Raw genomic sequence first — 102,981 nt, 5'->3', positions numbered from 1 at the left:
CCACTGTCTCCCAGGGCCACTCTCCCGCCCTCACGGCCCCCTGCGCTCCCTCAGCGCCAAGGCTTTCAAGGGAACGGCGCGCGCCCCTCCCGCCCCGCCCGCCCGGCCCTGATTGGCTGCGGCGGCGGGAGGGGAGGGGCCACGCCGCAGAGCGACGCGTCAGCCGGGCGGGTCACGTGGCCGCGCCCTCCCGGTGCGCTCGGGGGCCGCAGGATCCGGCTGCCGGCCCCGCCGCCCCCTGCCCTGCCCTGCCCTGCCATCCCATCCCTTCCCTGCGCTGTCAGCGGCCCCGCCAGCACCAACAGGAGCCCGGCCAGCGCTGCTCGCAGCCCCGCACAGAGGGGTGGGCAGCCGGCTGCCGCGCTCGGCCAGGTCAGTGCACGCCGCCGGCCAAGGGGGCGCGGGGCCAGCGGGAGTGCTGTACGGGGGTGTGGTGGCGACGGCGGCGAAGGGCGGTCGGTGCGCCCTCCTGGGGAGGTCTTGGTGGCTGGAGGAGGTCGGGTCGCGCTGCGGTGTCGGGAGAGCGCTGGGGCAGCGGCGCCGCGCTGGGGGAAGGTACCGGGGGAATGGCGCTGGGAAGCGGCGGTGCTTGGCCCTCGGGAGAGGCGGGTAGGGCAGAGCTTCCCCGCCGTGCGCAGGCGGCCACAAGCCGCCCCCAAACCCCCCTGCCTCTCGGAGCCCCCCTGCGCCTGCCCCCGCTCCGCGCACTCCCCACGCCTCCCTCGGCCCCGCCCCGGGCCCGCGGCTGTCGAGGAACGGGCCCGCCCCCCGGCGCTTCCCGCGCTCCCATTGGCGGCGGCGGGGCGGGCGGGGCCGCGGCCGCGGTCACGTGTTGGCGGGGGGCAGCTGGAACCGGTTGGGGCCGCGCCGCCCCCTCCCCACCCCCGTCAGCGGCCCCGGGCGGCGGCCCCGGTAGGAGGGCGGGGAGCCCGGGCTTTGCTGTCTGCAGCCCCGCACAAAGCGAGCGGGGACTGGGAGCGCCGCGCCGCTCCACCAGGTCAGTCGGCGCCGCCGGCCGCGTGTAGCGGTGGGACCGCGCGGTGGCGGAGGGGGTGGTCGGCGCGGCTGAGCGGGGTCTGTCAGAGCCTGTGCGGAGAGGGCGCTGAGGGAGCGCTGGGTTATCTAAGAGGACGTGCGGGAGGAGCGCCTCGCCTGGTACCGGGACGTCTCCTCGGGTTCCTGAGAGGCGGGAAGAGCGCGGCTCCGTGCGCCCGGGGGCGGCCGCGGCGCTGCCCGGCCCGGGGCTGCGTGCCGTGCCGGGAGGGCTGCGGGCGCATGGCGCTGATCCGCCGGGCCCTGGCTGACACCCGGCGGGCGGCGGGCCGGGCAGCGCGGGGCCTGCGGCTCTGTTTGTTTACGTCGCCGCCTAAAGCCCTGGCCTGGGGCGGTCCCGCCGCTGCCGCATTATGCAAGCGGCCGGGCCGGGGACGTGGCGCGCCGCCTCCCGGCCGGGCTGGCTCCGCGGGCGGTGCCGTGCGGGGCGCCCGGAGCCCGCGGTCCGTGTCCGGGCTGGGGTCGCTGCGGCGCCGCTGGGCTCTGCCGGGAGTGGGGTGTGCGCTGCGCTGCTCTTTGTCTCGCTCTGCGCTAGAGGAACACAGCGGTGCTGCTGCCGGCTCCAGGTTTGATGTTATTGATCGCTGGTGAGGCAGCTCTAGATGAAGTTTAATTTTAAAAATTAATCTGTTATCTGCACCCTAACCAAGCACAGATTCTTTTTTCCATTTTTCTCTTTTTGCTTTTTCCTTTAAGTTAATAGCTTGTCTTGTTAGTATTAGTGTTTTAATTTGTCAGAGCACGCAGTGTTAGGTGGAGGTTAACCTCCAACGTACTTTAAATGTTAATGGTAGGGTGAAATGGTGTATAAGTGGAACTATTTTTATTATATATGTTTTCATTCTAGTACTGCTTCCTGTAAAATAACTGTATAAGATGTTAAAAAAATAGGAGATTGCCATTGATTTTGAATAGACACTGGTAGCCAAAGCTGTCATGTAATTAGTCTTTCAGTAAAGCACGTAGCCTCTCCACAGAATGGATCCAGGCTTTGGAAACCTGTTAAAAAAGTGGTTTGTTGAGAGCTGTGGGGAGCATTATACATGTTATTTGTCCAAGTCATTCCTAAGTGAGGAATGTTAGTGTGATCACAGGGAGCTAAATTGCTCCCTGCCTAAGATCTTGTCAGCCCTGTGTTAATAATAAGCAACAGTTCACAGAAGAGGAATCAGACTGGTGCTGTTCTGTCTCGCTTACAAACGTGCCCCAGCTGTTTCCTGTGTGCTTCAAGAACTTCACCAAACTGCTGTGGCATAGCTGAGGCCGAAGGGTTTGTCACATGGACAGGTATTTGCCAAATGCTGAAACAATTAACTTGTTGTTACCTTAAACAAAGCAGATACCTTGTGGGTGAGCAGAGGGAACCATGGCTGATGTGGCCCCTCACATGGGGAGCTAAATTGATACTGAAAATACAGTCCTCAAAATATTTTTCTCACTTGCTGTGTATTCGTGTGATGCAATTTCAGAGGTTCACTTGGGCTTTCTAAATGTCAGCATTTGGCTGTTGGTAAAATTTCAGCCTTTGAATCAGAGCAGCATGTCCGAATCCTCTGTGCAAGTTTGTTTGCTGTCCAGTGTTAGCACTGCAATGCAGAAGGAGAGACCTGCTGAGTTTGTCCTTGCTCCTGCAGTCAAGGTGCAGTGGGGGGAGAGGAGGGGGCAGAAGAACCCTCTTGTTTGGTTGAACATGAAGGGGTTGATGCTGTAATGCTGTTTCTAAAAATTCTCTCCCATTTGTTAAAGGGAATGCCCTGACAAATATATCCTCTGACGCTGTTCTAAAACCCAGGTGTCGTCAGCTACTGTTACATAATTTTCTTGCATGTCTAATTTGTTGCTTTAGATGGATTCTGTAATATCTGATACCTCATTAGGACCAACCACAGGCAACAAAATCTGTTCATCATAGTACAAGGTTACCCAGATACCACTTGGTATCTTTGGAATATCACAGTGTGTGTCTTAGGCTCGTGTCCCTTTGTTCAGCACGGCAGTAGATCTGATGTGTGGCGGATTTTTTATTGCTGTGTGTAGCACATCTTTTGGGAAGGTAAAATCTGAGCACAGTACCTTCTCCCACAGGGCTGGGCTGTGTTCAGGCTCATGGTTCATGAGGGAGGCTGTAATGGGTGCTCTGTGTCAGCCCCAGTGCTGCCTGTGTGTCCTCCCAGCTGTCAGATGACTTGGCTGGGGCTGTGGAACCTTTCCCCTGCTTCATTGTGGAGTTGGACTCTCCTGGGTGTTGATACAGCTCATGAGTCTCTTAAGGTGGAAAGTGTCAGCTCAAAATGACAAAAATAAAAACAAAAATACTCCAGCCTTCTAGTCCTTGCTGATTTTATCTTTATGTGCAATAAATGGAGAGATATTTTGAAATGATTGAGCCTGTTTGCTTTTAGGATTGTGCACTTGCAGGCCTGTGCAGCAGGATGTGTGATGAAATGTGTGCTAGCATTATGAAAGAGCCTGTTTGTGCACAGGAGGTGCTCGTGGGTTGGCCTTGGCTGCGTGCCAGTTGCCCACCTGGCAGCTCTGTCAGCCCTCTCCTCAGGGGAAAAAAGGTGGGAAAAGCCTCAGGGGTCAAGATAGGGGCAATTTGATGCAGCAAAAATAATTTCTGCAGAAGCAAGGGGAAACAGAAGACTTTATTCTCTGTTTCACCATTAGGGAAGCAGGGCTTCCATATGGATAGGAGCTGCTCTGGAACACAAAGGTCTTAAATGACAAACATCCTCCTTTCTTATAGCTTTTTTTTTTTTTCCTTCTTTTTTATTCTTTTTTTAATGTATCAATCTCTGAGTTGATGTCATGTGACCAGGAATGTCCCTTTGGCCAGTTTGGTCACCTGTCCTGGCTGTGTCTCCTCCCGGGACGTTGCCCACCGCAGCCTCCTGTGATAGTGGGGAATGTTGGAGAGGCTGCGCTGATGCTGTGTGAGCTCAGCTGAAACTCTGGGTGTTATCCACACCTTTCTAGCTGCCAGTACAAAGCACAGCTCTGTCAGGGCTGTTGTAGGGAAAATTAACTCCCTCTCAGCCAGACCAGTTCAATGGGCTTTGGTTTTCTGCAGCTAAATAAGCAAATTTGGTAATAGAGCAGGCAGAAGTAATCTTACACTAAATATCAGATGTTTGAAAGTGCTAAAGTGCATTCCAGGAATTTTGTGGCACCTGTGTTCTTAGTTGTCTTATTACCTGTGAAAAATCCCATTAAGTATCTATGAAATTCATTAGTCTAAAAAAAACCCCCAGCCATTAAAATGATACTTTGTGAGCTGTATTTTTTCATCTCATTGGAAAAATCTGTGCTGCACATTATCCAGTCAGTTTAAATATAATGTTACCCAAGAGAGTTTTGGGTTGATACCTTTCCATCAGAATTTTTTACTTTTAGCTTATTGGATTGAGATTGGTGGCTTTTTGTGGGGAGAGAAGGGGAGAAATGTGACACTGGTGTGAGTCTGATACTTTTTTGCTTTCTTACCAGCGTGTTGCCAAAGTCTGATTATCCATAATGGATGTGCTAAGTGTAACCAGCCATTCTGCAGTCCTTACAGTCAGTTTAGAGTTGATAAAATCAGCTTTTCATTCAGGTCTGTCAGGGTAGTTGCTTGAAGTGTTCCCTGCCTAATTTTGAAAGCTCTTTGTCCATGCACCAAAGTTCAAGGCCTTCAGGCTTGTTAGTCTCCACAGTTTAAAAAAATATCCCATTGTACTTCAAGCCTGCCCTTGGACCACCAGAATCAAAGCCTCAATACCTGTTCAAGTTTTTATTAAAAATATTGGTTGTAATGAGTAGAGAGCAGCTAACCTGGCTGCATGTCTGCTGTGAATTTTGATGACTCTGGAATTTGTTCAGTGTTTGTCAGATAGACTGTTATATTCCAGGATTGCCCCAGATTACCTGGTGTGTATTTAGCTAATCCTGAAAAAACATATAAAACGTGCTACAGCAGGCAGCCAGCACCTCTTCAATCATATTGGAAAGGTTAGGGAAGTTAAGGGTGAGGCAGAATAATCCACTAAAGCTGAAGGCTTGTGAAGGGTTTTATTATATCACCAGACCTATAAGCTGGAAGGTTCAAATTACCTTCAAGATTTGAATTAATAAATCAAGTCCCTGTCCTGGTTTATTTCTAACTAGAACCAAAAAATGTTTTGGTCTTCCCCATCCAGGATGACATTTATTACCTTGTTTTAGAGGAAATCTATGATACTTTGTGACACTTTAACAGTTGATTGTATTATGTCATCTTTTATTTCTTACCTGCATTTTCTAGGAGTTCTCTTTTAGAATCAGGAAGAGGAGAGTTTGGATTTCTTATTCTTTTCTTCCTATTAATGTTTCCTGTTGGGGTTGTTTTGTTTGTTTGGTTTTGTTTATTTGTTTTTTTAGTGAAGTGCTGATAAGTCTCTGCCAGTGTGATTTGTCTTTCCCATGAGGAGAACTGAGATTCAGGTTTTCACTGCTTTCTTGCACGTGGTTGTAGTCTGTAAAAGCTGACCAAAGGAAGAGGAGCAATTGTTTGCACCCAGGTTAGCATCTGAATGCCTGTAGCTGCAGCAAATGTGAATTCAGCTTTATTCCTTTTGGACTCAGAGGTTGTTTAAAAAGGGTTGTTGCACAAGGATTTCTAGTTTATAAATCAGCTCAATTGATTTTATTAATGTTTGTTGATTAGGAAATATTTATCATTTTTAATGTAGCTCTTCTAATTTGCTTCAGTTCCCCTAAGCAGTTATGATGTGACCCCTCTGAGCTGAAAATTCTTTGCATTCACCTAAAAGCCCATCATGACAGGAGTGGGGAGCAAGAGAGGATTTTGTTAATTCTTTGCCAGCTTCTTTGGTTAAGCAGTGCTGAAAATCTGAAGGAAGGAACATCCTGTTTCAAGGATGCCTGACACTTAGAGGTCAAAGGATTTGATTGTTAAAGCTTTTCATTCCACTTTGGGAATTAAATTATTATCTCTCTTCAGGAACCATCAGTAACTAGACAGCTAAACTCAGCTTGTTTGGCTTTTTCCCTCCCCCTTCAGTAAAATGTTTTTGTATCATGTCTTGAAAGCACAGACTCCTTTTATAAGTGCATTATAATATACCTCAGAGGTTTGATTTCTTAGCAAAAAGCAGAGCTTGTTTTTCCTTGCTGTGTGTTTGCATTCAGTGCAAGAAAAGATGTTTTTTTCAGAATGAGAGATGGTACTTTGACCCTAAATATAAGAGTAATACCTGTACCTGCAGTTCTGCTAGAAAAGAAACATGCTCTTGCTTGGAGAAGTGGAATTTTTCTTTTCTTCATATGCATCCCTTGGGTAGGCTGAGTAGGTTTTTGAGATAAAATGCATTTTGGGTAGAATTTTGGTAATTCTACAAAGTCAGTTTATCACAACCTCCTCACAACTGGCTACTCCTATATAGAAAAATAAAGTTATTTTACTAGGCAGTTTAGAAAAGCCCACACTTGTCTGGAAAGTAGGTACATAGAATTTTGGCAAGATTGGCTATAAAAGCTTTATAGACTTAGGAGGATTTTGGATGATTCTCTAGGAACAGTCGGGTAGTTAGTTAATTTGCAGTAGGACACATGCTGGGTTTTGTGAAGTTTAAATTTGAGTTGTTGCATTGGCTCTGGAAACAGCTTTTTTTGGGTTTTGTTTTGCTTTGTTGTTTTTTTTTTTTTTTTTTTTTGTTTGGTTGGCTGAGTTTTTTTGGTTTTTTGCTTTTTTTTTGTTTGGTTGGTTTTTTTTTTTTTTGGTTTTTTTTTTTTTTTTTTTTTTTGGGGGGGGTGTTTTTTTTTTTTTTTTTTGCAAGCCAAAAGCACATTCTTACTTTGGGGAACTGGGTGCACATATCCGCTTTCACTTTCCTGCTTGACTTTTGCAAGGCATTTTTGCCTCCTCCATTTCCCCTTTGGCTCCTCTGCCCTTTGAGTTAAAGGCTGTCCAAACAGGCATTTGGGGAGCACAGCCAAGCCCCTGGCTACTTGGTGTCATCATAAATGCACACTAGTAATTTATATTCTCTGCGTTACACTGAGGTTTTTTTGTCACATTAGACCAGCTTTGTGAGTCCAGTCTTAGTTTCAGCACTGAAACATGCTGTGCTTCTCTGTCTATAAATAACTGCTAAAAACAAGTGCTAGAATGTGTCACTTAACATACACAGGTGAGAAAGTTCCTAAGGGGCATGCCCTTCATGGAATTCCTGTTTATCAGCTGTGCTTATTTCTAGCTTCAGGAGTCTGGGATTTTATCATTTGAGAAAGATAAAATTTGTGAAAGGTAGATGCAGAATTGGAATATGTGACCAGAAACCTTTATATGTCTACTGTTTTTTTTTGCTCTCATTGTATTACTGAAAAGTCATCTTCCTTGACATGGAGAGGGAAAATAAGGGAGGAGAAAAAGGAATGTAAAGGCAGCTGTAGTTACAGTAGGAATAGAGGAGAAGGAGGAGAAAATCCAGAAGAAACAGTTCTGAAGGCTCAATACCTGCAATAACATTCTAAATGCCCACAAAGAATGAGGTTTGATGATGAGCTTCTTTTTCCTGTTTGGTATCTGCCTTTTGCTTTCAAAGCATATTTAGCTGTCCTGTGCCCTTTGAAGGCAAGGGTTTCCCCTTGTAGTAGTAGAGCTAATGAAAGGCAAATTTTTGTTCAGTGTTGTTAGTTCTTTCTGATGTTGTTATTAAAAGATTGCTGACCAAGATTGTACTGAAATAAAGTGCTATTTGTCCTGTTCAAAAATAGCAATAGTAACAATCTACTTCCTTAGTTAAAAAAAAACCCCAACCAAACAAAACACATGCAGAACAAAAAGCCCTTCACTGTGATGTAGAGAACTGGATTAATTGAAAGCATTGCAAAATTCATTCTGCACATAATAATTACAGTTATTTTGTAGCTCATGTCCAGATGGATATACTTGGGGGATGACAGTCTAGCAACATCCATATGTGGACTTTACTATGACTGCTGCTTTTGTAAATAATATAAAAGGATGTGATATATCAATATTGTTTCTGCTGTAATGGTGAAAATGGGCTTCTGCCAGTTCTTTTCCAGTCAAGGTGTTGTGCATTGGAGGAGAAAATTGAGGCAGAGTCAGTCTTCAGCTGCAGTCCTGGCTAAAGGCAGTGTCGTCCTGCTGGGCTGCTTTGAAGGCTGCTTGGTGCTTCCAGTTGCTCCTGGTGCTTCCAGTGAAAGCCTGGAAGTGGGGGAGCAGAGTCTGCAGGCATGGACAAGTGACAGCAGGGAGCTCTCATCTCTTATGGGTTGTTCCCCTTTCCCTTCAGGGTGGTTGTGCTTCTCTGTGGAACCTTCCTTGTGCTTTGTAGAGCATGCTGAAGAGTAGCACTGATGAGACAGAAGTTACTGTTTGCCAGGGGTCCTGATCTTAAATCCCTTAAAACCTTCCAGTGGCCTCCTTGGAAGCAAAATTAGTTTAGAAAAAAATCTCTGCTGAAGACTGATAAATGCTGCAGCATACTGGTACTTGCATATGGTATTTGATTTAGTGGTCTTTTTCTTATGCCAGTGTTGCAGCTGGATGTTGTTTTCTGGGTCTGCAGCTGCTTTTAAAGAGCTTTCTACTTCTGCTGCTCACTCAAGCAGTAATATCACAAGTAGCTTGCTTCCCTGTAGGTGGTGGGATTTCTGTTTCCTCTTACTTAGAGCAGCACCAAATGAAGTGATTGTTCCTCAAATTAGTTCTCTTTCTTCCCACTCTAGGAGATTTCAACGATCCCAAGACAAAATTTCTGCAGAAATGAGCTCTTGTCAAGTCACTTTTGAAATAAGGGGACCATCAGCACCAGGTACTCAAATCATACTTTCTCCTTTCTCTATGGTTGGTGTAGGAGACAACTTAAAAGAGGAGTGTTCAAAGGCTGCCTTGTCTGTTTTCCTCAGAGATAAAAGAACACATTAGATCAAATATCAAGATGATAAATCATTGTAAAATATATTAAGACATTTTACCAATGAATTTGAAAATGAGAGTTGGGAAATAAATTTTACCTCTTTCTCCAAACAAAAATTTCATAATGTACTGGGGATTTTGATGCTAACTGAGATGGTTATGATTGGTTTAAAATCTTCTCTCTTTAGTACCTTTTTATTCCATGGAAACAAGCATTTGTATTCTGACCCATGATACTTTGGCATGCACTGATGTGTTTGTTCTGTTTTTTATTTTCTCTGCATCCCTGTTGAAAGTTCTCACAAGATGTGACCTCTATCAGAAGTTACAGACAGAAAGAATATGCAGCTTAATTCAGTATTCTGTCTATGCAAAGAAAAAAGTGTAAAATAACTTCTGTTACCCAAATGAGGAACACAAGGTATCACATCAGGTAGAACATAACAATCTGGTATTGGTTAACTGTGCATATTATATTGACCTTCATTTTCAGGAACTTGGAAGGAAGGAAGGTTTAACCACAGTTGGTAACTGAGGTCCACAGAACTGCTCCCAGCCATGTTCCTTCCCAGCTTCTTTCCCAGCCCCCTCTCTGGTGTGGAGAGAACAGAAGAGGCCTTGATGTTGTGAGCACTGCCCAGAAGTAACTGAAATATCCCTCTATTATCAGCACTGCTTCCAGGACAAATTCAAAACACAGCCCCTGCTAGCTGTTGTGAAGAAAATTAACTCTACCCCAGCCAAAATCAGCACAGAAGTTCACCAAAAAAGTAATGGATTGTTGCCTTACAGAAGCAGATGAATGTGGGAGCAGATTGGCAAAATTCCTGTGGCAGGCCAATACCAGATGGCAGAAGTGTCTCCTGTAGTTGTAGGGGAAGAAAATGATAAAACATTGTACAGGTTTTGATATCTGCCCTGTGTTAGACCTCTCCTGTGTTTTTCCCTCATGATTTGGCGTTTGGGAACTGAAAACTGCTACTCAGTGTCAACATAAAGCTGTTAGTGAGGAGTAGAGTTTTCTGTATCACTCTAGAGAAAATTTTAGAACTTGAGAGTAAATTGACCTTAGCTCAAGACGTGTGTGGCTGTACCATGGAGTATTGCAAGCGGTGCTCTCTTTGTCCTGCTCACACTGTTGCTTCCACAGCTGTGGTGGCACTGTCACTAGCAAAGCTGACTTTGGATGTGTAACTTCTTCCTGTGCTAATAATATCTGCAATGAAAAGTAGGATTAGTGAGAACCAGGTCCTGCCTCAATGGCTGCTCACAAAGAATTATCTGAAAATACAGCATAAAGAGATGGCACAAAAGGGTGCTTCTGCTTATGACAACATTGATATTGTTGGGGTTTTTGTTATTATTGTTGGATGAGTGAGGCTGTTAGTTGTGGGATCTCAGCACCTCAGGACGGAGGTGCAGAGTGGCCGAGAACACCCTTGGGGGGCTCGGGAGTCCTGGAATGTTGCCAGAAGTGTCTGGTGGCAGGGCTTTGATCCTACACAGGAGGCGACACCTGTATGAGGACTGGGAAGGTTTCACTGGGTGAATGGTGAAGGGATAAGTTAATTACAGTGTAAAACACAGGGTTTAGGATTTTGGTACAGGGGGGTCTAAAGAAGTAAGATGGAGGAATTGGGGCGTGTCCTGTCCTTCTTCTTCTTCTTCTTGGCCTCCATCTTCTGTGGTGATGGTGGCACTTTGGGATTGGTCATTACTAGAAGTGCACCGGTTAATAAGGGTAGAAGGTATTGGGGAAAAATGATAAATATTGTACACGTAACTTCGGGTATAAAGATAAGTGACCGCCCCGGGGGCTTGCAGTGTGCCCATGGCTGACTTGCTGTACAGACCTCTGTCGGGCTGAAAGAAAATCTTTTAGATAAACAATTAATAAACACCGAGACCGAGACAAGATCAGAAGTCTCTTCTCGTCCTTTGAAGCGTCAGCTCTTCAAGGCCATCCCTGGGCCTTTCCAGGCCACCTAGACAGCCTAAACAGCCGAGAAAACTTACAGTTAGTAAGCTTTGAGTTGGGGCACAAAGCGTAGATTAACCTTCTTTGCTGAAGGAGCTCTGCCAGGAGCAGCCTTGAATTCCCTGACAAGGAGAGGGGAGAAGCTGAGAGCCCCTGAGCTTGAATTGCAAACCCAACCCAAACCCCCTGAGTTCAGAATTGCCTCTGGGGAGGCGGTTTGCCCTGCATTTCACTTTGGCTTTACTGGGATAATTAAGGCAGTGTTTTACAAATCCGAATTCGGCCTCAGTGCAGTTCCTGAAGGGAGTTTAGGGTGGCTGCACATCCTATTCAAGCATTGCCTTTGGTGTGTGGTGCCTTACTGAGTGAGAAGTGGGCACTGGATGTTCACATTTTGTTTAAAATGGGAGCCCAGAGAACTCTCCCAGCTGGCACCTGTTGAGAGGAATACAATTATATGGCACTTCAAGGTTGGCTGTGTGGACATGAAGGTGTATTAAGTACTGCTGTTTTAAAGGGATGTTAAAAGAATTTTAGCTTCTTTTAAATATTTCTACCCAGAAACTACCTGTGTGGTGTTCAGGTGGTCTTCCCTCCCCACTTTATCTCGTCCCTCACATGCCTCAGGATAGGGTGGAAAAGGGAAAGCTGACATAGGTAATTGCATACTAAATATACTCATAATGTAGATTTTTACCTACATTTGTGTGCTTACAGTGAGCATCCAGAAAGCTCAGGCTTCTTTTTTTTAATTAATTGCAGCAAAAGATTTAAAAAAACACAACTGTTGAAGTTCAAGGTGTTATGTAAAATTATTTCAATAAGCTGCTTTCAGAGAAATGTTGTCCTGTAGATTTTTTCCAACCCCTGGGTCTGCAGAGGTTTCTTTCATAAGCAGGCCTGTGGTATCCCTTAGTAGTTTAACTGGAGAAAAGGGACACAATTTTAGAGACATAAGGGCATCCTCAAAACTGTAACTGTGTGCTTTGAAGTGTCAGCTGTGATTTGTGGCTTAGGAAGAGGTAATGTACACTTGCTGCATACAGCTGGTCTACTTTGTATCTTGGGATTATTGTGTCCCCCACACTACTCATTTTGAGAACAGGAAATAAGTCAGTGATGCTTGTATCATTCTTTTGTGGTGCCTAACTGTACTTTAAAACTCCATATTTTCTCATTCTGCAACAGCTTTTTATTATGTCTAAAAATCTTGTTGAAACCCTGTGAGAGCAAAATTCTAATTTGTTCTTTCCATTAGTATTTATCTTTGCTGTTCTTACAGTCAGATACATACAGGTTTTATATTAAAAACAAGGGTAAGTTGCAGTGGTCACGTGGGATATCCCAAAATTAAATATACTGTTGTGACCTTTTGGGTTCTGTATGTATGTATGCATTAAGAGAAGTGTGACAATTTCATGTGGATTTTTTGTCTAACAATATTATGTTTTGATACCCAGTAAAAACTGAAAGCATAGCAGCAAAATTAACTTTATTACTTTTGGGAATCAAATTAATTTGGGATGTTGCCTTGGGAATAATGCTAGCAACCTCCTGTTTGTCTGTGCTTTCTAAGTTTTTGGTATGAATTTGAGGGAATATGGACATACATTAAAAAATACAGAATATTTAGGGAAATAACAGTGTTATCTTGAGATTAAACATTTTCCTGGGAAATTTGCCTGCTGCATTCCCAGAGATGTTTTGAACACTGTTCCTTAAGAATGGTTTGGAAGCCAACCCTTTTAAGGGCTGGAGTTGTCATTAGTCCCTCTCTCAGGTCTTTGGGATGGTGAAGGAAATGCTGTTGTAGTTTTGGGTGATTCCCAAGGATTCCTTTGAAGGATTCCTTTCTGGACAGGATGGATTTTAAATGAGTGATTCTGGTGTATATATTTAAAATACTTGAAAGTTTGACTGTGGCTGTACTTTCTGTGCCATCTAGCCTGAAGTAATGATGATTGTGGGTATTTTTCTGTTTGGATTTTTTAGGAGAGGTTTTTGCAATATGTGGGAGTTGCAGTGCTTTGGGAAATTGGAATCCCCAGCTTGCAGTGGTCCTCCAGATTGCGGATGAGTAAGTTGGTCTTGATTTTTGGTTTTTCTGGGGGGATTTTTTTCTTCTGTTTTGAATTTTATTTACTTATTCCATTTGAAGTAGCTGGAGTTCTGCAGCAACAAATTTATTCTGTCTTTGAGTTTGTAAACTCCTGAGCTGCATATACTGGTAGTAGAACTCAAGAATTTCCTGTGTTGCCCCTGAACACTTTGGACACCTAGGAATTTAAGGAAATATAAAACTTGGGTATGCTTTTCTAGTTACAGATGATGCTTCTGCTGTTGTGGTTGGCATTTCAGTAGTTTAGCTTTATACTTGGAGTATGAAACTGCTTTAGGGCAATTCTCAATCCCATGGCTGTGCAGCAAGTTATAGGAGATCTATAGGATAAAAGGAAAGTAAAGACTATAAAAAAGTTATTATTGTGCTAGAAAGTGATAGGGAGGAGATTATTTAAACTGAGAGTTGCATTGAAATTCTTAAGGGGAGGGGATGTATGAGTGTACACAAAAAAAGCTTAAATGCAGTGAAAAAATTCAGTATTTTTTTTAAATGGTGCCAGTTTATGGCAGCTTTGTGGTGAAGGAAAATAAGGTTTGCAGGCTGTGTCTGTAATTCTGTCAGTGGCTGGCTATGTGATCTTGGATGAGTCTGAATCACTTCACCATGTTTTCCCCATCTGTTCAATGGGGATGAGAATTCTTGCTCTCTTAGAGCATTTCAGATCTGTCAATCAAAAAGTTCGGTGTCATTTCTAAGTACATCTTGTGTTCTGTGCATGTTTGGCTAAGCTACTTTGTAATAACTTTACTTGCAACAATACACTAGACTTTATTTTAGGATATTACTTAGACATGTGTCTGAGGTGGCTGTTAGGCTGTATTTTGAAACTTATTTTTTTGGTTGGCTGTTTTCTTTTTTCTTCACAGTATGTTTGAGAGAAGATGGAGAACTACTGTAGAGCTTCCTAGAGGAGTTCCTGTTCAGTATCGGTATTTTAAAGGATACTTTCTAGAACCCAAGGTATGTACAACCTTGTCTACTTTAAGTTGGCTCATCCTTAGGAGAAATTCCCATACTTGAAATAAAAAGAGGATTTCCTGAGTTAAACATGAGATTTTTTTTAGAAATAAGTCTTGAATTGCTACATGTGAAACACTAAAATGTGTGGAAATACATTTCACTTCTGGCAATACATGACCATATGCTCTTAACTGTAATTATATTCTCTTCTTTCTTTTATCAGTGTTAGTGTTCTAGAAATATCAGTGGTAAAGAAATCCTTGACATTGTTATAGAGCTTAAATAATATGGTGAAGTTCTCACAGTTAGAATATAGTTGCATAAGGACTTCAGCAGGGCATGGATCTCAAGTGATCCATGGAAGGAATGTGATAGTATCTCATATCTATCCTGTATGATAGCATGGAAGCAGGTGATAATAGGAGAAAAATGATCAGTGTAGGAGGTGCATTAAAATTTTAAAAGTTTTTGATATCACTGCAGATTTGTTTTTGTGAAGCATGAGAAGTATTAACCAGACTTTGTGCTGCATAATTAACATAAATTAATCTCTTGAAGTGAAAAGGTGAAACAAGGGATGAGGCATCCCATTGTTTTCTGTATGTTTGTATGTAGGTATTTGCACGACTTGGAGGGGGAAAAAAGAGCCAAGAGACACAGACAGATGTGTTTTTACAGGTATTGATGTCAAAGTTGCATATGACTTAGTTACATAAATTAGAGTTTAATGTATGTGGCACTGTACTGGTTTGTAAACATTGCACTAGGGCAGGGGGAAGTTCTTCAGATGGGAAGAGGCTGCATCCAGGAAAAAGCTGGGCTAAGTTGGGAAAATAAGCAGCTACTCTTGTACTGTTTTTCAGAATAACAAGTAATAACCTTAAGAAATTTAATGCTGCCTTTGCTGTCTTTCTTATTCTATTAATATCCTGTAGCTATTCACCCTGGGCTTTAGTTCCTCATTGAAACTGGGATTATGAAGGCTGTAGCTAAATGTGCAAAGGAGTTACAGAACCATCTCATCAATACCTTTTAAAAATTTCAAATTACTGTCAAGAGCATGTAAGTTTTTGTCAGCCTTTTTTTAACTAAAAAAATCACATTTGATGGAGGTATCATTTCAGTGAAGGGTACTAATTTCAAATGAAACACAGTTCTGGTTTTTTCATTAGAGCAAGTGAAACAGTCTAGTCAGAAACTGGTATTTAAATTGCTACTTTGAGGCAAAAGAAGGGAAGGACAGTAATAGATTTTGCTGAGTTCAAACTGAGGCCAAAAGTAGATTAATTCTTACAGCTCAGCAGCTCTGATAGGACTCTTGCATTTTGTTTTGTTTTTGCAAATGACCAGAAGTTTAAAAGTCCAGAAGTTTAAATGTAAGCAAATGTAACACACTCAAAAAGCAGAGTTAGTGAGCAGAGGCTGAGCCATGGTTGATACACAATACAATTTCTGTTTTACCATTTGCAAAAGTTTACCCTCTGTATTGGTGAGTGTGTTTCTTTGAGTAGGTGCTCTGTATCTGCACCCTTATGCACCGTGTGATGCAGGGTCTGCCAAGGTAAGTATGAATTTAATGCAATACCAGCATAAAGAGCAGGAGAAAAGGAAACCACCCTACAAAACAAAGTGAATTCCTGGGGTGCAGGTTGTCACCTTAGTGGTGTCTGACTTGTACCTGTTAAATGCACAGGACTTCTTATAAAATAAAGTCTTTTGAAGGAAAGAAATCCAGTTACAATGTAGTTTTCTTCTTCTTTTTGTAAACCTATTGCAGAACAATGAAAAAGTAACAGGAATATCATGTACAGTATAGTGCAAGTGAGACAGTACATGGAGAACTTTAGCATTAAGGAAATGCTGATAAGGAAAATATACTTTAAAGTTAAATTATTCTGCCTATTTTTATTTCAGAATTTTTTTCATTAGGCATTGCATGTGATTAATCTAAATTTGACAAGCTGGCAATATATGATCTCTGCCATTTAATGTTTTATATCAATTTTATGTGTAGTAAAACAACAGTGTAATCTTAACTATATGTTCAAGTCTGAGTATATGAATTTGACATCACATAGTTATTAAATCACGTTGAGGACAGATCCACCTGAAGTCAGCAACTTCGACAGCAACTGCATCTGTGAAGATGCTTGAGTTGGACATGGTGGCAAAGATGGGGCTGATATGTGTTTACACAGAGAAATGGTAGTTCCTAGATTACCCACAGTAGTGCTACAGGCTAGATGTGAAAATAGATAGAATAATTGATATTTTATAAAAAAAAAAAAGTGATGTCTTTTTCTCCCTTCTCTTTAAAAAGATCATAATTTGATCTTAAAATTTTTTTACTTGAAGGAAAGTATGATGTAATAGAAAGTCTTGTTTGTAGTGAAGCATATTGCTGTTAACATAATTGTGGTTATGTAAATAGAGTAGTGTTTTTTAAAAATACTCAATATATTGAAATTCATAGAATTTTTGCATGAATACAAATATATATCCAAAGAACATTTTCCTGTAAAATTGGTGTCAGGTCTTGGCTCCTGCATGTCAAGAGATTTTAAAAAGAAAAATAAATACACACAACTGGATGAAATGAGACAGTAACTTAAACTATTTTGGTTGAGGTTGTTCCTTTGTTGAACATAGTCTGGGACCAGTGAGCTCCCCGTGAGGATCTTCCTGGCTTTTATTCTACACTCACTTTCTGTTTGTGGCAGTGGGTTGTGAGGGGGTTTGTGTGAGGCACACCAAAACTCCCTTGGCTGGAATTGGTCTTCTATGTATCTTACATTTGTTTGCATGATGCATACTTGAAAACCTTGGTAAGGAACACACCTTAATCTGTTCAGCTGTGTTCTGTATGTGCTTTTAAAACTGTAAATAAGCATGCAAGTTCAGGGTTACTTCTTTCAAGGCAAGTGTGAAATAACTAAGCTGTCTGTGCATGTGGCAGGACTTTAAAAACTGCATTGGAGGACATTTTTCACACTTTCTGCTTAATTACAGAGGTTTCAAATGAGAGTTTGGTTTACTTTTTAAAGTGCAATTAAAAAAATCCATTTAGTGCCTAGACTGTAGTAATAAAGATGAAATTGAAACCTAGACTCAGTAATTAATGCCTTAGAAAAGCTTTTTGTAAATTAAGAACCCGTGGTTGTCACGATAGTAACAGAGACATTATTGTCTGCTGAGATAGCAGATTATGTGAGAAACTGTTACTGGAAATACCAGAGCTGTAAAATCTCTACTGAGCTCAGCATTTCCTGCCAGGTGACTTTTATCTGCTGCTGCCTTGCAAGTTGGATGTGATGGCTGAATGGCTTTAATTATTCAGTTCAGTGCTTAATTATTGTCTTCTACATGGTACAGAAATCCAGAGAGATTTTAGTCAGAAATGCAGTTTTAGCAATTAAGGCTAATTTAGCTGTTTCATATTATTGAAGTAGATTATTTTTCTTGAAACATAGTTTTAATTAGTGAAGTGCATTTGGATAAATGTGTTTGTGTGGCATTTTTAAGATTTGGTTTGGGTTTCCCCCCCCTCTAATGCCTACTCTGTTGTATTGTCTTAAAGCAGGAAGCTTGGAACTGATCTCCTAAATTACCATTTAAGCATCCACAGAAATGTTTTCATTATTTAATTGTACTGAGTACCCAGGCACTTCATGGAAATGGTGCATCTGCTTTGAACCTCAGAGCCATTATGCTAGATAGGCATTTTCCCCTTCATTTCAAAAGTGTCTAATGACTGCTGGGGTGGGAGGCCCCAGCTTCTCATAATGGAAGAAGACTTGATTTTTACAGAAAGTTCTTGAATGTTCTTTAAAAACTTGAAAATCGAATCAGATGTTCACCTAATCAGCATCAAGCAACATAATATTCGTGTTGGTTTTTATAAAAAATAAGAGTGTCTGTATTAGTAGAAAAAAGATCCACAGAGCCACTTACCTCAGTGTACTGCCCATGAGATGCTTGATGTGACATTTGGATGGATGCCCTTTTAAGACTGTCCTCTAGAAACTCTCCTTTTAGGCAATGTTTCCATACTGTTAATATTGATGACACCTCATTTAGTTCTGCTGCTCAGCTGGCTGCTTTTCAGATGTGGTCAGTATATGCCACAGAAATGACATTAGTCTTTTGACCTCATTGTAACAATGGCTTCTGTTACATGTAATTGAAACGTTCTTTAAATGCCTGTAAACTCAGAGAGGGTCTGAGCAGGGATTGGGAGGGTTCTGAGTGATATCTCTGTCTGTTCTCTAATCAATTGCCCTTTTTTTCCAGGTAGCTTTGCTTGGCTCTTCTTAGTATGGGAAGTGTTGAGGGTTCCTGGGATTAAATGCACAATCAGTCCATTGTATTCCTTTCATGAAAGGAAATTATGCTGAATGTATCTGGCATGGTGTCCTTATTGTTGGGATAATGTTATTCAAATTCATTCATCATTTTAGAACCTAACTTGAGAATGGACAGTTACAGTAGTGTAAGAAATAAATTGACATTTTCATACAATACATTTGGGGTTTTACAAGGAAGAACCTTGGCTTATCTTCTGAAGGAAACAGTTTAGTCCATGTTAGGAAGATTTGCATTGCCCAGGTTCACAATCTAAAGCTGTACTTGTGCTCATGGGAGCTGCTGTTGCAGATCTTGCATGCCTGCATGGTGGGAGTAAATGGCAGCCTCCCTGCTGACAAACAGGGTTTGCAGATTTAGAAACTGTCATTGTGACAGGCAAACGTCACTGTGCTGTCAAAGAAGGGGAAAGAAACTTCTCATTATTTACTTTTCTAGAAATCCTGAGTGTGGTCACTGTGGCAGCAGTGAGAAGTTGTGAGCTAAAACTGCCCTATAACAAGAATAAACTGGAAGCAGTAATATAATTGTATTTGTATTTTACATGCATTCTGTCTTTAAAACATAACTAAGCATATGTGGTATATTTTGACATGACATTTAAGTGTGGATGCCTCTGAACTCATTAGGAGCATTGCTTTAGCTGAGACTCACAGAGCAAAGCCATCCTACTGAGCTCTTGTTGAATGTTTGGTGTTTGCTTGCTGTTAGCTCACCCAGAGGCTTGGGAGATTAAATGTGCTCACTGTATGTCAAGAAATCCCATCTGCATGTGAAGAATTTGTTGGGTGAGGTGTAAAGGAACAAAGCATTTTGGTGCTGTGTAATTACACTGCTGAGTCTGAAGCTTGTCTGGATGTCCCTGTGGCTCTGAAATCTCTTTAAACAAGAACCTGAACTACTGGGATGAGCTGGCATGGAAGTTTCCATGTCTTTGGCAATAGTAGCAAATTTTTTTTGAAATAAGAGTTACTTAGGCCCCAAAACATCAAAATTACATATTGCAGCTATTTGACAGTGGTTTCTACATCTGATGGTAACAACTGTGCCATGCTAGGGGAACCTGCTCAGGGTGACTGAACTGCTAATCAGGCATGTTCTCTCTGTTAAGTTGTGGTTCCCTAAAAGCTTTTACCTAGAAAGCTATCTCAAAGTTAAATTGTTCTGAAAGAAGAGTTTGTGTTACTGTTCTGGTTATCTGAGTCTTGGCTGTGTTTGTCAACAAATGTATTCTTTTGGTGGACAATATTTTCTTTTTAATGACAGTATCTAATTTATCCTGCTCCAGCTGGAATAGCCTGCAGGGTCTTCATTGCTGGCTGATTGGATCAATTATTTATGTTTTAATTAGATGATAAATAACTTGCTTTTCAGTACCACAACTAAAATAACTGTGTTTTATAGTCTTTGAATTTAGCAAGGCAAATTTTGAAGGAGAACTCACCCCTGCAACTGCTATGTGCATGAGTAGGTGCTGAATGCTGTTTGGAATTAGAGATGTGGGGTATGTTTGTCATAAACTGTTGCTGTAGCTTGAGAACAAAGTGAGCACTCTTAATGAATTTAGAGATTTTTTTTGTATAAGAAGGAGACTAAAGTAGTCCAGCAGAGCATCTGTTAGCAGTGAAGGTTTAATGATTCCATGTAACTTCTCTGCCATGTCAGACTGTCAAAAGTTTTGTCATATGTATTCACAACATATCAAACAGAGTCATCAGCAGTTGCAGGGGTAAGAAGCCTCATCTGTTTCTTTCTTTCTTTCTTCTTCAGTCTTTTTCTCTCTCTGTTCCTCTCCCTTTCTTCTCCTCCTCCTTCTTTTACTTCCTTAAATCTCTAAGTTTAGTTCACAACCATCCCAACCAGCTTCATGGGTACAAAGTCAGATCTAACAAAAGAAATTATTGCAGACATTTAACTTTTAAATTACAGACTATCGATGGTCCCTGCGAAGTCATAGTTCACACGTGGGAGACTCATCTACAACCACGATCAATTACCCCTTTAGGTATGGGCATCAACTGCATCTGTTTGAGGCATATGCATAAGATTGCTGATATGCTGCACACTGGTTTAGAGGGATTGATGGCTATAGTTTTAAAATACTTAAATTTATTAATGTGTGGGAGGTATAGACTTTTTCTTTGCACAACATGGGCCTTACTCTCAAAATATATATGTATATATAAGTAAGTGGCTTCAAAATGGAAGTGGATGTGAAATTCTTTGCTGTCATCCTTAAGATTATGTGGGTTGGTTTTTTACTAATTTGAAATTTTAATAATTTTCTGTAAGCTTAATTCTTTGAGACTAAGGATCCATATGATCTTTTTTAAATAACATGAGGGGAGGGTGTGAAGTCACTGCTGTTTTTTATTTAAGTGCTATTTAATTAGTAAAATTTTAAACAAAAATGTTTAATTAGGCTTCTATAAGTAAATGGATTAATGCAAATAGAGAAATGAATGTACTTATTTACCCGTCAATTGAGCAGAAATGTATTTTGCTGAAAGAAAGGGTGGCATGCAGACTTGCATATGAGTTACTAATGCTTTTCTGAACAGGGAAAAATTCGGGTTTTAAGAGGGACTGAAATAACCTTCGAATGTAGCTTGTAGTTTAGATCTCTTATGCTGCTATGGCATGTTTTATGCACTGTCTTTTCTAGCACATAAAAAATACTATTTTCTCCACACTTAGAAGTTTACATTTGTTAAGAAACTTTCTAATTATTTGAAAAAATGTCTTTTTGAAAGAAGGTGGTATCAAAGAATCTCTTAGTCATTAATAGTACCATGATCATGTTCCGTTCTCCCTTTGCCTTTTTTTTTTTTTTTAATTTCAGTTGAATTTGTAGTGTTTCTTTTCCTGTAAGAGGGTTATTTCTGTATTTGTCAGTAACTGATAAGAGAAGCAGCCTATCCTGTGCTAGGGCCTAGACTTTAAATTTAGATTACCTCATTCCAAGTTGAGATTTTTTTACCCCAGGTAATACTCAATTCTTCATAAGCAGTTTTTAAGAAAATGCAGCAATGCACAGTATGTTAGCACTGGGTCATTTTGATCCTAAATTGTTGCCTGTGGTCATTAAGAAATTAGGTTAGGAGCCAAATGATTCTTAGGGGAGAAAAAAGGGATTAACCACTGTAAAGGCAAAATTACGTGAAGTTTTATGTTTTGAGAAATAGATGGTTTGTTTAGACTATCTGTTCTGTTAATGCTGATGAGTTTACTTAGTGCCTTAGGATTTCAGTTCTTAAAGCTTTGGAAAGAGTAAGGATAAAAGTAAGTGTGAAGTGAGTGTTTTCAGTATTCATGCTAGGTTGGTTTCTGTCACGTGGGCAGAATAAGCATTTTAATTGTGACTGACTCAATTTAAAAGCTTTAAATGTGCAGCAGGACAACTTTGTTGTATATTTGCAAGAAAATTTAATGTCTTTGACACTACTTTGACAAGTAAAGCATCTTAGATACTAGTGGGATGTAGTCAGCAGCAAAATACTGCAGCAAGCCAGAAAATTGTGCAAACTTTTTACTCTCAGTTCAGATTACTTGTAATGAAATGTGGTATTTTGTGTGTTGGTTGGTTTTTTCATGCAGAAACTGAGAAAAAACATAAATTGAGATCAGTCCTTATAGAAGGTTGCAAAAAACATGCTGCTTTGTCTGATTCAGTTTTCCTGCGTTTTCAAGATACACTTTTTAGAAGTGAAGTGGAGAAGTAGAATTAATTTAACTTGGCAATGATTTTTAAATGTGAATACTAATTACTTTTTTCCATTCTTTTCCGTTCCTTTTAATTCTAGAAAATAAAATTATTGTCGATGATGGAGACTTTGGAATCTGTAGTAAGTGAGATATATTAACCTTTATTCCTTACCATGAATTTAATTTAAACAAGGTTAAGTCTTGTATTTGAAAAATGTTTGAGATTATAGGTTTTGAAAAGAATTGCCTATGATAGTTTTCTCTTGCTTTTATAGTTATTTTTGTATGTAGCATTTGTGAATTCACGCTCAGGCTGTTATCTCTTCTAATGTTAATAAAAGAGTGCTAGGAAGAGTTGAAGTCTTGTCGCTCTGATGGTGTTAAAGGTTGAAATTTGGGAACTATAAATCATGAGCATGCATTTTTTGAAAGCAGAGAATAGGCTTAGCTTTCTCTTAATACTGAACTTTAGAAAAACTCTTCATGCCTGGAAAAACACTGTATTTACCCACTCTGCCTCTTCAGTCAGAGATGCAGCTGCCAAAGGGTTCTTGTAAGCCCACACCTCATGTTCTTGTGTGCACAAATGTCTCACTTGTGACAGTTCTGACTCACCTCTCACTTAATGTTCAATCCTCTGACACTGAAAGTAACTCCTTACCATACCTCATAAATCTTGTCTTCAAGCTTTTCCATTTCCCCCTCACATCCTCATCAAATGATGGGTTTGGCTTTTTAGACCTCTTCAAAACTGTGGGGTTTGCTTCAGCACCTGGTTTGCAGCTTGTGCTTCTGGTCCTCCTTGTTTTGGTGTTGAGGGTGAGGATTCTCCACGCTTTTCATCAGAACTGTTGCTGTACCCTGTCCTGCAGACTTGCACTGCTTTACTGGCACTGATTGTGATGGGCTAATGGATACACCTGTTTGATCCCATTAAAATCCTGTTGGCTGTTCTGGGTGGTTCAGAAAGACTGGGGAAAGGCTGCACTCCACTTCTTGCATTACTGTAGATTAAGGCTGGTGACAAGGAGGATTATCTGGAAGGTGATGGCAAGAAGAACTACCTAGATCTCCCTAAAATTAGTTACTAAAATGTCTTCTCCTTTCTGTTTTGCTTTTGATAGATGGTATTAAAACTGTGGATGCTGGTTGGCTGACATGTCAGACAGAAATCAGGCTACGTCTGCATTATTCTGAGAAACCCCCTGTACTGATTTCTAAGAAGAAATTTAAAACATCAAGGTTTAGGTAAGAGCCTGCTCATCTCAGTATGCAATTTACCTCATCTTAATTGTCAATACTAGGGGTATTTTTTTTACTTAATTGATGTAGCCTTTAAGTTCATTTTGGATTACCAGCCCAGTTTCCAAGTGTTAAAGCACAAATATTTACTCCATAATTGTCTTGGCATTTCTTGCTTTTTAGCTGTAACTGTAGATTTCTTAGATTCTTACTTAAATCAGTTTGGTGCTTTTCTCTGCAGAGGTGCCTCAAAAATGAGGCATTTTTATAACTCCACAGTTCATTGTCAGAAATGGGTATCTTAGCCCTGGTGTTTAGAGGACTGCACTGTTGCACACAGTGGATAAGGATTTCGCTGGGTGGTTGCCCTGGATGTTGTGGTCAGCAGCTTGATGTCCCAAGTGAAAACTGGGGATGAGGGATGACCCTCAGGGGTTGGGGGTATGGAAAATAGGGTTGAGTGTCCCTTCAGTAGTTTGCTGATGACAACAGCCGGAGCAGTGCAGTCACACTGGAGGCAAGGGATGCCATCCAGAGGGAGCTTCAGAGGCTTGGGAGCTCAGATCTCACCAAGGCCAAGTGCAAGGTCCTCCACTTGAATTGGAGCAATCCCAAGTGCAAGCTGGGTGGAGAATGGACTGAGAGCACCCTGAGGCGAAGGACTTGGGAGTGTTGGTGATGAGAAGCTCCATGTGACCCAGCACTGCACACCTGCAGTTACAGAAGGCCAAGTGCATTGTGAGCTGCAGCAGCAGCAGTGTGGGCAGCAGGTGAGGAGGGGATTCTGGCCCCTGCTCTGCACTGATGACACCTCACCTGGAGAACTGCATCCCCTGCATCCAGCTCTGGAACCCCCAGGCTAAGTACATGGAGGTGTTCAAGTGAGTCCAGAGGAGACCATGGAAGTGCTCAGAGGGCTGGAACACTTCTTGCTGTGGACACAGGATTAGAAATTCTGTGTTCTTCAGCCTAGAGAGGAGAAGATTCTGGGGAGACCTTTGCAGCAGTCCCTAAAGACAGCTGAAGAGGGACTTTGGATAAGGGCCTGGAGTGATAGGACAAGAGAGAAGTGCTTTAAACTGAAAGAGGACAGAGTTAGATGAGATATGAGGAAGACATTCTTTAATGTGTGGGTGGTGAGGCACTGGCACAAGTTGTCCAGAGTTGTAGGTGCTGAAACCCAGGAAGTGTTCAAGGCAAAGTTGAATGGAGCGTGGAGGAACCTGGTAGAGTGGGCATCCCTACCTGTGGTAGGGGGGTTAGAACTAAATGATCTTAAAGATCCCTTCTAAACCAAACCATTCCATGGATCTGTTATACTTGATTTATTTCTTTTTTTCCAGTTTTGATTTGATTTCCCCTCCCATCAATTCCAAATTTGCTGATGAGGGAAAGATTTATTTAATATGATGCTCTTCAGTGAGATTTAATACTTACATTGTGTTCTGTACAGCTTTGCCTTTTTTCCTTGCATGTTATAGCAGGTAGAGAGAATAATTTCTGAAGCCAGCTTCTTGTCTAAGTTAAATGGTTGAAATAAAACTTGATAAGCTAGATGCATTCACTAAACACTCTGTCCTAAAATGTTGGATCTGTCCAGTCATTTCTGTGACTGTCTCTTGCTATGGCAGTGTCATTTTTCAAGTTTCTGGAGTACCTGTGTTGTAACTTCTTTTATTTTTTTTTTTAATGAGGATATATTTCAATGTGGACTTGGTGTAATAGATTTCCATGATTGTAATTATTTCTTTGAGATATGACATCAGTTTTACTGGTGACTTGGCATCTATAAATGATAATCCTGTGTCTCATCTGCTGTGTCTGTGATGCAGGAAGGGATTTGGTTTACTCATGTGTGCTTACTTCACTGACATAACTAATTTTGTCTGGAAGGTTTGCTCTGTATGATAAAGGACTCTGAGTCCTATAAAGAGGCTTGTGCTTCTCAGTCCAGGATTTTTTTCAGAAATCCATTCAGTTTAAATGCTCATTCAGGATTTTTCAAGGGATTTAATTACTTCAGCCTATATTACTTATGTCTATATTAGAGTATACTTATCTGCCTTATCAGAGAGGCATAGCAGCAGCCACCAATGTTCAAGGCTTGACCTTGATGATGACTGCTGTTTTCAGTGCTTTTTGTTAGCTTGTTGGCACTATGGGTGTCAGCCTGTACAGGAAGGCTGTCTGTTTGGCAGCCCAAATAGTCTGGTGGGAGTGCTGCTTCTCAGACCCCTAGTAGAGTTCTCATATTTCCCCATGTTCAACTTCTAGCAGTGACTTTAGCACTGAAATCTGACTAAAATAGGATTTAGACAACGGCTGCAAACTCTTGCTCATGTGAGGAGCCTCTGTATGCAGTCCTGTTCTAAATCTTTATCATTTGTAAAGGTACTGCAGTGACTTGACCATTTGTTTTGTGTTTCTGGATGAGTAGAGTAAAATTGACCCTAGAAGGCCTAGAGAAGGATGATGATGAAGACAAGACATCCCCTACTGTTCCCCAGAAAATGGCAAACACAGTGGAGTTCTCCTTGATCAGTAACGACGACTACAAGTGTCGGCACTCTCAGCCAGACTGTGGCTATGCCTTGCAGCCAGACCGGTGGATAGAATACACAATACAAACCATGGAGCCTGATAACTTGGAGTTAATATTTGATTTTTTTGAGGTATGTCTCTTTACCCTTAAGAAGCAGCTCCAGTCTGCCTTTTGGAGCTCAGTTGTTGTGAAGATTTCACTGTTGAAACAGAGCTACTGCCTGATGTTCTTCATATTTTGCATTTATTTACACAAGTGTGAGATTACTGACTCCCAGCCCATTGTAGAAAGGTTTTGGTGAGCCTTCTTGATGTGGCACAGGAAGTTTTTCAGTTCTGTTTATTTAGAAGTCAGTACAAATTAAACTTGAATCTGCATGTGTGCAGTATTGCATGCTGTTAGGTTGGCTTGATATTAATCCTTTATCAGAATGTTAATCCTTTATCAGCTACGTTATGCTTCCCCTGCTTCAGCCTGTACAATGTGTATATAAACTGATTATATCACAACTATTGAATCTAAATTTTTATATTTATAAGCAAAAGATATTTCTCTGAACTAACTCATGCAGATTAAAACTGGATTCTCACTTTTGTGTCTGTTATTTTACACTGTTTTTTCCCCTGAAAAGTCTTAGTATTTGAAGTTCTTTTTAGAAGAAAGCAACTTATACAGAATAAGGTTTTTTAAGCATTCTCTTTTTGGTCTGAAAATGCCTTCAGGATCACTTACAGTCATAATTGTAAAGTGTCTGCATAGTTCCTGAACCTGACTATGGTCAAGTGCACATTCTGTATATTAATTCTTCTCTGCAAATGCATACCAAGTTTTCTAGCATTTTAAGCATAAATATTATTCCAGTAATTTTTGTCCTAAACAAGGCTTGGGCATTTTAGAATATAGATTATTCCATGCATGCTATTTTGATGTGAAAAGTTTGAGATGTACAGGATGTCAAAGAAAAATGTGAGTTTTGTAGATTTCTGTTAAAGTTTTCATTTTCCTGATAGTAATTCGTAACTTGCTGTTACATTAAACAATTTTAGCTGAAATTAGTGCTTTGTGTAACACACGAGAAACCTGTGTTGTGTCAAGCCAGAAGAGTTTGTTTAGAATTCTTACTCACATCTAACAGTAGGGGTTTTGGGTTTTTGTTTTTGTTTTCAGGAAGATTTAGGTGAGAAGGTAGTACAAGATGATGTGCTCCCAGGTCACGTAGGCTCTGCCTGCCTCCTGTCATCCACAATTGCAGAACCTGGAAAGAGTGCTGGAGTTCTTTCACTCGCCATTATGAGCAGAAATCCAAGGAAGACAATTGGAAAAGTTAGAGGTACAGTTGATGCCAGCAACAGATGCAGATAACTTTCCTCAAAGCTATCTGCTGTTTACTGACATGGGAAGCATTGCTGTTTTTCTTGCAGTGGACTACATAATTATCAGACCTATCCAGGGATACACTTGTGATATGCAGGCTTCATATGCAAAGTACTGGAAACCAAGAACAGCTCTGGATGTTGGACACAGGGGAGCAGGGAATTCTACAACAACCACTAAGTAAGTTTGTTTGCATTTTAAACTGGGGAAATTGTTTTCTGTCACTGACATCAGTTGAGGAAGTGGACGTTTTGAAAAGCTGCAACCCATAGTCATTTACTTCAGTATCAACTTGTGGGTAGTCTCTAAAACAAAAACTTCTGATTTGTGTTTCTGTTGGTTCAATTCTGTGCTATACTGCATCTAACAAACACTTTATCTTGGCTGTTGTTTCAGGCTTGCTAAAGTTCAAGAGAACACCATTGCATCCCTGAGGAGTGCTGCTAGTCATGTATGTACACACATTTTCATCACACAGCACCTGTCTCATGCAAACTAGGTTGGCTTGTACATTTAATTTGCATGATTCAATACAGTGAATGGTAATTGAACTGATGTAAATGAGATAAAATCACTGTGGAAATTGCTTGAGTTATGGGAAGTTAATAGTAGGTTAGACTCTTCTCAAGTCCCTTAAAAAAATAAAAATTTCTATTTAGTGTATTCTGCTGGTATTCTAATACAGGAGAATTTTAGTCTCAACCCTCTACAGCCAGCTTCAACAAGTGAATCAAATTTTGGCACTCTAGAGTCTGTCAGCATCCTCTCATGTGGCAAAGGTCTTGCTCAGGGACTGCTGTGTACTGAAACTTGCTCTCTGAAAATGTGACTTGGGAGCTGAGCTGGTAGAATAAACCAGTCCTTCTTTTGGTGCTTGCTGCAGTGAAGACTTGAAATCCTAAGACAGAAGTTCCAGTTTGGGAGATAATAGCTCCACGTGCCTAAATTCTGTGATGGAGATGGTCACTTTTATTCCTTCCAATAATCTTGATCACTGAACAAAGCTGTAGCTGCTAAATGACTGTTTTGAACAGTAGTCCTTAATCCCTGAGTGGACACTACAGGTTTATAGACAGGCTTTTAAAATGCTCATGAGATATATGCATTGAGGCAGAAATTTGCTGTGAAGTCATCAGCAGCATGACTAGAGAATTGCTTTCATCTATTTGCAGATTGAAAAGGCTGAAAGCCACCAATTTGAAAATATTTCTGCTGAGGAAAGGGCTGAAAAAACCCATGTCCTATTTTCTCTCTGTGCTGATTGAAAAAGTGGGTGTCAGGGTGATAATTTGATGAATGGTGTTCTTGGAGGCCTTCAAAGGAATGACTTGCAAGCAGTCAATATGTGTAAAAAACCCCAAACCTGTTACTGTCTTTTTCTTTCTGGGCCTCCCTCTTTTCTGGAAGACTGTACTTCCAGCTTTTGGATCTTTTTTCCTTTTTTAACACCTAACAGAAAACATCTACAGCTGAAAAGGGCAGGAAAATGCTGAATGCAGCTATTTCTGCTCTTGCACGGATTATAACACACTGCTGCTGTGTTACTCTCTAGTGACTCCAGAAGTTTGTTCCTATATGGAATATCTCCCTAAAGCCTTGGCAATATGGAGCCATCACTTGTCTGTTGGTGTGGTGATGGGGAGGAGGGAGGAAGATGCCTCAAAGTTATCTGTGTTTAAAACATTTGTGTCTAAAAATATTGTCTTGATCTTTCTCTGTAATCAGGTTCACAAGACTTGAACCTTATTAGAGGGCTTTATAAGATTAAGCAATATATATATATGTCTGTATAATGGTAGTTAGGATAATTTGCCATATATTTCTTTCATCTTTAATAATCCATTGCTGAGCATGATTTAACTGGCAACAGCCAGTTGTATTCAACTTCTACTTGATATCCAGGACCATGAATATTTGACAGTACTTGCATGCAGTTCTGTTGTCCTTGTGCATAAGTAGTTAATGGGCTTTTGTTTTGTTCTGTGTGATTTTCAATTTTCTGCAGGGAGCAGCATTTGTGGAATTTGATGTACATCTTTCTAAAGATCATGTGCCTATAGTATACCACGATCTCACGTGTTGCATGGCCATGAAAAAGGTAAAGATAATAGCTGTATTTTGTGTGCAGATATGCCCATTCTAGAAATGTAAAATATTAAGCTCTCACAGAAATAATTCTGGGCTCTCAAGGGATGGAATGGCAATAAATATGCAGCATTACTTACTGCATAGATCAGGGAAGTTGAATTTTTTCCTTTTGATGTTGTAGCAACAGCATTTCAGATGCATGGTTTGGCACTCTTCAAGCTGACATTGTAGTTACTATTTAGCTTCTTTCTGACTCAAGATTTGGAAGAAAAAAAGCAGACAGCTGTGCTCTATTCTGTGGTGCCTATGGGGCTCTCTTATTCTGAGGCCTGAATGTTTGCATTTTGTCCTGTTCTGCTTATCTTCCCTCCTAGTTCTGGCAGTGAATCCAAAGAGAGATTGCAGAGCACACTGCTCTGTGTTCTTGGCACTGGGTCTTGTGGCTCAAACTCCCACACTCACTGCAGTATTGCACTTTTTAAGAAGCTTGGTTTAGGACAGTGTGGAAATGGAATTTGACTGAGGGGAATGAATGTTCAGTGTATCTTCACTCACTATTGTCTTGCTCAGTAAAAATTTCTTAGTGAAGAGGGGAAGTGAGAAATGGACAGAATTTTTTTGACACCAGATCTTTATTTTGGGAGTGGTCTCTGTGTGTGAATTTTATCCCAGGACATTTATATATTTTATTAGTTTCTGAGACATTGGATAAACAGCAGTAAAGTGAACTGCCTTGGAATATTTTTACTGCATTTCTTTACTTGTAAACATCTTTCCTGAATACATTAACCAATCAAGTTTTTACAGAATAATTATGCTACTGTTTTGGGGATGAAAGAACTTTAAAGACTCCATCTTGCATGGAGGCAAAACACTGGGTTTCTTTCAGATTGTTTTATGCTTTTAAGTGCCTGTGTTGTCTTGTGAAAACTGATCATCTTATTCATAAGATATGACTTGTATCTTTATCAATAAAATAGGAAACATTAATTGCCTTTATGGCTACTTTATGAAGGGTGTGTAGGCTTTTTTGTTGCTTTCAGTGATGCTTAATTACGTGTTGTTTCTCTTCAAAGAAACTGGATACAGAGCCTTTGGAACTGTTTGAGATTGCAGTCAAAGAACTCACATTTGATCAGCTGCAGTTGTTAAAGGTATTGTTTCCTTGGCTACTACAATATTCTGTGTGTAGAATTTTATGAAGCTTGGAGATTTTGGGAGTAACTACAGATAGTTCTGGAGAGTACAGTTTTAAAAATTGTGCAAACAGAACAATTAGGTAATTCCAAGAAAAATACTTTTGCAACGGTTTTATAACTTGGATAAATGTCATTACTTTTATGCTCTAGAAATATGGTATCTAATTTTAAAATGATAAAGGGTCTGTGTTGAACTGCTCTACCTTCCAAACATAAGTGCCCTGTCTAGATAAAAAAGGGATGAGTGGGCTACTGAAGACCCTGCTGAGCTACCTGCCCTCAGTCAAGGAAACCATCTGGCTAATCCAAGAACCATATGATTCTTTTTACTTAAAATTACTTGGTCTGTTCCTTTTTGTGAAGAGAGAATTTGAACGGAGCAAGGGAGTTGGCTGTATCTGGCCTGATTCTAGCTCAGTGTGTGTGACTGTAACATAAAACAGGTCAGCAGGATTGAAACACAGAGGAGAGATAATGTTCAGACTACTTCACATCTTGATGTTGAATTATAATTTGTATGGGTTTACCCTTAACACGATTCCTGAATTTTCAGTGAGCATGTTTTCAGTTTGGTTTTGAGCTTTTATTGAAATTGTGAAAACAAAGTTTGAAAGAAAATTGTGATGTGTACAATTTGTCTTTTATTCTTTTACAAATTTTATCTGTAATAGACTTTTAAATTGTAAAATTATTTACAAGCAAAATTAGTTACATTTTACATGTAGGAAGATGTGGGTAGAGTGTTAATGCTGCTCTTATGCTCTTCAGCTGGCTCACGTGACGGCCCTGAAAGTAAAAGATCACAATGGTATGTACTAGTTTGGAAGAGTGTTGGGATTGATTTATTGCCATGATATAAATTCTGTGGTTGCAGCTGCTTGCTGTAATCACATTTGTCCTGAACATTTCTAAATGCTTAAATAGTTAATTTTGTGCATGCTGTAGAGTTCTTTACTGGGAAGGAAATATCTGAACAGAAGTTACTCCCTTGGGAGGCAGGGACAGAAGGGTAGAAGGCAAATATATAGATCAATATATTTCTGAATAATCATAACAAAATTGCCACTGATGTTTCCATCTTATGCTTCTCCAGCTGTACCTTCAGCTCTTCAGACTTGCTGACAAGAACTTTGGTAACTGCTGTAGGATGTCTTATCAGTGCTGTAAATTTTTGGCCTTAATTATCCCTTTTGTAGGGACAGCAAATTCTCTCACACATCCTGTATAAGAAAAGATATCATTAAATTAAAAGATATAAGAAAAGATATAATTCACTGAGTGAAGTGGTGAAGGATGAGAGAGGCCATTCTGAGATATATGTATATATATATATATGTATATATATGTATGTATGTATTATGTCAAGGGTTTAAATTCCAAACCAGGAATTGCCAACACCAATGGGAGTATGTCAGTATTAGAGGAAAAGGTGTAGGTAATCAAAAGGGAGACCTGGTTTCATTGTTCACTCCTAAAGACCTTATGATTTTGAGCCAGTTTTTTCTTGCTGGCATTACTGGGATTATGCTTCTGTTGTTTTAATTCAATATTTCATCTTTCTTTACAGCATCTTTTAGTGATGAAGAGAACTCTGCTTTTGAGATGCAACCATTTCCTTCTCTGCAAAGAGTAAGTGGTGAATATGGAGCAAGATGATTGGGGAACATGAAAACCTGTGTTTTACTTTCAGCTTTGCACACATAGCAAAGGGGATATTGATTTTTGGGTTTAGGCCTCTGGTATCAATGCTGGAACTGAGAACAGGGGTGTTATTGTTGGGCACTGGAGGGTTTTCAGTGCTCACAAGTAACAGTCTGTGTGTATTTCAAGCTTCTGAGTTCATGAGCCCAAGCTGTGTAGCTCAGGGTGCACTCAGTTTTACAGCTGGTTAACATTTGGGCATTGCATGTTAATGCATTGACAGTTTCTAATTTTGAAAGAAACCACACCTGCCCTTTGGCAGTTCCTCACAGTGTCTTGGCCATCTCTCAGAGCCAGACACTGAGAAATGTTGAGTGAATTTCCAGTGTGTTTCCATTTAGGACTAGTTTGTGTTAGCTCCACCTTTTGAAATCACCTTGCAAATAATTCTTTACAGGAATTTCACATGAAATAACTTTTGTTTTCATGGTAATGGCAAACTCCTGGATTTCATACTTAAGATGCGTTTTGCATTCAGAAGAACTTTCTGGAGAAAGAAAAAAATTTTTTTCTTTAGGAGTACAAATGGGGCATTTCTTACATGTGTTAAGGTGAATTGACTCATACTTGTACCTTGTCAAAATCTTGTCCTTAAGATTGTATCCACTTTTATGTATTCATTAAGTTTAAACTGGAGTAGAAAAGGGTGTATACGTGTGTTGTATAAAATGTTAAAAACCTAGGGTTTTAAATTCTACTGTTAGGACACCATTAGCATTAAAATCCAATGTATTCTCCCAACAATTACCTTCCCAGTGCTTTTTTGTCCTCCTTTGCTGTTGGGTCTCTTCATAGTAAAATTTTTTTCAGGTCCTGGAGTCTGTTCCTAACGATGTTGGGTTTGACATAGAAATAAAATGGATCTCCCAACAAAGGGTAAGTAAAGATACATGTGATTTACTTTGATTGTTTGACATTCTTATGGCTGAAGCTTGTAATTTGATGTGACAATTTATGAGCTGCAAAGGCGTAATTTTTGTGGGGGTTTGGGCCTTTAAAAAAAAACCACTGCATTATTTTTAAACTGGGGTATAGTAGCATCACTCCAACAAATGAACAGTCTTATTCTTAAAATAATAAAATTCATAGGATTGAGTTTAGACTGCTTTTGGTATGAGATTCTTTTTAAAGTCAACAGATCACAACAGGGCAGACAGGAAAGTGGCAAGAAATTCAACCTCTCCTGGCCCTGTGCAGGAGCAGCTACAGCATGGTGCAGTGATGCAAGCAGCTGCTTCCTTCCAGTCAGCAGGGCTGCAGACTCAGCTGGATTGTGCAGCACTCAGTCCAGAGAGAAATGGGTATAAAGGCTGGGATTGGAAGCCTGGAGTGGGGGAAGGAAGCTGAGGACAGTGGTAGGTGGAAGTCAGTATGCTAGTAATAACCACAGAGAGTAGCTGCTGTAATTACTGGTCTTCAGGGAATTTCTTTGTGTTTTTGTAGCTGTAATAGGCTTCCTAGGAATGTATTCCTTGGATGGGGAGACAGGGAATTTTTCAGTGAATTTTACTGCTGTGAGAATTCAGCTGCCCCTCTCAGGCTGTCAGTCCTGGAGAGCTGGAACCAGCACTGAGCAGACTGAAGGACTGATGCTGCATTCAAACTGTCCAGCTGAGTTCTCACTTTGCTCAGGTTGACTGAGAGGCCATTGCTGGTTAATATAATTTTAGTAAGCATTCATTTAAGTGACTCAAACTTGTGCTTCCTTTTTCCAGGATGGACAATGGGATGGCAACTTGTCAACTTACTTTGATATGAACCTTTTTCTAGATATTATTCTGAAAACTGTTTTGATGAATGCTGGACGAAGAAGAATTGTGTTTTCTTCTTTTCATGCAGATATTTGTACAATGTAAGTTTAGAAGAGAAATAATATACTTTGGTTTTGAAATTTATTTTTAGTTGGTAAAATTTACTTTGTATTTTAAAATACACAACAGGAAATAAGTAACAGGCATTTTCCTTAGACATAAAATTTGGGTGCCAAAATAGTTGGGAACTGAAATGAGACCACTTTGCTATCTGGAATGAGCCTGAAAAATAAAAATAGGTGAACAAAGTCACAGTGGGTATTTTTGTCAAGTGCTTTTCTGGATGCTTCACTCTTTCTTAGCTCAACAAAAATGTCAGGGTTTCTTCTGGTATCCCAAAGTCTTTTCCAGTCATACTTGAGGGGTGTGCAAGCCTGACTTAGGAACAAATACTCTTGTTACAGTATTCAGCTTGAAAAATGCATTAGTGAGGTTAGGGGCTGTGTATTAACCATATTTAGAAATTCCTGTCATGGATCTTCATCATCATCATGAATCTGTGCATTTAAGAAGAAAATTACAGAATTAAATGGCATTAGGGAATTGTATATAAACATATTGAGGATGTAAGGCTGAGTTCAACATCAAGCCTAGCTTCCCTTAACATGTGTTAATCATGTGGCAAAAGGACTCATTGGAGCAGTTTGTCAGCACAGTTTGATGCTAAACTGTGGGACCATCTCCTCGCACCAGCTAGGAACTAGAAGAATGTGCAGGAAAGAGAGGAATTCCCCTTGAAACAGTGAGATCAAATCTTTGTTCTTTCACTTGTATTTTTTCATGTGCTACTTGTGGACTTTTGTCCTGACAGGATCCGACATAAGCAGAACAAGTATCCTGTGCTGTTTCTCACCCAAGGGGAATCTAAACTCTATCCAGAGCTCATGGATCTCAGATCTCGCACAACTTCAATTGCCATTAACTTTGCACAGTTTGAAAACTTGCTGGTAAGCTGACAAGTTAAAATCAAACAGAATTATTACTGCTTGTTTTAAATCTATCATTTTTGGCACTAATGCTTTAAATTATGGCTAACCTCACAAAAGAAGTACACTAATATTGGCAACAAAAAAGGTCCATTGTTTGAAATGTTTTTAATACAGTGTTTGAAAAATAGCACTCTAATTAAACTCTCTAATTGTGTTAAATATGTTTTATTATTATGGATGAAACAGTAAGGAGCTGCCAGTGTTAAAAGATTAAAAAAGTTGATGTGTTTCAAAACCATGGAATTTTAATTGAAGTCTTTTGTATTTCAGGGAATTAGTGTGCATTCTGAAGACCTGCTGAGGAATCCATCATTTATTAAACGGGCCATATCCAAAGGCCTGGTTATTTTTACGTGGGGTGATGATACAAACGACCCGGATAACAGGAAGAAGCTGAGAGAATATGGTGTTCATGGGTTAATATATGACAGGTACTTAGTTGTGGCTTTTTAAAAGAATGATCATAATCACCACCATCATCAAACTTAGAAACTATTGTAAATTGATTCTGGTGAAATTTCATGTTGCTTCTTGGTTGACTGGGTGCAGAAAGTACAAGGACCCCATAAACCCCGATCAAGAATAAGTCTAACACCAGTTGCCACTCTTTCAGCTGTATCTATGAAGCAAAATAATTTTTGTTTTTCCTGAGATCAACATAAATGTAGTTAGATCCTTTAAAGAACAAGTGTATGGCATACACGTTTAAGGTACTACTAATATTCATTATAGTAATTTTTAGGTTATGTAAACGTGTTACAGCGAGGAAAATGTCATTTAATTGTTTGACTGGAAGTTTCAGTATTCTACATTGAACTGTGGAAATAGTTAACACAACATTCTCTTGTGTTTCAAAGCTATGAATTCACATTTTTCCTATCAAAATTAGCTTGGAGTGACTCCAGGGCAAACTGCCAAGTTAGTAATTTCAGAAAGTAGCTGTTACATCAAAAAGTTCAGGTAGAAACATCAGAATACTGTGTTAAATATTTTAACAAAAGCATTGTTGTGTTATTTGGTTGCTTACAATATCCCCAAGTTTTAGGTCTTTTGTCTTTGAAGATGAGAAATTCATCATTTTGAGGTGAAGTTTAATTGTATTAAACTAGAATTTCCGATAGAAAGTAATTGGGAAAGCATTAAGTGTAACTGAAGTTTCAAATTACAGAAGGCTTTCAAACCTTCTGCTTTAGCAAGAGTATTGCTTTGTATATTGTTTTACCTACAAAAAAAGAAAGAAAAAAAAAAAGAAAAACCAACCAAAGAAAGAGGAATCAATAATTGTCAAAGGCTCTGTTTTATAAAGTGAAAACTCAGAGTCAATTTAATCAACTCTAGGGGCAGGAAATCAAATATGTTTGCTCCTAGGGTTCTAGGCTCTCAGTATAAAAAAATTAGTTAGCTCTTTTCTATCTGTTGTTGACTGCTGGGAGTCATTTGTCATTTCAAGGTGCATTGCTTCTCAGGTTTGCCAGAGGTGCCCCTTCTTGTGCTGTACAGAAAGTCTCCCATTTCATTTGCAGTAAAAAAAGGAATAACTAGGTTTTTACACTAGGGATCAGCTTCAGACTGAGGACATGGACACAAGTCCTCTTTCCTGCTACAGCAGTGCTGTGTGTTGCACCTCTCCTGCAGCTCAGGATTGGGGCCTCTTTAGTCAATGAAAAATACCTCTGGACTAGAATGCAGGTGAAAGAATCATCTAACTACTTAGTGTGCAGTCATAGGGTAATGAAATTTTATTCTGTGGTATGCATAAGTTAAAGTGATATATTATTGGTGGGGTGTTTAATCAAACTCCACTGCATAAAGTGTTTGTGGAATGTCTCTTCATCTCATATCTACTGATCCAGTCTTCCAGAGTTGTTAATTACTCCCTGTGCAATAGATATTCACTACTGTGGTAAAACAGTAAAGCAGGGGCCAGCCTAACTTCTGACTTCGTGTTGCTTTTATTGCTTTAGATACTCCACACTACTTAAATATTGTGGCATTTATGTTGAGGCTGCTACTTGTCATTTTATGTGTCCTATTTGGTGTATTTTAAGTTGTAGTAGGTCAGTAGAACACCTTTCATCTCACTTTCTGATAACCAGCCAGTTTGTTGGAAGGCTTAATTCCCTTGTGGATTTAACTGAACAAATATTTCTTGACCTTCCTTCACTGTTTAGATAATCTGGATTCTTAATAATGTTTATCTCTCCTCTTGCTGCCTGCCTCCTCTGTCACTTCCACTTCAACATCTTCCCATTTTTTGGAGAGGAACCCCAAAATTAGTATTAACTCCAAAGTTGTTACTGCAGGCTTGTTAAGTGTAATTTCTAAATGTAATTTCCCTTTTTTTTTCTGTAGGCCAAAACAAACAATGGGATGTCCCTTTGCAATTCTTAATTACTTTTCAAGTTTTACTAATTGTGTGAGTAAAATTAAATTCACTCTTAATGCAGGTTAGGGATCTTACAGTTTCTGAAAGTTGCATCAGCTGTCTCAAGGTGGACATTTTGAGATGCAGGTGGTACCTGCAAGTCCTGGAATGTAGGGATGTAAAACCTGGCAGCAAACATTTCCACTCACAGCTGGAGCTGCTGGGTAAAGAGTCAGTCTTTCAGATCACTTGAGACTTGAAGTTGATATTTAGAGTTTAAATAGGTATGGTGTCAGCATCCATATCCTGTGCTGTTTGGAGTTTAGAAATAAATAAATGTAAAACTAAATTTAAAAAGCAGAACTCAAGAGAGAGAGATGTACACGATTGTTCCAAGGCCTAAGTAATAAGTAGGGACTGCAGTAATCTGTTTTAGTGTCAAGCCAGTTCAGGCTGTTGTTGTGTCTTCAAATTCCAGAATATTTCCTGGGCTGAATTAAGATGGTGCTTCTTCCATCATTTCTGTATTTTTGTTCCCTGGATTTATGGCCAAGTCCAGATATCTATCAATTATTGTATTTTGTGTTGCTGTTTACTAGGCCTTTACTTACACCATGTTAAGTGCTAATTATCTGAATAATGTAGGAAGTGAATAGAGGAATTGTAGTGAATTTTAGGTTGCTTGTGTGTGGCCCTGAGTTACTGTGTGCAGTAGTTATTTCTGAGATTATGAACTGTGTGCATAGAGATTATTTCTGTAAGCGTTTTTTTTTCCAAACTTTAATCATCCATGTAGAATTGACCAAAACACTGTAGCCAGTTGTGAAGATGGCAGAAAAACTGTGTCCTGAATACCAAAAGTTGATGATACCAAGCTCTGGGAAAAAAAAAAATGCAGGTAGGGGGTCTGGCTTTGCTTTGCATGGAGAACAACTGCAAGACTAAATCTGGGAAGTTTACAAATGCCAAAAATATTAAAAGGCTGAGCTCACCGGGGCAGAGGAAAGAACACAAATGCACTCCCTCCCCTCATCCAGGCCTTTCTCCACTTGGGCTGCAAATTATTACGTACACCCAAAGTCAGTAATCCGAGCAGATGTTCTGGGATGATAATCTCCTATGTTCCTATGTTCAACTACCATTTGTCTCAGTGTTTAACCAAATTATTTGAATTAAAAGGGCAGCCTCTACAGAAAGGTGCCATGTCTGCCTTCAGGCTTTTATTTGGGCTCTTAAACAAGAAGGTACCTTAAGTGCATGACTGGGTGTCTTCTGTCTGCACAGAAATCACATCCTTAAAATGCTTTATTAGTCTGATATTTCAATTTTAATTAAAGAAGAAATTTCAACCTATTGTGAAATTACTCTGGCTTGGTTAAAATGCTCATTTGTAAAGCATGATTTGTGAGGTGATTGATCTGGTGCTTTTTCCTGGATAGGCTTTGGAAATAGTTCAGAAAATATATCTGTATTTGAAGATACTTAACTCAGTAAGAACAATGCAGCCTTGTATTTTTACACCTGCTGGCTGTATATTGAATACCAATGTGGAGAGGGAGTGGGTGCTAGCTTACACTTGCATCATCTTTTCTCATTCACTTTACATGATCTGAATTTTGTTTGTTGAATAATACACAGAACTGCATAAAAATACGAAATCACTATTTCCCAAACATGGATGCTGAGAGCTTTTCCATGAGAGCTTTGTCCAAACACTGCAGTTCCGTAGGCTGCATGTTGCATTTGCAGGCAAAAGCTGTGCTTGACTGGTATTAGTAACTTCCCAACATTTACACAAATTTAGCTGGCAATCAAATCAAAAGTGTTTTAAATACTTCTCAAAAGCACAAGACTGCTGAAATCTGGGCTGCCCTGTTTGCCTGAAACTGCATGTTACTTAAATAACAGCATGGATATATGGAGGAAGTGTAGTACAAGTTGATTTATAACCTACTCAGTAATTGAATTAATATGTTATGATGGGTTGTTAAGACAGTTTAACTCTTCCCCATTTTGTGAATTGCAAAGTAAACTCGAAGTTTTTCCTCGAGATCTAAAGAAAAGTGAAAAGCTTTAATCAAAAGCTTCAGAAAATCTTTTGAGCGTGGAACCAGTATTTCAGTGCTGCTGCCTCTTGTCTTGTATGTGTTTTCAAAGGTTGCAAAACACCTTTCAGGAGCCAAGCACATCAGTTTTACACTCACTGCAGAGCCCTGCAATGTTCTGCAAGTCTTTTGTAGAAGGTGCTTACTTAAGAGCATTGTTTAAAGAACTTCCCAGTCTTCTGCAGAGTTTGCTTCTTAAGTTTGGATGGAGAAACTTTGGTGCATAGTTGCTTACAAATTATTGTCCTGTTGAAGAAAGGAGGAGAGGGAGATGGAAGTTTATTCCTTGTCTTTACAGTGATGCTGGAAATAATTAGAGAAGTACTGGAGCTCTGTTGCTGCAAACTGATGGTGTACTTTTGTGGACCCAAACAAAAAGTAGGGTCAAGAAATTCTGAAGTTTTGCTTTGAGTTGTCTTCTCTGCCTTTGGTTTAAAAGAAACCAGATACCCACATTGGAGTGGACTGGCTCTAGGGGACAGCTTGAAAGGAGCCTGGAGGGTTGAATTCATCCAGAATCTCAATTGAAAATAATTTAGAATGGAGCAGGAATTAGAGTTTATACTTGTTGTAGTAAAGAACTAGTATTAAAATACTTGCCAGAAGCTGCTTGGAAACACGCTTAGCCATGTTCTAGGAACAAGGGGCTTAGAAGAATCATTCTGTTGCTGTTCTAGTGTCTAACTGATGGGAAAGACTTCAGCTTCTTAGTTCCTAACACGTGTTTTACATAGAATAGTATCCTCAAGTTTCAGTGTTTTGTGTGGAATTTGCAGAGAAATTCGTAAGGTGCCAGCTGACTGAGCTGAAGAAAGCACAGGAAGGAAGGAAGGAAGGTGGAGCTGTTATTTTGCAGAAAGCTTCCATTGGGCAAATTTGGGTCATATCTTAGGCCTGTATTGGATTACAAGTGGTGTGCAAGTAATTCAAATGCTGTGCCTTCTGTTTGAATTTCATCAAACTGGACATCTATCCTCACTCCTAGGAGTTTCTTCACAGAAATTGTCCTTGACCTTACTGTGATCCATATCAGTATTTCCTGTGGAAGTGTTTCCTCACCTGAATCCCATTATTGTACCCATCTTTGAGCTGCATGTTGGTTTTGGTGTCTTGGAGTTGCCAGCAGTTCACAAGTTGTCTTGTCAGGGTAAAAGGGCACCTTGCACTCTCTCACTTGAGCGCTACATTGTTTTGTTAGTGGCATTGGTTCCTTTTGGGCTTAACTTGAAAATGTGTGAGAGACAAAGGAGGATGAAATAAAAGCAAACTACTTTCTTGAAGGAATCATTAATGAAGTATGATCATTCTTAAAGACTAAGGGAGAAGCCATGGTAATTTCTTGCAGAAGTTTTCATTTCAAGGAGAAAAACTTGAAGACCTGCAATACCTGGAACTGTGTGTGTGCAACAACTAAAAGTGAGAGCAGATGTGTTCCAGGATTAAAATTTTGAATATAAACATGCTGATATTAAAAATGAATGTTGGGAAATCAAGGTATATCCTTGTTATAATAGGTGTTGTACCAATGTTAGGTTACAGGAGCACCAATGCTTTTTCTTTGTAATGAATTACACCAGAATGGTGTTTGAGTTGTGCTCAGTGCTTGCTGAAAATTTGTTTTGATTTTTTGATTTTACTGTCACTCAAAATGTGGTTTGGATTTGGACAATCTGGGATGATGCTGACATTTCCAATCTGCAGCTTTGTTTACATATGTGAAAACAAGAAAGTGAGAAGAGGATAGACTGTTGAAAGTAGTGCAGATGGTTCATCTGCATTAGGTGTGCAGAGAGGTCAGATTTTCTATCTTTCACTCTTCACATCGTATTGTGGTAATGGTGGTAATTTAAAAAAGAAAAAATTCTGAATTGGGTGAGGTGAAATACTTCTTGAAACAGTAAGTACACACTCAATGCAGTATTATGTGTAAACAGTATAATACAGTCTGTTCAAGTAATCTCTGAAATTTCTTATGCTTTGAACTGTGAAGCCTGGCACACTGCTCTTGTTTCACTGCTTTGTGCCACCTGTAAAATCACATTTGTCAGGAGATTAAGTGAGTATATGCCAGTTGGTTTTTAGTATATCCAATGAAACACTAACCAGTCTGTGTAAAGGGGATACCTTTTTATATTGTGAGATAAGCAGCAAAACTCAGGGTACTAACCCCAAATAAACTGACTTTGGCACTCAGTTTTGCTCTGGTAAGGAAAAAAACCCAGGTGCTTCATCTGGTACATTTCTGTGGACTGCTAGTTTATACTGATTAGTGTTTTTTCTTTTCTCATTTATTAAGGATATACGACCAAAATCCTGAACAACCAAACATATTCCAGGTGGAGCAGCTGGAACGTCTCAAGAGAGAGCTGCCAGAGTTGAAAAGCTGTGTGACCCCCACAGTTAGCCACTTCAAAGCCATAACTCCATGTAAATGCCATCATTGTTGCAAGGAAGAGAAACCTGTAGATAACTTGAAGTGTTTTCAGATGAAGAAGGACTAATTTTAGGCAGAATGCTGTTTTGTATCTATAGAATTTTCACTATTGGAATAGTTCTGTCTATGCTTTCAGGTTGGTTTGGTTTAATTTTAAGTCTTCAAATAGCAATAACTGTGTTCCTCCTTCCTAACAGTACTTAGTAAAATTTCAAGAAATGTTAAAATATTCAACCAGTTAGTTATTGTTCCAAATTACATACACAGTTTTAACTTTTTCCTCACATCATATCAAGTCTTGAAAAAGAAAATTATTATGATATTATTTTGCTTTTAAAAAAACCAAAAATTAAGTAGTCTCAGTAGTGAAAGCTCGGAAACTAAATTGTAGAGAAATTACAATAATCTGATACTGAATATGCTGAAAATTTGTTTTAATTTTGATTTTACTTACAGGCTGACAAGCTGTAGCATTTATCTGACAGCAGGAAATTGAGTGATTTTAAGATACATATAAATAGATCTGGCCTATACATGATCTGAACAAATTGGTACCTCATGTATATGTATTTGCACTGGTAGATCCACCTGTACAAAGCTTTGTGCCATTTAAAATACTTTATTTCTTAGCAAACTGCAGCTCGTTTTCCCCCACTTGATTGGAATTGAGGCTGCTGCTTTTGTTTCCTCAGCCCCCAGTTGAGTGGTGCAGCAATCAGGGGGGAACCACGAGTAATGTTGTTCATTAATCACACACAGGCCTGCTAAAGTTTAAAAATTTTGCTAATAATTGTAACAGAATTACAGAAACATCTTCAGTGGTCAAGAATCTTTTTTGCACAGTAACCTTAATGAACAGAGTGTGTACCCTGCACAAACTCTACAAAATGCATGCTTTATCTACTAAGCATTAATTTTAGGTGTTTGCTGAGGTCCTTGCATCTTTATGGTGCTAGTTATGTGTGAAGGGTGCAAGGACCAACTCAACAACTTAATCTCCTTTGCCTGAGAAACCACAAGCCTGTTATTCACAAACATTTGGAGAAGAGGCTCTACCATACTTGGTATGTATGTGTACCCTACATGGTTTGTCTGTCTTACTTATAATGCAAGCTACTGGCTTTTGTATTTTGCAAGATTTTTTGGCTTTTACCATGGAGCAAGAATCACAAATGTACTGGATTCAGATAATCAGTATTCTGTTGGCTGGTATCTATCCTCTGTAATTTATTACAAAGTCATAGTTTAGAGTTTTAATAGATAAGTATGCATGTCCCTTCTCCTCCTGATGTTGCAGGTCATGCCAACACAACAGCTGTAACTTTCTACTGAAATGTTAATGTATAATAAGAATGGAAAATATTTATTTTTTTTTCTCTTGTAAATTGACAATGAAAACAATAGTATGTACTATATTCTTTATATACAGTCATTGCTACATATAGAACTGATTGTACAAAGAGTAAAGCCATTGCAAATAAGTGTTTGAGCCTGCACTGCTGAGCAGTTCAAAACAGCTTGTTTTGACTTGTGCATTTTAGTATTTAAAGTTTGTCCTGCACAAACAGCACAATAGTATTAGGTATCTGGAAGCCTTCTTTTATTAAAAAAAAAAAAAAAAAAAAAAAAAAAAAAAAAAAAAAAACAAAACCACAAAACATCCCTAAACCAAAACTGGAAGTGTGTGAGCTGTTTTTGAGAAGGGGAGGGGGCACTGAACCAGAATCTTGGCACCAGGAACCTGTGGCTGTTACTTGATACATTCCTCATTATGTGATGAATTCACAAATTTCTTTTTTAAATTTTTTTCCTCCTTTGTGTACCCTGTGGGATCCTCTTGGCAGGTCTTGAGGGCTTTGCCAGCTGTTACTCAGCTCCTGGCAGAGTTTGTGTCACTGCTTGTGAGAGGTGGGCAGCACATCCTCAGAGATGCTGAGACACCTGTTCTGTGCAAAGGGGGTTTAAAAGCTGTGCTGTGTGAAGCACCTCTCAGACCTATCCCACTGAGATGTTCAGGCACCCTTGAAATCTTCTTTCCCAGCCTTCAGTGCTCAGGGAATTGCACTTGCCAGTTCTGTTTGAGGGGACTGGGGGTGGAAATAAATCCACCTCTCAGGTTTCTGTGGTTGAAATGACCCCTGAGGTATCAGAAAGTCTTTTTTCCCAGCCTGGCAACTGAAGAAGGAGTTGAGATTCCTCAGTTCTGCTTTTCAAGGTTGTTAATTTTCTCTTATCTATTACACTCCTTCTCTGACCTGCTGAGATCTGTCCAGCAGGTCGGGTTGTGGCACAGCCCCTACCCTTTGGGTGATGTTAACTTTTTATAATAAGAACTACATGTACTTTATTTACAATAATTTTCCAATACCTGTCACCTATGTTAGACAGTCTGTCTCTAAAGCAATCCAAAAGTGCCACCATCACAGCAGAAGATGGAGGACAAGAAGAAGGACAGGACACAGATTCCTCCATCTTGCTTCTTGAACCCCCATTCTAAACCTCCAAAATTCTACTTTTTCACCCTCTGATAAATTGACCATCATTCTACTCAGACTCTTTTGGCTTGTAAATCTTCACACAAGGCTGGTAGTTTTTTCCATGGACTGAAATGGAAGGCACAGGTGTTTTTGACTCTGTGCCAAGGTCTCTGAGCCCCTTGCCAGGGTCTCAAGTCCTCCAGGGCAGCCAGAGGAGTGTCCTGGGTTCCAACATCCCCCCACTGTGATGGTTTTACAGGGCAGTTCTGAGTAGTGTTGGTGTTTTCTTGCTGACTCCTTTTTTTCTGAGTAAGTTGTGTCAGCAGCTTCCTCCAAACCTGAGGAGCTTCCACAGCTCTGCTGCTGTGCTAGTTCTTGGAGCTGAGCTCACAGCTTGGGCGTGCTGAGCAGCTGTCACTCAGCCACTGGCAGTGCAGGGGGGATAGAAGGAACCAAAGAATTTTGGCTCTGACAGGGGAAAGTGCCCCCTCCTGCTCTGGCGTGCTTGTTGGAAACCAGTGTGGTCCAGGGCAGAGAGGCTTTGCTCCAGCCAAGAGACTGCTGCAGAATTTTAATCCAGAGATGTGAGAGCTGTAGTAGAGGAGACAGAATTTCTCTCTTGATTTTGGAACATTTCCTTCTGGCCCACCCAAAGACTGGGCTCTGCATCTGTACTATTGGTTGCTGAATGACACTCCCACACGATGCCTGTACTTGGGTGTGTGCATGTGTATATTTATATATGGATGTTGTATATATATTTATATATGTAGCTGGATGGTGTGGGAGCTGGTCATGACAGAGCTGCTGTGTTACGATACACAGTTGGATGCTCCCTCCAAAATTTCTCCAAATAACTGGGCCTTCATGTATTTTCAGTCACACAGATCTTGTACCTTAACTGTAAACCTGCAGCAAAGTCTTGGTCACAGCAGCTGCCAGCTGAGCTAACACTTGCTGACTCCACATTTGTCTCACACCCCTGGAATTACACCCCACAGCCTGGAGTTTGCACTTTTCTTCTTAGCTGCATCCATCATATCAGTCTCCCAGAGCCCAGCTTTGACACTTTGAACCGCCAGTGACTGCTTCCATACAGTTCTTGGGGAAAAAAAGCCAGTCCTGGCCTTCCCCTTTCTCTTGCAGCCTGTAAACTGCACCACATGCAGGAGTTTGCTCTTTCTGTGTGCCCTCAGATTCTCTCACAGAATCTATGTCCAAAATTGAGAAAAGTCCAGCAGCTGCTCCCTCAGAGAAGGTCCTGGAAGAAAGAGCCAGTGCTGGACTGTACCTTTCTTTTGTAGCCTCTAAACTGCACTGAGGTGATTCACTTTCCCTTCTTCAGGATCCAAACCTGAAGCCCTCCCCTACTTGCTCCCACTAAAGGTGCCAGGACAAAAAAGATGTTGGCTTTTAGCTTCCCACTGTCACCATTCAGAACTCCACCCTGTATCCCTGTGTACTTCCTAGACAATTAAATGTCCTGTGGTAGTCCTTTCTGTCTCAGAAACCCAGAGGGCAGATCTGAAACCAAAAGTGTCCGGACCCTACTGGCAAAATGTGCCAGGACAAAAAGAAATACATTTATTTTGAAGGCAAGCAGCTCTCCCTGGTGTTCCTGGTGCACATAAGAGGCTCCCCAGGGGAGGTAAAGGCCAGCACCTGCTTTCTTTCATGGCATTTCCAGTGTGGGAGCAATCCCCTCCCAGGAGCCCTGCACCGAAATTTGAGTGCTGCCTCCAGTGTTGAAAACATCCACCAGGGACTGCTCTAACACACAAGTTCTCTCCAAGGAGGAGCTGCTGCTGCTGCTTTGTGCCTCCCCGGGGCAGCACCTCCTGCACCGCCAGCGATGGGGTGAGGTGCTGTCCTCAGCAGATAAAGGCATCCTCATGCTCTTTCTGGAGCTCACTCCCGTATTTGGATACCAGCTCCAAAACTGTGTGTGTCCAGGGATCACTTTCAGAGAAGCCTTTCCAGAACAGAAAGCTCAGGGGTTTATACCTCCCTAGGGAACCCTGTAATGTCATCCTTTTCTTTCAGGTGGCCAGCAGCTGACAAGGACAAGGATGGATTAATTACCACTTTATTTAAATTGACAACGGTTAGATGAAAATGTAAAAAGAGAAAAATGCACAATGGCAAAACTCCAATCTGGTCAGAGTTATTTACTACCCAATTAAGCTGGTGATACAGTGCTCTATTTATTGCACCAATAACATAGCCAGTTTAATAACTATTAAATAGAGATTGATGTTACTCACCCATGTCACTGACCATGGGCAAACCTCTCACCCAGCCTCCAGAGCTGTCCCTGAGGGCTGTTCCCACCCAAGGGAAGGATCTTCTTGCATCTCAAGGAGCTATGCTGGGGAAACTGGGACTGATCTTTTGTAGTGTGAAGAGGTTGGTTGTCCTGCAACTTCTAGATTCTGTGTTGTCCTCAGCAGAACGTGTTTGAGTCAGGTGTTACCAGCTCTTTGGTTTCTGCTCAAAGCTTCCATCTCTCACTTCCCTACCAGGCTCTTCCATATCCCTGTTGATGCCCACCTCAGTCAGGAGGGGCCTAATTTAAGAGAGTTTGTTTGATCAAGCTGGTCTCAGCATTCTTCACCACTGAACCTAGTGTTCTACTAAACCCCCTGGTTTTTAATCCATCACCAAAAATACGTAAATAGGACAAAGAAGGGGTTCTTTAAAGATGTCCCAGCCCTTCCAAATGGAATAGCTCCAGTGCCCCTGCCCCTTATAATGCACTTGCTTGTTCCTCACAGCAGTCCTGTGGTCCCAGGAACAGGGGAGCTTTATCTCCATCCCTTACAGAGACAGTGAGACCCCTCTGGAGCTCTGTCTGTGTCTCCAGCTCCAATGCCTACATTCCCACTGCTTCCAGCTCTCCCTCTTTGCTGACTGGTTTCTAGGTCTGCCTCATATCCAAGGTTTCATCCATTATGTGTAGTTCTGTCACCTTAGGGCAAATGGAATCTCTCTGGAGAAGTGGGAAATCAGGTGGATGCAGCAAAAACACTCTCCCACCTTTGAAGAAGTTACGAAGATCAGCATGGACTCTGCATTTAAGTGAGAAAAGGCCTCCAGAAGAAAAAGAAGGATGGCATTATCTACTTAGATGTTTTTGCTTCAATTGACTGGAAATAATAGAGCTCAAGGTCTGGGTAAGAGGCATCCATCCCAGCTGCCCCACCAGCTCTGCCATGTAACCTTGCCCCTCACTTAATCTGCTTATTAAAAGCATTTCCGCAGTTTTTCTGACATTGCAGGCTCCTCCACTCATCTGCCTCACTGCTTTCTCCAAGGGACAGGTTTTACCCTGCCTTCCTTTCTCAAAGTCCTTTCTCTGCACTTTTTGGCCTCAGCTTCTGGAGTTCTTTGGTTTTTGCTGTGTCCCCAAGTATGTTTAAGAGGAGTAAATAAATATTCCTTATGAAGAAGAAGGGGAATGACTTGCTCCCATGGACTACAGACAAAAAGGTAAAATTTAAAAAGTGAAACTGCCTGGGAAATCTCATCATTTTAGGTCATTTGTGTTACCTTGGCATTTCCAATCTCCTTCAGAGATGGTGGAGGTGGTTTGGCCTGCAGTTTGATTGCTCTCATGCCTGGATGTCTGTGGGACATTTCTAGGCCCACTGTTAGTCCCCTGTCACATCCTGGCCTGCCTTGGCCACCAGCCGCCCTCGTGTCCTCTGCTGTGACCACCTCAGGTGTGGGTCACTGTGGCTGGCTCACTGTGCAAATCCAAGGGGACTCGAGGCTGTGCAGGTGGATGGGCACAGGTGTCCCCTGCTGCCCTCAGCTGTCACCCAGTGCCACGGGGCCCTGCCCAGGAACCTGCCTGGCAGCTCGGGTGCGGGGACAGCCGAACTCTGCTGCCAGTGCCCCAGGGCTGCCCCTGCATCTCTCGAACAGCTCCCATGTGACTCCAGGTCACAGGGTTTGGCCACACCTGTGCCACTCACAGCTGTCTTCGTCTGTCAGCAGGAAGGAAAGGAACCAGGGGAGGAAAGAGGAAGAAACGAGAGCAGGAAGGGCAGGAAAGGAGGGAGAGAGAGAGGGAGAGGTGAGGAGGCTGCATTCAGCAGTGAGGAGCAGAGTGGCCGATAAGCACCGCGCCAGAGGCTTCCAATGTCTTCCTCAACTTCCACCAGCACTTTGCCCAGTGGCCTGGCCGTCCTGACGACCTTCCCAGATGTTCTCTTCATCCCTGAAATCGTGAGTGCTGCCTTGTCCCTGGGGGAGGGCTGTGGCTGCTGCTTGGGCACTCAGCACAGGTTGTGCTGCAGGTGTCCGAGGGGTGACACTTGTCCCACGGCAGGTCCCTGAGCCACAGGGGGCTGGAGGGCATCTCATCCTCGGGGAAAACCACGGGCTCTGAAGCTCTCCTTTAGTCGGCAGTGGGATTTTTCTGGAGTCCTTGAAAAGCGTTTTAATTTCCTGCCTGAAACACAGCAGGGGCTGCTGGTGGGTTTAAGCAGGTGCCAAATGGAGCTGGTTAATGACCCGAGGTGATTTTAGCGGAGAGCACAGGCAGAGGATGAGCTGCTGGCTTGGAGCAGGGGGTTAGGGAGCGAGGGAATTGCTGGCAGCAGCCGAGGCTGTGCTTCCATCGCGGCATTCCTGAGCCGCAGGTGCGGAGCTGCGGGACCCTGGGCGTGTGGGAGAGCAAAGGGTGAGCAAACACCTTGTAACCTCTTTCCACACTGTAACTTCATTGAGCAGGAGGAGATCATAATCTTAATGGACTTGGCGCTCGTGGTTTAAAGGAATTGCTCTGAGCATAGGTTATTAGATACAAAGTCTCAGCCTGAACTTTTCCCCTGTCCTCTGCCCCGCTCATGAAACGTGCTCTTCGCACAAGAGCTTGGAAGGCTTTTTTTCCAAATTCCCAGCGCTTTGAAAGCTCTGGTTGAGTATTGTAGAATAGCATTCAGATTATTTCATGCTAAAAACTTCAGTTTTGCCATCTGGCACCAAATCCTTTCCTGTCACCCAGCCTGCTCCCTGCTCCTGGGATATACCAAGTTTCCTTCATTCCCCTGGTGATAACAATGTAGCAAAGAGGATGTAGACCTGATCTGTGCCCAAGAGCAATGCCCAGGTTTCCTGGAGCTACAGGAGGGAGGATGTTGAGTGCCTGTGGAGATTTTGGCTGGGCTGACACTTGCCAGCCACCCCTGCCCCTGAGTTATGTTGGTCCTGTTGGCCTCAGAGAGCTCATTCCCCTTGAACTGTTTGTTTGTAATCCCTGTCTCCAGGGGATTTGCCAGGGCAGCTTTCTGAAGTGAGCACACTATCCTTAGGTTTGGGTAAGATCTGGAAATGTGCATCCTGAAGGCCCAGGAACCACCCAGGAAGGAGGAATGCTGCATGACTGGATTTCTCCATCTCCAGGCAGATTCTGGGCTGTGCAACTGTGTGACCTCTGCTGTTTACAAAGGAGGTGGCTGCCTTGAATCAGAGGGATAAAGAGTTTCTCATTCCTTAGTGGAATCTCAGGTTCCCTGCCATGGGCCGAGATGGTAACATAACAAAACAAAACAAAATTGGCATTTTAAATGCTAAGATAGTTGTGAAATTTTCAGAAGATCCTACCTGCAGCTCAGATGATTGCCACATTTGCATGGGCTGATCAAAAGTTACCATTTTTAATCTGTGAGGCTCAGTTTAATTCTTGTAATCTATTTAATTTGAAGAACTTTCTGCACATATGGATACCCAGACCTATGTGGAAAACCTGAAACAAGCTGAAAGCAGATATGTTTGCTTTGTAAAAGCTATTTAAAGGATGAATTTTTTCCTTAGACTGCTGTCCACATCCTGCTGTGAGTTATTGAAAGCCTCTCAATCCTTCCTTCCTTTTTATGAATCTTCACTATAAAACCAAAGTCAATAATCAAACCAGGTCAAACAGACATTTCTGAGTGGTAAGCACAGCCTGCAGGAAGGAGAGATGGTGAGTGGTAGGGAGTGAGCTGTGGTGCTTCTTTCCCCAACCTTGTATCTCACCATAATTTGTGCTTGATTTTAATGGAGCATAACGCTTTTCCCCAGGATTTTTAGCTGCAACACACTCATTGTGTCAGCCCATGAGTGATTAAAAGGACTGGATCAGTGTTCAAGGCTCAGCCTTTGGTTGTTACAGGAGGGACCACGAGAGCAGCACTTTGGAAGACCCATTTTCACTCAGGTCTTTGCCACATCTCAACCACATAATTGATGTCATGTGTCAATTTGCATAATGGCACCAACAAACTTTCCTACAACTGTGGGGTGACACAAATGATGTAACATTTTCTGAGTTAACATAAATCAGAGACTTTCTTTCCACTTGCAGAATGATTGGAAGGAAATGGAAATGGAAATGAGTATGGATGCTGGCTGGGATACACTGGCCATACAAGGATCAGAATGACCTTAAAGTCAGCAAGGCTCTCCTACCTCTGGACATCTGCCTGAATCTCAGACTGGCTGGTGGTGAGGGATAGATCCCCACAACAGCACAGATCCACAGAGTGTGGGCTCAGCTGTGGAGCTCCTCATCACAGGATGCTGCACAGACTGAACTCTGCACAGGTCCAAGGTATAACTGGGCTGATTTGTGGCACAGAAAAGCTACTGAGGGCGTTTCAGTGCAAAGGCACCACTTGCACTCCAGACATTCCACAACACTGAACATAATGCTCCCATCCTCTTGTGCAGGAGTCTGCTGGTGAAGGGATGGAGCCCTGACATAGCTGTCCCCGTGTACCACCCATGGCAAACTCCCAATGCTGGCTGAGAAGGTCCTACCCACTCTCACACCAGCAGCTGGGACCAGGCACAGCTCTGATGTAGGCAGTGAAGGATGACCCAAAGGACCGGAGCAGAAATATGAGCTTCCTTTCCCAAGCAGGAGCTGGGAGCCTCAGGCTCTTTTCCTCTACCCAGAGAGTCAAACCTCTCTCACAGTGATATTTGCATGTGACCCTTGTGAGGGCAGGTCTCTGTGCTGCTTGTGCAGGTGAGCTGGGTTTGACACGCTGGGTGTGAAGCAAAGATACCTCTCCTAAATCAGCCTCCCTGTTCATTAAAGCCAGCCCTCAGAAGGGTCTGAGCCAGCCTCCTAAGCACACTGGTGTAGGGAGGGTGTGAGTGGTGGTGGCACCAGTGAGGAATTTTTTTGGTCAGGATCAATGGCAGATACTCCCAGCTGAATGCCCATTTTTGAGTGGAGGCTGGGAAGAACTCGGGCTGCTGCCATGTGCAGTGCCAAAGGCGTGAGTGGCTTTTGGCTCTGCTCTGGACAAGTCACTTTATCCCACACTCACCCTGTCCCCCGCTTTGACTTGCAGATCTTTGGGGGCCTTGTGTGGATCCTGGTGGCATCCTCGAAGGTCCTAGCTCCCATGCTGCAGGGCTGGGTGATGTTTGTCTCCGTGTTCTGCTTCGTCATGTCCATCTCCCTCCTGTGCCTCTACTTCTGCGGCGCTCACGGCGGCGGCGGCAGCTGCTGGGTCACCTTGGTACGTGCCTGTGACAAACCCTAGGGGTGGCTTTGTCACCAGCAGGGTGCTGCTGCTGCTCCCCAGCCTGCAGCCTGGTTGTAGGGGCAGTGTGACTCCCTTGGAGGTGACGGTGTGCTCCTTGTTCCTTAGGATGCCATCTGCCACAGCACGGCAGCGCTGTTCTACCTCAGTGCCGCGGTACTGGAAGCCTACACGACCTATTCGCTTGGCTTCGCCATACTCCTGGCACAGGAGTACAGGGAGAACATTGCTGCTGTGGTGAGTGCCTGGCAGGAGGGCAGGGAATGGCAGCAGGTGGCTCTGGAGTGGCCTCAAGTGCAAATCTGTATTTGCACCAACAGTTTGGGGAGGGGGGAGAGAAACCAGTCACCGTCTCAGCATGCACGGGTGTCCCCAGACATGTGGCACGTCACGAGGCGTGGGCTCAGTGCTGGGGTGGCACCGTGCCCCAGAACACTGACGGGCTGCTGTGTTTTTCCATCCCAGGTATTTGCATTCGTGGCCACCCTGCTGTATGTGATCCACAAGGTGTTCTCGCTCCTGCGGTGGAAATCGTCCTGAGGGCCTGAACAGCCCCAGCAACAACGGCTGTCCTCTCCAGGCTGGGTTTGGGGTTTGTTTTCTAATGTATAGCCTAGAAACAAGTAGCTTTTTATGTGGGATCTTGGTGATGAAGACAAGGAGCTTGCCAGAGAAAGGAATATCTTGGCACAATCTGTTTCCCTTCAATATCTTCCAGGCTAGGTACAGTTTGATGCTGGGGCCAAAATAAAAAAAAAAGCCATCCAATTTTAAAAAACCAGTATAGTTGGATTCAAAGGGCTAAAATATCCCTGGACTTCACCTTTATGTATCCAGAGTTGTTACTGGTATCAGGGGAAAAGGGAACAACAAACACCAAGGAGTACAAGTGTGAAACTGTGTCATTTTAATTGCTGTGTGCCCATTTAAGTGTGTTTCCCCCCCTAGAACCACTGTGCAAATTAATATTTTCAAGCAGTTTCTGAAAATGCCTTCTCTGACTTGCAATGAACAATGGGGACAATATTTAACTCAGCTCAGGAGCAATGTGGATCACTGTAGCTCCTGAAGGGTGCTGCTGAATTCTGAGGTACGACTGTAAGGCCAGGAATTACCACTGCCCTTGATCCCAGCCCTACAAAGCACAACCTGGAAGGGGCCCAGTGCACTGTAGGAGACTTCTCTGGGTGGTCAGAATCAAATCCTCAGTAAGCAGAGGCAATCAACTCCTGCCTTTGGTGAATGCTACTCTCTCACACTGCCATGGTGTCACTAATAAAGATGGGTTTGCTGTGATTTTGAGAATGGGTGAGTCCTTGCTGCTCTTTTTCCCTTTGCTGCACCCAGCCCCAGGAGCTTTGCACCCTGACAGGCAGTGCCACCACGGGGCTGAGTGACTGGCTGGGTGGAGCTCAATTGCCAGCTGGGGTTAAACCTTGACAATGAATTAATTCAAATGGGGTTTAGACCCAGGAAGGGATGTTTTCAACATCTTAGAGGTGCCTAAGAAACAGTGGTACTAAATTATCTCTTCCAGCTTATGGGGCAAAGAATGCTTCCATTTTAAGTCTGAAGTTCCTGGATAACACTGAGGACTAGAGGATAAGAAGGAAATAAAAGTTGACTTGGAGGCTCCTCTGTTGATTCATATCTGGGCAAACTTTTGACCTGTGACCATGGGTTTGGTTTGAAGCTTTTTAATTGCAAACTAAGGAAAACATTTGTGGAGATTTTTTGTCTTTGCTAAAACCAGCCTGACTTGTTTTGCTTGTGTTACTGTGACAACAGGGAACTGCTTGCAACAGAGGTGGAAAGAGAAATCCCTTTTCAGGGCAGGGAGGGAACTCAAAGCCACTTTGGACAATGGCACATGGCTCTGAAGTTCCACATCCTCCTGTTGAAACTGGTTTCACCATCCCATCATCATGGGGTGTGTGTGGGGGTGTTGGTGCCCAGGTTCTATGAACGCCCCTGAATGTGACAAGGGCACACAAAGATGCCTTTCTGCTTGGATGTGCTTACAAAGGCAGGGATCTGCAGCCCTACCCTGGGCCTTGGGATGAGCTGTCTCTGTTCCACCTGTGCCCAGCACCCGTGCACCCAGCAGTGCTGCCTGTCCCCTCACCTCCCATCCTGTACCTCGTGGCCATCCCATTTACAGCCCACGCCTTGGCACAGCCCCAGCTTTCCTTCTGCTTTGCTTTGCCCTTTGCTTTCCCCTTGCCTGGCACACACCAGTTCACACCAGTCTGCACCAGTGCCCCTCGGTGTCCTCTGTCCCACCCTGGTTGCTGAGTGCCTCCCCCACAGCCTCAGCCCAGCCTTGCTGGGTGCTGCTGGCACGGCAGTGTCCCTCGGCTGCAGGGACACTGAGGGAGGCTCTGAGCCCCCAGGGTCACCTGGGGAGGGCTGGGCATATGGAAGGGACCCCTGCCCCCACCACTCACAGAAAACGGAGCTGGAACTTTGATACCCTCCTGGTGTGACCCAAGTTCAACCCCAGGCAGGGGAGCAGGGGGAAGGGGGGTGCCTGCTTGGCACAGGCTGCAGGGCCCCAGCAGGGGACACTGGGAGGGCTGGCTGCTAAATTGCAGCAATGTGCACCTTCCCTGCACAGTGGAAAGAAGAGAAAATGACACAAAAGAGGTTAATCATATCCAGCTTTCCTGTCATCTCAACACAGCCCCAAAGACTGCCATCCATGCCCTGGAAGCTGGGCAGCCCAAGGGAGCTGTCTGGAAAATGGCACACCCCCAGCACTTCCTGAAGGGAAAGAAGCTGCCCAGAGCTCTCCCAGGACCTCCAGACCACTTCTGCAGCACATCTCTTTCCCTACAGAGAGCCCTGAGGGCAGCACTGACCCCAGAATTTGCTGATACTCTGCTGGAAACACAGGGCATGATGGACACTGCAGGCTAGCAAGCCTTTTCCTTTGGGGACACTTCCATGGGGCCAGTGGTACTCTGGCAGGGCTCCCCAGGATGAGGGAAGGCTGGCCCTACAGTTTGTTCAACACAACACTGCAGTCCCTGCCTGCAGAGCTGGCCTGGCCCAAAATCCCACGCCCTGCACTTGCTCAGGAATTCCCAGATCCCCCCAGACCGGTATCCCTCCATTGCTGGGATTCCCTTGCAGATGTAACTGCCAGATGGAGCAGCCCATTTAAAAAGCCACACATCAGGCTTTTTTCAGAGCATTTACAAGTGCCATTCACACTGTTGAAACACTGGGCCTATTGTGCCCCTGCAGCCACCACCAGGTTTCATCTGCTTGTGTCAGTGGAATCCTCATTTCTGCTCTTCTCCAGCTTCCTCAGCAGGACAAGGAGGTCTGCAGGCATCTGCTCTGGAGAGCAGGCAATTACATGCTAGTTAAACCAATCTATGCACCTGAAGGCAGGCAAAGCCTCAGTTCCTAATAAAAACAAGATTGCAGACATATTCATTAACTATGCCCAGATTGTAATCTTGGTTGCTCTTGCTTAACTAAGTGGTTTAACCACCCTGTTAACTATTCTCCAAATATTTGCATACTGGATACCTCGCCTCAAGCAATGCAATGAGTTAGGAGAACTTCCATCTTATCCTGAATTGCAGGAGAATTTGATTTTTAATAGAAAATTATGACCAGCTGCATGGAAAATGCAGGAGTTTCCCATTTTACAGCCAGCTTTGTCTGTAAGCAACGAGCAATCCATATGCTGGGTAAAACATCTACACAAGCCCCTGTGTTAATATGAACAAACCTGTGGGAACAGTAAAGCCACAGAAGGTTAATTTTATGTAGGGACCTAAGCTCAACAGCAGAGAGGCCAGCTGAAGGTGAGCACACATTCCCCAACAGCAGCTTGATGTGCTGGGATAAGAAACTTTGCAACCTGAACACCTGGAAATCTCCATTGAAGGTGTATTTTGACTGAGGTATTGAAGGTATTTTTTTTTCCTGGCAAACAGGGAAAAAACCTTCATCCCACTGCTCAGCAGGCATGGCCTTGGAAATAGAATTTTCATTGCAAGAGTGAGATAAAACTCAACTAAATTCACCCTGCCTGTCTGTATATCCACAACTGCTGTCTTTAGAAACCCGCATTGAAATCAGTGTAAAACACTGCTCCTAAATGTCTTTACCATCAGAACTCCAAATGTAACTCTTGGAGGATTGCTAAGGTATTTTCTCCCATAGTAACAAAAGAGGTGGCCCGAGCATCTTTTGGCATTTGGGGAAATGCCATGACAGGCACTCGCAGACTGGGAGGCACAGAACTGAGCTCCTGAGCCTGGGCAGTGGGACACAGGCTGCACATGAGCCCCCACTGCTGCTGCTTGCTGCAGCATCTCCCACACACCAGCACGTAGCAACAACAACAAAAAAAAGGACCCAAACAAACCCAAACTAAACCCACTCTGATGATTCTTTATTGCTTTCACAATCTTGAATTTTCAACAGTTTCCCAAAAGCTTGTGAAAGAAACATGGACAAACCATCCTCTGGAATGGAGTAAATGCATGCTTGAAGCCCAAGGCTCATTCTCTGACTGGTTCCATCTGAACATTCCCACCTGGACGGGCTCAGGGGAATTGTGGGAAAGCAAACAGTGCTCCTGGATGGCAGCAGTGACACGGACAGTGCGAGACAGCTCCCGCTGCCCTCCCTGGAAGTCAAACCCAGCCAGCCTTGTCTTGAGCCAGGCTTTGCCAGCTGCTGTGAGCTGGAGACACCATGGCGGGACCGAAGCTGTCAGCACGCTGCCCGTCTGACCTTGGCCCAGGGGGATTTCAGCATTCCTTGCGCTTCCTTCACCTCCCTCCACTCCAGCTTTGTGTTGGGAACCTCATCCTCAGGCTCGGGCTCCTCCCGGACAGGCCCCTGGGGCAGGGCCACCACGATGGGCAGGGGGCCCTGCTCCTCCCGGAACTCCACCACGTAGAGGCTCTTCTGGTCTGCCAGCTGCTGGTGAGTCTCCTGGCAGCAGGGAAAGGACAACCAAAACCAGGATGAAAACTAGGACGGCTTTACTTCAGGCCAAAACCTACACATGATGTGGGGCAGGGCAAAAAGGCCCCAAAAAGTCATTTCCCAATAAACAGTTTAAGCACTGTGGAAATGAAATGACTTGTCAGGCTTATCTTACAGGGCAGCAATTCAGATAGCCAGACCTCAGGTACACTGGTCATCCCTACAGTGTCATCCCAGAGGAACTTGCTTCTGGAAAGACATACCCTGCTCATAAACCTCATGCCTGTTGGCAGGAACATCTTTGTGTCTTTATGTAGATATAAATTTTGCTTTGGTAACAGAAAAGTGCCTGTTACTGCCCAGACAGTACATAAAAGTACATTCATAAAGACATGAATGTAACATTATTTTCAATTACACCTGTCCCTTGCCTACAAGGTGTTTTGATCACACTGAACAGTAAATGTTTACAGGTGACAGGAAAGTTTTCCTTCTCAGGGCAGTGAAGAAAACATAACAAATGCATAACTCCAAAAGCAATAATTTATACAGCAGGCCTTTCTTCTGTTTGTTCTGTGGAAGATTCTCAGATACAATAATTAAAAGTACAATGCCAGACTTCCCCCAGTGTGACTGCCCTGAAGCATTGCTAAGCTGGGAGATCTGTGACTCCCAGCAGGCAAAGAGGATCACGACCCCCTCACCTCCTGAGGCTGAACTGATGACATTGGCCAGGACAGGGTGACAGATCTGACAGCTACAGCTCTCAGGGCTGTACTGGGAATGGAAGCAGCTAAACCTTGGCAGCCACCAAAACTGCAAACAAGGGAGATAACCAGGAATTTCCAGAGGGCTGACTCATCCTGAGGCTGCTGTTCAGAGGAAGTAGGATATAATGCTGCATGTTGGAGCTTTTCCATCAATTCCAGGCAGCTGGCTCAGACAGAGACATCTCCATTGTGAGCACTCAGAGGTGGAGGGAACACCACCACCTCCCTGGCTGAATTCAGAGATCTCAATTACAGCAGCAACACAAGCAGCTGGGGCTTCAGTCCTTGCTCAATGAGAACTTGGAGCACAAACAAGCAGCAGTAACCAAACCTGGCCCACAACTCCCTCTGCCCAGGATTTTTCAGTAGTCACCAAAACCCCACCAAATGAAAGCCCAGGAATTCAGATGTCCCCTGCAGACACCTGGCTGTGGAACAGGCTCTTCTACACACAGCTCTTCCTGACTGGACAACTCCATAAAACTGCTGAGGAATGACCTCCTTTGCTGATTTTGTTCGTAAGATCACCTCATTTTAAGCCTGGAATATAAACTGTTTGCCCATAAACTGTTACAACATCCATCCCCTCCTGTCCCCATACCCAAAGGGCACTGGGAGTGCACCCACCTGTAGGCTCAAGCCCCTAAAGAGAGCTCTGGTGATGTTAATCAAGTTTTTGGATCCAGTGACCTTGGCATACATGTCCTTAATGCCAATTAGCCTGCAGAGGGTGATAATGGCTCGGTGGCAGTGCAGGCCATACCCTGGGGGAAAAAAAACATAAATGAGCATTATGTGATTATTTATAAATACACAATTTAGTCAGAAGAGAGCACAGAGATGTCTTCTTTGTTGTTTTTTTACCCAGCATGGTAGAACACATTAGATGTTGAAAATAGCTTCAGGGGCTGTGCAGAGGCATCACTTCCCTTTTCCTGGCCCAGCAATTGGAATCAGTTATACTTTGTCACAATTTTAGTGGCACAGAGTGAAGGAGAGACAAACATATTTCAAAATCCACCAACACAGAGGTTTGTGTGTGACCTGCATCCCTCTCATCACAGAGATGGAGATTTTTATCAGCTCCAATGCATAACTGTACTACACTGCCATTAATTGCAAATGGTTTCTTACACTCGCCAGGTTTTAATGGAGGAGATATATTTTTGAAGAGTCTACTTTTGTTCCAGAGAGGTTTGTTTCACATGGCTTAGCCCTAGTGATCTTTAAAAACTGCAGGACAGTCTTGCTGCTGCTGCTGAGTAAAGGACACAAAAAAAGAGAAATACATCCTGGGGACCAAATAGCTGGAAAGCTGCAGAAAAGGTGTAGAATGTTTTATTCTAGTGAGGTTATCTGATTGGAGACCTTGCCAATTAGGAAATTGAGGGAAAAAGAGGAAACCAGAAACAAAATATACAGAGACACAGATCTGAAAGAAACCAAAGGAGATAAGGAAAAGAAAAAAACACCCCCCTAACTGATGCTCTCATGAAACTTCAGGTGCCACTTCCAGGAAGATCAAATTGACTTCACAACCACCAAGGCTGTAAAGGAAGGGAGACCTGGAGTGGGAGGGGTGTGAGAACTTAGAGCTCTGTACAAACCCACCAGTGGCTGGAGCAGGACCAGGCTCCACACCCAGGTAATTTAGGACTGAAGGAATTACATTTAGGAAGAGTGACAGAGCTCCCACCAGTGTCAAAGGGACAAACCCCAATTCTCAAGAGCAAAGCCATGTCAGCAGCAGTAGGTATTTCTAAAGAAAAATGACAAATGATTTTCAACATTTAAAACATGGTAGACTAGACACAAATTTATCAAATAAATACCAGTCACTAATTATGAAAAATTCAAAATTTAAAGTTCTTTAATTACCTTTGTTTTGTTTCTTCATGCGGATTTTTGTGCTTTTAAATTTCACAGAAATGTCGTGGTAAACTGGAGGGGGGAAAAGGCATTACAGATAAATTCTGTACAGATACATTACAGATAAATTCTTTCTTCTAGGAAAGCTTTAGTTAGTGCCTTTCTTTTTCTGAACTGGGAAGCTAGTTTTACTCTCCCCTGACTTCTTTAAAGAGGATGATTAGTCTAGGTAAATTTCTGGAATAGATTATGAATGCTGAGATACCTGTGAATACTATGTTACTATTGAAAAACAGGGAGGTGTGCCTCCAGTGAGCCTCATTTAGTTTTGACCTGAGCTCACATGACACAGTTTGACTCATATTTTTTTAATAATCTAGTTTTTAACCTAAGATTTCCCCACAGGCATCAGCATTCTTGGATTTCCATGCAGAATACTAACAAAAAACTACCAGGAAACATCAGGCTGACCCTCCAGCCCAGTTCTCCCTAGCTGTTGGGTCAGCACACATGGACTGAGTCACAGGGAGTCATCTCTGACACAGCAAGGGGAAAAGCACAGGAGTTCACTGTAAAGAAAAATGCCCTTAACTCAAACTGTGCCAGAAAAGATCTCATCTTGCTTTTAAGAGCCCGAAACAGTATGCATGAGGTATCCAAATTCTAAGCACAGAACCATGGACTTGTTTGAGTTGGAAGGAACTTTTTAAAGGTTGAAATTGTTGAATTGTTTGGTTGGAAGGAACCTCCACAATGAGCAGGGAAACCTGCAACTAGACCAGGCTGCCAAGAATTATAATACAATGCATCAGACCAGAAAAACTTGATTTAACATTTTTTTATGCTTTGCAAGTAGTTGCAACCAGTTCTTGCTGGCATATTCAGTGCTTGGATTGAAAGAATAATACTTACTTGTGTGGTTCTGATACAGGTCTATAAAGTGTAAGGAGCTTATTGCTTTATTCTTTGCCTAGGGAACAAAAGCAGAAAACATTTTTCCCCTTGAATTCTTCTGCTAAGCATTTGCAATTTACCATTATTCAGTTAATTAGATATAAAAAAAGAAAGAGAAAAACAACTTAGGAAAACAGATTTGCCACATCTAAACTCTGTGGAAATGAAGATGTTTGGTCTGGAGAAGAGGAGGCTCAGGGGAGACCTTACTGCTCCCTACAGACTCCTGAAAGGAGACCCAAGTGAGGTGGGGGTTGCTGTCTTTTCCCAAGTAGCAAGGGAGGGGATGAGAGGAAATTGCCTCAAGTTGTGCCAGTGGAGGTTTAGATGGGAAAAGTTTCTCCCCTGCAAGGGTTACAAGCACTGGAGCAGGCTGCCAGTGGAGGGGCTCAGTCACCATCCCTGGAGGTGTTTGGAAGATGGGCAGACAGGGCACTGGGGCTGCTGGTGGACTTGGCAGTGTTAGATCAACAGCTGGACTGGGTGATCTTAAGGGCTTTTCTAACCTAAACCATTCTATGATTATCCTAAATCATTCTGTGATTATCTGTATCAAGACAGGCAAAGCAAACACGTGGATTTACTTCTTTGCAAAGACTACAAATCATAACTGATTATTAGGGAAAAAAACCATAAGTGTAGGTATGAATTATTTGTAATTGTCACCAAGTAAAAACAATTCAATCAACATACTTTCCTTAAAGCATTTGTCCTGTCACCTGCCTTCCCTAAGGCAAAACCTGCAAGACAGAAAGAGGCATTTTATTGCTGAGAAACAGATGATGCAGATGCTCTTCAGAAAGAAAACTGGAAAAAAACCAAAGAACTTCACAGCCATGTTTAGCATTTAAATTTCCACTCCATTGCACAGACCAAAAAAACCCAAAAGAAACCAAAAAACCCAAAGAACTTCACAGCCACGTTTAGCATTTAAATTTCTGCTCCACTGTACAGACCATACTCAAAAAGTGGTTCAGAGAAAATCACAGAGACAAACAGTTTAGGAGTTATGAACACCTAACAACTGGATGCCAACTGCTTCTTGTCAAAGGAAAAAAACCCCAAGGCTTAAACTATTTTTGTGTTTTTGACCAAACTTTGTTTCAAACAATTGAGTAGTGATGACTGCTTCAGACAAAATAAAAAGTCTACTCTGTTTAAAAATAAAGGGAATGAAGAAAAAAAGCCTGGGACAACTTCAGTTCCATCATTTAGGACATCTGGATTACAGTGATAACACATTCCATGAAGAAGAGGCAGGAATTTTTTCAGAGTAACACATCTTTCTGCAAGAGAACCACACCTTCCTCTCTTTACAAGATTTCCTCCACTCCCAAGTGCAAGCAACATTCAGCTGGAGGAACACACGAGGCCTTGAATCTTTCACAGAAGCAAAGTTCAGCAAAACTCTGGCTGACCATGAACACAGCTGTCTTATTACAGCTGCCACAAAACATTCCATCATCAGATGTTACCTTGTTCATACAATAAATACATACATACAATAAATACATACATACATACATACACACAATAAATACATACATACATACAATAAACACATACATACAATACATACATACATACAATAAATACCTACATACCTGCAGCCCCTTTACCATTCCCAACAGCCACTAAGGCACGGACTGATTTTTTTCTGCCTTCCTTTGCCTTCATACAAAACACATTTCTCACCTGAAGAAAACAAAAAACCACAAAGCTTCCTGTTATTGCACATAGTCCAAATGGGTTGGGTTTTGTTCGTTTTTTTTTTGGTTTTTTTTTTTGTTTTTTTTTAAGAGAATCAAGTTTGCCAAAAAAAAGGTACTGGAGGTCTGTAGTGTACACTTAAAATATCTATACTGTCTTTGTCAGTAGGTAGCATCTGCAGTGGGACACTGGGTTCAAGGCATTAAATACATAAAGGTTGTTAAAAATCCACACTCAGAGAAAAAGTTACCTCATGAAAGTTACCTTTAAAGCAACCCCTCTGCTGTGTTCAGCTGCACAACAGATAATGCCCTCATGCTGCCAGCTTTATGTGTGATTTCAAGCATGACGAAAAAACATGGGAAAGAAATGGAAGGTCATACTAATATTGAAAAAGTGACACCAATATTGAAGTGCCCTGCCCTCATATTTTAATCTAATTTAGAAGCACTCTCAGGAATTGCTCAAGGTCTGTTGTTGCTCTACACGAATTAAAATTTAGGACTGAAATCTACTTGCATGCTGCAGAAGGCAGTCTCAATACAGAGATGACAGCTGCTGAAAAGGAGATTCCATTTAGGAGAGGGGAAGAAGAAGGAAATAGCCTGAAGCTGAGTCAGAGGAGCTTTAGTTTGGATATCAGGAAAAAGCTTTTCACGCAGAGGGTGCTTGGGCCCTGCAACAGGCTCCCCAGGGCAGTGCTCACAGCACCAAGCCTGGCAGAGTTCAAGAAGCATTTGGACAACAATCTCAGGCACATGCTGTGACCCTTGGGTTGTTCTGTGCAAGGCCAGGAGCTGGACTGGATGGTCCTGATGGGTCCCTTCCAAGTTCGAATATTCCATGATTCCATCAGCAAGTCACTGCTTTACACCCCCCCCTTATATGGTTCAATACATCCCAAAGTGGACGAGAGACAGACGTACAGGTGGGAGGGAGAGCACGTTCTGGGAAAAGGGAGGACAACCTGACCTAGAGAATGCAGAATGTGGCAAAAGGTCACTAAAATGATGAGATAAGGGGAAGAGACTGGTTACTTGTCAGCCCAAACCAGCTTTGGTCTGCTGGGGCTTAGAAATACTTCAGAGTTTGTCCTTTGGTGAACCTGGCTTGTTTGGATGTGCAAACCACAGCTCTGAGGCTGAGGCTACCTGCCTGTGAGTGGGGACCCCTAACACCAACCAGGAATTCAAAATGTGCTGTACCCTTAATTCCAGGTGAGAGACAGCCAAGCAAGGAGCAGCTTAGCCAAGCAGTGGTGTAGATTCATGATGCAGAACTGCAAATAATCAAACTGTACAAATATGTTTGTATTTCTGGCTTTCAGTGTGCTAGCTTTACCCACAGCACCCCTGCTGGAGCAGAACTATAAATAAATGAAATAGCTCCACTGTGTGTGCACTGACTTCTTGCACACTGGGTGAGAGAACCCAATTTTGGGACAACAATCTGAGATCCTGTGTCCATCTGTTCTAGCTCCCCTGGTTTTGTTTATATATTGAACTAAATGTTTATTTAAATACAGACACACAGTTTATATGCTGTATGTAAGACATGACTAATATACCAAGTATCAAAAGATAAACATAGCACATATAAAAATCCTTTTCCCTACATGTAATTCATCAGTAAGCTACTCTGCTTGTAGTGCTATGCATCTGAAAGTAGATTATTAGAAAATACTTGGTCATGATTTAAACATTTTTACTAAAATTCACCATAGGAAATCCAAACAAAAAAAAGACCAACAACCCAAAACCAACAACCCCTCTCAAAATTTCAGTGTCTTCACTAGGTACAGATTATGGTTAGGGTTTCAAAAATTTCACCTTGCTTTCATTAAAATAAAGATGCTGTTTAATTCAAGGTGCCCACACATTTTAGAGAGCACTTTGAAGAAATATCAGCCTTGCCAATTGCTTATTCCAAGCTATTTTTCTTTCTTCAAACTCACTGCTGACAAGAACAAGCTAAAAAATCACAGCCCATAAGATGAAAGTGCCTGTGTAAATGGGCTATTTAGAGAAAATGCAAAATAATAATGGAAGAAAAGAGAGTGAAGCAGCATCATCTCCCCAGGAGCATCAAGAGAATACTATTTTTGCTTTGCACACACTTTTATCTTCTGCTGCCAATCTCAGTAGGTATCTGTACAAAAATAGAATCAGCACATCAAAAATAAAGGATGTAGAAATCTCCTCATGGATTATTCCTCTCCCTTTCCAGAATGTGGCAATAAAGACACATGCAAGGAGCTTCTGTGCCACTCTTCAACCAGCACAGCCTCTGGAAAGTGACTGAAACCCAGGCACAACCACCCCTAAGATCAGACTGCCACTCAAGTTAGACTGAAAGCCAAGTTTTAAACTTTGAGAGCAGATGCAGCACATGCTCAACCTAAATCCCAGTGTACCTCAAATTATCAGTCTCCTTGTATCCAGCACCCAGTGGTGAAATGCTGCAAACCCAGCTTTCTTTCTAGAACTGAGGGAAGAGCAGCACCTCAAAACCAAAATGAAACCACCTCAAACATCTGTCCAGAGGTGAAATAACAATGTGGAAGCAAGTTACACTCAAAGAAAGGCTGCTACACATTATTATGGTTTCAGCTGTTGCACTTGGTTTAAAAAAGGGTCAAAATCCAACACTTCCTGTGAGGTTTTGTTTCTGTAAAAGCCAAATGAATGACTGGCCAACTTTATTGCCCTTGGGAATCCCTCCTTTCTAGAAATCCTATTTTAGCCAAGATTTCTAGGATCCTGCCACCTCCAGGCCACACTCCTGACCCTGCCACTGTTTTGTGCTGCTATGCAGAGAAATGTCTGCACAGGCTGATCCCCTCAGGGGACAGCAGCCTCTGCTCCCAGCAGCTCTCCAAGGTACAAGGGGAAATGAGATCAACTGAGAGCAGGGTGCAGTGCTGAAAGAAAAGCACTTCCATGCCAGTGAGCCCAGACAGGGTCAGGGGCACAGCTAAAAGGTTTGGGAATCCAGTTACCTAAAAGAATTGAGCAATCAACTTGTTAACAAAAGCCAAAGCCACGGTAGCTACATCATGTGCCCATCAGCACACTGTGCACCAAGGGTGGAGCAGACTGGTACCACAATGGCAGAACCCCTCCCAGCTGCAGTGTTTGCACTGAAATGGTTCTTAACCTTCACCCTCAGAGCAGGAGATGCTCTCCCCATCCCAGCACCCTTACAGAAAGATGGGGATGCAATCCCACACTGAGCCCTGCAAGCCAGCACAACAGAAATAACAACACTCACACAAAGACAAGCAGCACTAATAACCTTGTCCTGCTCCTCTCTCTCTCCTCTCTGTGTGGCCTCATAGTACAGCTCCCAGCTGAGTACAGATCCTTTGGACTGAGCCCCCAGTAATGCATCCTCAAAGTCACTCTGCAGCTGAAATGGCTTCATTTCCTTTTCAAAGGACGGGCCATAATTATGCCCAATTAAAAGTCACTCAAAAGCTTCTGGGTGTTCCAAATGTCAGTTATTCCTTCCATACAGCCTGACAGGTAAGAGATAAAAATCATTCAACAGAACCAGTTGAGGGTAGCATTCCTAAACTCTACTTTTAGGGCAGGCCAAAATCTTTTGAGTACTCCCAGAGTATCAGAAAGAGTGCACAGCTCTGACCTCTCATGTTTTCCTGTCACAGGTAGCTCCAGGTGCTATGTTAAAAACTGTCTGAAATTGTCATTGCCAGTCTAAAGACACTGTCAGCATCATCTAGGGAACAGAAGACTTCCCTGTATTCTAAAAGCAAAATTTAGAGCCTACAAATACCCCAAAAGTACTTCTGAGGCAACATCTCATTAGAAGTAAATTATGACTCAAAGAGTATCCTTTATACCATATAATTTTTTAGTCAAGGTTGTCAAACAATGGATCTCAGACACTGTAATTCATGCAGCATTTCTTTCTCACAAGCCTTTTATTTGCACTCTTTGCAAAAACAGCTTCCAATGACTTATAAAGAGAAACAAAGGGGTTTAGCCTGTGCATTAAAGAACATTCTTTTTGTCACAAGTAACAAGTCTACCAAGCTGAGTCAAGAAGAGGCCTGATGCAGGCAGGGAAGGACCTTCCTCATGTCAGAGTGACAGCAACAAGGCAAACAAGGCGTCCAGGAAGGAACAGGAGCATCATGCAGCCACTGCCACCCAGAGCTCTCTGTCCCCTGCAGCCACCATCCCTTCATGCTGTGTTTCTGGCAGCTCCTCAGAGCCCCATAACTGATGACATTTCCAGGCTGTGTGACATCAATGACAAAGGTGCCTCCCAGTGCCACACCTGCACTGCAGCAGAGGAGGAAGGAGGAACACTCTGACTCTTGGTTTGGCAATTGTTTTCCTCACAGCTATCAGTTATGAACAAGGAACTTTCCAGTTAGAAACCTGATTAATTGAGTGAAGAACTAGTGAATTCCTGTGCTAGATGAGTCAGTACAAAGGGGATTGAGTGGTTGGTTGTTTTCCTGCCTAGCAAGCTCATGAAGTGAACTTTAATTTACAGGTTATATTGCTCTGCAAATCTGAGTGATCCAAATGGGCTGGGACAAGAACACCTAATGCTGCTTTGCATTCTGTAGTTCAACACTCAAACACAAATCTCTGACTGTTTCTGTTGGTTTATTTAAAAATGCTAGTACCATACCTGAACCATCTGGCTCAAAACCAGACCTATTCTGACACTGGAAAGGTTGCACTGACCCTGCTAAAATGGAGCTGTGCTTGCACAAAATTCTTCAAGTTACCTTCATCAGAAACAGGCAATGAAAACAAAAAAACATGAACAAACCAGCAAGTGATCACCAAGATCACAGTTTCCACAACTGGTAGGAGGCAATTTCAGTGTTGGACAAAACCCTTTTGAGATCTGTCTTTTGCAAAGGGCTTTATTTATAACTTTATCTTCTCCTTTAGAAAGTTCCCCTTAATGAGAGACCCAGAGGGCCACCAACCTCATGCTCTGTGCCTTCAGGCCCTACTGAGCCAAGGTCTCACTTTCTAGTTTTAATTGCACTATAAGGCAATTACTATTAAAACACAGGATGTCATGTAGGCTACTTTCTTCTTCTGTGTTACCATGCTCATTTTGGAGAAAAATAAAAGAAAAATTCATCTGAGGGTTGATGACACATGAAATGAAACCTTAAAGTGAAAATAATAATGGCACATGTCAGCTGCACCTGTAGATTTTAATTACCACTGTGATTATATTATGTTAGAACACCAGTTAACCATTACCATCAGTTCTATTTAAAGAGATTGTTCTTATCTCTAATATATTAGTAGAACTAGAAATGTTGCCTTAGGCTGGTAGGGAAAGTAAGAAAAGTTAACCCAAGTTCTCTATGACAACTTTAGTTCTAGTTGACATGAAAATCTGAGCTTGTCTCTATTTTTCAGTCAGGAGAAATCAAATTACAGTTTTTCTGTTTCTACATTATAAGAAAACACTTTAATAAGCAATTTCTCTCTTTGTTTAGCAAAACAGCACAGCCTTTTCAGTAGCATAATCACAAGAAAAAGGGCCTATTATACCTTTGTTCATAAGGCAGTCCTTTAAAAATGGCTCTGAGTTTCTTGCTGTGAAGCACAACTTCCCAGCAAACATTATTTTAATCTCCTGTACTGTTGTGAAGGCAAATATAATGGAAAACACATCCAGAAATAGCAGCATGTCTCTCACCTATTTAAACCAGGAATGCTAAAATGATCTATTTATTTCAAATCTTGTACTTGTTATCAGAAAATTGTAAGACTCAATTATCTTGAGCTCACTGCTGATTTTGAACAGAGAATTTTTGCTGCTGTTATCTTTCTGCAAAAACATTCCACTTTCTCAGATTGTCACAACTGTGGCAATCTCATGTAACAACAGAGCCCCAGCCTGCTTTCAAAAGCTCTTTTATTACTCAAATATAATAAAGCATTGAGACAGATTTCTGCAGCACATGGAACCACTGCAGAGCAACTCAGCTCTGCTGTGTGTAAATAATTCTGCCAGTACAGCAGGGCAAAGTCCCCTGCTCTGGCACCCAAAGTGAGAGCCAGCTGTGACAGCAGCATCCAACATCCTCTGCTCTGCCATGGGCCCCTTCAGGCAGCAGAAGGCACTGTCAGCTCAGGGCTTGGCAACAAAAATCACTTATTTTAGAAACAATTCCTGTGCAATTCCATTTTTACAAATGGCCTTCAAACACAGACTCAGCTAAAGGCCAAGTGCTCCAAATGGTCTTTGCTGTATCAGTCAAAGCCCATGGTGTGGTCCAGTCCCCTCCAAAAACCCACTGAGATATGAAAATGGGTTAACAGGTCACAGATTTTGTCTCCCCATCCCTTCTGAGAGATTACCTAACTTGTTTTGAAAAAGCTCCAATGACAGACATTCCATATACTCCCAATTCATTCCAGCATTCAAATTCCCATTTGCAAGTCATTCTTTATGTCTAAATTTACCTTGCTTTTTATTTATATCCATTGCTTTTTATCCTTTGCTTTTTATCCTTACAGCAGACATCTAAAACAGTTTACATCTTTCCCCTCTACAGGATTAAAAAACAAAAACAAAAACAAAACCAGAAACCAACTCATGATTTTTAACTACCCAGACTGAGATTTCAATACAGCATCACTGGTTTTTTCCACATCTCAGGAGGTACCAAACCCCACTGCCACAAGCAAAGATTTGGATTTATCCAGAAAACACTCAAGCCACTGGATAGAATTCCAACTGATGGACATCTCAGCAAAATGCAGAAAGATAATCAAGGGCAAGGAAACCCATTTGCACATTTACCAGAACAGGAGAGAAGCCTCAGATGCTTTTCTGGAGTACAGCTGTCAGGTAGCTCAGCTTCTGACTTGCCTGGTTATTCTTTTAACTTTCAGACAAGGAGCTGTTGTGAATCAGGCTATTTTGTTAAGAAAATGTTTCTCTTAGCCCTTCTCTCTCAAATGAAGAGCCAAGGTAACTCACTTTCTCATAGGTTGTGCAGCTGAAACAGAAAACCAGACTAATTCCTACTGCTACCATTCTGACTTAACAAAGACTTGTTAAATAATTCCAAGGTCAATATAAAGTAGTTATAATTCTTCAAAGTCCCTGGAAAGATTTGCAATGCTTACCTCAATGACTCTTGTTTCAAAATCTTCATAAGTTTCTGTAGGGAGAAAAACAGAGTGTTACATTTCCTTGGGTTCCTTGTCTATCAGTACACCCTCCTGTAGGTGGTACAAATATGGAAGGACACAACTTTTATGGAGCTGTAATTTATAAAGCAGTCTCAGCAAGAAGCAGAAAAGGTAAGATAATTTGAACCAGCAGTGTAAACTGCCTTCTTCCCTAAATAACTGCTCTGAAACTGCAAATAAACCTCAAATTTCATATATACAGAGCAAAAGCTGTAAATAATTAACATCACCAGATGGATCACTTCCATTATGACTAAAATATTATCCAAAATTTTTTCAGAATATTCTGAAGCTTTTATCATATAATTAACAGGGATTCAAAGAGATTTGGGGTTTGGATTAGATGACCTGATAAAAAGCCTCTTCCAACTCAACCTTTTCTTTGATCCTATGGAAATGCAAGCATTTCTGTATCCACACTTTTGTGAAATTCCAGAAAGGGGAGGGGGAGCATGAAAAAAACCAATATATGACTACTTCAAATAACCATAGTCCTTACAAACTCTTGCTTTTCCAACTCACCCCATAAACAAGAGTATTTCAGTATAACACAGGAAACCTTTACTTGGTGTTGTTACAGTGAGATTTTGGAGGAAAGCTTAAAAGGCTGTAATGGTGTAGAACTGGGGCCTCAGTCCTTGACCAAACATTGGTTTATTATTTACACAAAACCTCCAAGATGTTTATAAACATGATAATCTTGGCACAGTTTAGAGATCTGTCAGTTTAGAGATCTGTCAGGCTGCACAAAGCAGATTTCTAGCTGACAGTAAGGATATGAATCCCAGCAGGCACTCTCTGATCCCTCTGAAGCTCTTCAGGTGCTAAAGAAACACTGCAAATCTGGGAGAAAAGCAATTTGATTTCAGAGCAGAAAACACTGTTCCATCTGCACTCCTAGCTGGCACAAAAGTGCCACCAGGGAGTCCAGTCATGGCACAGCCTCAGGCCAAAAGGATTCTTTGGGTTTGGCAGTTTCAGGTCTGCTCTTCCTATCACCTTGACATTGCTTTGCACACAGGGATTGTCCCAATTCCCCTGCAGAATCATTAATCCTCTGAATAGAAAGAAACTGAAAGAACTGTGGGGGCCTGAAGATCCCCAACATTTTTAGCAGACTAAAAGGAAATGAGTGCATGCTAACCAGAACCTGCTTTTTCTCAAACTCATCTATAATACAGGCTGACAGCTTCATTCCCCTATTTTGATTGCAGTGCTCTTTCCTCTTTTTGGCAGAACTTGATCTGACTGGAACAGGCTCCCCACTGCCAACTTTAATGCAAGCAATCCATATCAGTAGTACCAGCCAAAAGCAAAATCAAGGCAAACACCAGAAGGTAAAGTTGACAAATGCATAAACACTGTTTACAACAGCTGTCACTTCTTTTAGTGGGATAAACTCAACACAGTCTTGTGTTGAGAGTATGGAACTAAAACCATGGCACTTCCTTGACCTGCTCCATGTTCCACCACTGACTTATGGGGAATTTGGAGCAATTAATATCTCAGATCTCCTATTTCTACATTGACAGATTCAGTGACAGCTGGCCAAGTCCACTGCCCCATCACTGCCTTCCACAGAATATTTGCTTTTAGGGTAACAAAATGAAATGCAACAGTGCTAGAAAATACCACCTCTCTTTCTTAGCTCCTCTTACTATAAAAGTGCACAGAAAGATGTCAGTAAGCAGTTTCACAATAAAAACTCAGCCCAACAGGAACTGACAAGTCTTTTTCATGTTTAATTAGTTGAAAAAGATTAGGTTTCTAAATGTTAAAGCTACGATAGAATCTCTAGTAGTCTGAATAACAGCACTGTAAAGAAGTCACCTCTCTGCTGTACATATAAAAGCTCTAGCTTCACTATATTGAACTACTTAGGAAATAAAAAATAACTTTTATAGTTATTATGGTAGTTATTTATTGCAGCTTCTTCTAAAAGCTACATTCAAACTACATAATCTTTAACCCTATTTCATTATTTGAACTAGAATTTCAACAAGATTGATTTATCCCACAGCATCCTTTAAGAAACTATAAAAAAAACATGACTATACTTCATACTCAAGACAATTGATGGTGGACACAGAACATTTCCATCCTTCAAGACTCCTGGAGCAGTCTGACAGAACAGAGTGCTCTGTAATACCACATAAAATCATTGTCTGTAATGGAACAGAACAGTCTAACAGCTGCAGGAAATAAAGCAGTGAAATTTTAACAGATTTCACTGTGTGAGCTGTACCTGCTCTTTGATTTAGCTTGCTTGTGTGTGGGCCTGGAACAAAGTACAGAACCAATTTTCATTCACTGAAAAAGTCTGGATCTCATTTTCTCCAAGCCTCCCCTCAGAAAGGCGAAGGGAGAGGCAGAAGATAATTGGTTTTCTTACCTCCATTAGGACCAGGGTCAGGAGGATCCAGAATGACACCTCCCCAGCACTTTCCACTCCATCCTCCCTCTCTCTTAATTTTTATTTTCTTTTTCTTCTCAAATGTATCTCTCTGCTGAATGATTTCAGACTGAATTCTCTCTCGTTCTTCTTTTTTTCGTTGGGAAACTTCCTGCACTTTCCCAGTTTGCAGCACAGGAGCATTAAGACCAGGCCAGAGGAAACCAGAACGTCCTTAGAAATAACAGAGAAAAATTATGTTTTGCTCCAAGTGAGAATTGCAACTCTGCACTCAGGAAAAATGCAGCAAAATGGAAAATTCTCACATATTTCAAATGCATTCTATGATGCAGAATTTGTAACTGGAAAAGCAAAACTAACATTAAATAATCATATCAAGACTTTTTTGTTTAAAGTCAAAAAATATCTCAAGCAGTTCTGGCATCACAGAAAGGAAATTTGTCCACTTATGAAATCAAGAAACACTGCACACAAAAACATCAAGATGTGTTTTCAGCTTTGTATTTATGATCTACCTTCACCAATCTCCTGGCCTCTATTGAGATTCTTCCTTAGCTTTTTCTTCTTCTTCTTTCCTCTTCCTTTCTTTACTCCCACGCCAGTCTCTGCCAAAGCTCCTTTCCATAGCTGATCAGCTGTCACTGAAATGAAAAACAAAACTTCCTTAAGTTATATTCAAGTACAGCTTACACTGGAAACTGAAGCAGAACAAAAAATAACCCCAAACTTGAAACCTGCCTGATCTTTGCTTTGCTGGAATTTAAACTGTAGCATTACTGCCTTGCCAAGAAAGTGATTTCCTACTTTGTGCATATGTATTTGGTGCAGAGATGTGTCTCTACTCATGATTACTGCACTGAGAGAGGCCCACAGCCAAGGGCATGTTTTTTACAAGGTTTTTCAAGAGTGATTTAAGGACAAGTAACCAGTATGGTATTCATTTCCAGGTCATGAAAAGAAAATCATTCATTAGTAACTCAGAGCAGCAATACCTTGCAGTACTTATCCAAGGACATTGATCAGTGACAGTCAACTTAAACCACCCCTAGAAATATCCAAGGGCTACCCTGCTTTAAAATGCACAAAACACAAAAAATTAAGCAAAACATAAACCTACTGCTTTTCACAATTCTGAAAATATAATGTCCCCCTTATTGCCTGTGTGAGTGGAAAGGAAGGTAAGGAGAAGGAATACAAAACTGTTAAACACTTTAACAGCATCATCACAGAGCTCTGGCTCTGTCAGGCCTCCTCAGGCAATGGCTGTGGCCAGGACCATGCACTGCCTTGGGGCTTCACCCAGCACAGCAGAGCAAGACTTAGGAAACAAATTCAGTGATTACTTGCAAACTCCCACTCACACAGCTGATGGCAATACAGGATACCACAGCACCTTAGACCAAAAAAAAAAAAAAAAAACCCAAAAAACAAACAAACAAAAAAACAACAACAACAAAACAAAACAAAAAACTAAAAAAAAAACCACAAAAAAACAAAGGCAAAAACTATACCAAAAAGAAACTGATTATGTGAAAAGATGCCATAGATAATACTTCTCAGAATCCCAGGATGGGCCAGGCTGGCAGGGACCACCGTGGGTCATCTGCTCCAACCTCCCTGCTCCAGCAGGGCCATCCCAGAGCACAGGGCACAGGATGGTGTCCAGGTGGTTCTTGGCTATCCCCAGTGAGGGAGACTCCACAGCCTCTGGGCAATCTGTGCCAGTGCTCGGGCACTGCACAGGGAAGCTCTTCCTCATGTTCAGGTGGAACTTCCCCATTGTCCCAGTGCTCCATTGTCCCAGTGCCTCTGGACAGAGCTGGTCCATGCTCTGGCCCCTCCCTGCAGGCACTGGCAGACATGGATGAGGTTCCTCTCAGTGTCTCCTCTCCAGCTGAGCAGGCCCAGCTCCCCCAGCCTCTCCTCAGAGCTGAGGTGCTCCAGTCCCTTCCCCATCTCTGTCCCCTCTGCTGGACCCTCTCCAGGAGCTCCAGGTCTCTCTTGTCCTGAGGATGCCAGAACTGGAGCCAGCACTCCAGACTGGCCTCCCCAGGGCTGAGCAGAGGGGCAGGATCACCTCCCTGCCCTGCTGGCACTGCAGCTCCTGGTGCAGCCCAGGGTCCCCTTGGCCTCTTGTCCCCAGGGCAGGGCTGGCCCATGGACAGCTCCTTGTCCAGCAGCACCCCCAGGTCCCTCTGTGCAGAGCTGCTGCCCAGCAGGGCACCCCAGCCTGTGCTGGTGCCTGGGGCTGTTCCTGCCCAGCTGCAGGACCCTGCCCTTGCCCTGTTCAGTTCCAGGAGGTTCTTCCCTGCCCATCTCTCCAGCCAGAATGCAGCAGCACCACCAAGGTTCTGTCTGCACACCAATGCCATTGTGTGCTTGACCCAGGGGCAGTGTAAATCTTGTCTTCTCTGATTACAAACTGATTTTGTTTATTTAAAGAAGAAAAAAAAACTCAGTAAAAACTTTTAACCAGGGGAATTAAAATAACAATAGAATCGCTACCACTTTCCACTAGCAATTAATTATTTTCAGAACAATGTGCTTGAGAGATCCTGCCCCACAGACTGGAAAATGCTTTGGAACTGGGCAAGCTCTGCCATGCTGACAACACAGTGAGAGACAGAAACAATCCAGGATGCCCAGAGGTGCCACTGAGTGCCCAGGTTCATTTTTGTACTAAGTTTGTGGAAGGTATCAAGGTGGCACTTCCAAGAGTTTGACACACACCTATTCCCTCAAATATCTTTTTCCAAGTAGAAAACATAAGTGATTCCTTTTTGAGAATCCTGAATCCAGCAATCAAAGCTCAGCACACAAGGAAGGACACACAACTCTGCAAGTCCAGGGAGCTACAAAACAATATTACCTCAAGACAGCCAAGAGCAGAGTGGCCTCCAAACTCACCACATACCCAAAAAACATGGGTTATGAACAGCTCAACAAGGCAAAACATGTAACAGGGATTTTGGCTCTACTGCAGACAAGTGCAAATATGTGTATTACCGACCAGCACAAATGCCCATGGATAACAGCAAAGTTTATTCCACTTCTCATATGCTATGAGGCAAGAATTGAAAAGCCTCCTGGGTAGGCTTTAGTCCCTGTAAAAAAGATGTTTTTGTCTGAAATTACACGCTCTTTTCTAGACATTCAAGTAAACCCCAATGGCCAGAGGTTTGGAAGTTAAAAAAAATCCCACAAACAGCCGCTGCATCAAATGGCTTAAAACCAGTGCTGAACTGTCAGCCACTAAAAACCTTCCAGCTGATTACAACACACCAATGCAGGTAGCTGTGAGCTAAGTGTGTGTGTGGGAAACAAAACCAACAAAAAACCCCACCAAAACCAACAACAACTTACATAAAAATGCATTACCTCCCTAGTGCATTTTTTTTGGAGAAAAAAAAGCAAAGTAAGTAGGTAATGTGTTTTTCAGTAAATTATGCTAAGTTAACTACGGGGCTGTTCCATTAGGTGGAAGGCAGATCATCAATCCTGTTAAGCTTCTTAGCTGATTCAGAAAACACTGTGTAACTAGCAATTCTTTTTTAAAAATTATAATCCTGCTAGCCTGTGGAATCATAATAAAGGTACTCACATTTTTCTTTGCAAGGCTATTTTTAGGCTGGAACAGTCCCTCAATCTGCAGTTTGGGTGACCCTATAAAGGGTCAAATACTGACAAAAGAGGCTGCAGAGGGGCAGCAACAAGAGAAAAGAGCAGCTCTGGAGCTGGTAATATATGCCAAAAAAATCCTGCTCTTTGAGCTGCACTCCAAATATACATACAATCAGATCACTTTAATTCCAATAGAGGGAAGTAGCAAAGGTCACAGAGTCAGGACATGGTGTTGCACCAGCGGAGAACATTCAATGGCAGCACATCCATGAAGAACAGGTCAGGCTGAGTCAAGCTTTGGCCTCAAGCACTGCACAAATCCTGACAAAATTAGAACCAGATGAAAACATTACATTTGGTCCCAAAGTGCAGCTCATCTCATCAGTCTACAATAATACCATCATGTGTTTGGAAAGCAGCTGCATTTAATGAAACACATCAGAAGCCTGCAGGCTGCTGAGTTCTTTATAGGATGGAGGTATCACGCTGATTTTAAGACAAAGTGACAAGAATGGGATGTGAAAGGGATAGGCTGTCATCAGGAGCACTGCAGTGCTGGGGATATTGCTTATGACAGACAGACAACACACCACTGGAGAAAATAAAAATCTGTGTGTAAGAAAGGTCAGTCTGACTTGGCAGCAAAGCACCAGTGCACTGCTTTCACACTTGTGGAGATGCTCTGGAATTAACACTACAGCAGACATGCAGTGTCTTTGAGATTTATGGGCTTATTTTATTTTGCATTTGTGAAATAGGATGTTGCATGCATTCCTCAGGAGCTAAAATAGAACCAGTCATAAAAGCCACTGCACATTTTTAGTCAGTTACCCAAAAGCACAGAGCTACTGAGTGGGGGGAAAAAAGTGTCATCTTTAGGATTTTATTTTATAGACTAGAAAAAGATCCACTACTGAACTGAGCTGAAAGCATGCTTCATGCAAGCTGATCACTAACAACAGTAAGTCTGTGTGACATCACTCCATTTTTGCTTAATCTACACAAAAGATATTTGTAATATTCTAGAAAGGATTTGGGTTTTTGTCTTTTTATATTATCCCTGAATAGCTGGAATGAGACAGGTAATTATCAGATTAATATTTGGCCACACCTCAGTAAACCAAAAGTATTGAAAGCCCCATCAGAACCCAGTATCCTAGATACTCATTAACTGAGATTAAAATCAGATTTCTTTGTCTCCTGGAAGACGAGTTCACAGCTTGCTGAGCATACAAAGAAAGACAAAGAGCAGTAAGCTGGAAAACTGAAGGGAATAAAAGGAGAAGAAAGAATCACTTTTGTAAAGCAGCTAAGTAGGCTCACTTCTTTCCAATACAAGTAATCTTTCCCTAAGGTTTTTGGTGACAATAGCTTGTGGCATCACAGCAGCAGAGATAGAAAGACATTAATATTGGCATAATAAAAAGAGTAAATAACTGTTATAATAATCATACTTCTACTTACAGTAAACAGTGCCTCAGTGCACTGCTGTCCACTAACACCATTACATTTGTGCACCTATATTACCTAAGGAACACAGTAAGGTCTTTTCAATCACATTCTCTTCCAAGTTTCAGCCTGGAATATCCACTTTTATTAACAGATGAAATCTGAGAAAACACCAATTTCCACCATCTCCAATCAAAAACAGGATTTAGAAAAAAATGCTTCATGCATATGAAATATGAATGAGCAGAGAATGTGCTGCTCCATATTCTACTACCAATTTAAGGATAAATTACAGTCCACATACAGCTGCTTAATGACCACAGTGAGACATTTCTTCTTGGATGCAGACCTTTAACTTCATTAATTTACTCCTTTTACTTAATCCAGAAGTTTAACACACTTATCTGGAACCTGGAGACCCACACACTTCCTGATTTGAAGGACTTCAACCTTGGTCTCCCATTTTCTGCAGGAATGTACATCTCTCTGTTGTTTCACAAACACCATTCCAAAAAATAATTTTCTGCTTTCAGCTCCCTTTCCACATGTACTTCAAAGATTCCTAGGAGAGAGGCTGGCACAGAGCAGGCCACATCAACCACTCTAACCAGGATTTGGCAAAAAACTGCAATTTAAGTAGCTAAGGTGAGGAAAAGGAGTGATCCTAAATCTAAGCTTATGATGTCATATTCTCTCTCCAGCACCTTACAAAATGTGCCTGACAACAATATCCTTAACTACAAAGCATTTAGGGTAAAGGTGCTAGGAAAAAACACACACAGAGCAGCTGTCTTAAGAGCAAAACCTACAACTCAATGCAGTGGCTGAACATGACTGAAATAATTCAGATGTCATTTCCAATTGAATGTATTAACATTCAACTTCAAGCTCAATTCTTATGAGTGGCTGCAATCATTCTCACAATTACATTAAAACCCACTTCCAAAACAACAGCAGTGAACCACCCAAAACAAAGATGGAGTTTGACTTTATCCACCTTAATCATCTTCAGCTGAACTCATACACTGCTCAAAACCTGTCAACTCAGTTCACACCATCTGTTATTCCTGAGGAGTTATGTTTCTAATGTGTTTTCCTCTTAGCTTTAAACATGGAAGTCTTTCATTCCAAGACCTACTCAGGCTTTGTAAAGTTACTTATGGAAAATGCTTAACTGCTCTAGATTGAATCCTCTCCTCCATGATTCAAAAGGGAATATTCTGCAGATGAAAATACAAAGAGATTTATTAATGAGAGAAAAATGGAACAATGGCATTCTAATACCAGAAGGATCATTTTTAACATGTGAGATTCTACAGCAGACTCATGAACATCAGTGTGCCCATCCCAAATGAGAACTGCTGTTGCCACCTGACCTCTGCAATGCCACTGTCTGCCATCATATGACATCAGTTTCCTGATCTCCTGTCTAACCCTGGTCCATGAGCAGAAAACCATGGGTCTATAAGATCAATAAAAAATGAGACAGAGTGCCAGATTATTCTTATTAAGTCACCACACTCAAAACATTGTTTTCTTCAAAGAAAGATCCTTTCTCAAAAGAGACCTCTCGGATTTTAAAAATGGCAGTGTGTGATGCATATCTGAAACTGAGCTCTGCTGGAAGAGAATGAGAAGACAAAAATCTCCCCCTCCCTGGTGAGGCCATTAAAAACCAGGGCTGCTTAAGCAAAATACATTCTCCTCTTTGCCATTCTGCCCCCAGCCCCTGCAGATGGCATCTTCTGAGGGTATCATCTGTGAGCTCTCCAGGGCTTTCCACAAACCTGGGCAGCCCTGAGGACTCTGAAGTGTTCAGTCTGGACAGCCCTGCTGAGTCCCACAGCAGTAACTGCTGCAGCATCATCCAGCTGCCAGAATCTGGGCACTGGAAATGTCTCACCAGGACAAGGGCTACAGCAACACCACCAAAATCAACATGAGGCCATCCAAGGGATCACTACCATGGGACAGATATAAAAATGGTTTTAGATAAAAGTTAACAGGTTAAAAATAAGAACTGCACATACCTGGTATGGTTCCACTGAAAACTTAAGCTCAGTTCTATTTCTCACTGATAGAGGGATTTCCACAAGAGTGAAACAGGGAAAAAACCGTCATCTACCACCTAACTTTCTCTGTTTGATTTTGGTAATACAAGTCTGAAGCTCTTGGGGATACCTATTTATTCATAGTAATTTAATAACATTGTTAAAAAATTAAAAAGCTCCAATTATGTGGATTGCATGAAAATATTGTTTAGGTGGGCCTGCAAATTTGTTGACACATAAAGACATCTATAGTCTAATTATTTTTTTCCCCAAGATAGAATGGGAAAGTTTTGGGCACTTCCCTCAAAATCCAGACACAAAACTTGCGTCCTGATAGTACAACAAAACCTGGAAAACATTCCAAAAGATGCATTCACAGTGCTGCACTGTCATAGGAAATAACCCCACTTAACTGCAAGCCCTGAGCACACTTCCACAGTGCACTCAGATTAGAATTCCACATTTTCTAAAACTGGCAATTTGTCACAATGTCAGCAGAAGCTGCAGACCTGGGATTGTCAGGTTGATTGTCAGTCTCAATTCAAACCCTGAATAAATCCAGCTACAATTCCAGCGTCTGAGAAATTGTATTTTTTTTCTTTATAACATTTCATGAAAAACCAAGGACCTTAAATGTGGCTAGTATATGTTGCTGTAAATGCTACTATCTTTTGAAGGTTGCTTTGATATTAAAGTTTTCATTTTTTATTTTTAGTAACTATCGTGTCTCAGTGTCATCAGATGGATAAGGAGAAGAGAAATTTCAGTGAGGTTTCTGCAAACTAAACACCTTTGGCTTGGTTCAGTTCCTCAAAACGAAATGAAAATCAGGTTAAATGTCTTTGAAAAGTAATATCATAAAACTATCAAAATGAATACTGTAAAAAAAACCCAAATCAAATCAAAACCCAATAGAATTGTGCCTCTCCTGGTACAATTAACTATAAAGCATTCAGTCCCCTTTCTTTTGACTAAAAGCAATTAACTATTTTTCAACATACAGACAACTCTCTTGTAAAAGGAAAAAAATAATTAAAAGCAGTTCTATATATGTAATTCTTTACATCCTTAATGCTGAAACATCAAAACTCTTCTTATGGTACCACTGACAATGACAAGTGCAGCTCTGTAATTATTTATCTGGAATGCTCCCACTTCAAGAAAAATTCTTTGTAAATTGAAAAAGTAAGTATTTTTAAATTCTGTTCATGGAGTAAGACATGGCTGTCAAATTGAATAATTTATCCCAAGGAAAATTCACATAAGACCATAAAAACATGGTACAAAATGTCATTCAGGAGCAGCCTCAAGGAGCAGTGGAAGGTGTAAGAAAGGTCACAGAAGTGCCTTTGGAACAAGATGCTCTTTAAGGCCCTTCCTACCCAAACCATTTTGTGATGCCATGACTGGCTCCCAAGGGTAAATAATGGAATCACCTGTGAGTTAGACAGTCTAATTTTTATATAGTCCCAGTATCAAATAAAAGCTCTTTATCTCACATGCACTTGGATACATAACAGATGATGAGAAAATCATGCCTGGGGTCAAAGATAATTCCTAGGGCTGGGAGGCAGCCAATGCAGTAAATGAAAACTGAACTGCTTCCCATGGTCAGGAGGCTGGAAAGGGGAAAGAATAAGCCTGGAGTAAGAAGATAATTTTACATTATTTCATTAAAAACTCACTGAAATATGTCACAGGACAGGAATAAATCCCTGTGTATGTTTTTGTGTCAGAGTTGAAGGAGAAAGCTACCTAGGTAAGTATCAGAGACAAATGCCTAGAGTAATTGCAATTCCTCCTATTTAAATGAATTCCTTCTCTTTAAACCAGTCAAACCATTAAAAATAAGAGTTATGTTGAAGGTGCAGATGACCCTACCAACAAGAGCCTGGTGATATTGCCCAAGGAATGATGGAAGATCATTAAGCATTCACTAAGGAGAGAGAAAAATCCAGTCACCCTTCCCAGGCACAAAGCTCTGTCATTTGGCTGACATTTCACTTGACAGCTACTCCACATAAAATGGTCACATCTGCATTTTAAATGTTGCCACTTCTGAAGGAACTGCACTGCTAAGGATTTGAGTGATTTCTACTGTTTGTATCCACTTCATTTGCATTGTGAAGATTTTGCTTTTTACTTCTGTAAGACAAAGTGTTCTTAGAATAATTGTACTTTGAAATACAAAACCCCGAGTCTTCTGAATCTCATGGCTACTGTCTCTGCTTCATACATAAAGGAGGTACACTTTCATTTTTCCAGGTTATTACACCTCATTAAATAAACCAATAGTTTTAGGTAGTTTGCCTAAATAGATCAAATTTTACTAAACAACACAGATGCCATCACAGCAAATATTTCTAATTCAGTCATTTAACCAGACATCTGGAAAAGCTCCTGGTAAAACAGAGCTCATCCAGAGCTTGTGAGTATGAATACAAGGCTAATTAAGGAAATAATCTAACCTACAAATCCTAATCACGCTGCAATCACTTGTGGTGCTACATGTTTAATTTAAGATAAACAAAATAACAACAGAGGGTGGCTTCTTACATATTCTCATCTTGCTCTGCTTGTCTGAACGAGTTCTCCCTGCAGGTGGCATCCTTAGAAAGCCTTTTCCATGCAGAGCCTGCAGCTCTCACTGCAGCCTTTCCCAAGCCTTTGGAGACCTCTCCACCCTCAATTACTTGGAACCAGTCAATGGTCAAAATGTACAGGATAAGATGAGCAGCAAGCCCAGCCTGACTGGTTAACCCCTACTCTTGAGCAGTTGTAAAGAAAGCAAATGCAGTATTCTGCACCCAGGTGTTGAGAATGGGAAGAGAGCACCAAGAGAGGCTGATTCTGCAGAGCTCTTAAATTCTGTGGATCAGAAACAATCAAATTTTGACTCTCTAATTGCTGCAGTTATCTCTGCCAGAGATTGTGTCCTTGCCATTTCTTCTCTCCCCATGTGGGACAGGAATAGGGAGCACAAAGCAGGTGGAAAAGGCCCCCAGGTACCTCAGCTCACAGCCCTGAGTGTGGATTTAAACAGCCAGCACTCCTCAGCTATGGCAAGCATGGGGGAAATTCCTTTAGGGCTGAGGAAAACACAGCACCAGAGCAGACAATCTGCAGGGTTGTTACCAACAGGTTTTGTGTAGCTCCCTCTTGCATTGCAGGAATTTCACCTTTGAGGCAGCACAGCTTGAACAGCAGGCCTTGCCTGTGGCTCAGAAATAATTTAGGAGATAAACACACAATTTAAACTCTGAATAAAGGCCTAGGAAACAGAGGGGAAGCTGCTCCCTCCTCCCAGCCAATGACATACATTAGATGGAGTCACTGTGACACAAAGCAAGCCCTTGTTTGCTACTAAAAGATGATAAATTGATTTTGTGCACACACTTCTGTCAACACCTGCAGCTGCCACCGTAATCTCAGGAAACACAAAAAGTCAGCATACACAGATTTTCATGTCTCTCCAAAGCAGAGTTTTCTTTCCCTCTCCTGATTGTTCCAGTTAGTAATTTTTATGCACCTCAGGACTTACCGGTATTGAAGAAGCTGCTTTTCCTGCACTGCTCCAGTGTCCCAGTCCAGGGGGCAGAGAGGGAGCACCGTGTCTGGAGAGCCCATGCCAGGCTGGAGTAGGAGCTGCAGCTCCCTGCCACTGGCACAGGAGCAAACCCTGGGGACAGAGACACACAGGTGTTTATAGACATTATAAAGCACATTATAGCACATTTCCTTCCTTAAAGCTGTGGTTTCTGCAAATACAGGCATGGGAAGGGAAGCCAGGGATTTTCAAAGGGAATCAGACTTGAACCTTTTGTCTTGAAGTGCAAAGCAGAATGTGGGAGGGAAAACACTGCAACAGAAAATGTCACAAAGAAGGCACTCTATCTGGCTGATAGAGTGATTTTAATAAATTATTAAGAAGTAGTTGCAGCCTTTTATTTTTCCTGGCTAACCTGCAAGAAATGCTTGGGGTTTTTTAAGGATATTCTTGTAACTAGACTGTGGAAATGTTTCTCTTCACTAAGGAAAAACCACCAGCCTGTTTTTGAGCCCTTCTTAATGTTCAGGCTCTAATATCACAGTTTGGCACCATTTCATTACAGATTGCCCTGAGGATGAAAAGAGACCTGAAATTCATTAACTGCTGAGGTTTGGCTGAAGAAAAGAAAGGCCAGAAAGTTTCCAGAGGACTGTGGAAAACAAAGATGCTTGTTCCCTTCCTTCTAAGTATACTTTAAAAAATAATACATTTTAGTTTCAGAAAGTGACTGAAGAGGATCCATGTGCCCATGGATGGGGATGTGCCCATGGATGAGGATGTGCCCATGGATGGGGGGGTGCCCATGGATGGGGGTGTGTACCCATGGATGCCTGGCTGTGCCCATGGATGCCTGGCTGTGCTCATGGATGCCTGGCTGTGCTCATGGATGCCTGGCTGTGCCCATGGATGTGTGGCTGTGCCCATGGATATGTGGCTGTGCCCACGGATGCCTGGCTGTGCCCACGGATGCCTGGCTGTGCCCATGGATGCCTGGCTGTGCCCATGGATATGTGGCTGTGCCCATGGATGCCTGGCTGTGCCCATGGATGCCTGGCTGTGCCCATGGAAATGTGGCTGTGCCCACGGATGTTTGGCTGTGCCCATGGATGCCTGGCTGTGCCCATGGATGTGTGGCTGTGCCCACGGATGTTTGGCTGTGCCCATGGATGCCTGGCTGTGCCCATGGATGCGTGGCTGTGCCCATGGATGCCTAGCTGTGCCCATGGACAGATGTCCGTGTGTGCCCCCTGATCGCGCTCCCCTCGCCCTGCGGGATCCCCCCGCCTCCCTGCGGTGCCGGTGCCCTCCCTGCGGAGGCTGCCCCGGCTCCCGCTGCCCCATCACCTCTCCAGGCCGCCCGGAGCGCGCCGCGGGCACAGGCCCGCCCGGCCGCCACCACCGCCGCCATGCCGGGCCCGCGCCCCCTCCCGGCTGCCGTAGCGAGGTGCCCCGCGCGGTGCCTGATCACAAAGCGCAGCGAGCGAGAGCGGCTGGGGATAAAGCGGGCGGAGAGGGAAGGGCAGCGGCTGCCGCTCTGCTGGAGCTTTGCTGCCGCTGTAGTGACGCCTCTGCCGACACTGTCCCCTGCACCCTTAACAATCCCGCAGGCAGGCAGGCGCCGGACAGCCGTAACGGGAAAGGCCCCGGCAGGTCCCCAGCGCCGCCATGGCGGGGCCCGGCCGTACGTGCGGAGCCCGCTCGGGTTTGTGTTTAGTGGGCACTGAGGCCTCTTTGGGAAGCGATTCTCGTTAGGTGCTTCTGTTCCAGCTCCGCCGGTGCCTCATGGTTCCAACTGCACCTTTAAAGTTGTTAATGCTTCGTTCCCCAGTACTGAGGATAAACACTGGCGTGAGGGAGGCGTTCGGGGCTCTGCTGCCATTGCAGTGCTGCTGTTGCCGCCAACATCGCTGGGCGAGCCAATAAATACACACTCCATAGAGACAGCCATTATTTATTTCAGGTACACAAACCTGGGTGCTCGGCGATACTCCAAAAATCAAGGAATTAATGAATGCTCATTGGCTATAAGTTACATAGTTCTGTTGATAATTCGTATTTTTTATTGTTTAATGACTCACTTATGCTCATGCTCGGGCTTTCTCTTGCTCCGAGGTGAGCTCAGGTGGTGGCTGATGTGGAAACCCAGAGCACCGGGAATATTTCTCTGTCTGCCCTGACCCTCATTCATGGAGAAAGTTTCCCAGACTTCAAGACAGACTGGAATCCACAAAAGTGTGAAATGGATTATAGAGAGCGGTGTAGGTGTGTCACTTAGTGAGAAATTTAGGTTTTGGGGATTTTAGTATGCTGTGGATGGAAGCAAGATGGAGAGCACAGGGTGTCATCCTGGGTTTCTTCTTCATTTTCTTCATGCTTCTTCTTCCTCCTTCTCCATGGGTTTGGGTGGCATTTTGTAATTGGGCAGACAAGTCCCCATTGCAGGTCTTTGGGAGCAGTTATTGCGTTAAAAGGGAAAATAATCCAGGTGTCAGTTCTTAATTGGATAGTTTAGTCTTAAAAGACCCCGTAACAAGAGATTGTTGGCCATTTTGTGCCTTCTAATGGAAAGCTACTGAACTCATGTGAGACTGTTTTACTGATAAGAAACAATAAACACCTGAGTCCCAACATGAACTACTGTCTCCAGTGCCTTCAGTCCAGACCAGAGAAACCCATGGTTGTGATCTGTCCCTGCTGGAATTGTATTTTACCCAGCACAGCTGATTCAGCACAGTCCCTGAGTTGTCTTTATTGGTTTCTTCCTTATCTTGGGAGTTCTGCTCAATGTCCTTGTGGCCCATAAATTCTGCATTCTTTGTGTCCACTATCAGTGGTACATCCTTCTTCCCAAGCCTGGCTAACAGAAATAAAAACTCTGAAAAACGGCAATCACTTGGTTTTAAAATTTTACAAGTTTAATAGTAATAAAATGGTTATAAAAATAGCAATATAATTAGAGTAATAAAAATTTTGAACAGTTTGCATTAGGACAATATGAGACAATAGAAACAAAGAGTTATGGAGGTCCGGGTACCTTTTCTGGGCAAAACAAGCCTGAAAAAGGACCCACATTAACAGAGGATTAACCCTTAAAAACAACAGCCTGTTGCATATTCATGCACCTCACACATGATGCATAAATTCCATTCAAACACAGGATTCTGTCTGGGCAGTGTCAGCTTCTTCCTCTGAATCCTGACGGCGGCATCCTGCCCGAGCGAGGCAGGAAGAAGTTCATTTCTTCTGATAATGGGGCAATAAATTCTCTTTTTCTGAAAGATTCAGGTGTCCTGTGGCTGTGAGTCCTTTCTTTTAAAAAAACATGCTACATAGCATAGTTTCTATTTTAACATTTTGTTATAACCTAAAACTATATTTAACACACAAATTAATGCAACATAACTTTGTAACATAACACATATAATATTAATTTTAATATTTGCAAAAAGCCAATCATAAATTACGCATTTTTCACTAAACTATATAACAAAGTTATTTTAACACTACACTATATAAAATCCATTTTAATATCTGCAAAAAGCCAGTATTATAATATGTATTTATAGCAAGCTGTGAAGAGTGCTGAGGTCACCTCTGAGCCTCCTTTTCTCCAAGCTGAACCCCCCCAGCTGCTCCTCACTGGACTTGTGCTCCAGCCCCTTTGGCAGCTCCATTGTCCTCCTCTGGAGCCTTTCCAGCCCCTCCACGTCCTTCCTGAACTGGGGGCCCAGAACTGAGCACAGCACTCCAGGTGTGGCCTCAGTGCCCAGCACAGGGGACAATCCCTGCCCTGCTCCTGCTGGCCAGGGACACTGTTCCAGACACTATTCCAGATCCAGGCCAGGGGCCATTGGCGCCTCCCTGGCCCATGCTCAGTCTGCTGTCACCTGTGGGAAATGAATTTGTAGAGAGTTTTTCAAGCCTGAAAAAAGGGTTATATGGTATGTATCTGTATGTAAATTCTGAGATCGGAAATATTGATTTAGAAATGGAACAGGGTAGATATGGTTGAGAGAGAAATAGAATTAGAAATAAGTTATAAAGGATGGTTTTATAAATAAGATGAGTAATTTTGTGAAGAGTAATTTTAGATGATTAGCTTTAAAGTATTTATAGTACAGTGCAGTAAAAGTTGATAAGCTAAGAAACGTTTGTCATGTATTTAATTAGGAAATAGTTGATTTTTGATTGTAATGGTGTGAATTATAATATTTGTATTGTTTTATTTTTATATGAGATTGAAAATGGAATAAAAGTTTTAAATTTTTTTTTTTGTAGTTTAGAAGCTGTCTTGAGTTATCTATTTAGTGTAAAATTTTTGATTGTGGGTGTTTGTGCTGGGGTGGAGATAAAGTTTTTGTCATGAAATATTGATAAATATGAGGTGAGGTGTCTGTCCTGAATGGAGGAACCAGAACTGGAGGAGTGATCTCAGTGCCCAGGACAGGGGACAATCCCTGCCCTGCTCCTGCTGGCCACATTATCCCAGATCCAGGCCAGGTGCCATTGGCCTTCCTGGCCCCTGGGCACACCTGGCTCACGTTCAGTGCTGCCATCCAGCTCCCCCAGCTCCTCTTTCCTGGGCCCTGCCCAGGCACTGCCCCACCTGTGCTGCTGCAGGGCTGCTGAGGCCAAAGAGCAGGAGCTGGCACTTGGCCACGCTGAACCCCATCATTGGCTCAGCCCATGGATCCAGCCTGCCCAGGTGCCTCTGCAGAGCCTTCCTGCCCTCCAGCAACCAGCACTGCCACCAAACTGGGTGTCATCCACACATTTACTGAGGCTGCTCTCAGTCCCCTCATCCAGATCAGTGGTAAAAGATATTAAACAGGACTGGGCCCAATACTGAGCCCTGGGGACACCTCTGGTGACCAGACACATTCTGGGGGCAGAATTCCCCATTCCCCACCATACCCTGGGCCTGGCCATCCAGGCAGTTCTTCCCCCAGCAAAGAGAGCCCTGCCCAAGCTGTGGGCTGCCAGCTTTTCCCAGAGAATGCTGTGGGAGGTGCTGTCAAAGGCTTTGCTGAAGGTGGACACATCCACAGCTTTTCCCATTTTCCCACCCACTAGTTAGGTCATTTGGTCATGAAAGGAGATCAGGCTGGTCAGGCAGGACCTGCCTTTCCTGAAACCCATCCTGGCTGTCCTTGGTCCCCTGGCTGTCCTGTGTGTGCCCTGTGATCACTGAAAATCTGCTCCATTGCCTTCCTAGGCACTGAGGTCAGGCTGACAGGCCTGGAGTTCCCCAGATCCTCCTTCCAACCCTTCCTGTGGATGGATGGGTGTCACACTGAGCAACCTCCATCACCTGGGACCTCTATGGTCAGCCAGGACTGGTGGTGAATGATGGGGAGTGCCTTGGGGGTCAGCCAGGACTGGTGGTGAATGATGGGGAGTGCCTTGGGGTCAGCCAGGACTGGTGGTGGATGATGGGGAGTGCCTTGGGAAGCCCTTCCAGCAGCCCCCTCAGTGCCCTGGGATGGATCTCATCCAGTCCCATAGACTTGTGAGAGTCCAAAAGTGCTTTAGGAACTGCTCAGGACCCTAAAGTCCCTCACAGCAAGGGTGAGAAGGTGGCCTGGCAGTTCAGCTGCACACACCTTGTCCCCTTGGGTGCAGTCCCCTTGGGGTGGGATCAGTCTCTGCACTGCCACTGTGGCTGTGGGCCATTGCCCTGCCAAGGATGAGAAGGCAGAATGCTGGGCAATGAATTCTTGCTCTTTCAGAACATTTTTCTGAAGGGAAAATGTTTCTCTAGAGGCTTCACAGCAGCTTTTTCCCCCTTGTTATTTTCTCCTTTCTGTGCAGCAAAGGCAGTGGAGTTGTTGGTCTGAACAGCACCTTCCACAATACAGGCATGTCTGTATGTGTGTATACAGCATTACCAATCTGCTCCCTGGTTTCAGAATTAAAGACTTCAGGAATAACAAACTGCCTCACTGGCATCAGTGAGCAGAAGCACACAGCCTACAGTGTCCCCAGTACTTGTCATACATTCAACATGCAACACAATGATTGCTTTGTACCTTATGGGACAAAAATACACCCAGAAGCTGTAAAGAAGAATTTCCTGTAGTGTTCTGGCAGATTAGCTGCTGGCAGAAAATTGATGCAAGACATAATCTTTTAAACAGGATTTTTATCTTATCTTCTGGCACTTTAAATATGCCCATTCTCACAGTGTTAAGATATCACATGTGCCAGGACATGACCTTGCAGGGTCACCCTGGATAAAACGAATTAGTCCCTCATAAATTCCTGCAGATATGTTCACTGAGCTCTTTATTTCCAGTTCTTCCTTTTGGAAGTAATTGTGTCATGTAGAGAATTATACCCTCTTTTATATTTATGCACTGGGTGATGTAATGGAAATGCCACTTTCTGTGCATCATTTACCAAAGAGAAGGAATTTGCCTTGTACAAATTTGTTACCCAGGCAGTGAAATGGCTCTTTAGTCACTGTACCTTGTTACACTGGGACAGCTGCTCAGTGCCAGCACTGTGAGCAGGGCTGAGTTTTCTTGTCTTGTGCCAGTAGGAATTGCTTTATTGCACTTACCAGCCTCTCAGAATGCTGCATTGAATAAAAAAGATGGAGAAAAAGTAAAATACAGTCCTGAAAGCCAGTCCCTGAAGTTCAGCTTAAAGATTAAACTCAAAGAGGATAAATTTCCTCCTTCTTGAGGGTTACTGCACTGATTTTCTTCCCACTCCCTCTAAAAAATGGAGTTACATTTTAAGGAAAGAATTTCTAAAAGGGTCTAAACCATCTTGGACCAAAAGCTGCATTTAGTATCCCACTGTGAGACACATATCAGGTCTGCCCTGCACTGGAATATTTTCAGCAAAGTGATGTTAACAGCTATTTCTTTGCTGTCTCAGGGCACAGAAAACAATTCCATCATATCTGATAACTGATATGGATCAGGATTAGTCATTGATTTCTGAACGGTGCTGCTGCCACTGGGAGGGGCACAATGCAGGCTGATAATGGCCATATCAGGGCAGGCTTCCTGCTCCAACAAAGGAGGAGTTGTGCACTCTAATAATGCCAGCAGACAAAAATTCCAGAGGAGATGTGATTTTGATTAGGGTTTCCCCGACTTTGAATAATAGCCAAGTCTCAATCTAGTTAATTTGTATCTGCAAGACTGATAATTTGAAACAACTGATAACATAAAGCCCTGGGGGGGTTTTGCCTGGCTCACTGCTTGTAAGTCTCTAATATTTTAAGTCACTCCCCAGTGCACATTTTCCCACTGTGAAAGCAGTATCAAACAAATGCCTCACACTGCTTTGGCTCCTCCTTGGTAGGAACCTCAGATAAGCAGGGAGAAAGCAGAATAGATTCTCCATGGAAACATGGAGTTTGCTTTTGTACATTTTGGGAGCTGATGGCTGAATCCTGTTTCAACGAGGTGTCATGCAAGATGCCAGACCAAGGCCACCAACAGCAGCCATGAGGCCACGGGGGTGCACCTTGCCAGAGTGCAGATGCCTTTAGTACCAACGTGGTTTTAGGGTTTCTGCCAAAAACCTGTTTATTCTCCAGCCAGGCAGCAGTGACTGATACACCATCTCCATCACATATTCCTTTGTTTGGTGGCAGCAAAATCAAAATTCCCTTTGCAAATGCTGCCCCTGCAGTTCCTGCCTGTTTGTGTCAGGGTTTAACCCCAGCCAGCAAGAGCTGCTACAAGGTCTCTGGGACCAAAGATCAGATCAGGAGAGTGGCAAAGCCAATACAAATCCTGCTAATCTAGAGGTGCTGTACAACTGCTGAGAGCAGGCAGCTTTCAGTAATTTGAAATCTTCAGGGGGGGTTAAATAATACACCTGCTCATTGGTTTGGGGTCAGAAACATTCCTGCCCTGGTCACTGTGCTTTCTCCTCCTCTCTGTCTCTCCCCCTCTTTTTTTTCAGTCCATTTGTCTCACATTTGTCTGATCACTTATTTTCTTCAGGAGTTCCAGGTACTTGACTTTTCTTATTATTTGGGCATAAGCATCAGTTTTATGGAGGTGGTAGTGGCATGTGAATCCCAGGTGCTTTCATTATCAGAGTTGCAGCAGCTCTAGTGATGCTGCACCCAACAGCACTGTGTGATGTGGCATCAGGTGAAACCCTTGCTGCCTCTTCCCAATAAAAAATGATACAAAATTTGATATCAATGTTCATATCTAAAGCACTTGCTGGTTGCTCTGCCTGACTACTCCTTCACTTTTGATACACAGCTGGTCAGCTTGGGCCTTGCAACTGCTGCTTGTGCTGGGAGTCACCCAGGAAAATCAGTCACTTATAACAGTTAACCTGTTTTGAAGGCTGTGCAGTCAGAAAAACAGTCAATCACTTACACAGACCAATAAACAAAGCAGGATCTGGCAGGCTGCTGAAAGATACCTCCATCCAGGATAACATTCATCTCAGCCCTGCTTGGCCACACATTTCCTCTGAGGTGTGAATATGCTTGTTACCTGGCACCAAATGCATTGCAGTTGGATTCTGTATGGCAGCAGCCAGACACAGGAGTAGTGAAAAAATCAACTGAGCTGCTCTTCACATTATTTGTGTGCTCTCCATCATTGCTGGCAGGAACAATCCACCTGTCTCACACACATGATTTGCTAAGCAGAAGGCTGCTGTCCCCAAAAAGCAGCTGCTGGCGCTGTACAGTGGGCACACCCAAGAGCTCTGGCTGAGCTCTGCACTGGCAGCAGAGCTGGGGCACACAGACTCTGGTGTGACAGTGACACAGGTGACAGTGACAGCACACCTGGCCCATCCAGGGTCTCTGTACAAGTCCTCTTTTCACTATTGTGCTGGCATGAGCAGATCCCAAGAACAGGGAATCAGAGGGGGCTGGCACACCAGGCTTCAAGTATTCCACACTTGACTTCCCCAAGATCTGATGTTAAATAGAGGGTGCAGGAATCCTACAGAACAGTGAGGAATCCTACAGGAGCAGCTGCTGCAGTTAAGCTGGACACTCCTGTCTGCAAACCTCCTCTCCCAAAGGCTCCTTGCCAGGGCCACTGTCACATGGCAGCAGGAAATACAGCTGCAAGCTGCTGCTGGCAGGCTCAGATCCCTGCCTCTGGCTGCAGCATGAGTGTGGACAACAGAAAACAGAAGAGGGAACTTTGATACTGGTCACCCTGAAAGATACCAGTTATCACAAAGGAAGGCAGAAACTCTGTACAGGACCAAGGCATTCACTGCCAGCACTGAACCTACAAGTTGGTGGGGTCTTTGTTTTCCTTCTCTAAAAACATTGCGCTGAGAGAAGTGAGAGCAGTGTTTGTCACAGAGTCACTCCATGAGGAATTTTTACCTGGATGCTATCTGCCAGGATAACAGGTTATTTATTGACCTGGAGAATCTCAATTTTTGCAATGACTACAGGACCCTCAGGACAACATTCTCTTGCATGTTCTTGGGTTGTTAAATAAGCTCTAGTAGTCAGAGCTGGCAGGAAAATGTAGCTTAAAGAGTTCTGCACTTACTTGGGTTTGCCTCTTCCCTGTGCTGGTGGCAAGGACGGTCCTGCCACAATGGTCACCATCTTTTGGACTGCACTCCTGGGCTGTCCTGTTCCCTGGCAGCCCAGCACCTCACATTCACTTGTTTCCCATCTGCATGACTTGTCTGAGCCACACCCAGCTCGATTTATGCATCCAAGGCTCATTCATGAGATAGCAAATGTAGTGAAGCACCAAGCAAAAAGTCAAGTCTCATGTTGGTTGCCTGCCCGCAGTAGTAGCACAAAATTAGGAGGCTGGAGTGGTCAGAGCTGGTACTGGGGCACTGCTTCTCTCCCAGCCACAATGACCACCTGCCTGCCTTGTCTTCCTGAGGAGGAACCCAGTGTTTTCCCAAAAGTCACTCAAGGTCCAGAGAAATCAGTCCTAATAAGAGTGACATGTTGCCAGGGACTGGGACATCTCTAGAGAATGTCAAGAAGCCAAAGGGTACATTGTGAATAACAGAGATGAGGAGTTATGGCTCAGAAAATAAATGCTTTCAGGCACAAAATGAATGTTCATTTTGCTTGAGAGGACTTTAAAGAAATTAAAGCATACTGTCATCTCTTTAAGCTACATCTCTAGAACAGAGGTGATGAGATTTTCTTTTTTGCCTCCCTGACAAGACAGAGATTAAAGAAATTTAAAATTAATGCAACACTAAAACAAATTTTAAAAATAAAAAAGAAACTCCCTGTCTGCCAATCCTGTGGGCTGGTGGAGGTGACCTGGGCCAGGGCAGCTGGGCTGGTTTGTGTCAGGGTCTGAAATACAGAACAAACAAAGGCAGAATAGCTGTCAGACAGCTCTGAACTCCCTGCCTCAGACATCCCAGCACACTGAGGGGCAATCTCAGCCCTTCTCTCTTGGGTGGGCTAGGTAAGCATGAGCACATTGTCAAAGAGAATGTAAAAAGCTACTCTGCCTATAAGGAAAGGCTGAGAGAGCTGGGGCTGTTCAGCCTGGAGCAGGGAAGGGGCTCCAGGGAGACTTTATTGGGGCTTTCAATACTTAAAGGAGCCTTAGAAGAAGGGGCAAACTTTTTAGTAGTGCTATTTTTTTTTTTTTTTTTGCAATAGAATGGGGGATAATGGTTTAAAACAAAAAGAGGGTAGATTTAGGCCAAGTATAAGATATAATTTTTATAATGAGAATGATAAAATGCTGGAAGAGTTTGCCCCATCCCTGAAAACATTTAAGGCCAGGTTGGATGGGCCTCTCAGCAAACTGGTCTGGTTGAAGATGTCCCTGTGAATTTCAGGGGATTGGACTAGATGACCTTTAAATGTGCTTATCAACTCAAGTCATTCTGTGAGGGGTGTCAGGAAGCCTGGCAGGTGGCTCTGGGAGGGGAGGCTGGTGAGAACAGGCTTCCATGAGGCACCTGAAACAGGCTGGGGGAGATTCACAGCAGCACAGACAGCTGCATCATTTCTAACGCAGTCCTTTGAGATGTTCCTCCTTCTTTTTATTGCTCCCTACTTATCTGTGTTTTCCTCTTTTCCTCTCCACTACTGGTTTAGCCACAGCATGGGGCTACCCCTGGAGGGGCCCTGGCTGATGCTGTGATGTGTTTTACAGGCTGGGATCTCCAGGCAATTACAAACTGACTGGAAATCAGTGGAACAACTTCACAGCCACATCCTGTCAAGATTTGATCTAAGCAATTGTACAAAAAAATGAAAACTAGTATCTTCACATGCATAATGCATGCTTTGATTTTCTGCTTGCTTGGCACCCTTCTAAAGAAGCTGTTGAAATATTTCATCAACAAATGAAGATCTCAGCAGAAGCCTGGGATGACATGCTGAAGGAAAGGAAACCAAAGCAATGGGATACACTAGATTTTCCTGAAGACAAGTCCTGTCATGCTACTCAGCATTCCTGTGGCAGATCCTGACCTGTGGGCAGTCCAAGCACTGCTGAGGGCCCAGAGGTCAGGCTGATCTCTGGGGTGGACAATGATGTCCAGCAGCTGCACAAACAGCAGCAGCAACTCCCAGGGGCACAGCTGGAGGGATGCCCACAGGAGCACATCATTGCTGAGGCAAATGTTCTCTTGCCCATAAAAGAGGCAAAGAACAAAGCAGAAACCTTTTATTTGTGCTGGGCTTTGGGAAAAAATCAGAGCAAGAATGTTTGGAAGCCCAAAGAAGAATGGTCTCCTAAGGAGACTTTAATTTCCATGCTGAGAAATTTCACTGGAACTCCAACTTCAGTTACTGGGTTTTGCCAGTGTTTATAGGCAGAAATAAAATAACTATTCACAGTGGCTTCTCCCTGCCCCCCAAGTAAAGCAATGAAATTTAAATTACGTGCAGTGAATAATTTTTAAAATACTGCAGAGAAAGTTGCTTGAGCACTTGTGAGCAATTGAGAGGGATTATTTTTAGCAGTGTGCATGGAGTGCTCTGCTCCAGAACACACCCTGTGGAATGCTATTAGCACAGTGGGCCAGGCCTTTCACTGGTGGGAAAAGGCATAGCCCCACTAATCCACTGACCCCACTGCTTCCCCTTGCCCCTCCTGCCTTGGGAAAACCTGTCTGGTTTGCCAACAAAGGATGCTTCAGCCTCAGAGAGAAGAGCTCAGTTACCAATAACTGAATCAAGTGCAAGACATCCAGTCCATGGTCTGCACTCTGTGCAGGCCTTTGAAACCACTCAGGGTGTGCAAACCCCTCCATTTTACAAGGAAAGAATCCCATCAGTGCCATGGAGTAATTCAAGACCATGGACTGCGGCAAACATTTTGGGATCTTGAGGGCCTGAAGTGCAGAATAAACTCTGGTAAGAAAATTTGGTCTTTAGGTCAGATGGCCCATGGTGGGACAAAGTCATTTAGCCAAGAACAGAGCTCTTTCCTGGTGAAGGCACACTGTGTCCCCAAAGATCCCATTTCCAAGCAATAGGAAATCCATGCAGAGAAATCTGTTCAGTCTGTATCTTCAGGCCATCTTTAAAGATCCCCAGAGGGAACCACCACCACAGATAAAAGGTTCTTGTCATTGCATGGTCATGCTACAGAAGCAAACTGGGAGCTTTATTCTCTCTTTTTGGATGGCCATTGAGAAAATGTTGGTTTTAGATTTATCCCTACAAGAGTGTGAAGCTGAACACCTGATTTCAGATAATAGCAATTCTCTGTCAAGGGAAAACTGAGATTATTTTGCTCTTGGGAAAATAAGAGCAATGGCCTTTCCTTTCCTTTCCTTTCCTTTCCTTTCCTTTCCTTTCCTTTCCTTTCCTTTCCTTTCCTTTCCTTTCCTTTCCTTTCCTTTCCTTTCCTTTCCTTTCCTTTCCTTTCCTTTCCTTTCCTTTCCTTTCCTTTCCTTTCCTTTCCTTTCCTTTCCTTTCCTTTCCTTTCCTTTCCTTTCCTTTCCTTTCCTTTCCTCTCCTTTCCTCTCCTTTCCTCTCCTTTCCTCTCCTTTCCTCTCCTTTCCTCTCCTTCCCTCCCCTTCCCTCCCCTTCCCTCCCCTTCCCCTCCCTTCCCTCCCCTTCCCTCCCCTTCCCTCCCCTTCCCTCCCCTTCCCTCCCCTTCCCTTCCCTTCCCTTCCCTTCCCTTCCCTTCCCTTCCCTTCCCTTCCCTTCCCTTCCCTTCCCTTCCCTTCCCTTCCCTTCCCTTCCCTTCCCTTCCCTTCCCTTCCCTTCCCTTCCCTTCCCTTCCCTTCCCTTCCCTTCCCTTCCCTTCCCTTCCCTTCCCTTCCCTTCCCTTCCCTTCCCTTCCCTTCCCTTCCCTTCCCTTCCCTTCCCCTTTTTCTCACATGTGGAAGCAGCTGTTCCCTCTCAGGGTGGGAGAGGATAAATCCTTAGACTGAGCTTTTCCCCTGGCAAATATTTCCAGGAGGTGAAGGTCAGGATTGATCATGGATGTTTCAAAGGTCTTAGAAGGAACCAAGTGTCCCAACCCTACTGGCCATCAATAAAAAATTATATATCTTGGAAATTGTTTCAAGAATCTTCTTTTTATTCCTCTGAATGAGGCAGTCACAGACAGCCATTTCTCCACCCACAGAAAATAACACACAAAAATATGTTAATGCTGGAGAACTTAAAACCTTGAGGACTCCAAGGGTCGCTTAGATTTATTGCTGGCTTCTAACCAGTGCACCTTCTGCTGTATCACCAGCGTGAAATAATACTAAAAACAAAAGAACAGTGCTGAGAAGGTGAACCATTGCTGTGTTTAAATCCTGAAAATAATGCATTTTAAAGACTGGTTTAGTCATCAGATCAGCCAGAACAATGATGAGTAGAAAAGTGAGTTATCCAAGCTGCTGGCAAAATCCTGCTCCAGGCATTGTGAGGAAGGCACAAGTTGACCTGAAACAGGTCCACAAGAAGCTCCTGAACTGAAGGGCTCTCATGCAGAACTGCAGAGTGTTTGTAAAGCTGATGAAAGCCCAGAACAACATGAGGAAAGGCATGAACTGGCAGGGATGGGCAGTACAAACATTGTAAGGAAAACAGACCGTCCTGAACTACTCCTAAAACCCTTTGAACTAGCTGATGAAATTATTGCCACAGGAAGAAATGGAGAATATTGCCACTGCAGCCAAAAGCCAGCAAAAGGTAAGGGCATGTCTGTGGTTTTGTGAAGGTTTCAGATATTGCATCTCATTGTCATGTCTTGAAACCAACACAGAGTCATAGAATTATAAACAAGCCCAATTGTAACATCAATTTGCTTGAGTTTGAGCACTCCTCCCTAGAGGATCTCCAAGGCAGAGATGGGGCATATATCTGCCTAGACCTGTCCCCATGTACCTTGGGAAGCTCTTGGAGTGATCCCTGCCCATCAAAGGGGAACAGGTGCCTGCCCCAAACCAGAAAATACTCAGTGTAAGATCCCTGACAGCCCCCAGAGGTTCCCCATTTTGCTTCAGGGTTTTTTTCCCATTTTCCTTTTTTTGTTTAAGCTGTGGCTGTCGCAGCAGCTACATGAGGCTGGCTTGGATCAGCTGCTGAGGGATGTGAGTGCTCCAGGGTGAGCAGGAAGTGACACCCTCACTGAGCTGCCTTGGGGTTCTTTGTGTCACTTCACCCACTCGGGGCGTGCAGCTGAGCTGACTCACGTCTGGCACAGGAACTGCACAGATTCCCTGTGCTCCCTGTGGGCTCCACCTGCCCTGCCAGCCTCTCACCCTCAGCCAAAGGAAATCTCAATCATTAGTGTCATCCTCTTGGTGTCTGTGGTTTTTGCTGTGTCTGCTGGCACTCCCCAGGGTGCACAGTGTTAGCATGTCCCAGACCTGGGGTGCTCCCAGCATGTTTCACTGCTGGTACAACCAACACCTGCAGTGTTTGCTCCTGAACCAAGGGAGGCTGTTCTCCATGCACTGCTGATCAGTCCTTCAGGGGCAGATTCCCCCTGCCATGGGACAGAAGTTCTCCCATCCTGTCAACCTCACCTTCTCCCTGTGTAGTTCCATTTCTCCTCACAGAGAAAAGCAAGGCACAATTCTTCTCAAGAATATTTTTGGGATTCTCTGAACTTCAGAGAAAGAAAACACAATCTTTATTATTTGCTGTGCTTGTGTTTGTGTAAAAGTAGAATGCAACATGGAGATTGTTTACCCAAAGTTATGGTATTTTGTTTCCTTGGCCTATCAGGGCCAGAGTGTGTGTATGTGCATCAGGACTGTCAGGTAACAGTCACAAAATTGAGTGCAGTGTGTGCAGTTGTGTGTAGGGTTGAGTGTTTGGCAGATTCAGTTTTAGATGTATAGAATAATACAGTATAATAAAGTAATTAATTAACCTTCTAATATCAATAGTATCAAATGCATCATTCTCTCCCCTCTCAGCATTGCAATACCCCAGCTCCCCCTTTGCCCCAGGAGCAGCAGGGACTGCAGAGTGTCCACCACTGTCACTCTCCCAGGGCAGGGCAAGACCAAAAGCTCCGTGAAAACCAGAATGCAAAAAGAGATGTATTGGCTAAGAGGATGAGCAGGAAAACTGATTCCTGTTTCTCTGCTTTGAGTCCAGCAGGGAGGCTGGAGGAGCCTCTAGAACTCTCCGTGGCTTTCCTGATTCTCTTCCCTCTGTTACCTTCCTGCGTGGATGATGAGTTGGGCAGCATCCAGGGAATTGAACCCCAAGCTCAGCCAGATGAGTGGAAAAATCCAGGACACAAAGACCAAGATGGAAAATTTGTCTGTGTTCAAATTATCATTAGATTTCACAGAACAAGAGATAAACTTTCCCTTAAGAGAGTAAGTGTCTTGTTTTTGTGGGATCTAGGGGTTGTAGGAGATCTGCCAGAGAAATAATATCTCTTCTCCATTTTCTCTGCCCCTGCTTCCCCTGCCCCCTGCAAACTTGAGTTAAAAGAGTTTGGAGGTTTCCATAGTTACACAGCACCATTAAGCAAGAGGGAAAAATAATACCTTGGGGGACAATGCTGGAAAAATAAAAAAATTGTTTATTTATAAGTCCAGTTGAACTGCTCCCTGTTGGCTACATCCCAATTAAATTAGCTGTGGAGCAGAAGGGGGCTGCTAGTGAAAATCGTGTGAGTGCCCCGTTCATTTGTGGGTGTCAGACTGACTCAGGGTGCGATGTCTCTGGTGCCCGAGCTGATAATGACCAGCACTCTCCCAGACTCCTGCTCTGCAGCACTTTCAGTAGTGACAATGGGGACCTCTTGTGGGATCCCATTACAGCTCATCACCAGCGTGCAAAACGCCATTCCCCAGCCCAGGGAGGGAAGCCTGCAGCAAATTTACAGTAAATGCTCAGAAGATGAGCAAAGTTTCTCATCCTGCTCTTGTTTTCTGCCTAACACTGAGCTTTGCAGGCTGCATTGTACTAACCAGGCAAAGAGGTTGCAGTCTCTGGCAAACTAGTTGTTAAGAAAATAGATTCAGATTCAGGAGTTTTCCATCTCCTTTACAAAAGTCATGCACTGGTGGAAGTGAACAAAACAAAACTTTTTGAATGACTCTAGGGCAATGCCTAATATTCCAAAATAAGATTTATGCCAATTTACTTCCATTCTCTGGTTACAAAGCAGCATACAGGAAACCTGCTAGAAACAATATTCATATTATTATACTCAGCTCTGTCTTGAGGTTGGGGTGTGTGTCCCTTTTAAATTTAGGGAGATTCCCATATATATTTAGGAAATTGGACATTATGGTGTAATAAAGTACCTCATTTTTTCAGTGAATGCCATATGTTATATTGATTGCTAGGAAAAACAAAATCATACCAGCTTTTATGAACAACAGAAGTGAAATTATGGCTTAGATGCTCTGCAGGTAAGGTACCTGCAGGAAGAGGCACTTTGGGACTTGGGTCAGCCCATGGGGATGATGAAGAGAGAAGCAGCAGCAGCACGAAGGAGAAAATACTTCTACGGTACCTATGGACACAGGAGGAGAAACACAGAAGTGCAAAAGAGGAGAGCAAAATGTGGAGAAATCCCAAGATTGCTGTTTGGGAGGAGTAGGGTGGAGACAGCAGAGGGAAGGGTGGAAAGCCCAGAGCAGATTCTTGTTTTGCAGGAGGACCTGAGATGTTCAGATGGAAAAGTCAAAGTCTGCCAGGGCCATGCAGTGGCTGCACAGGGAACATGCCCCCATCCTGTCTGGAAGTCAATCCCCCCTGCCATGGTATCAGCTGGGAGGGCATGGGATTGAGATGAATGAAAACCACTCTCATGAGGAAAGCAGTATTAGTTAAAATGTCCTCTCATGCATTTGGTTAATTACTATGTGAATTGCTTTAATGCTACACAGAATACACAGCTGTGTTTAATGAGCTGCTGAGAGGCTTTCTGGGCAAACTTTAATAATATCATTATTCTCACTGAGGAAAATGGCTGCAGGGGAAAATGCAGCTGTTGGCACCTCACATGTTCTGAGTGACAGCTCGCCAGCCATTATCTTTGGGGCACATGGGAGTCTGGTTCATTAATATGAAATGTTAAATATTTCTGCTTATCACCAGTGTGCAGCCGCCTGGGCAGGCTGCGAGCCCAGTGCCTCTGGTGACAATTTCCAGGACAGGTTAAATACAGCCAAACCCCTCCTTTTCACTTCTGTCACAGCTCTGCCACCCTTCCCAGGCCTCAGACATGGAACCACCTCACGCCTTCCCTGGGAATGCATCCCCTCCATGAGGAATGGACACAGCTCCCACACAGCTGACCTGCTACAATTAGCAAAGAACCAGCTGACTGATTACTCAGCTGCAAGGAAGGCTGTGGTACATCCCAGTTGCTCCAGATGTTTTCTAGATAAACAAGATGTTTTGCCTTATCTCTCTTCATCTGCTGATAACAGGCGATTGAATGTCACTGCATGACTAATAAGAACTACAGCATCCCACTGGGAGATGCTCCGCCCAGAGGGAGGAGCCAAGCATTGCTACCCACATATAATCCGGAGATTCTGAAACACCAGCACAGCTTCTCCACTGGATTCCCCAGAGGAACAGCAGCTGCCTCTCCTTCCACTGGATCTTCAGAGGAAGAACACATCCTTCTCTACAGTTTCCCCTTGCTCCAACAGAACCACACCTGACACTCCAGGGGGACTGGACTGCCACCAACACCCTGACCCACAGGGTGTCAGGTTGGGTTCTGACTCTGTCAGTGCTTTCTAGTGTACTGCATTGTTTATTTTATCCTTTTTTTTTTTTTCTTCCCTATTAAAGAACTGTTATTTCCTGCTCCTATATTTTTGCCTGAGAGCCCCTTAATTTAAAATTTATAGCAATTCGGAGTGGTGGGGAGGGTTTTACATTCTCCATTTCAGGGGAGGCTCCTGCCTTCCTTAGCAGACTCCTGTCTTTCCAAACCAAGACACCAGTGTGAGGCGCGTCTTCCCTAGGACACGCAGCTGCCTGTGCCTGGGGTCACTTCAGCAGCTCTCTGTGCCAAGCTCCCCCCAAGAGACAGCCTGCAGTCAGCTGCCCCTGTTCATGGCTCTGACTGCAGGTGGGGAAGGGCAGCGTGCTGAGAGAAATGGCAGATTTGTCTTTACAAACAAGCTGTGGGTCTGCTGGTAGATGAAACTAGCACTGGGAGATAAAAGAAACAATGGGAAGGATTCCATTGATTGATGAATGGAAAAAGATATTTGCTTTTACAAATAAACTTTAGGGTTGCTGATAAACATAATTAGACATTGAAAGGTGAAAGAAACAATGGGGAAGAAAAACCCTTAATTTCAGTAAGAATTAAAAATTTAATTCTTTAATTAAAAGGGAGGGTTATACATTAGAGGGAAATTGTTGGGAAATCTTTGGTATCAGGTGTATCAGGAAGTCTGTACCTCTCAAGTACCTCAGCCAATGGGGAAAGAGAGAAGGGAAACGCGGCCGGGAAATTGGGATAAAAAGGAGTCTGCGTCCTCCAAAAATTCAAGACATTCCAGGGGAATGCCCCATGGCTTCTCCCTTTATTTGAATAAAGCCGGAAAGGACTCCTCTGTCTCCTTTTGGACATGAACCACTGGTGTTTGTGGATTAATTTTCCTAACAGTGGTGACAGTTTTCTTCTGAGAACTTCCCCTGGAGTCTTCTGCTGCCTCAAAGTGACTTTGGGTATCGTGATGAGTTGAGACAACCTGAAGCACTCAGAGATCTGAGAACACCAAGAGAAGCATTTGTTTATCTTTGCTTGGAAGAAGCACAGCCACTTGGGAAAGATAAATTTCAGCGCTGTTTTTGACATCTATAAACAAAGTCAAATATTTTGACTGTAGCAATGTAGTGACTGCCATGCATTACAAACACAGTCAGAAGCACTTTCTGCTGAGCACTTGATCAGGCTGGTGGGTACTTGGTCTGCCCTCTATTTCTTGCCTCATTCAGAATAAAGTACCAATGTTCTGAATATAATTTGTGAATACATTACTCTATTTTCAGCTCAGGAAACGCTTCAGTCTTTTCCGATTTTCAGAGCACTTGAAGGACCAAGTGCAAACATTCTTGTCTGTATCATTTATTGAGGAAAGAAACCATTAGCTGCAGCAAGAGCAATATCTTAGCTGTGCAATTATGCTTATGGCTTGTCATCTGCCACTAATGCCTAGGGGAAAGAGAGCTTTTATTGCAGAATTATGCTGAAAAAGAAATCAGCACCTGTGTGCTGGGGAAATCTTGCCTTAACTCGCTCAGCAATAGTGGCCAGCTCTGTTTGCTCCTTCTCTTTATGAACATTCTTGCTGTGGGGTCCTTCTGCTTGATGACTCTTTGCTCAGGTTGCTGTAGCTCACATGTGAGGAAGTGCTGTGGATGCTCCCAGCCCACTCTGTTGTTTCCCTGGATGCCTCTGTCCCTGCCTTGCAAGAGCCCTCGGAATTGCAGCCTGCTCAGGGCATAAATGTATTTGTGAATATACATGGGGCCATAAAATCCCACTTTGCGCTCTGCAGTTTTTAGATCACTGCTTTGAAGGAGGCTCACAAGATATTTAACTGGCTGAGTTGCTGGATGGGAAGTGGCTTGTGGATGGAGCTAAGAGCTTTCTGGAGATTTTTTCCAAACCAGGCAATTCTTCTCTGAGCCTCTTTGATCTTCAGTAACAAGACCTCCCAGGAGACTTGCAGCTCTGCCTGGCTTCTGCCAAGCTAAAGAGAACAGTATTTTTCTCTCCTTTTTTCCTCTTATTGAAGCATTTTGCCTTCTGGGCACGGTTTTCCTTCATAATAACCTGATTTTGCTTGTCTTTAAAAAAAAAAAAAAAAAAAAAAAAAGAGATGGATTGGAGAAAAAACCAAACCAGCAAAAATCTGAGGCCAGCCAAATCTTTGTCAGGGCAGAGCTGATGTTATGACCTGAAAAGAAATAAGAATGTGTCCCTAATCAGTCTTTTGGAGAAAAGAAGAGCCAAGGGCAGGCAGAGGGGCTGTGCTCCCCTAGTGCAGTGTGAGCCAGCAGCACAGTGCAGGGCTCCGAAGTTTACAACAGACACCT

General features: G+C 42.8%; 3 protein-coding genes across 9 annotated transcripts; 2 read left to right on the top strand and 1 right to left on the bottom strand.

Annotated features, from left to right (window-relative positions):
• Window positions 1-207: 207 nt before the first annotated feature.
• GPCPD1 (glycerophosphocholine phosphodiesterase 1) lies at window positions 208-43,615 on the top strand. Of its 6 annotated transcripts, XM_059468765.1 has the most exons (22): window positions 829-997; window positions 8,791-8,876; window positions 12,951-13,035; window positions 13,947-14,040; window positions 14,656-14,718; window positions 20,332-20,407; window positions 22,206-22,247; window positions 23,232-23,355; window positions 25,787-26,021; window positions 27,059-27,221; window positions 27,313-27,445; window positions 27,662-27,716; window positions 29,271-29,363; window positions 30,430-30,507; window positions 31,321-31,360; window positions 32,120-32,181; window positions 33,064-33,129; window positions 33,969-34,105; window positions 34,876-35,011; window positions 35,324-35,484; window positions 38,215-38,316; window positions 41,820-43,615. In XM_059468765.1, exons 2-21 carry the CDS (start codon window positions 8,828-8,830, stop codon window positions 38,267-38,269), a joined length of 1,947 nt encoding a protein of 648 aa, XP_059324748.1. In that variant the 5' UTR covers window positions 829-997; window positions 8,791-8,827; the 3' UTR covers window positions 38,270-38,316; window positions 41,820-43,615. The 6 variants fall into 6 exon arrangements, with proteins under 6 accessions (XP_059324744.1, XP_059324748.1, XP_059324743.1 ...); XM_059468761.1 differs by lacking the exons at window positions 829-997; window positions 38,215-38,316 and adding an exon at window positions 208-372; XM_059468760.1 differs by lacking the exon at window positions 38,215-38,316.
• A 246-nt stretch (window positions 43,616-43,861) lies between these two features.
• MAL (mal, T cell differentiation protein) lies at window positions 43,862-53,274 on the top strand. Of its 2 annotated transcripts, XM_059468768.1 has the most exons (4): window positions 43,862-48,664; window positions 51,784-51,954; window positions 52,087-52,215; window positions 52,444-53,274. In XM_059468768.1, exons 1-4 carry the CDS (start codon window positions 48,578-48,580, stop codon window positions 52,516-52,518), a joined length of 462 nt encoding a protein of 153 aa, XP_059324751.1. In that variant the 5' UTR covers window positions 43,862-48,577; the 3' UTR covers window positions 52,519-53,274. The 2 variants fall into 2 exon arrangements, with proteins under 2 accessions (XP_059324751.1, XP_059324749.1); XM_059468766.1 differs by lacking the exon at window positions 43,862-48,664 and having other exon boundaries at window positions 51,676-51,954.
• Window positions 53,275-56,371: 3,097 nt separating this feature from the next.
• Window positions 56,372-83,952, bottom strand: MRPS5 (mitochondrial ribosomal protein S5). Its single transcript, XM_059469407.1, has 11 exons — window positions 83,874-83,952; window positions 82,521-82,658; window positions 72,374-72,499; window positions 71,838-72,071; window positions 69,380-69,414; window positions 62,132-62,222; window positions 61,221-61,267; window positions 60,486-60,543; window positions 59,583-59,645; window positions 58,332-58,468; window positions 56,372-56,940 (listed from the first exon to the last, which is right to left on the bottom strand). Exons 1-11 carry the CDS (start codon window positions 83,935-83,937, stop codon window positions 56,716-56,718), a joined length of 1,218 nt encoding a protein of 405 aa, XP_059325390.1. The 5' UTR covers window positions 83,938-83,952; the 3' UTR covers window positions 56,372-56,715.
• Between the last annotated feature and the right edge of the window lie 19,029 nt (window positions 83,953-102,981).

The sequence above is a fragment of the Ammospiza nelsoni genome, chromosome 3 (assembly GCF_027579445.1).
Source record: "Ammospiza nelsoni isolate bAmmNel1 chromosome 3, bAmmNel1.pri, whole genome shotgun sequence".
Classification (NCBI taxonomy): Eukaryota; Metazoa; Chordata; class Aves; order Passeriformes; family Passerellidae; genus Ammospiza; species Ammospiza nelsoni.
The sequence above is the reverse complement of the archived record's forward strand: the minus strand, read 5'-3'. Positions and strand labels throughout refer to the sequence as shown.

What these genes read in the sequence shown, in the direction of transcription:
- GPCPD1 (XM_059468761.1), top strand. Translation starts at nt 8,828, where the DNA reads ATGAGCTCTTGTCAAGTCACTTTTGAAATAAGGGGACCATCAGCACCA. An exon ending in CATTTCCTTCTCTGCAAAGA is followed by an intron (nt 32,182 to 33,063) that starts GTAAGTGGTGAA and finishes AATTTTTTTCAG; the next exon opens with GTCCTGGAGTCTGTTCCTAA. An exon ending in CATGGGTTAATATATGACAG is followed by an intron (nt 35,485 to 41,819) that starts GTACTTAGTTGT and finishes TCATTTATTAAG; the next exon opens with GATATACGACCAAAATCCTG.
- MAL (XM_059468766.1), top strand. Translation starts at nt 51,691, where the DNA reads ATGTGCAGTGCCAAAGGCGTGAGTGGCTTTTGGCTCTGCTCTGGACAA. An exon ending in GCAGCTGCTGGGTCACCTTG is followed by an intron (nt 51,955 to 52,086) that starts GTACGTGCCTGT and finishes CTTGTTCCTTAG; the next exon opens with GATGCCATCTGCCACAGCAC. An exon ending in GGGAGAACATTGCTGCTGTG is followed by an intron (nt 52,216 to 52,443) that starts GTGAGTGCCTGG and finishes TTTCCATCCCAG; the next exon opens with GTATTTGCATTCGTGGCCAC.
- MRPS5 (XM_059469407.1), bottom strand. Translation starts at nt 83,937, where the DNA reads ATGGCGGCGGTGGTGGCGGCCGGGCGGGCCTGTGCCCGCGGCGCGCTC. An exon ending in AGGCCAGGAGATTGGTGAAG is followed by an intron (nt 72,072 to 72,373) that starts GTAGATCATAAA and finishes GTTATTTCTAAG; the next exon opens with GACGTTCTGGTTTCCTCTGG. An exon ending in GAATGGTAAAGGGGCTGCAG is followed by an intron (nt 61,268 to 62,131) that starts GTATGTAGGTAT and finishes TCTGTCTTGCAG; the next exon opens with GTTTTGCCTTAGGGAAGGCA.